General features: G+C 39.0%; 4 protein-coding genes and 1 long non-coding RNA gene across 8 annotated transcripts; 1 reads left to right on the forward strand and 4 right to left on the reverse strand.

Moving 5' to 3' along the window:
- Positions 1–268: 268 nt before the first annotated feature.
- Positions 269–60750, reverse strand: eng (endoglin). 2 transcript variants are annotated; one of them, XM_054756277.1, is made up of 13 exons: positions 60588–60750; positions 60039–60160; positions 40165–40307; positions 32782–32898; positions 24505–24682; positions 21587–21761; positions 21407–21509; positions 21127–21319; positions 18952–19103; positions 18065–18292; positions 17771–17837; positions 14473–14583; positions 269–7284 (listed from the first exon to the last, which is right to left on the reverse strand). In XM_054756277.1, exons 2-13 carry the CDS (start codon positions 60085–60087, stop codon positions 7259–7261), a joined length of 1542 nt encoding a protein of 513 aa, XP_054612252.1. In that variant the 5' UTR covers positions 60088–60160; positions 60588–60750; the 3' UTR covers positions 269–7258. The 2 variants fall into 2 exon arrangements, with proteins under 2 accessions (XP_054612252.1, XP_054612251.1); XM_054756276.1 differs by lacking the exon at positions 269–7284 and adding an exon at positions 8206–12244.
- A 4600-nt stretch (positions 60751–65350) lies between these two features.
- ak1 (adenylate kinase 1) lies at positions 65351–71053 on the reverse strand. 2 transcript variants are annotated; one of them, XM_054756278.1, is made up of 7 exons: positions 68941–70887; positions 68827–68858; positions 68281–68316; positions 68030–68193; positions 67613–67729; positions 67355–67546; positions 65351–67271 (listed from the first exon to the last, which is right to left on the reverse strand). In XM_054756278.1, coding segments are annotated over exons 1-7 (609 nt in total). In that variant the 5' UTR covers positions 68943–70887; the 3' UTR covers positions 65351–67205. The 2 variants fall into 2 exon arrangements, with proteins under 2 accessions (XP_054612253.1, XP_054612254.1); XM_054756279.1 differs by lacking the exon at positions 68941–70887 and adding an exon at positions 70906–71053 and having other exon boundaries at positions 65354–67271.
- Positions 71054–71469: 416 nt separating this feature from the next.
- gpsm1b (G protein signaling modulator 1b) lies at positions 71470–88635 on the reverse strand. Of its 2 annotated transcripts, none has more exons than XM_054756275.1 (14): positions 88406–88635; positions 81658–81879; positions 80206–80341; positions 79992–80134; positions 79726–79849; positions 79496–79611; positions 79265–79420; positions 79089–79197; positions 78899–79013; positions 77061–77131; positions 76813–76983; positions 74407–74554; positions 73489–73691; positions 71470–73253 (listed from the first exon to the last, which is right to left on the reverse strand). In XM_054756275.1, the coding sequence occupies exons 1-14, from the start codon at positions 88459–88461 to the stop codon at positions 73050–73052; spliced, it is 1974 nt and encodes a 657-aa protein (XP_054612250.1). In that variant the 5' UTR covers positions 88462–88635; the 3' UTR covers positions 71470–73049. The 2 variants fall into 2 exon arrangements, with proteins under 2 accessions (XP_054612250.1, XP_054612249.1); XM_054756274.1 differs by lacking the exon at positions 88406–88635 and adding an exon at positions 83046–83924.
- Positions 88636–103094: 14459 nt separating this feature from the next.
- LOC129170349 (uncharacterized) lies at positions 103095–108652 on the reverse strand. The gene is made up of 3 exons (XR_008566583.1): positions 107432–108652; positions 106284–106353; positions 103095–103380 (listed from the first exon to the last, which is right to left on the reverse strand). It is a non-coding gene; the product is annotated as an uncharacterized LOC129170349 (long non-coding RNA).
- Positions 105231–117785, forward strand: lhx3 (LIM homeobox 3). Its single transcript, XM_054757780.1, has 6 exons — positions 105231–105425; positions 109273–109444; positions 110243–110445; positions 113901–114052; positions 116411–116582; positions 116669–117785. Exons 1-6 carry the CDS (start codon positions 105356–105358, stop codon positions 117085–117087), a joined length of 1188 nt encoding a protein of 395 aa, XP_054613755.1. The 5' UTR covers positions 105231–105355; the 3' UTR covers positions 117088–117785.
- The last annotated feature ends 419 nt before the right edge of the window (positions 117786–118204 follow it).

The raw sequence follows: 118204 nt of genomic DNA on the forward strand, positions 1-118204 counted from the left end.
CACTCAGCTGTAAGCCGCACACACACAAATTTAGAAAATTGTAGTGAAATCAGATAATATGATGATATTTCCTAAAATGGGAGTAAAATTACAATATTTTTCACCATAAAAATAAATTAATTATGAAAGCCCTGTGATTGACTTACCATTAACATACTGTTAACTGTTACAGACTATAATGCTGGTGAGCACAGCACAGCTTATCATTGCAATTGCTATGAAAAAAACAATAATGCCCATAATTGGAAGAAAAATTTTGTTTCTGTTAATGATGAACTGATTGTTGAGTCCCAGCATTGAAATTATCATCGTATTCAATTCTAAAGCTGCACATGCGTTTTAAAATGTTAAAACGGTCTTCCTAAAGGCTGAAAGCTAATTTCCCTCTCATAAAACACTTCCTCTGTCTACCAAATGTAACCTTTTCAAAAAGAAAAAGCTACATCTTCTGCAAAAAAAGGCAAAACAAGCGAAGGAAAGGACTACATTAATTAAAAGTAAAGGGCAAATCATTTTTTATGTACGTGGCTCTAGCTGTCGTGCTCTGCGCTGCACTTCACTGGTCGAAGGTAGCCGTGCCACATGACTCCTGGACCTTCAGCTGACAATGGACTAGAATAGGGACATCAGTCTGACCCAAACAAGCACGAAGGTAATTAGTTTTCATTTATTTACCTTATCCAGGACAGTTTACGATTAAGATTCACTTTCCCCAAAAACATTAATTGTGATTTTTTTTTTTTTTTTTGCATTAACAGCAATCCAATAAATCCAATAAGATGGCTTTGATGTCATTCACACCATATATTTTACATGTTGACACTTACAATATTTCATTTTCGCCTTTATTTTGTTATTTACTTTTGGTTCACTTCCTGTGTGGAAAGAAAGGAAGGTGTTGGAAAACATATCAAAAAGCAAAGCAATAAATAATGGCACTATAAACGTTGCAGTGTTACGCAAAAGGAATAAATACAAATTCAAAAATGTGAAAATAGGAATGATTGTTCATTAGGGAATAAAACAAAGTGCATAAAAAAACACGGACGACTGTGACTTCCAGCTGCATGAAGTCTGATTTCCTTGATGTCATCTTCAATATTTGTCCAGTCCCTTGATGCCTTTGATTAGAAGTACTTCATTAAACTTGTTGTTGATTTTGCAGTTGCTGCTCCAAGTGTCTTGAATTTTCCCCTGCTTCCTGAAGTATTGTGCTTTCTTGCATGTTGTCAGATGCCCGCTGACATCGACCTTTGTACCTTTCAGCTTGCTTCTCTTCCTCAGCAATTGGTGGACTTTGTTGATTACAGGTGTCTCTATGATTGTCTTTATGATTCTGGGTATTATCAATTCTGTTTAGGAATTATTATTGTAATTATGATTGAGTCTAATAGTTCAATGCATCATCAGTCTAATTGCTTCCCATTGAGGCCTTCACAATACACACGCTCCCCCTCCATGACACTCACATAGCACAATCATAGTTGTGCAACACGTACAGACGACCGATCAAGTTCTCACTCATACAGGCTTAACTCTCACTTCTACACAAACGTAACTTTCACTTCCTTACAGGGGCGGGGCAACCGCTTTATAGACTCTGTGTACCTTCATTCTGGGATCTTCGTCGATCTTCCTCAATGATGATGGAATCCAACGCTGTTACCAAATATATTGCTCCTATTTTTTTTAATACAATTTGAGAACCTTTTATATTGTGTAACCATTGACTACTTCTCCGACAGCAATGCGATCCCAAGACCGGGAAGAAGAAGCATTAGCTTTTACTGTAGAATCGGGTGCTACAAATGATTGTACTGCCTCGCAGTGAGAACGGAATACTTTCCAAATTAGGTGAATTTTCCTTGTACAAACTGCGGACTAAAAAAAGCATGTTTACTATTCTGCACGACACCTCATCTCCTTGGCTTGTTCCACTGTGACACTTTTAAAAGGTAATAGCTTTTTCTCCCCACAATTGTTGACTTTGGGGGTGTTAGTTTGGGCAAATACCAGAGCTTTTAAAAGCAACCATGGCGCAAGAGGGTGGAATAGCTAGAAAGCTCTTTGATCATGGATTGCCAATAACAAATAAACCAAGGTCTGCAAGGTGTTATAATTAAAGCTTAGCAAAGGCGCAAAATGAGCACACAGTATCATTTTAGCAATTCTGCCAAAAAAAGCTACAAAGTATGTCTGGTGTTTGCTGAGTTGTTGATAACCAACAACATAATATCTTTGCTTTCTGTTTGGGAACGCTAACATCGCTAAGCTTTAAGCTTCCAGCGGCCATAATTCATCTTTTATCTCCATACAACGGTGCACAGACAGTCGTGCTGCTTCTAACCTTTCCACAAGCTCGCCACTTTCAGGATATTTAAGCCTACGCGGGGAAAAAAGCAGCGGCGGCAGCAGCAGCGGGCAAACAACGTCCTCCGCCCCTTACAGATTGGGATGACTTTGATATTCCCCGGGCACGGGACCCAAGGTGGCGGGATTAAAAGGCTTTTATTCATCGTGACCTTTTGCTTGCCATCTTCCCTCAGAGAAATCTCCTCGCTTCCGTCTCCCGCCACGTCGGTGACAGGCCATTCCCGCCAAAATAAAAGGCCAAGTGGGTCGACTGACACAAAGTCAATACTTTTCTGCATGGTTCTTGTTTGGGCAACGTCACATGATAACCTCTACGGTCTTGTTGTTTTTGGTGATTGGAAGCTGAAACCTATAGTCTGATTGGAATCACCACTGTTGGCTGACTGATAGCATCTCCAGCTGTCATACAAGTGTAAAAAGAAGTTAACCACTAGGAATCGGAACGTGCAAAAAACACGACATTGAAAAACGATGTTGATGACATTTTTTGTCATCCTCATGAACCAGAAAGTAGGCAGATACGGTAACTAGCAAACGAATGCCACTGCTTTTTTTATGTCAGCATATTTTCTGTTCCTGTTTCTGTTGTCGCAAAAGAGCCGGCCTCAGGATGCTAATGGTAGGGTCCCGACTACTTTTTTCCAACCATCTTATGTCATTTTACATGAACCACAAAGTAGCTTGCTGGCTAAAAATTGGATAAGCAAACGCTCATCGTCTTTAATGATCAAATTGTCATACAAGAGTAGAAAGAAGTTAACCACTGTTAGTAATAAAATGTAAAAAATAAATCAATCAAAGGAACAAAATTTTGTTTTGATCGCTGTTTGCTGGTTAGTTAGCCGTCTATGCAAATAGCTACGCTACTATTTTCATGAAACTTTTTGTCGTCTCCACGTTTTTTGTACCCCCCATTCCGGAATTCAAATGGTAGCACGTCTTACGCCATGTTCCTTAAACCAGGAAGTAGCCATCTAACTAACTTTTCAGTCAAGTGTTCCCCCATCCCACAATGCAAATGTTAGAGCCCCGCCCATCAATTCCGAACATCGCTTTTCTTTGCTGAATTTATTTTCTGTTGTTGTCGTTTTAGTCCAGAATGCAAATGCTGTCAACTCATAAAGTCTTACATCATTTTCTATGAACCAGGAAGTAGCCAGCTAACCAACGTCAGGATTTCACAATTGTTTTTCCACTTTTGTCGGTGGAATTTCCCTTTTTTGTCGTTTTCAGTTTCGATGGAAATGTACCCCTCCGTTCCGGAATGCAAATGGTACAGTCCAGCTCGTCTCAGGTCATTCTCCATCAACCAGAAAGTAGTGCGCTAACATCGCGACAAAAACACAGATTGATGATGTTTTCACTTTTGGTGGCAAAATTTCAGTCATGATAAAACGTTTCTTCCAGCCTTAGAATGCACCTGTTGAGTCCTAACGTTTTATGTCATTTTTATGTCATTCTTGGTTTATTTGCCATAATTACCTACTAATGCGAACACTACGAACAAACAGCCCACTTCACAATTTTTCATGTAACTTTTGTGTTTAAGCGTGACCGTAAACCGGAGCGCACACTGTTGCATGAACTACCTCTCACCTCTACAATGTGGTCAATGTCATGATCTTTGTCGCTTTTCTTGCAGGAATTTACTTTCTATTTTTGTCACTTTTGTGAACTGTTCTTCCATCTTAAAAAACATCAAAACAGATAAAAAGTGTTCGGGATTATTGAGCCTGTGCCTGCAATAAAAGCCTGTTGTTTTGGCGATCAAGTCTGGTGGTTGCGTGTCTCACCGAACATTACAGTGACATTAGAGACACCTAGTGACCAGTGTAGAATACTACACAACGTCTTTGCGTCTTCTGAATGCCTTCTATTTGTGTTTTAGTTCATTTAGCCTTTTCAATGCTTGAAAATGCCAAAAAAGGCAAAAAATACATCAAATTTGGCTAAATATGCATACTTTTGACTATTAGTAGAATGCATTCAACCACGAAACAGCTTGATTTATGAATTAATCTAGTTTTGAAACGCCGGGAAGCTGCAAAACTCGAGTGGCGAGGGATGGCAATACAACTGTATTGCCATCTACTGCCTCTTTCGTGTCAGAGTGCACACCGTTGTAGCCACAAAGTGGTTGGACAAACAAACAAAAACACCAATCTCGCTAGTAACTTCATTCCTAAATGAAATATTTGCATACTTTGAAGAATTTGACGGCTTTAATGCAGGGAAATGTGACAGTCACACACAGTTATGTTGTTTGCGTCAGCTGATCTGCATGATTTCGCAAGAGGAAGCTGTCAAGTGCGCGACACATGCACATCTCCTTCATCTCTGTCTCTTTGCGGTCACACCAGCGTCCATTTCAACACGCATTATCTTTTCTGCTTTTGGTGGGGGACGCTTTCATTTGTAATTGTCCGATTGGCCACTAGCACTTTTATCTGTGAGTCCAGCTCGCCTCCATCCGCCATGACCAATCTACACCACCAGCACCACCTCCTCCCTGCGCACACAAAGCCCACCCCTCATTCGTTTTCATTAAGCCAACTGCAGCTAAATAGCGGCAGCTTTGTTTACAAGGCGGCTCGGCGGCCTCGGCATTCCGCGCACGTCTTTACAGCCAGTCGGTGGTTTATCTCAAGCTGCACTTACTGCTTTCTTCATTTACATTTGTGTGTATGTGTGTGTGTGTGTGTGTGTGTGTGTGTGTGTTTTGTCCACACTTATTTACATATCTGCCTTCACAGAGAAGAGGCGTATCAGTTAAATTGACTTTTAAGCTCATTGCAATCAAACTAACAGACATAAGGGAACAATAATAAAGATTTGGGTCGAAACTGAAACTTGTGAATTCACTTTTAACTAAAGACTGCCAGGTACAAATGTCATTTTGCCGCAAGCACTGTTATTGGTATTATTTTCTCTATATTATTCTATGTATTTCCTATTACTTATTAGCAGTTTTCTACTTTCTCATCTTTATTATTTGTATCATTATTAACTAATTACCAATTACTCATCAAACCATTTCTACCAGTGAACAACGCAAACAACCGTAAATAACAGGTTTTTTTTGTCCTTTTCATTCACTTTAAAAATGTTAAACACAGACTGTGAACAAACTATTCACTGAAAAGGGGAGAAGGCGTAGGATTAAATAAGATCTTCTTCTTTCTACCGCTTTTTGGACATGTTGAATCGTGCAAGTGTAAATATGTGATGTACTATTATGTAAACAGCTGTGCATGTTCAAGAAATAAATTATTTATTTATTTTTTTTTAATATTTTGATGTATTTTATATTTTATCTGTTCATTTTGTGCTGTTTGTAACTATTAATTTTTCGACTTGGACTTATTTACATACAATTTTACAATTTATTTTATATTTATGTGTTATAGTTTTTTTATTTATGTATTTATTGCTATTATATACAGTAATTATTATTATCTGCTTAGATTTATGTTCTTGCATACCTTTTTTGTTCATGTTATTTTCATCATTTTTAGCCTTTTTTATTATTTTTTGCTGTTTTATACACTATTTCATATATATATATATATATATATATATATATATATATATATTTAATTATAATTTATTTACCTATTTACCTGTTTTATCAATTTGAATTTATGATGTGTTATTATTTATTTGTCTTGTCTTAGTTTATATTATATAGAATTATTTTTATTTTCATTATTTTATTGTGTTTACTTCATATTTTTATTATATTTTTACATGTATATTTTTGTTCTGGTTTATATTATATCGATTTATTATTTTATTGATGTAATTTATGCACTGTTCTTTTTCTCCTGCTATTATTTTCTACTTAGCTTATCAGGTATGGGTGTCTTTGTGTCGCCGTGGCAACGACAACAGGTTATCATCTGCCCTCCACTGCACACAGTGTCATTATTTCATGGCAGGAAAGAATGAAAGCCTATAACGAGGTGCATTGTGGTCTTCTACTTGCCACACAAGAAACAGCAGCATTTGGTGGTCGGTCAGTGTAGTCCAATGTCCATAATAAGCTCTGCTTCTTCCTGCTCCTTTTTGGACATCTTGATTTGTGCAAGTGTAAGCATGTGGTGTACTTCAATGGAACACCGTTAAGCATGTGAGAAATAAACGAATCCATTCATTCCATCTTCTGTTATAATCCGTCTATTTACTTCCATCCAAATGGAATTATAGTCACTCATTTTACTGTGCAGCAACTTTTTTAACTGCAGTGCAATTTTGTGCGTTATTTGAAAAGTCCAATTGAAGGAATTTCTTTTAAAAATGACACTGAAAATTATTGAAATGCTAAAAATTTGTTTCAGGTAAATAATCAAATAAATAAAGCTGGTAAATGGGTCCAAAAAAGGGGGGGGGGGCATGTCCTATGTTTTTCCTCAATAGGAATTTGCAGCTTTTTAAATATTTTTCGTCAAATGGGTGTTTCGCAAACGTGGCACAATCGCATCGCCTTTATCTGTTGATATACTTTGTAAGAAGATCAACTATAGACTATTACTATTTATTGGGGGTCCTCATTTTCTCCCATGGCTGAACCTGTCCTTCTATACTGTACGACACCTTGCCTCGCGCCTCCATTTTGTGTGCTACCGCATTGTGTCACCTGCTTTGTGTCCGAATAGAAAAATCTCCATTGAAATCCGGCTGCTCTCTCTTACCTCTTCATACCTCACGTTGTTATACCCTCCAGCTGTGTATAACAAAAACGCACAATACACCTCAATAGAAATACAGAACACACACCCACACACACCCACACACACCCAGTGTAGGGTACATACAGTGCGTCGTGTGCAAGGCCAAATGACAACAGTCCTATAAGAAGAAGATGATGACAATGGTTCTCCATAATTCATTGTTCACCTTGACTGCAGGCTTCTGTAACAACATGACACACAATATGTTAATGAAAGGCTGCCTGGCTTTCAAAATAAGAGCGCGCATATTATTCATAACAGCATGTGACTCATTGTGTGTGAGAGGCCAGACCCACTTCATGATGGGAAGTACTGTAAATGTCCTTCTCTTCGTTTCACATCAAGTGTCCATAGATATATGTTCACTTCCTGTATTCTAAATCAGTCAAAGTATTGTTATTATTATTATTATTATTATTACTATCATCCCTGTTTTTTTATTTATTTTTATTTTCTTCTTTATTCAAAAAAAAAAAGTTCTTCTTCTTTCCCCTGCTAACTACAAACATGACTTCAACCTTTGCGTAAAACGAGAAACCAGACTTTTCTTCGTCTCTCCCAAAAAAAAAACAACTTATTGTTTTCTGGAAAAATCTACAGTTCTTGATTTTATCTTCTTTTTTTTTAAACAGTACCACTTTTCTTAATTTTGCAAGTCAAACGCAAAGCATGATATTTGTTGAATTTCTGTGTAACACAACAAACAGGACTATTTGATTTCCATGTAAAATGACAAACCTTTTTTTCTTCATCTCTTTAAAAAAAAAACTTTTTCGTCTTCTGGAAAAAGCTATAATTCTTGATCTTATTGTTTTTTTTAAATATGAGTTTTCTTAATTTTGCAGCTGAAACGGCAAACACGAGTTTTTCAGAATAACGATAAATATGTCCTTTGTTTTGCGTTCATAAAAATATTCGTTTTTTTATTTGTTTTGCATATTTTTTGTATAAAAACAACAATCCTGACTTGTCTTAGTAATATGACTTTTTGAATAACAATTCATCTCGAAATTCCAAAACAAGAACTACTTGTTTTTCGAAAAAACAACGTTTTTGTTTGAATTTAGTCATTTTTTTTACATGAACAAATATGACTCATTGGTAAAGTCATAATCATTTTATTAAGATGATATTCATACAAAATCTGTAGTCTTTCACAAACAAACATAGCAATACACGCCGTTCTTTGAGTACTGTCTCGACATATTGACACTTGAAAACAAACAAAAACATGTATGGTGTATAGTTTGTTTAAACCATGACTTCATTTTGCAGAAAAAAACTGGATTGGAGACGAGGTAACAAAGACATCCGCTGTCTGAATGTTTTACACTTGAGTATGTGTGTTGGACAATGAACACAATGTCAGGATATCGTGTCTTTGGACAACAGGGGGCTCCGAGAAAAAGGGGGTCAAAAATCAAGCGGATGTGACACAAGACACTGTGAGCACAATGTAATCTAAAACAAACAAAAAAGTAACTATACAAACAAAAACAAATCTCGTGCATTGGATAAGTGCCTTCATTAGGGTTGGTCCCAATTCTTCGAATGGAGGAAATAATAGCACAGTTATCCAACACTTGTACAAAACAACAATATATAGACATACATACGTTAGACGGGTCTTCTATGTGTCTTGATACAATCATTAGTGTGGCGTCAGTTTTACAGCAGCGCATGTACACAGCTCCGTATAAATGATTAACATCTTCAACGACAAACATTTGAATGCAAACAATACAATGAAGCATTTGTGTATCAACAACATTATCAACATATCCATGTCCTGCCCACCCTTAAGCCCCGTCCCATCATATTGCACAAATACTCAAGTGGCAATTTATACTGGCCCTCTTCAATCCATGACATATTATACATAAACACACACACACACACACACATACGAAGAAACGTACTGGCATTGTGCGGTGAGAGGGGCGGAGCTTCACAACTTCCATGCAAATGATGAAGACAAACAAAATAAATGGTCGCCCTCCAATAAAAAGCACAGGCCTACCAAAAAGGTGTGATTTTTGTCCTCCCCTCCCAGTTCATTTTCCGAATGAACACCGAATATGATGTTTTTCAGGTAAACAACAAGTGAGAATGTTGTCTTTCGGAGAAACAACGAATACGACTTTTCACCGTGTTTTGCGGATAAACAACGTATGAGAATGTTGTTCTTTGAGAAAAAAAGGAACATGACTTTTCAACATTTTTGGGCTAATCAACAAACAAGAATATAGTTTTTCAGAAAAACGACGAATACAACTTTTCGTCATTTTTTTGCAAATAAACGATGAATGAGACTGTTGTTCTTTGAGAAACAAGGAATATGAGCTTTTACCGTTTTTTTTTAAGAAACAATGACTGCGAATATTGTTTTTCAGAGTAACAGAAAACGTCACTTTTTTTAAAATTAGAACTTTTGCTCCTTTTTTCGGAAAAAACACCATATGACTCGTTAGCTATTTGGAAAAATGTTACATGATACGAGTATGACCTTTTTTGTTATTTGGAAAAACAGCAACTATGAACGTCCTTCATTTTGTGGACAAGCACGTATGACATTTCTGGTTTTACGAAAAAACAAGTATTACGTTTTCCGCGACAGAGACAAATGTGACCGTTGATAATATTTTGGGAAAAAAATATACAGTATATCAGTCTGTTTTCGGAAAAACAACTATGATGTTCATTAGACAAATGTGCATTTTTTCTGGAAGAAATACAACACATATAACTTCTCTTCGTTCTTTTTTTCTTTTTTAAAACAGGTATGACTTTTGTTTTACAAAAAATGTATGATTTTTTTTTTTTCATTTTCCCACAAACAACATGCCTTATAACACGATATGCCACATATGACTTCTTACTTCTTGGAAGAACAACAAATATGACATTTCTTTGGCTCTTTCGGGGGGAAAAGCAGAAAATATGACTTTCTTTGATTTTGCGGAAACGCAAGTATGACGTTTGTTGTTTTACAAAAAAAAATACTTTAAGAAATTAGACATTTAAAATGATTTAAATATTACTTGTTGTCGAAACACAATTTTTTCGTAGTTTTTTCGCAAAACAACAAATAACAAATATATCTCTTTTTTTCTTCATTTTCTGGACAAAACAAAAATTTCTTAAAAAAAAAAAAAAGGACGCATACGGTCTGCGTGTTGAATGGTAAAATCAACCATTATTACTTTTTTTCTCCAGAACGACAACAAATACAATTTTCCTTTGTTTTTGACAAACAATTATGCCTTTTCTTAATTTTTTGGAAAAAATGGTGTTCCCTTTTTTTTTTTTGCAAAAAAAACAACAAATATAAATTTTTTCGAAATGACAACAAACACTATTTTTCTTATTTTTTTGCCAAAAACATCAAAGATTTCTTACTTTTTGGAAGAAGGGGAGGGGGCGAACAGCAAATATGACTTTCCCTCATTTTGTGGAAAAAAACAGTATGACATTTATTGTTTTACAAAATAACTATTTAACAAAAAAATTGTTTAAAAAATGAGTACATAAAATTTTTGAAATATTAATTTTTGCAAATTAAAAAAATATATTTTTCTTTCTTTTTTTTGGTGAAATAAAAAATATTTCATGTCTCTGTTTTCTTCACTTTTTGGATAAAACAAAAATGTGTCTTTTTTTTTTTAAAGAACGAATATGGCTTTTTTTTCTCCTAGAAAATGTGTCTTCATTTTTCGGAAAAACAACCCACGTTACATTTTTTTTCCGGAGTGACAACAAATTCAATTTTCCTTTGTTTTTCATTGAAAAGTAATTATAATACTAATTAATTCTAATAATTATAAAATAATTGTTCTGAAAAACGATAATGATGGTGGTTTGTTTTAAAAGCATAAATATGAGATTTTCTGTAACTGTTTTTTGTCATTCTTAAAAAAAACAACAAATACCACTTTCTTCCGTTATTCGGTTAAAACAAACAAAAACAGCAACAACAAATAAAAATCACCATTGCTTTTCGTTGGAAGTTTGACAATGGAAAACACTGATCTCACGCCAGATTGGTACGAGTGTAAAGGCTGGCTGTATGAGGAAGCAGTCAGAATCTGCTGCTAACGTCCATGAACATGGACATTAGGTCAACTGGCCGAGAACAACACAAGCATATCGCAGGAAGTGACACGTGACAACAGGTCCAAATAAAAAGTGTTAAAACAATGTAGCATGTTTGCTGCTTCTGTCCAGCATTAGCACCGGGGCGGCTGACTGGGGGGTGGGTACAGCACCTGTATGCTTTGGGCGTGCTATGTGACAAATGCTACATTAAAAAGGGGGAAAAAAGTGGATAGATGTGCTTGCTACCTTTGAAGCATAAATAATCCTTCATTGTCGTTTTGCACAGTAAGGACATAGATTAGATGTTGTGTTAGCATGAAATTGCTAAACTACAAACATGTGACGTCAACTTCGGGAAAAGCAGCGACAGCTCAGAGGTAGAAATTGACCTCTAAAGCAAGAGCAATACCTCTTAAAGCGAGTGTTTCCTAACTATTCGGACTATACGGTTTTGATGTGTTGGTTGTGCTTCATCTCCCGTTCCGACTATTATTGCGCTGCGATCGCACCGGCGCAATTCGCGGAGGAATGCGGTGAATTTCCTGCTCGGCTCATGGGGGGATATGGTTTGTTTTTCCTGTTGATGGGAAGCCAATTTAATTTTTTCTTCCTCTTGCCCTCTTTAACTTCCTGTCTAGAATGGCTTTAAAGAGAGGCCGCAGAGGTGAGCATCACACGGCATCCATTAAGACGTTGTGTGGGCTGTCAAACACCCCCCGCCTCCTCCCCCTCCCCGACACCCGTGCTTGTGTGTCAAAGATGAGGGCTGTGCTTTTTAATCTAAGTCGGGAGGAAACAAGAGCGTGAAAACCCATATTGGTGAATTTAAGGGGGAGATGCTGATTGCTGCTGGTGGGAGGTTGATGGGTGGTCACCCTCATCTCATGCCATGCTGCTGGTGGGTGTGCTCTGGGTGCTTCCGATGCTGGCGTTGGCGCTACTGTTCTCAGAGGGGGACGGGTTCGACGACACGGGTTGTCGCTTGGCTCCTGAGCAGGGACATCCGGAAGGAAGAGGGGAGGCCATGTCCAGTCCAGTTGGGTAGCCTAAATTAAGCATTATTATTATTATTATTATTTTTACCTCCGCCAAGCAGGAAAACCAGAGGTGGTGCTTTGATTGCCGCTGGTTTGTTTGTGTGCATCCAACCATTTTCTACACCACTTCTCCCCATTAGGGTTGCAGGGGTATGCTGGAGCCTATCCCAGCTGACTTCTGACCCTGGACTGGTCGCCAGCCAATCGCAGGGCACATATAGACAAACAACCATTCACACCTATGGACAATTCAGAGTCTCCAATTAAGCTAACATGTATGTTTTTGGAATGTGGGAGGAAACCGGAGTACCCGGAGAAAACCCACACACGCACGGGGAGAACATGTAAACTCCACACAGTCGAACCCAGGTCTTCCCGATCTCCAGACTGTGACTGTGTGGCCAACATGCTAACCACTTGACCACCCTGCGGCCTCTTTGCGTGCAGGATAACGCAAAAACTACACAATAGGTTTAAGCGAAACGTTGTGGAAAAGTGGTGCAGGTTGGTTTACCAAACTCAAAAATGGACGCACACCAATAACTTTAAAAGATTATGGCTTTTCGGGGAAACTTATGACAACCATTTTGTGCAGCTGCTTTGCGGTACCTGTTTTGTAGTAATCAGCACTGCTATTTAGGTAGAGCCACATTACACACAAAGAGCAAAATGCAACACTTAATAATTCCATAATTCCAGACTGCAAACATACTGACCTAGCATAAAGCTAGTGATATCATCATTGGTGGAAAAAACAGTACCAATACGATCCGATGTTTCATTTTTATGCCTGACATCATTTTTCAACTACAAATTTCTTCATGGAAAAACAAGAAGTATTGTTCGTTAAACTGTCTTGCTGTTTTTCGGAAAAACAACAATTAGTAAAATGATGACTTCAGTGTTCCCTCGCTCTATCGTGGTTCACATTTCGCAAATTCGCTGATTTTCTCTAGTGCCTTTAATTTTTTTTTTATTACAGGGTATGAACACTGTTATAGGCCCTGGCCCTTTAAGAAGAATTGCAATGTGGGAAGTTGAGTGTCTATCTCTTCGCTCTCTTGTCTGTCTGCATCCTGATTGGTTGTAGACCGCTGTCAATCAATCTCCTTCGTGCCGCCCTGCCATGTCTCCTGTGTCATCGCTAGCTTGGTTGGGAAATACCTTTTTTTTTTAAGAAAAACAACAAATATGTCTGTGCTGTTTTTTAGAAAAACTACACATACAACTGCAAATTTGACCTGAGCTTGTTTGTAAAACATTTGTTTTTCCGCAAAAACAAAAATCTGACTTTTCTTCATTTCTCAATGAAATTAAACATTTTTTTCTTTGTGATATAGGTGAAAAAACATATTATTAGAATGAACTTTGGCCTTTGCTTTTTTTCTATTTTTTCCAAATATTTCAACTTTCTTCTAAAATAATCCTCATAAATCTTCCTCTCGTAATATTATGACTTTATTCCATTAATATTTTGACTGTATTCCCAGAATATTTGGACTTTTTCTCCAACGTAATTTTCCAAAAATGACAACTATCATAAATAATATAATATAAAAAACATATTTCTTTCAACTCTATACTACTAAAATGACATAATTTTTCCTCATATTTTGAGTGTATTCTCGTAAAATTGTGACTTTTTTTCTAATTAGAATATGACTTTTTCCACTTTATATTTTTACTTTATTTCCAAAAAATTACGTTTTTTTTAGTTGCCATATTTCAACTTTATGCTACTAAAATGATGTTGTTTTTTTCTCATAATATTGTGTTATTCTCATAAAATTACGACTTTTTCTTTTTAGATTACAACTTTTTTCTCTTAATATTTTCACTTCATTCTTGCAAAATGACTGCTGATTTTTCCATTTTTGCTGTTGCTTTTTTAGTTTTATTTTTCTTGTTAAATTATATTTTTAGAATGTGCCGCTGGCCAATAAAAAAACAGCAGCGGGCCGCACATGGCCCCCGAGCCGAACTTTGGACACCTTGTAATTGGAGCAAACACAGGAAAGTGATATGTCGTGCTATGGTGTTATTTTCTTGTTTTTCTACCACTGTCCCAGAATAAAAAAAATGGCAAAGCTCCATTGTTCGTTGCATGCTAGCATATGAACGGAAAAACAAACACAAGTTGCTTGAATTAAAGGTTCAACCTAGCGCTTCATGCATGCCATTCTTTTGGTGAAACTACAAAGTCATACTATGGTAACCATATTGAAAACTCGACCTACCTGTTTTAATTTTGATGAACCACAATGCTCCAATAAGTAACACTCCTATCAGGAAGCCTCCGAATGCGATGCCCAGGACCCCGGGGAGGCCGAAATCAAAGCAGGGAGGGTCTGAAAGATAAGCGAGAAAGAAATATGATGCAACCTTCAGTCTAAATATTACATCAACTATAAGCACTGAGTGCTATCCGAACGTACAGCAAAAAACTATATGTCAACATTCACATTCAACACCCCCGGGGGCAAAATTGGCAGCATGTGGAGCAGCCAACATGATGTCTGTGCATGTCAATCACTAAAGCAGAGACATCTTGTGGTGGCTTGGCTTTACTACATCAATTGAGACCAGGCAGGAGAAGAGAAAATAGTCCCCAACGGTCCATCTACAGTCACTTCAGACAAATGTGGAAATTTTGTCGCTGTGTGCACGTGAAGCTGAACAAACAGGAGCAGGAAGCAGGAGTCTCCGAGCAGGTGGACAGGAGGACGTGACAGCGGGCCAGCGCTGTGACCACCCCCGATCCCCTCCGGAGATCAACCAACCAACTGACAAACAGGAAGGAGTGAAGTCCTGGCGTTAGAGCTCGGCTGAAAACCAACATATCTTTCTTACAGCTTTACCATTTGACGAATCATACAGAAAGTCAAGCTTCTTCGTGGCTTGGGGACTGGAGGGCCGCAGGTTTGAGACACCCGTGGACTAAAAAAAATACAGAAAACGAGACTAGTTGTTGTCCAAACACTGCTGAGTTGTCCGCCTGTTCACACTAGAGAAGTCCATGTCCAGAGACACACCCCTGTTTTACACTTTCACCTTTCGCATTTGCTTGTGTAAAAAGGATTTACCCCATTTGCGTATCATAATATTGTAAAAATTACACTTGATCAAATAATACATTGAAACTGGGCTTTCTTCCATCGACATGATGTCCGGTTCAAATGTCATATCTTGCTTAATTTTTCATCCCCAATCCCCAATGTCATTTTCGACAAATATTTGACTTAGTTAGCTAATTATGTTACGCTACTGTTATCAACATTTAATTTTTCAAAGCCAGTTGCACAGCAATATTCATGCAAAAAAATACAATTGTAAGCCTCAAGGCAAGCTGGGAAGCCCCCAAGCACACTTTGCAGGTTATAATTAGCAGAAAATAATATTGTATTGTGTAGTCCGTGTGGTGCAGTTACATTGTGTGTTCTGCAAACGTTTGGTTGCACCGTGAGTGAGGGATGCGTTTGGTTTGATGACATTCTATTGGTTTGTGTTAGAGCAGGGGTGTCAAACTCATTTTCATTGAGGGCCACATCGCAGTTATGGCTGCCCTCAGAGGGCCACTTGTACCTGAAAATATATACAGTATGAATATATATATATATATATATATATATATATATATATATATATATATATATATATATATATATAAAACCTCGTGATATTATTACACAATGCCCTATAAACATGAAGTGAGAATGTCAAGTTGACAAGCAGACATTCAAGCATTTCTTCTTGATGACAAAAAATGCTTGGAATATTTTGTCGCATAATCAGATAATATTAAAGTTTAGAAGAACTGCACACAGTACAATTTTTCTGTCAAAAGGAAAGAATGAATACATTTAGAAGGAATAAGGTGAAGTGCATTATTGACACATTATTTCCAAGCTTTCGTGGGCCACACAAGAGGATGTGGCAGGACACATCTGGACCCCGGGCCTTGAGTTTGACACAAGAGTGTCAGAATAGACATTTTGCCCATTCGCTGATAGGCTCGGAACACAACCCCCGCGAAAAGCGTAGATCTACTGCAGAGGCGGGACGGCACCTGTGTGAAAGTGAAAGCGTATCCTGCAATGCCAGAAGTGAACTGAATTGCGGCATTCCGTGTCAGATCTACTGTTGTGGCTCTGCTGCAATTTTGCGGTAAAATGGGTCTTGGAGTCTTGAGCTGAAAACATCTTGACGTGAGACCTCTGTGATTCATACCCTGGTTTGTAATCTAAAGCTAAGAAGAGTCCGGACAAACTCCAAGTTCCCCTCCTTTTAATCAGTGTCCACTTCCTTGTGTGATTCCACTGCTCAGTTGAATCATCTAAGAGTTGCTCCGTGTTTGAGTAATTGCGGTTCAATGGACCGACAATAGCTGGAGGCCCTGCAGCGCCTGTGTTTGGACAGCAGCACAGTCAAAGCTCCCCCTTGGAAACACAAAGGGCCTGGGCTATGTCCCCTGAGGGTCGTTACTTGTGATTGTGGCCACAAGGTCAGCCTGCAGACCTTCCTAGAGGACGAGGCCGCCCCCGCTCCACACCCACTTACAGGCGGCATCCTGAGTTCACTGCTATGACAACCGCCTGCACGCCGCTTCTGGTGCACTCAAAGTAACAATGGCAACCAAAGCTCCTGCCAGCAGCCAGCAGCAAGTACACACACTGTGGAGACCACTGGTCATTTGGAGCAAAATATGGTGGATTTTTCCTAAGAGAGGCTATTTCAGCACAGGTGCGGGCTCAGTGATGATGCTTTTCATTTCATTAAAAAAATTAGAATAAATACTAATAATAATAATAATAATAAATATACAGTATATATTAATAAATAAATAATATTATATGAGGCAAAGTTTTATATTATGGTGTGATTATCTTATATTTGTATATTTCATTTTTCTAAATGTGATCACTGCTGAGAGAGTATTTCTGTATGGGTGTGGGTTCTATATTGTGATGTATAATAATAATATTATACATTATGTAAAATAATCACATTATGTAATGTTTTATTAATGTCTTTATTATTACTACCTTATTAATACTACTGGCGCTGTTTAAAACAAACTAATGCATGTATTAAAATATATTTTAAATTTAATATACTATATTTAATAATTTTATCAAATACTAATAATTAAATTTAACAAAGATTTATTTGGGTTTTTTTATCATTCAAACTGTTCTTTTTTAAAATAAAGAACACATAACATCGTACTGAGGGGAGTTCCTAATATTTTTATCCTTCTAAATGAGGCAGCCAAAATAATAAAAACCGTTCAACTAATAAGGAAATCATAGCAATTGCAGTAACTATTATAGCACTTGTTTTGATCCAGCTCATGTATTGGATGTGATTAGTTTGTGTAATGTTGTGGCCTCTGTGAAGAGAAGCTACACCAATGGCAGACATTGCAATCGTTCAAGATGCTTGTTTTTGCAAAGAGCAGACTGAGATGCATATACAGAAGCTTATGTAGACAAGCTGGACTGTTGGACCATATTTTGGAGATTAAACTGAACTCACTCAGTGTTTGCTGACAAGGCGGGGTAACCTCCAGGTTCCTCTTCACTCTTCCCCCGTCGACACATTTCTGGTGAGCAGCAAAGAAAACAGTTGACCGAGTCACCCTGCATTTAAGATCCTAATGAGCCCTAATTCTGCACTAACATTCGCCATTTATTCCATTTACCAGACAGCGAAGAAAGCTGTGTGACATGCCACATTTCTCAGCCGAAAGCTCAATGAGCTACCACGTCTTTGGACACGCTTTTTAAATGCGATGTCGTTCCCTTGAGAGACTGGAAGTTTGATTCCTACCTTGCTGTAGCAAAGTTTGACGGAACATTCCACGTCCCAGGTGGTGGTCAGCTCATGGAGCTGACCCAAGGAGAAGCTGAGTCGTGTGCTGCTGGGACACGAATTCAAGGAGCAGAACTCGGGAATGAAGGGAAGCTCCTTCACCACCGGGCAGGAGCCCTTAGAGCGCACGAAACAGCTGATCACCTGAATGGTCAGAACCATGGCACCCAGAGTGTTGCCAGAAATCTGAAAAAAACAAACACAATACAGTTACAATGCGACTCATTATAAATGACACTTGTGGCGCCCCCAATGGGTTGTGCTGAAAATGCTAACATAAATATATATCGTAAACTTTTTACAATCATTAGACAAGTGGCCCATGACTTACGGACAGTTAGTTGCTAAATCACACCAGTGCGCCCGCAAAGACACTTTAATTAATGGCGGCCATGTTTTTGAATCAATCTTGTTCAAATTTTACAGACACGTGCTTGTCAGGCTACGAAAGGTGTGTACCAAATTATGGTGATCCGGCTAAAAACCCTTAGGTTACAGTAAGTAGCGCACTGAGCTGTGTGAGAAATTTAAAGTCAATCCGACTTATGGGGTAAAAAATTTGGGGTTGGATAACAGCGCCACCATGTGGTGTATTTGTCAGAAAAAGGCAACACAGTAGGGATGCATGTTTTAACAAATTTTCACCCTTTTGTGCGCAGTAGAAGAGTTAACTTATAAAAACAAAGGGGTAAGCTAATTCTTGCGCGTTAGCGACATCTAGAGGACTGGAGTGGAACATTATCATGCGACACTCTACTGGGTGCTATTTTATCTATTATTGCAGCGTATAATTTATTGTAACCTGTAAACATATATAAAATATGTCGTCAAGCACAGGCTCTCACCTCAGCGTAGATTTTCTTGTCGCTCTGCACCTTGGCGTTGGGGTCCAGGGGTGAGCGGTAATCCGGGGACGTATACAGCTGCATCAACAAAGGCATCTGATCAGGCGGCACCGTGGTAGAGGACAAGGTGGGCTCTGCTATTGTGGGCGTCACTGAGGAAAACATAGAATGAAATTTGTTTGAACCACCCGACTTTTGAGATACTTTTCCCAGCAGGTCTCTGTGTCCCCTGGTCAGTGTTTTGTACGTAAGTGACAGGAAGAAAGACTTTGACTTGCTTGGGAAGAAGTCGTGCTAACTTGTTGGTTTGGCTTATATTGGGGTCAATACGGCGTATGTCACATATGATATGCAGGTGTTGTCTTTCGACTTTTCCCGTCGGGGTCACCAAAGTGAGTCAATCGCGTCATTTTGTTTTGGCTTCGTTTTCGCGCCGGATGTCCTTCCTGATGCAACATTCCCATTTATGTGCACGCCATTAGACCACCAGGGATGTTCCATATAATATAATGTAATATAATTAAAATGGTATATACAACAATACATATGATTCTATATTGTACTATGGACCTCAGTGACAGATGTGAATGTTATATACTGGATATATTGTTATAATTTTTCCACAAATTTCTCTTAATTTAAATACTATATGATACCTATATAGGTCATGTAATTTCCATTTAATATATAACAATACTGTATATATTTTGTATAGTGTGTATAGTTATGGAACTCCATCAGCGACAAATCATATTATGCAGTACTGTATTAGTGGATTTTTTCAGAATCTAAATAATATGTTACATATATACTGTATTTAATAGAATTTCCATTTAATATATAAAAAAATATTATTCTATGTTGTATTATGGACCTCTGTTGACACATTTTTAAATTAATATAAAATGTAATCGAAATATTCTATATATTTGTCTAATTTCTCCACAAATTATTCTTAATTTAAATAATATATGTTGCATATACATCCATGTCTCACATATTTATGTAATATAATTTCAATTGGACATACATAAATAATCTCAATTAAAAATCTCAATTTAATATACTGTATAGCAGTACATATTTTTCCATACTGTATTATGGACCTCTGTCAGTGACAAATATGAAAATATATTATGCCGTATATACTGTAGTTTTTCTTAATTTGAATAATATATGTAACATATATGTATACTCTATGTAATATAGTTTTAATTTAATATAAAATATATATTATTCTATATTGTATTATGGACCTATGTTGACATACTTTAAAACTAAATTGTATATGTATTTGCATAATTTCTCCACAAATAATTCACAGAGGCAGCTGAGAAAGCCTCCAGTCGGCTCCGGATTTGGAGAGGAGATCCACATGCACGGGCAACCGCCACCTTAACACAAGCCGCGGTTCGCCTGGGCGAGGGTGTCTGCTGTTGCGAGCCCCGATGACCCCAGGAAACATCACTGATGATGTGTTCAGATGCATCGGAATACATATTTAAGAACTTAATTTAAATAATACTGAACATACAGTCATGGAAAAAAATATTAGACCACCCTTGTTTCTTCAGTTGCTGCAGGAGGAGGACGTGGGATTGTTACTACTGGTTTGCATGCTGCCCGCGAAACACCAGTTTGTTTGCTCCTGTGCTCTTGGCCTTAAGATTGCTGTGATATTTCTTAGTCTGTTCCACGTGCTCCTTGCCTCCTGTGACGCCGTCTGCTCATCAGTGAGTTGTTGCCTTTTTCCACGGTGCCTCTTTGTTTTACTACCTTAGTTGCACCGTTCTACCTCAGTTTGGACTCAGAAGTTTTTGCTATTCCTTTGTTACTTGGTTCTTGCTCTACTAAATTAAAGATATTATTTTTTGACCTGGATTGTGTCTGGCTCTGCATATTGGGATCTCTACCTGACTGCACGTAACACCTCCATCTCCATTGTCATTCTTTAGGATACTACTCAGGGATGGAATAAATCCTAAACGCTTCCTGAAATATTCAAACTCCACCATAAACGTTAGCTTTACAGATACCATGTCTGCACAGTAAGCGATGTTAAGGTAAAGACACGTTGTTTTGTGAGTCATAGCAAGGACAACGATGCACCGGGACATGAATTGAGGCACGGCCTCCACTATTTTAGGAAATATTGTACGATATGCATCTACTCACCTGCTGAGCTTTCCTGACCAAGAACCAGTAATAACGTTGATTCTTCCGATCTGATTTCGGTGTAACTGGTGAACGTTGCCACTTTGAAGAAATCCAAAGCCTTCCTTTGCACGTCCTCGGCTTTGTCACTGCTCAGCGTAAATACGGGCTGGATTCTGTGGGCGATGGCAGGCAGTAGGATCTCATTGTTACTCTGGAGAGGCAAGTGAGAGTAAAAGTAAATTAGTCATGACTCTGGGACAGTTGTGAGTGTTGAATAATGTAATGTGCCGAGACCTACACAAAACTTTGTGTGCTGTAGAGTGAGGAACGTCCATGTGGTGCCCTGTGGACCCCTCAGGAACACACTGGTCTTCTTTGTGTCCACGCGAACTGAGACGTTGCTGCAACACGAGAAATAAAAGATTTAAGATATTTATACATCAGGAGGAGCAAAGCAGTGTGTTAGTTTGAGTTCTACCGAATGTTGGCGTCCTCTGGGATGTTTATGATGTGAAGCTCGGAATCATCAGCGCGTTGCTGCGGAAAGCAAGACTTGAACGAGGACGTCAAGGCCGCCGTTTCAATCTTCATGAAGTGCTTTTCTGAAGGATCTTCATTTTTGAGTATGCAATCTTGAGGGCCTGCTTTTGTTCCTGCAAAAACACGTTTGTGATGAATATGCATTCACTGGCATTATAACAAAGAAGAAATCAGACACTATGAACCAGTACAAGACCAAAAATAAAGCTCAGTTTTGACTGACTAACTCCTATTTTAATTATATAAATTCAAATTATCTTGGTTGCCAGTCACTCAAACGTGAGCTTTATTATCTCTGCAGAGTCACAATTTTTGACACAGCTCTTGTACAGTAATCCCTCATTTATCACAGTTAATTGGTTCCAGACCCAACTGTGATAAGTGAATTTCCGAGAAGATTCTTTCTTTATAAATGGAATATTTTTGTAGTTAGCGCATAGAAAATCTCTTTACAACCTTCTAAATATGGTTTTCAACATTATTAGAGCCTTCTAGACATGAACCAACACCCCTATAGTCAACCTCTGACCTCATATTACAAAAAATAGTAGACATAAGAGTAAATAAGTAGGGCCCTATGATTTCCACGTAAAAGGAATGTAATGGCATTTACTTGTCACTTATACAGAGGTACAAGCAAGCACCTGTCCGTACATATAAAACATACCATACATTTGCAAAAGATGTATTGCATTAACAAATGTAAGGATTTTTGTATTTAGTTAATGGACATTTCATTCGCTGACCCAAAAAGCACACACTCTATGCTGGTAAAATAAGTGTAAAAGGTAAAAAATGGAATTCTAAAAAATGAAGAGAAAAAAAAAAATTTGAAAAATATAAAGCGAAATTTGGGTAAAAAAGCAGATTTCATAGGGCCCTAAATAAGCCATTTAAGACATAAATAAGACTGGCGCTTGTGTGTGTTGCTATAAATATGTTCCCTCTGAGTGGCGGGCGGATAGGAAGTGACGTCGAGGCTTCAGGATTGAGTTTCAGCTTGGCGTGGGTTACGGCTGCAGCAGTAGGCCATGTTTTTATTAAGGATTTTTATTTGGGATTATTGTGCCTATTGTGCAATAATTCAAACCTGCAATAAAAACCTGTTGTTCCGCTGATCAAGTCTTGCGTTTGGGAGTCTCACCAAACATTATAGTAACATCACTGGCACTTAGTGACAAGTGTAGAGTACTACATATCATTCACAGCGTCTTTGCGTGTGTTTCTGAATGCCCTGTACTGTATATGTATTTCAGCATTGGGAGGCTTCTTTGTTGTTTCTTTCTGGACAGCATACTTCCTGTGGTGGCTACTGTTTCATCAATGTAACATTACTGACACCTAGTGACCAGTGTAGAATACTGCATATTACACCTGTGGATGTGTCTTCTGAATGCCTTGTTCATTAGCCATTTTTATAGGCAAAAAAAAATATGTAAAATTAACCTCAATATGCACATTTTTGACTATTAATAGGTTGTATTCAAACACGAAACAGCATAATTTTTTTTTTTTTTTAAACTGTGATACCGCAAAATTCAAACCACTAAGCAATGAGGGATGACTGTATTGGATTTGCATTGCTACAAGCCTGCAAACCTCAACAGCATGTACATTAAACACATTTTAACAGCCTAGAGGGTGAGGTGAGTGTCAGCTACTACAAAGACTCCAATATCACTTAATGCTGCTTTAACATTCAGTCAGACTGTTGTGGAAGTGCAGCTTCAAGAATTTAAAAGCAGCTTGCTGCCCAGAGCTGCTTATTATGTATTTCTTGTTGCAAGCATGGCGTTGAATTTGTAATCATGCTCTCTCAAGGAACTTGCACGTATTTTCTACGTCTCTAGCTATATCCAGAATACATCTGACTAAGACCAACAGTACATGTGTTCATCCTAACACCTCCACAAGGGTCAAGGAACATTGCAAACTGGGCCTGATGCTGGAATAATCTCAAAATCCTTGTGGAATATGACTTAATATAACTGTCTAGCCAAGAAAAGTCAATAGGATTTATTTCTTATTTCAGTGCCTTAAATGTAACACTTGGTTTATCTTGGAACATGTGGCTCATACTCGCAGGTTAAAACAATAACATTTCAGGAAAAAAAAGAAATGTTACTTGATTTCAATTTTATCAAATATTTTTTGAATCAATTTGTATTTGAACAATACAGTACCTATATATTTTTTTATAAAATTTGTAAGTCTATATTTTAAAAAATTGGCTTCAGCATACCCCCGCGACCCTAATGAGGATAAGCGGCATAGAAAATGGATGGATATATTAAAAAATAAAATCATTGTGTCCCTGTGTATCACTAGATCAACAGTATCCAAAGTGCGTCCCAGGGTCCATTTCTAGCCCATGGCTGTTTTTTTATTGCCCTGCGGCATATTCTAAAAATATAATTTAACAAGATTTTATTTTTAAAAACAGTAGGAAAAATAGAAAAATCAACAGTGCACCGTAGGTTCTTGTAAATTCACGCTGTATTATTCTGACATGCAAAACCCAGGACAGTAACGGTGTCAGCTCTCATCTAACAAGAGCACATACTTCACAAACCAGGACATGAACGCAGATGTACTCTGAAATACAGAGAAAAAAAGAGAGAGGAAATAAAAGCAACTGCCACTACTCCAGCACCCCCAACATTCAATCCAGAGGCATGTCAGAGTTCTTCTCTTGCTCAAGGCGTCTTAAGGAGGATTTGTTGGAAAATAATGGTGTTCACACCGAGTGTAGCGCTGCTAGCGAGAGCAGGAAAGTTCAGCTTTCATTCAGCCTGTTGTATACGTAGCTTCTAGGCGGATGGTAATACTAGAAATAGAGTCTCCAGGAATCCTCACCTTCTGTTGCTTTGAAATGCAACCCTTTAAGATTGGCAACGGTGGTGAAGGAAGTCACACCTCCGAACTTCCTGGTTGCCCACTTGACCAGCTCCTCGTCCTGGCCAGGGAAGTCGACAGCGTGGATGTTCACGAGATGTCCGTTGGTGTACAGGACGACTGTGGAGGCGTTGCTTTTCTGTGAAATAAAGCCGAAAAAAGAAAAACAGCTCGGCTTTAAAGACATTTAAATGATTCACGTGGGCCTAAAAAGGTCCACTATTATTCATAATTATGTTAACTCACCTTGTGTATTTGACTATATCAGGCTTTGCTACACATCTTTAAAAAGCTTAGAGTTCTGTCAACTATCCGTCAAGCTACAGATGTGGAAGTCTGATCATTCTGTTTTTCTTCAACCTGTATAGGCTAATAATGAACTTCAGCGGTCCGATCTCAACTACAATACAGAAGAGCTTCAAAATAAAACTGCCTAAAAACTATGTTGTTTTGACGTGTCATTTAGTGGACAGAGCTTTTTTGTGAGTCATGACACAAACTTTTAAAAACGGGTCTCAGAATGAAAGTGTCTTGAAACACCGATGTCGTTATCCCCGTGAAAAACAGAAAGAAATATACTGTATTTTCTAAAAGTGAGGACGTACAGTACAGTATACAAATTGCAGTAATCTGTCGTTTATCACAGTTAATTGGTTCCAGACTCCACTGTGGTAAGTGAATTTCTGCAAAGCAGCATTCATTGTTTATAAATTGAATATGGTCATAGTTCATTTTAGAAACCTGTTTACCACCCTCTAAATACGGCTTTTAACATATATCAGAGACCCCGAGACATGAACTAACATCCCTTCAGTCACCTTGAGATTCATTTTACCCAATATAGTAGACGTAAAAGACAGAAAATAAGCCATTTGAGACATAAATGAGACGTTAGCAATGGGAGCCACATTATAACCGAGTACTTCCTGCGGTGGCTATTTCTTCATCAATGTAACATTACTGACACCTAGTGACCAGTCTAGAACACCACATGTCATCAACATGTATTTAAATGCATCTTCTGAACACCTTGTATTTGTACTTTAGTCCATTTAGAAATTTTCAAGTTTGACAATGCATAATTAAGGCAAAAAAATATGTAAAATTCACTTAAATATGAAGATTTTCTGGCTAATAATAGGTTGTAGTCAACCATGAAACGGCACTCATTTACTAATTAATATATTTTGAAAAACCGCGACAGAGTGAAGTGAAGTGAAGTGAAGTGAAGTGAAGTGAACGCGACGTGGTGAGGGACGACTATAAGTGTGTTCCATATCCCAAGCTTTTTCAAAAACACAAAAAACATACTGATAAAAACACAGTATGGAAGACCACGCAACTAGGAATGGGCATGGTGTAAGTAAATAGGCAAGGCAAGGCAAGGTAGGTGTATTTCTAGAGCACAATTCGTACACAAGGTACTTTACAGGAAAGAAGGGTAAAATCACTTTAATACTTTACACTTTAATATTATTTTGATATTAAACGTTAATAAAAATACCACAGAAAGTATGTTGTAACTCAGGAATAAACTTGACATTTTCCAACTTGCCAACCTTGAAGAAATTCTATGAAAGCTTTTCACTCCACCTACGAGCAGATTGACTGAAGTCAACACTAAAACCGGGGAAAATGCAGGCAGGGAATGAAAAAATGCACTCTCCCTCCACCAAAAGCAGACCTGAAATCTGTATTTTTTTGTATTTAATTGGTGATTAATGTCCTTAACTGTTTTCATGTCAGTGTTGAGCAGAATAAACTAGTTGAGACAGAAGCAACAGTGCCTCTGCTGGTTGCAGCCAAGTAGTGCACTCATGTGTGTTACTCAGTTGCTTTCAGACATGTTCGTCACGATCAATTAATGGACTTATCGGTTGTCATGTCCATCCATACTAACAATATTTCCAACTAAGAGCATGATGTGCCTGTTTATTTGCAAAAACAATAGTAAGAATCCTCGACATTACTCGGAGTGGAAACACAAACAGTGTCAGTATTGTTTCTATTTATATTTGCCTGGAGCATTCCCAGACTTTTTTCCATATCAAACATGTTTGTCTGCCCCCTCTCTCATTCACTTATTCCTCACCCTCCACCCAGCTCTCCTTCTTCTATTCTCTCGGCCCTGTTGGAAAGAAATGTTTATTATGGTTAAGTGTCCACAAGCCTAGTTGCACAACCCCTTTGGAGCCAAGGTCTTTCCTTTGCTTCCTGAGTGGGGCCAGGAAATGGGACCTTTTTTAGCTTTGTGCGTCACCACGGTCGGCTGGAATCTGGCTCCATACAAGGTATAAATATATACATCCATCCCCATCGACGAGACTCTGCTGTTTCCTCGTCTGTCCCCGATGGGAAATAATGGAGTTTATCTTTACATGAGATGGGCTGGAAGGCCCCATGCATTAAAACTTATGTCAAAATTCATTCAATAAATAAAGAATACTTTTGCATTTCAGCATCCGTTTGAGCTTGAATGGATTTCAACATAATGCTGCAAACACATTGCTGCTGACAATCATTCATTTGAGACAAGGGAAACGGTCCTGTTTTGTGCACAAATAGCTTTTTCCCTCTCTTTGTAAAAGATAATTGAATGTAACTCAAGTGTTTTATGGCTCTTTTTATCATTCCTCACGCATCTTTTTGGGACCTCAAATGATTACCAAGTCAGCATTTCTTCCCAAAAAGAAAAGAAAGTGCTGACTCTCACAGATGACTATTATCTTTGGTCGTTTTTATCATGTGGGAGTGTGTCAGTGGAAGTCACAGAGGTCGCACGCACTCGCCGCCTATTGCCGTGTGAAAGAAAAAGTGGTGAAAGCGGGCTCAGCCTGGAGGGAGTCGTTTAGGTGCTTTCTTGTATGAGTATTGGACTGATTCAGAGCCCAAAAATAGTAGGAGGGGAACTCCGAGCATGCTACAACCAACTACTGTAGGTCATGTCTGAAAAGTACAAGTGGAATTGTTTTTAATAATTACAGCGCATTTCAGACCAGATTTCAAATAAAAATTACGAGAAGGGAACCCATAATGTTACAAGGACAAAGGCGTAATGTTACGAGAGAACAAACTTGTAATCTTACGGAAGACGCATTGCTACACTAAAAAGTATCAATGTGTCTTGGGATTTTTATATTACATTCTCATTATGTTACAACTGTACCCTTGTAAAATTATGTTGTTTTAATCATGACATTTTGACTTTATTTTCATAAGTGTCACTTTACCAAGTGTCACTTCTTGTTTAATTACAACTTTATTCCCGTAAAAATACAACTATAGTCTATAGATTATGACGTTTTTCTTATAAAATTATAACTATACTCTCGCAAAATGACTACTTTATTCTCGTGAAATTACAACTTTACTCTTGTTAAAATACAACGTTTTCCTTGAAAAATTACTGCTGTATTACTGGAATTACAACTGTACTCTTGCAATGCTATTTTTTTTCCTCGTAATAATACAACCGTATTGTTTAAAACTACACCTTTTCACTCATAAATCACTGTTTAATAAATAAATATGTACAGTATGTATTATATATATACACAGTGGTGTGAAAAAGTGTTTGGCCCCTTCCTGATTTCTTATTTTTTGCATGTTTGTCACAGTTAAATGTTTCAGATCATCACACAAATTTAAATATTATGACAACACAACTGAACACAAAATGCAGTTGTTAAATGAAACCTTTTATTATTAAGGGACAAAAAAAAATCAAACCTACATGGCCCTGTGTGGAAAATTGCCCCCCGTCATTGAGATTAATTGAGATCTACCAGTCTGGAAAAAGTTACAAAACCATTACTAAAGCTTTGGGACTCCAGCAAACCACAGTGAGAACCATTATCCACAAATGGTGAAAACATGGAACAGTGGTGAACCTTCCCAGGAGTGGCCAGCGAACCAAAATAAACCCCAGAGCAAAGCGACGACTCATCCAAGAGGTCACAAAAGACCCCACAACAACATCCAAAGACCTGCAGGCCCCACTTGCCTTAGTTAAGGTCAGTGTTCATAACTCCACCATAAGAAAGACACTGGGCCAAAACGGCCTACATGGCAAAGTTCCAAGACGAAAACCACTGCTGAACAAAAAGAACATTAAGGATTGTCTCAATTTTGCCACAAAAAATCTTGATGATCCCGAAGACCTTTGGGAAAATAGTCTGTGGTCTGACGAGACAAAAGTTGAACTTTTTGGAAGGTGTGTGTCCCATTGCATCTGGCGTAAAAGTAATGCCACATTTCCAAAAAAAAAGAACATCATACCAACAGTAAAATATGGTGGTGGTAGTGTGATGGTCTGGGGTTGTTTTGCTGCTTCAGACCCTGGAAGACTTGCTGTGATAAATGGAACCATGAATTCTGCTGTCTACCAAAAAATCCTAAAGGAGACTGTCCGGCCATCTGTTCGTGATCTCAAGCTGAAACCAACTTGGGTTTGGCAGCAGGACAATGATCCAAAACACACCAGCAAGTCCACCTCTGAATGGCTGAAGAAAAACAAAATGAAGACTTTGGAGTGGCCTAGTCAAAGTCCTGACCTGAATCCTATTCAGATGCTGTGGCATGATCTCAAAAAGGTGATTCATGCTGGAAAACCCTCCAATGTGGCTGAATTACAACAATTCTGCAAAGATGAGTTGGCCAAAATTCCTCCACACCGCTGGAAGAGACTCATGGCAAGTTATCGCAAATGCTTGATTGCAGTTGTTGCTGCTAAGGGCGGTCCAACCAGTTATTAGGTTTGGTTATCCCTGTTAAGTTTTGTTTCAACTGGGGGGTAATCACTTTTTCCACACAGGGCCATGTTGGTTTGGATTGTTTTTCTCCCTTTATAATAAAAAGTTTCATTTTGTGTTCAGTTGTGTTGTCATTGACTAATATTCACACACTTTTCACACCACTGTACCACTTTACTGTCATTAAATTATGACTTTTTTCTCATACAATTACAACTATACTCTCGTAAAATTAAGACTTTTTTCTTGTGAAGTCACAACTGTGCTCTCCCTAAATTACAACTTTTTTTGTACTCTTGTAACGATACATTTTTTCTCATAATACTACAACTTTATTGTATAATAGGACTACTTTACGCTCATAAAAGTACTATTTAATAAGTAAATATGTATATATAATTTTAATGTATGATTTTCCCCGACTATTTTATAATATTACAACTTTGCTCTTGTAAAATTGTCAAAATATTACAAGATTAAAGATTAAAGTTGTAATTTTACGAGAAAAAAAATCATTTTATGATCATAACTAATAACTTTAATTATAAGACAGATTTCATTAATTCAATTGAATTTTAATTATACGATATAAGATCATTTAAAAGTAAATAATCGCCTTGTATTTTTTATTATATTATATTCATTTTATTGTTCTTTTATTAAGAGTATAACAAGAATGAAGTCGGAATATTGTGAGCAAAAAATCTTTTTCCAAGAGCAAAGTTTTAATGTTAGGAGAATAATGAAAATAAACTTGTTTTACTACGAGAAAAGAAAAAGTTACATCATTAGCAAATTTGTAATTACTAATGAACTGTCACGCAAGTGTAAACAGAAGTAAACAAGTAAAGTATTACCCATGGTAATATTAAAAAGAAAAAAAAATTTTTTGATAATGATGCAGATGGTTGTAAGTCTGTGATTTAGGATGTATAATCTTTGGATATTCGTTGAGGTATGCTCACACAAGTGTTTCTAATTTTTGTGCTACATTTAGAATTGTACGACCACATTCGTCTTTCGCGGTTCCACGGTACTCATGTTAGATACTTCTGCCAAACAGATGTCATCCAGGCATGCCAAAAGGCTATGGCAAGTTCAACACGTCAGCTTTAGTTTTGCTGCAGTACAAAAGCAGCTCACCAATCAAAACTGTTGGAATGTTTCTCCAAATGTCATGTGCCTATGATATGCTGACAGTCGTGTGATACCGTAACCTTTATCGCTGAGAGTCTGGACAAAGTTCCCTGTGACTACAGGATGTTTTTTTTTGTTTTTTTTTTGAGGGATGAGCCGCATCACCAGGGGTATAATAGTGTTTAACTGCACATTGCAGTGTCAGAGAAAACAGCAGCTGTTCTGCATCTGAGAACGTGCGTCATCGCCTCTGACAGCTTGGCTCAGGGTCACCCTTGCTGCTAACATGAGCACGGCGTGACATTAACACTGTGCATCTGTCACAGCTCGTGGCAAAAGCTGAATTGTCACTGTATTGTTGTATATATCATGTATAGAATGATATTCATCATTTTGAGGTTTCAAAAACATGTCGTCTGGAATTTCAAACAAGAGACGGGGCTGTTATATTTGGACTTTATTGTCGTAAGTTTAATCTTATGATGTTATATTGTATTTATAATTACAGACTTTACTCTTGGAAAATTACAACTTTTTCCTTGAAACTAGAACAATTTCACATGTCTTATGCACAGTATGGCATGAAGGGTGGGTTCCTAATGAAGTGGCCATTTTCAACATTGTTCGTCAATTGCGTTGTCATGGTTAGACAGCATGTTACCAAATAAGGAGGTTAGCCAACACTGCCATCAAGTAGAGCTTTCTTTTTTTTAATTCTGCATCTGCAACACAACTCACCTTCACATTAAAACAATTTTTTTCACAGAAAATTACAACTATTGTCATAAATTACAACTTTAAACCGCTAACATTACAGCTTTATTGTCATAATATTTACATATAGCAAATTATCGTAAAAAATTTTTCCTGTGAAGTTATGACTTGTACTTTAGACTTTAATCGTGTAATATTCTGACTTTATTGTCTTTATTCTGATGTTGCTTTTTTCTGATTATAATAATAAATAATATAATATAATAAAATAAATATTTGTATAGCGCTTTTCAAGGTACTCAAAGACGCTAATACAACAAAACACTATTCTCATAAAATTACAACTCTCTGAAAATTTACTTTTTTTCATAATATTCCAACAATCTGTTTGCATTTTTCTCCAACAATTCCAACTTTATCCTTGTAATTATGACTTTAATCTGGTAATATTACAGCTTTAATTACAGTAGATAGTAGATAGAAGGGACAGTTTGCATTTTTTTGACTGCACACTTTGTGTTCCACAGTGTTTACATGCGCGGATGAAGACGTTATGACTGCACACTGTCTTCATCCGCTGTGGAACGCATACAGTACACAACAGTGGACAGGCGACAGTGCGCAGTGATACGACGGGAGAGAAAGTAACGCCGAGCGATTGTGAGGTCTGATGTTTTTGAGGAGTCATTTTTGTGATGCAAATGTGTTACTCTTTCAAACACATCTTGTTTTGAGAAGCCAAACTCTTCACTTAAGTAACCACAATAACAAAGCGGAACTACGTTCCTCATCACCAAACTCCAACCAGAACTGGGCTCACGGGACCAAGTGTGGGATAAGTCAATGTTGATGGACTACACTGCTGAGGATGTCATACAACTTCATGTCAAAAATGACAACTTTACTCTCCTAATGCTAAAAAAAAAGAAAAAATCTGAAAATTACAAATTAGTTCTTGTAAAATTACAAATTTCATCTGATGTTAGAGCTTTATTCTTGGAAAATTATGTTTTTTCCTTATAAGATTACAACTTTATTCTCGTAATTAGGTAAGATTACAACTTTATTCTCGAAATTAGGACTTTGATTTAATAATATTACAACTTTATTTATTCACAAGTTAAGACTGAGTGTTTTATTATTTGTGTGTCTAAATATTGCCCATGGTTAACTTATTTTTACACTTGTATGGCACACCAGTCTGACCCTGGAACAGATTTTTTTTTTGTTTGTTCGACCTTAGAGGCTCAACATCTAAAAACAGCCCGAGAGTGCAAACAGTGATGCGCGCAATAAAGAGACACTTTGCACTGGAACATTTCCCTCCTGAGTTTCAAATCTAAATCCTGCTTCCAGGCTGATAGGACATTGATACAAGCTGACACCGGTGGCAGGATACGAGGCAAGATAAGCACATTTATCAATGAAGAAAACACTTAGCGGTGCAGACAAAGTTCAAGCCCACAAAAGAAAACTGCTAAATGTGCAAATAGTGAGGAGGTACAACAATGCTAGAGGACAGGGACTTAGAAGTGCTTCCCCGGCCAATTCGCTTTGGCTCAACAATAAACTACAGGTTGTAGCCGGTGAGCGTATACATCCATCATACATGAAGCGCAGGTAGACAGCTACTCACGTAAATATTGACGTCAGCATTGGTCTCATTGATGAGACCGTAGGCTGTCTCTCGCGACGTGATGATCAGGTTCATCGGCCTAGCGTCGGCCACCTCCAGAGAGAAAATCTTCCCCTCCTGATAGAAGAGAAAAGCAACACACTTGACATGTTGCATGTCGTATCCTCATGAATAATTAAGTTCCATCAAGAGCGTCGAGTGATGACTCACTTTTCTATGCAAATGTTCCACTGCTTAAGCATAAGAATGAGATAATAACCTCTAATGCTTGTTATGAAAGCTTCATAATGTGGAGTAATGGCTGCGTCGCAGGGAAAGTTTTGGCAGTAGATGAAAAGCAGAGCATGATTAGGAAAAGGCGGAGAAGTGAAGCGGCGTAAATATTCCCCCCCGCACTGTCAAAGCATCCCAGTGAGAGTTACTGTGGCGCCCGTAATGAGGTTCTTTGTGCCGCGTCGAGTGTCGACCATCGTTGCGCAAACAAAGCACAACCTTCTGAAATGGCTGCTGTGTTTCCACCTATCACAAGGTTGTTTGTCATCATAAAGCAGCGAGGTGGGACGCAAGTCATCTTCTTAGGAATCAATCAAATACAGCCAGTGATGATGTGTCAATCAAGGACACGAGCTGACAGAATACTGATTAACTTGAACACAAGTACTTCCAGTTTGGCATTGGACTCAATAGATTTTATTGAGCTTTTGCATCTTTTCACTTCCTTTCTCTGTTGCTAGTTCCTGACTCTTTCTGTGACATCCAGTCAGCTCCTTACCTGCCCTTGTGTTCTATCCCGCTCTTTGTGCCATGAGCGTAATAATAGACTTCGGCAAAATGGAGTACCCTAAAAGTTCTCTTCAGCTGCAAACAAAATAAATCCTTTTAAAAAAAATAAGTCAACTAAAAAAAAAAGCACTCTGAGAGCGCAGACCTCCACCAAGCGACATAGTTCCACCCATATTGTGGTTTACCATAAATGTTAGTCCTACACTTATTTTATCGACATATTTAGATTCCTTGACCATGAAAACATACCATTAGCATTTTGATTCATAATGATATCAACATTAGTTCAGTAATTATTCACAAAAATCTAATTTTCTGCCATGGCAGTTTTCTTCTGGTTGTAGCTCCATAGCTTTTGAATATACAGCAAATCCATTGTCTTCCTGTGATGAAAATTCCAAAGGGCCACTATTTTTTCATATTCTGGATCATAGTATACGGAATTATTCCATTTATCTGGATCAGTCTTTGATATTTTTTACAAACTGTTGGAAACTTCTCCTGGATTTTTTTTTCCAAGTGCTGTGACCATTTTTTGTGGAGTTAAATGCACAAATGCCGAAAATGGTCCTATCTCGCAATGTTAAAGAATCCTTTGCAAAATTCCTGGATCTAGACGGTGATCCGGATCACCCCCAAAATGTAATCAGTTTCCCACCCGTATCCCATTTCCGACAATTCCTGAAAAATTTTATCCAAATCCATTCAGAACTTTTCAAGTTATTTTGAACACAAACAAACAAACAAACAAACAAACAGACAAATAAACAGATAAACGCCGGCAAAAACATAACCTCCTTGGCAGAGGTAATAACTTGCATAACACTGAATATGCGATGCTGGCATAATGAAATCAATCACATGCTCTGCCTTCGGTTGTGTGCAAACAAATCCAATTTTGAAGAATAAGTCCATATTGTAGGAAAATTTGTCAGATTTTTGATCAGCTATTTTGTTATATTTCCGAACTTAGGGCAATGAAAAGTTAAAAACCCCTGAAAAATGTGCATTGAATTATAATTTAAAAAAAAGGAATTGATGTTTTTAAGCAGTTTCATAAAGGATTCAGGCAACTTCTCTCCTCCCCTCTCCTCCCCCTGTCAGAGAATGTGGATTCAATTAACAAGGCTTCTAATTTGGCTTAGTTTGTTAGAAGTGTTAAAAATAACATCCAGCTGCAGTCGAGTTCTGACTTCTACTTCTCGCCTATTGCGTAATCAGCCGAGGGTGTGACAGCTATGCCTGTTTTTTTTGTTGTTGTTGCAAGTATGCAATGAACACGTGAACAAGCGGTGTCAGTCACTCAGAGGAGGAAAGTCTTTTTATAGGCTAACGAGGTAATGCTATTTTTACATTTGCAGAAAAGAGAATTTGCATGATTTTCTCCAATTTAGCTCTGCGTATGTTTGCAACACGCAAAAGAATCATCTCATGTCGTTTCCATCATTTTGCAGCACAGTGTCCTCCATAGATATTAGCGTAATGACCAGCACTAGTTCGTCCATTACTGTAATTCAATACATACACTTAAGCCATATTTAAGCTATAATTCAGCACAATGCTGATGTGATTGGTTAATCAGCAGTGTAGTTATGAATCAGCTTTAATGAGCAGAACATTGTACAAGTGAGGATTCCTACTGTGGGAATATTAAGTTTAAAGTTAAGGAACTTTTTTTCCGCACCCCAGACTGATTTAATACCAGTAAGAAGTTTGTTTGTAATTACTTCTATAGCAAAATGACTTCAAGATCACCATATTAAGAACAGTGAGAGATTGTAAATGAATTCAATTACACTGTACATGTTACCGCATTGGAAATAAACAGTTCAGAAATGCTCCCTCTGGTGAGAATTTAACATTCTTAAAAACGAATTTAGGCCTGTTTTTGTGTGTTTCTTTTTGATTGAGAGAGGATTGTTTTCTGGGTCGAGTCCAATTGGGAGAGAACAAGCGTACAAGGGGGAACAATGCGCATCTGTAAAACTACGTTAATTTTCTTTCCACCTGATTTTGAGCGTGATCCAAGAGAATTGTGATGAGCTCAGGCCTGAGCCGAGCAAATTTGCACACCTTATACTGAACAAATTAGGTCTAAGGAGACCTCCGAAGAAATTGTCTGCCAGCAGAAAAAACACGGTTGCTGCATTTACACGCAACAAAACTGATGGAGGGTGTCTGTGTTATTTGCCCTTCATATCCAAGAAAGAATAGAGTTTGCATAATGGCTGCCATGCATATTGATTCAATTTATGTCTTTCAAAATGCATTCTGTTCTTCATCTTTTATTATTATTTGTTTACTTAGCCATATTGAACTGAGCACCTAAGACAGAGACAGATACAGTCATGGAATAAAATATTAGACCGCCCTTGTTTCTTCAGTTTATTGATCCATTGATCCTGATACAACTAAAGGTGCACTTGTGTGGACAAATATAATGATGATAACAAATATAGCTCATAAGAGTCTAATTTAAGAGCTGAGATCTAGCAACTTCCATGGTTGAATAACCAAAATCATGGTGCATGGTCTACAAATTGAAAAGCACCAAAATAACCACGAGAGTCTCGAATAGCGGCAAATCAAATTACACTGGTATTAACAGCTGTGGCTGTAGGCAACCTCCTAATGCCGTTTTTTTTCATTAACTCCACCAGATGGCAGGAGCTGCATTTGAAGTATCATGAACAGCTTTAGCGACTTATGCAGGAAGCAGGAACAATGCTACTGTTCGGTCAAACTTGGCTTATTTAAGAATATATTGTTAAAAATAAGCAATATCATAAACAATTTCTTATGCTGGTTATGATGCTAAAAATCCATGTCTCTGATACAAATATGATGCAAAATTGGCTTTTTGATACTTATAGGATGTACCGATGACATGCATTTGATGATGCTAGGTGATTGTACGAAGTAAATAATTGGTAAATGTAGTGGAAAATGAAAGGCGCTGCTCTTTGTAACGACTATTCAAAGGATTGTAACGAGAGAAGACCACTGGTATGTAACACCTATTGTTGTATTGTTGTTCCTATGTACAACTGTGTTTCGTCTTGGGCAGCAGTTTGATGCTATTTGATGTAATTTATGCATGTACTCTGATTGGCATTTCCAACACAGATGCGTCATTGAGCGATAACTCCTTAAATAATCCTCTCATGTCAGCCTGTCTCCAAATCCCCTCCCTTCAATTGTGACATTCTTTCATGACTTTCAAAATTCTTTGAGTTGTTTCCTTTTTTTTTTTTTTTTCATTTCCCAGTGCCATTTTTTGAAGGACCTTTGATGATGCCGTTTCCAGTTATTCTTTTGGCTCATTCCCCTGAAAAGGAATTGGCTCCACTAGTCTCGTCTCAGCCGGCTGCCAAAGAGCCTGACTAACCAGGCCGCTGCGTGTGGGATACCGACAGGCAGCTCCTCCATTTGAATTCTCCTGGCCTTTAAAGCCTCCCTTGAAGCTCTCACTAAGAAATTCTCAGCAAAAAAGGGCTGTAAATCAGTGTGCAAACAAAAATATGGTGAAGGGGTGAAAATGTGTCAGACAAAAGACCTCAGATCCAACTGGACAGCTTGGTACAGCATGAAGCCAGTCCACAGCGCCAAGGTTGAATCGTTAGAGAGATTTGTGTTTGCAACATGTGTGGATGACCAGTCTGTATCATTTTACTCTGCCGAGGGAAGAACAACGCCATTGTGACACAAATAGCTAAAAATAAAGACCTCTGACAAAATTGGGGGAAAAAACATAACCTGCCATGTTAGTCCATAAGTCTGTTAGCATTCGACAGACGTAATGTGTCGAGAAAAAGGTAGCCGACCGGCCACAACATTAGGTACACCTGCATGTGTAATGTGAACCAAAAATCAAAGGTTTTGAGACACGATATTAAAAATTCTTTAATATTTCAACTCTTTCAACTCCAAAATTACATTATTTTTCCTCATAATATTACAAGTTTATTATTGTTAGAATTCAACTTACAGTATTTCTCTAAATATTTTTTATATTTTTAGATTTTATTCTCATAAAATTACAGCTGTTTTTTTGCCATTTCTGCTGGGGGGTTTTTTCACGAATTTTCCCAACTATTTCAACTTTCTTCTCGTAAATGTTCTTGTTGTAATTCTGACTTTATTCCCATAATATTTTTTGGACTTTATTCTCGTATCAACCCTAACGCTTTTTCCGCAACCTCATTTTCCAAAAGGTACAACTTTATTGATGGTTTTTGTGTGTACAATTACTGCAGATTTTTTCAATTTTTGCCGTTAATGTTTTTTTTTTGTTTGTTTTCTTCTTATTAGTATTCTTCTTATTTTTTTCTTGTATTTTTAGAATGTGCTGTGAGCCAATAAAAAAACTCCACAGGCCGCAAATAACCCCCAGGCCACACTTTGGACACCCCTGATCTAGTACGTCATTCCAAAATGTAACAGTTTTTCAAATGTGTAGTTGTGGTGTAAAAACCTCGCAAATAAAACAAACACAAATCTAAAGTGAGGACCTGATAAGTAGACCTAGCTTACGTTCTCATATTTAACATCATGTCGACAAGGCAAGCTTGATATATTAAGTGTGGGCAGCAGTGATTGCATCACACGGATCCAAATTCCTTCAGTGAACCCCCACATCTGTTCTTTCATAAAACAACTAATTTCTTCACTCCACCGCTGTGTTTCTATGATCAACTTACTCCTTTTTCTAATCATCTATCTGCATATCCATACGACTGAGAGGAGCCACTGTGGTACGACGCTTTCATCACTATAACCACATTATAAGACGATGGAAACGGCTACAAGTAATAGAGAACCTTATGCGCGAGCAAGCAGAGAACAAACTGATAAGGTAGTGACAAATGTTAAAGAACAGGCTGGGTGAAATATGGAGTCTGGAACAGCGATAAGAGCAAGAATTTGGAGTTACTGCTCCTGTCCCTTTTCCTCCAAAGCGAAACCATGTTCCTTTGAAGAGGAATGGCACATTATTTGAACGCTCTTCTATAATTAGATAACAACTTAACATACACTCATACACTCATTAATCTAATGCGGGCCAATCAAAGAGCTGTGTCAACAATTCCGCCTTTACAAAGCTAATAATGCTCTGTTTTGATTGACACTGTCTGGGGCTCGTGCTTGCAGTCGAGGCGAAATGGAGCGCCCTACTTGACTGCAACCAGGAGAGGCGCTGTTGATTGTTGATTCAGTCTAAACTAGTTGAAGAAGAACATGTAATCAGCTATGAGATGCTGTGCATACAAGCTATTGCACAACTCCTCCAGTCAACGCTAGTCTTCTCCATATCCCATTGAAACAGGAGTTCAGAACATACAATACAATTAAAGGGATTTTATTTGGTTTAAAAAAAAAAAGCAAGGAGTTTTTGTGCCATTACATAAATGAAATAGTTTAATAAATAAAAATGTCATAAATAAAGGGTCATAAAATATAATAATCATCCGTTAAATAATTAATAAATAACTTCGATATACAGTAATCCCTTGTTTATCGCAAACCTGACCATGATAAGAGAATTTCCGTGAAGTAGGATTCCTTCTTTTGAATACGGTTTCTGAAGCCGCAAAATTTTAACAGCAAAGTGGCGAGGGACAGCAGTACTTCAGTATGTAACATTAATTCTCAAAATATAATTCATGGAAAATGTATTAAAATACTACACAATTTAATTAATTTTATATGATGGTAATGGTTTTACACTTTCATTCATGTTATATATAAGTTATATATAATAATGATATTGTTTCACATTTTTTAATATTTAACTATCTATTTAATGTTGGCACAAAGAAGTAGATCATATAACCACGCTGCTACTACTGCTAATACTGCATTACATCAGATCAGGGGTTTTCAAAGTGTGAGGTGCTAGAATACTTCAGAGGAGGTGCAGCAGTTTGAGAAAAAAAAAAAGAAAAGAAAAATATCTTTTTCAACCCTGCTAAGCTAGTTCCTACGATGAGAGAATAAACTGTCTGGGGTATAAAATATGCTAAGTGTGATCCAGAAAATCAGCTTTTGGGGGGGGTAGGAGAGGCTTAAACCACATTATACTCCCTTAGGGGATACTTACTGTGCAACAATTTGAAAATACACTGCATTAGATGTACCTAATGTTTTGGCTGGTCAAAACATCTGCGACCTTTTTCTTGACAGATTTATAAGCTGTGCTGCAACTATACATATAAACGTACAATTTGATGACACTATATTTGTGAATGGCAGATTCCATTAGAGAAAAATATATGGTGCAAGGAATTTTTGATACTGGGCGCATTCATTTTCAGGGAAACTGGGCCTGACATATTGTACTGTCAGCTGCAGATAATCATCCGTCGGTGATGTCGGACACGTGACAGACCGTGGTGGATTGGATGTAATTATCAAAAAGGCAACGTGTGACAAGGGACGCTTTTGACTGCACGACGTGATGCTGGAGTTTCCAAAAAGCTGGCAAAAAGGTTCATGCATCACCTACTTTCCATCCACACCTTAACATTGTTGTCTTTGGCATTCTCACATGTTTCACATTTGCATAAATTAGCTTCATTTGCATAACCATGACATTCTTACCGTGGCAGCAAAGTTCAGGTTCAGGATGTGGACCTCGGCCTTGTCTTGTCCAATGAAACTGGTCCAACAGCCCATTTGCATCTCCCTCACGTAGACCCAGGAATTGTCGCTAAGATTCACGGGATCACATGTCGGGCTCGAAGCTGGAAGACATCGGGAGCAAACAGGTCATATAAGTTGGATGCTAATTAACACTACTAAAACACAGAAGAATACTTCTACAAAAAAAAGAAAATAATACATTTTACTGCAACCTACTAGAGCAGGGGTGTCCAAACTTTTTCCAGATAGGGCCTCATAGTGAAAAATGAAAGAATACAAGGGCCACTTTGCTGTTTTGTAAAGCAACACATGTATTTCAACAAAAATCTGCATCTCAGCTTTGTGATATAGGTGAAAAAGCCCATTATTAGTATCAGTCTTTGCTCTTTTTATCCCATTTTTGCTGTTGTTTTTTTATGTTCCAAATATTTCAACTTTCTTCTTAAACAATCTTCGTAAATTTTCTTCTCATAATATTATGACTTTATTCCCATAACCTGTCAATTTATTCCCATGATATTAAGACGTTTTCCCAACCAAATTTTCCAAAAAATTACAACTTTATTTTGTTTTGTTTCTTTCCCATAGTATGACAAATAAAAAACAAACTTTTTCTCTTTATTACTATTATTATTTCAACTCCATGCTACAAAAATTGCATTATTTTTCCCTCATAATATTCAGAGTTTATTCTCATAAAATTGCAACTTTTTCTCGTTAGAATACACCTTTTTTCTCTTAATATTTTGACTTTATTCTTGTAAAATTACAGCTGTTTTTTCTTTTATTTCTGCCATGTGTTTCTCCTATTTATGACTTTATTCCCATAATATTTTTACTTTATTCTCATAACATTACAACTTTTTTCGAAACCTAATTTCCCAAGAATTACAACTTTATTCTTTGTTTTGTTTGCGTTTTGCTGTTGTTGTTGGGTTTTTTTTAAGTTCCTTGATAAATTATATTATAAATATATTATATTATAAATTATAAACATAGTCAATAAAAAAAAACAGCCGCATGCCGCAAATGGCCCCCAGGCTGCACTTTGGACACTACTGTACGAGACGGAAGTGAAACCAAACTACTTTCATTTTAACTAAACAGGGTTACAGTCTATTTCAGTGACTGCACAATCCGGAAACAAAGTTTTCATAAAAATAAGTCTTGAAAGTCACACGACTAGCTGCCATACGTGTCGTCACTCGTGAAGTGTTAGTTCGCTTCCTTTTACACTTGTGTGGCAGTTAGCAATAAGAATGCAAACATGACGATGAAAAAACATGGACAAAACCAAACACTTCTTCGAAAAACAGAACAACGCACATATCATACATATACTTTACATGACAGAAGCGAAACTGTAAAAGTTTAGACTTTTAGCAACGTTTACCACAACGTTGGCGCCCCGCAAAGATCAGCCAATTCCGAAACAAACTTTTCACAAAACCATGCCTCGCGACTTGCACAAAAACTTGGCATCAGGCATGATGTCACACAGTTAGCTGTTCTACGAATGTCGTCGCTTGTTATCAAATTCTTCTTTAGCTTCTTTTTACACTTCGTGTGACAGTTATCATTAAAAATGCAAAAATGCACCCCCAAAACATAAAAATAAGCGAACTTAAGACAAATTTATGACAAGACTTGTTTTTGTTTATTCCCAGCAGAACAAGTTAGCTTCTTTTTACACTTGTGTGTCAGTTAACATAAAAAAAATGCAAATACCGTGATAAAATACATCCAAAACAGAAGAGCACTGCTACAAAAAACAGAACAAAATACATTTACCACCACCTATAAGGCTGAAGGGAAACTCCTTTTTTCTCTTTTCATTTACGACAGAGCACGTTGACCAACAATTCCCTGCTGTGTACAGCGATACCTCAAAATTCAAACACCACAAAAGGTTGCACAATTCAGAAACATTTTCTTAAAAAGATGCTTGCTAAAAATTATGCGTGACATCACACAGCTAGCTGCTATGTTATCAAATTATTAGCTTGTTTTTACACTTATGTGGCAGGTGAACGGTGAAAAACGCAAAAATAATGATACAAAATGTGCACCCTTTCATTTGTCATTAAAGAGTGTTTAAAGAGTGATTTCCTTTTTAACATGGTTAACTTATTTTTACACTTGCATCGCTGTTAAGAATGTTATATAACAGATTTCCTGTACAGCTAATAAAGGTCTTAGGATGGCCACACACAGTATGACCCGAGAAAATGGGGGATAAAAACAACCAGGAATTTTATTGTTTACGCTACCACTATTCTACCACTATCAGACATTAATTGTTTATCCATGGTGTAGGTCTGCGCTCTGCAGGCATTTTAGTCTAACAGGTAATTTAATCCTGGTAGATTCATGGTCTAAAAAGGTCTCAACTTGTTGTTGTCACTGCGGGAGCATCCACCGCGAGAGGCTAGGTTTAAAAACGAATTGCATGGTCCGCGTTTATCAAACGTGTCAGGATCACCGGCCGCAGTCATCCGTCAAAGTCACTGTTTAACCCGGGGACCCTGGTGTCTCTGGAGGAGGAATCAATCTGGCCTGGACTGTCATGGATGTTTAAATGCCTGCTGTGACCTGGGCAGCATGTGTCCATGTTATAGTGTTACATTGGTTTTGGTTACATTGTGAACACGCACGTGGTCAGGCTGGCCGGCGGCGAGGGGGATAAAATATCCCGGTGCAAACTTCCTGCTTCCACAAAAAGAACAGCAAAAAGGACAGTCGATGACTTTTCCAAGGCAACCTTGTTTCTTTCTCGACCGAGGGTATGAATGTGCCGTTAATGAAGAACTATTGATTTGGATTTTCTATTCATATAGTCATGAAAAAAGTTAGGACACCCATTTGTGGCGCTATGAGTTGTGTCCAAATGCTTTGAAAGACATGCTAGCATACATGTAATACATATGCCGTACATATACTCAAAGTTTTATAATCAATCGGCAAATGGTCAATGACTTATGGACAAGACATTTTGATTGATGGTGGCCATGTTTTTCAACCAATGTTGCTAAAATTGTACAGATATGTGCTCAGTCCCCTTAAGTTGTGTACCAAATTTCGCAGTGATTTGGCTAAACATCCTCACATTACAGCAGTGGTTCTCAATTATTTTCTGTCATGCCCCCACTGGGGGACAGAAATGTTTTCGCGTTGACGGACTACACTGCTGAAGGGGATGTCATACAACTTCAGGTCAAAAAATCCGTACTATCGCTTAAATATCAGTGCCAATATGTGCTTAATCAGTTGATACTCAAAGACTTGACTGTACAGCTATAGTCCAGAGCAGTGGTCCACAACCTTTTTGGACCCACAGACCAGCCACGGCCCGATGATTGGGCACCCCTGTTCTAGAGGACTGTTGGACTAGACTGAGTGCTCTAGTCAAAAGTGCTAGACCTTGAGGCCTGTCCTATCTCGTCTTTGAGCATTGCATTGTTGACAGAAGAGCTCTAGTCTAGTCTAGAGGACTGTAGGACTAGACTGAGGGCTCTAGTCGAGAGGACTGTCTAGTCTTGAAGCATGGGGTTCAAATTTTGGGGGGTCTAATATCAGCACCATCATGTGCATCATCATTCCATGCTCTAAGACTAGATAGCACAGCTCTAGTCTAGAGGACTGTAGGACTAGACCTAGAGCTCTGGTCTAGAGGGCTGTCCTAGCGAGTCTTTGAGCATGGGGGTCAAACTTTGAGGTTTGATATCAGCACCATCATGTCCTTCATTATTTCATTTTTCATTATTTCATAAATAAATCAAAGACTAGATAAGACAGCCGTTTAGACTAGAGCTCCAAGTCTAACCACGCAGTCCTCTAGACTAGAGCTGTCCTATCGACAATGCAATGCTCAAAGACTAAATAGGACAGCCCCCTAGACTAAAGCCCTAGGTCTAGACCTGCAGTCCTATCTAGTCCTTGAGCATGAACTGATGAAGCACATGATGGTGCCGCTATTAAACCTCAATGTTTGACCCCCGTGCTCAAAGACTACTGTAGATCGGACAGCCATCTAGACTAGAGCTTTAAACCTGCTCCTACAGTCCTCTAAACTACAGCTGTCCTATCCATTCAATGAGCATGAATTGATGTCTTCTAGCCCTATTGACTAGGGCTGTCGTCCAATAACCTGGGTGAATGGGAATATTCACTGGCACACTTCATGTTGGAAACGAGGCGACTCTAAAGTCAATGATGGTCAATTACCATCAACACATCCTATGGGGCCAACTGCTAGTTACAAGGGCTCTTTGTAAGCCTAGTCATAAACTAATTAAGTCCAGATAAAGTAATTACTTAAGAGATTTCACATCTCGGACAAAAAAGAATGAAGGTCAGTTGTGTCATTTGTGACAAAAAAAACATCTTCACTGTCTTGCTGCAACATGTCTTTCTCCATCTCCATCGCCCTATCCCTCCCTTCACCCCAGAGGTCAAGGCCGGTTTCCTGTTATTCTGTCTGTCTCTGTCTCTCTCTCACTCGTCTCTTGCTCAATAGCCACGACCATAAAGGCATTTTTCTCTTGTTCTGCCGTGACGGAATCAACTTTCTATGACAGTCACCTAAGAGGTCCCGCTCGTAAATCACAATGATTGCAAATTGTGTTTGTATGCGTGTGGGTATGTGTGTGTGTGGGCATGTGTCACATTTTTACGAGACCACCGTAGGACACGAACAACATTCATTTTGCCCTCCTGACCCCGGAAATGCCAATGGCCTCGCTAAGCGGTTTGCTGGTAAATGAGGTATGGAGGACTATTCCATCCTCTGTCCGCTTTATCCGCTTCCATTTCCCATTTCATGAGAGTGGAGAGGGGGGGCCTGTTTACGGCTGGTTGCTGATTGTCAGTTTGATGTGAGGCAATGAGTTGGGGGGGGGGATGCAGATGCACATAGACCAGACGGAAAAATTATGCGGATTCCATCGATTTATGCCTCAGATGATGCTTTGAGAGGTGATTGCAGTATTTTTAAAACCGACTCCACGATACAGATGTTAAGTAAGCCCATGGGATGTCAGCGCGTTGTTCGCATGATGAAAAGGATCCAGAGATTCATGCATACACCTTTGAATTTGTACGTTGCGCTTCTTCCTTCCAGAAGTGGCTGTTTCCGCCGATCTTCTGTCATGCTTCCATGTATACACCCGCCAGCACGACACCGTAAGCTAATGACTTCAGCTCCACACTTGGAATAGAAGCTCTTCGCTACAGCTGTCTTTTGAACCAAAACGATCAGCACTGCAATGGACAGACATGAGACCACTGCAATGTAGGGCTTCACATTTTTTCCGCTACCAAAAACACTTGTCAGTGCTTAAGATTGTTCACTAAATATATAAATAAATACTGCTTTCTGTAAATCAACTTTCTACTCCACCTCCCACACATTTTTGCACTTCCTGCAACGACTTCTCCTTGAGTGAGGCTTTTGGTTTGACAGTTTTCTTCTGGAAAGGATCCCTACAGAGACAACAGGCTTGCATCTGACATTATAAAACATCAGCCTGTCGGTGGCAAAAACGACTGACGTTCACGAGTAGGCAGACAAATGTCCTCAATGCAGCTATTTTGTGGTTGCCAGTTTAAGTATTTTCACTCACATATTGGACGGATTATGACTTCCGTGGCTCACGGTGGTTTAAAAGCACAACCACAAAATATCGTGGCTATAGCGTAAAATGGGCAATATTGCTTTGAATGTGGTTTATCATACATTATAAAACAAAGTCTGTTTTTCATGACTTTTCTCTTGTCAAAATGCCGTGTCATAAAGCGGTTAAGTGGTTTTCAACTTGATGGCTTCGGGACCCACCATCATCTCTTAATGGCAACCCATATTGCTGACATTCTTCAATTCAAATATCAAATATTTAATGAAAAGACAGTGCAGTTTAAATTTGAGGTAGTGCAAAATCACACTGTGTGCCACTGTGTAGCGTGTGGGGTAGGAATAGCTACCATGAGGCTACCCAGCATGTCTTGCAGGTTGTAGATGTGGGTATACAATAGTTTTGTATGTACAGTATGTTAGTTTGTAAGCGTTATATTGATGTCCACATTGTCCGTGCCATGCAGTTGTGTTGACTTGTGACGGCTTTGTTCGCAACGCGAGTTAGGTTGCCGTGTTGATGACCGCATGTCCGTTTGTGTGGTGTTGGTGTGTGGCTCATCACTTTCAAGTAAGGGCCCAGGCAAAGACCCCACAACCCACTAAAAAAGGGTCTGAGGTATTTCAAAATTGATTTAATGACATTATGATCTTCAAATGTAGACCATATATACCACATGGTGTCTATATTGACTTTGGCAAAATATGGCACATTGCAGCAATGAAGGAAGTTCATCTTTGCTATTCTCATGCCAAATCATCATGTCAAGTTATCTATCATAGGAACATACATTATTAAATAGCAATGTTCAAATGCAACCACTAAATAGGGTGGCCATATCACTGGGCACAATTGCACTAAATGAGGTTTCTCATTACTTTCCTCATGCCATGTTACTACATCAAGCATGTTGGCCACACAGTGGCAGAGATCGGGAAGATCTGGGTTTGAATCTCCGTTGGAGTTTGCATGTTCTCCCCGTGCGTGCCTGGGTTTTCTCCGGGTACTCCGGTTTCCTCCCTCATTCCAAAAACACGCATGTTAAGTTAACTGACGACTCTAAATTGTCCATAGTTTTGAATGTGCACGTGAATGATTGTTTGTTTAAATGCACCCCACCTCTCGCCCAACGTCAGCATACTCCCGCGACCCTAATGAGGATAAGCGGCATAGAAAATGGATGGATGGGAGGTTTCTCGTCACATATATGTCTGTTACAGACACCCAACATGACAGGAATTTTCACATGTAAACAAAACAGGTTGGACAAAACATGGCACTTTTTTCATACTTTGGCTGACTTATAGTCGAGGGTAATATAAAATATATATATAATTTAACATGGGATGGCTTTAAATTAAAGTGGGTTGTGGTTAGCTATTTGGCGACACCTGGTGGCACAATAATTCATTGAGTTGAGCTTGTTGTGACGCCTTTAGGCATACAAATTGAATGACAAAGAGCATACCGGATGCTTTTTGTTACGGAATACTTTCTAACACACTTCTGCCTTGGAGACCGTGTGTCTGTAATGTAAAGTAATGTGCAACTATAATTATAGGAAACTGAGAAATGTTGCAGTGTTGTTTACTGAGGACACTAATTATGTCTAGGTTGGAGATTGTAGGTACTGCATGAGCCACTGACTAAATACATACGGACATTTTCAGTCAATTAATATGTGAATATAATTAAATTAAGTTTCATTGTTAAAATAGGCCTGTTGTATACATTTCTACACACTTGGATGCGTCCAGGCGTCATGTCATGTATTAAAAGCGCCTTGTTTGAGAACACTCTGACATTTATGAAACAGGAATGTTTTTATTGTATGCTTATACTTACTAAAACTGACTTATTTCAGCTTCTGTAGCTTTAGTTTGTCTACTTGTTGGTGTAAACATTCCCGACTCCCTCTGGCTTCGACTTCTTCTCTTGTGAACTTTATGTAAAAAGCTTCCTTTGATGATAGCATGATCATAAATACAGGTAAATGCGACTTATAGTCCAGTGCAACTTATATATGTGTTGTTTCCTCTCCGTGACGCATTTTTTGACTGATGCGACTTATACTCTGGAGAGACTTATAGTCCAGAAAATACGGTACATCCTCACACAGTGATTTTCAGATGTAATATGGTGGCAATACTAAATATTGGCACTTTGGAGTACTGAATCCTGTTATGTCATCTACTAAAGGACTCAACTGTAAACACAAAATACTGTGGCTATATACTGTTGTATAATTGGACAACACGTGATACCATTGAATTAGCACTGAATTAAGTTTCTCATGGCTTTTCTCATGTGATGTCATGACATGCACCTACCAAGGAACGACTTCACAGCTCACACTGCTGTTCCAATCAGAACTGGAGTCACTTCCAGTACTGTTCAGTTCTACCCTTACATCTATAACAATGTTAAATTAAAGACTACTCCAAGTCAGTATAATCATCTTCCCAGTAATGGACTGTCCATGGGAGTGTATTCCCTCAGAGAGTATTCCTCTCATTTGTTTCCAGGATTAAATGAAAACACTCCTATTATTCAGGAGGAGGCTGAGCTGGGTCTCCTAAATGAAAGCTCACCATCCAAGCAGGACCAATATAATTATGCAGAGTGCACTAGAGCTGCTCCGAGGCCGGCTGGTGGCAGTGTTTGGGCGTTACCTGAGACGTTAAGGTGATTTATCTTCTTTGGGATCAATGTGGCCTAATACAGTGCTGGCATCCTGTGTTTCTACGTATTCCCTTCTTGTTCCCATTTGAACTCAAAGGCTAAATTCCTGATGGCAGTGTAGTGACATGAACACACACGGTGACTGCTAAAGAGGAAAAAATTGTATTTCCACAGGTTTTGCAAGGAAACGCATTAATTAGGAATGACTCTTTGGATTAGGGATGCCAGCGATGCATTGCAGAGTCTTTTGTATCGAAGGAGTGCACTGAGAGATTCAGTGTATTATTCTAACTGCCCGTAATCCTTCCTTCAGGGTAGCACATTGCGCCACACTCTGTTAAACATCATAGCGATAAGGATAACATTTAATCTGTGGAGGATCAACCTGTGAAGGAAAGTGATTTTACTTTTGAGTTGAAAGGAGCAAAAGTTAGGATTTATTATGTGAAAATGTCATCATTACAATACCGTTGCATATTACCGTCCATTGCATACCAGATATTGGTACAATTAATGCTTTATTTCTAATTCAATTGACCTTCAAAAATAAGTCACTATTGTACACACACCTATATACATATATTTATCCATTATTCATCCGTTACAAGCTGCATACTGACTACTCTAAAGTATATCCAAGTTTCATTTTTCCAGAATTATCCCTTGAGAAGATATATGGTGAAAAAAAAAACAGTTGCTGAAATGATGATGTGTGTACTCACTTTCATGAGATTTTCTTACATTTTCATCGTCAGCAACTTTCTTTGCTGTTTGGCTGAGATAAATCACACGGTTCACATGGCAGGTATCATCCTTTACCCCATAAAAACAGCGATCCAGCAAAACATTTACATGGCAACTTTTAAAAGAGTGACAAAGAAGGGAAAAACCCACAGAAAAGACAAAATATGCACCTCAGATTCATTGTAAAAGCATGTAATTTATGCCTAGCATCTGGTATAGGAATCAGTACGAGGGAGGTGGTGGGGGGGAGGGTCAACGGTCCTTGGTAGTTAGCTGCGGCGGCAAAGGCTGCTTCAATTCTCTCTCAAGTCCACAACACACGTATATATACACATGCACACACACACACACACACACACACACACACACACACCTATTGTCCTGGCGTTTCCGTAGCTGCAGATTGAGGCCTGACCATCCACAGGAAAGTAAACAAGCTCTTATCAGTACTCTGCAGGGGCATGCACTGTCCCTTGGCCTCTCACCCCTTGCATGCTACACACCACACACTCCGTACAGCGCACAAGCTTCCTGAGCATCTCACTTCCTGAACCACCTGAAAACCTATCCAAAAAAAACATGGTGATTAGTCGTGTCAGTTTGTATATCTGGTAAAAAAAAAAAAAAAAAAAAAAACTGGCTGGAAAAGAATCCAGGACGTAATAGTCGGGTCTGGAGACAGCCAGTCTTCACACTCACTCTGTTTACACCTCTGGGAGCCATTCGTCCGTCGCCTCGTCGTTGTCGGAAGCCGGCGGAACAGCGAGTCTAGCGGCAGCGTATGGAAGGTCTATGGCTCACTTCCTTTGTTGTCGCTCGCTTTATGCCCCCTGACTGCTGCCCGTAATGAGGCATTCCGTAGTCACGCCGACACATTTATAACACATTATCACTGCTTCTCTTCACATACGAAATAATGCTACGTGAAACAATCATAAAAGGCAATCTTTTATTCCTAATTGTCAAACCAGTATAAAGAGAACTGCCGTAAAATAAAACAAAATAAAAGCACTCGCCTTTTGAAACTTTTATATTGCTGGAATTAGAAAAGTGTCATGTATGATGTCAACATCTGTATAATAAAACAGATACAACTAAAATAAAGGAAAAGTATAAACGTAAATATTCCTGGTAGATGAAACAGAGAGGGAACAGAAAGGTGTTAGCAGAGCGATTCTGCTGCCAAGTGGTGTTTTTTTTTTTAGTTCTGTTGGAATTATGCTATATAATAAAACATAATGAAATTAAAATAAAGTAAAACTATTCACCAAGCGTTATGTATTATCTAATAAGTATGCCTAAAAGTGTATCATTTGAATTTGTCATATAGTCGTCCCTCGTTTATAGCGGTTAATTGGTTCCAGACCCGATAAATTTATTTCCACGATATAGGATTCAATATTCATAAGTGGACTATTTTCGCAGTTGGAGCAAAGAAAACCTCTTAATGACGTTCTAAATACTGTATGTCTTTTAACGTTATTAGAGCTCTTTAGACATGAAATAACACCCGTATAGTCAACTTTACACTCCTATTATTCATTGTTTACGCAACTCTTATGCTGCAGGGACTCGAGAGCTAGCGAGCTAACCAGTTAGCCTCGAATTTATTGTATTTCTTCTAAATATGAGAAGCCAAAAACTTACCATTGCCACACAGAACGGGAGGAGAACTTGTTCTCACTCTATCATGTCGGACATGCCGTGGCTGACTTCATGACTCCATGCAGTGTTAAGGTAATGTAATGTAAGGTAATGGCTTAATGGTTTGCCATTCCTGACGCCGAGTGACCAGAATACTACATATCACGTGTATTTCAATATGTTTTGAATAATAATAGACCATAGTCTACCATAAAACAATGATCATTTATGAATTAATTAATGTCTGAAAAAACACAATATAGCGAGGGAGCAATAATCGAACCGCGATATTTCAAGGGATAACTTTGTTGTATTCGACAAAGCAACTCTATGGTTATCATCACCTCTATCCTGCCACAGGCCCTTATGTGCTATCAAAAAACATGAAAAAAAAAGAGTTAACATGTTCACTTAGCTAAAGTCTCACAACATGTGCTGAATATCATGCAAGCATGCATTTTTTTTTGTTCGACTTTTGAGGCATATTTGAAGATATTTTGGTCTAACTTTGGATTAACTTTGTATGGCATGTGGGGCGACATTGGAGGTTCCACCGTATAAGCATTAGGCTGCCGTACGTTGATTAACACGTGAAGGATAATGGTGTGCGCTGGCTCCACGGCTCTGACACCATGCTAATTAAGCTTATTGTTTCTTTTTTCTTTGATGCCATAGAGAGGATTTAAATTCTGTATGTTTCTGGTTTTCTTCTTTGTTTGATTCACTCGTGAGTTACATGCTGTCCGGCTGTTACAATCAGCTCCATACCTGCAGTGGAAATGCTAACCAAATTAAGGATGTAGCATATACTGTAGAACCGCCTTTTGGAAATGTGGCTACTATAACATTACTTACACCTTCTTATTGGCACCACGGTATTCTTTCCTTGGTACACCAAGAGAGTGCTTGCGCAACACAATTATTCATCTGCGTGTTAACTGATGAACAGACGCTAAATTAAAAAAAGTTTCATGCTAATTACGTGAAAGCAAAGCAGAGAAAAATAAGACAGATTAATTGCACACAGGTTTTTTTTGTTTGATTGATGTACTGCTGCAGCAACCTATGCATCATCCAGAAGTAGGCGACATTAAGTGATCATTTCCAGTGCATGTGGATGACTTCAGCATAGCAATGAAGGCTGTGATGTTTAAATAAAGATGCAACCAACCATGATCCAAATGGAAGCATAAGAGTGGGGTGAAACAACAAGGGGCAATATAGTATATGGGAGACCAGAGAGCTTATCACTCTCAGATGAGCTGATCGCTCATTTAACGCTCCCACACCGCATTACAACCTCGTTAAAATGTTGCAGCAGTTAGGAGTTTGACTTCCAATAAAGACAAAAAGTTGGAAATGTCGGGACATTGACTATGTGGAGGTTTTGGAATCAGCAGAATCCTAAATGCTATCTATGAAAAAGCTCTCCAAAAGGGCCTACAATTCAGAGTTCGACCAAAGCTTTTAAGACAATACGCCACTAAAATTGCACAAAACTTCACACTCGAGATGCCAGCATGTCACGCGAGATCTCAAGCTGCGGTGAGTGTTTGGTTCTTTTTAAGTTTTGCAGTGATTAACTTGGCAAGAAATGGCAATGCATGGTAAGAAAGAATGTTAAAAAAATAAGACCTACGTGTACAAGTCAGAAGTTAAAACCTCAAAGAGTGATTTATTATTTTTACATCTAATATTAACTGCGGTTGTCTTATTTTTACACTTTAAAAGTGTTCATTCCCCTTCAGCATATTTCCTTTTCTTAAGGAAACATTCTTTTTCATGCCACATGCATTAAAAATGATTATTTTTACTCCACTCTGCATTTTCTCAGAGCATCAAACATACACACATGAAGCGCACAAACACACAAGCTCCTACACACAACTATGAAGATGTGATAGAGATCTCAGGTCTATAAATACAGATTGAGCAATGTGGCACCTGAATCAACAGGAAAGCTACCACCCAGCGCTCGAAATCAAGAGGCTTGCCACCACTTCTTTCGGCTTTCGTCTGTTCCCACGAAGATTTAGTATGATTTAGTACAAAAGGTGCTGGATTTAGAAGACAACATACATATTTTGGGGCTGTTACTTGAAAAAAGCATGATCTTGTTACTTTGGAACGTTATGATGATAATACCTCGGACATGAAACGATCTGAAATGAAGCTATTTGCACCTTATGTGGAACTGCACCAAAAATGGAATGCTCTTCCTTCGCCTTTCCCAAAATTCTAAATCTAAATCCTTCTTGAAAACTAATGAATGAAAACTAACTGTTTGATCGATTATGGGGGAAATTACCTATCAATTAATACACTTATTTTTTTAATATTATGTTGCGTGCGTAGGTTTTCCTCGGGTAATCAATCAGTCTTCCTCCCACATCCCAAAAACATGCATGGTAGGTTGATTGGAGACTCTAGGTGTGAATGTGTTGTAGGTGTGAATGTGAGTGAGACTGGTTGGCTGGCACCTCAAGCCCCAAGTCAGCTGATAGGCTCCAGCTCACCTGTGACCCTAATGATGACAAGCGGTATAGAAAATTGATGGACAGATGGATTTTGTACATCAAAATACGATAGAATGTGTTTACCAGTATGTTTGTTATCTCTTGTTTGAAAATAATAATTTTTACGTCAATTGTTGTACAATTAAACAACATGCTATAAAGCAGTGTATAATAGCTGGTGCAATGTTGTTCACTGGATTGTAAACTAGCTCAGATGGTCAACAGCACCTCTGCTGGCTGCAACAAAGTAGTGCACTTTATTTTGCCCCCATTGCTTCAAGGCAGAGTTCATGGACAATTTATTCCACACAATCAATGGAATTCGCACTCATCGTACTTCGCCAAAAGGTTGCACGTAAGCGTTCTTTATTAGTGCAAAAATCACAATATGGTGCGTTTGTGCAGGGATTGGTCGTGATTAATCTGTCAAGCTAAATGAAAGCGCTAATCCTCCCCCGCATAACATGGTCCTCATTAATAAGTGTCCCGAGTGAAAGATTCAGTGAAATTATGATAAGATACATCTTTGATTAGAAATGAACCTAAATCCTCACTGACAGTTCTAACCCTTCATTTCAGCAAGGCATTGGTTGGTCAGATGACCTGTCAAGGTCTTGCACCTGAAAAGTTCCAATCCGAACATGCAGGTCCAGTGCATATCCTGTGATAGTGCCGAGATGGAGCCTTCTGGGGTTGCCGAGGGGCACAACGACCCAGAGAGATAAAGACGAATAATGCCATGTCTTATCTGCACAGACAGCAGGCATGTTGACATGGGCACAAGTGGTCGCCATGCTGACGAGGCGTTTATCTCAACGACGACTAATGAGCCATTCAGACCAACTGCGGAATAAGAGCACTGGGCCAGACATAGATGATGATGTGGAGGACTTGGCCTGCTTGGAATAAATAAAAAACAGTCTATTTGGAAAGCCAACAACATAGTTCAACAGGTGTACAAATCAGTGTAGAATCATGTGTGAGGTGGCAGACGACCTCAGGGGAGGCGCAGCAGCTTGAGAAAAGTAAAGAACCTGCTCAGCTAAGGCTAAATGAACTGTTTTCTAGTTCGTAAAGTGAGTGAGTACAGCAATCCATCATGCATGTCATCACATACGCTGAAGTTCAGCAGGAGTCGCAGGTTTGTTGCTTTTTCTTTGGCTTTTTTGCTATACAGAAAAGTAGAATGTAAGAAGAGAAGAATAATTACAGGTTACAAACTTAGTAACACAGGCCGTCACTGTTATCATTATTGTAAAGTTATGGTTGAGCATTTTATCATGTTTACATTTTTGCGATAAGTAGTTAACATCTTTTTATATTTGTACAACAAGTAAGAATGATGAGTGTACATGAGGCGCATCTGTGGCATAATCCCCTCTGCGTTTCGCCTCCATCACTTGTTATAAAAGTCAAGACCCAGTGTTTTATTGTTGTTATTTTTAGATTTCGTTAACAAAGGCATTACGATGGCACAGTTTCCATCCATCCATCCATTTTCTATACTGCTTGTTTTGTTGTTTTGAAAATGAATTGTCAGTTAATCCATTTTTATTTTTGAATGATTGTTCCAAACTCCTGTTTTAACCACAATGTCGTATTGCTGTCGTATCCACATGGACGTAGGTCTTCTCACAGTTGACTTCATGTCGTTCTTAAACAGAACAGTTGAGATTGGCTCAACGGCGCCTCTGCTGGTTGCAGCCAAGTAGCGCGCTCCATTTGGCCTCAGTTGCTTCAAGACGCGATTAATCAACAATTAAGTCCGCATAATCTACCAAATTCTTAACAATTATAATTATCATGCACATTCCTACTACCAATGGGGACATTTTATTGCATAAAAATCTAAAAATAATCAACAATGTTTTGAGTATTGAAATATAAAAAAGTTTCTTTGGCTTCAAGTGGTTGAAAAGTGGATAATTAGTCAAGAGTCAAGAGAGGAGACTAGCCTTAGAGAGCTCCTTGCAGTGCATTTGGAGTTCAAAACAGAGGAAAAGCGAGGAAGGCAGAAATGGATTGTTATTTGGGAGGGGCATAACAGAAGGAGAAAGAGATTGAAATCGGTCTGGGCCCAGCGACAAGTGGTCGCGTCTCCCTGCCTGCCTGCCTGCCACCCAGTCTGACGGCAAGCCGGGCTGGCTCACGACACTAAAACACGGGAAGTGAAGTGTTTTGACTCTCAACGCCACTTTTAAATTAACGTTGGGGCTTTTCGACGGCGTGACTTCTGAGAAAACTTTTGTCATCTCTTTCTCCCAGAATATCTCCTTTCAATTCCCAAGTGCTGCTCTCCATATAAGGCCTGTTTAAGTGCGAATAGCTTAATATCCTAACGAGTTATCAGTTGTAACTTGGACCCCCTACTTCCTTACTGTCTCCATGAATCACTGATGACGTTTGTTATCTCAGATAGTCTGGATGGTTGGCTAAGACCTATTTCCCTTTCCTTTTTTTTTTAAAGATCCATTTTAGACAACTCCTCCCTCGTTTCTCCAGGCGCTGGCTTATCCCCCTTTTGTACTTTTCCTCCAGCCCGTGGAGGGGGACTCCAGGGTGAGCAAATATTCCTCTCAGCAATTGAACCTGAAGTTTGTCCAAGGTTGATCCTCCTAATAAATAGTGCACTCAAATTTTACCAATTTTTACTAGCAGTCATCAGTCTGCTATAAAAGGAAGGTATTAAAAATAGCTTTATCGGGCGGTATCCTTGAAGCAGAGATGTCAAATGTGAGGGGCCACATCTGGTCCATAAATTAAGTCAAACCGGCCCGCAAGTTCTGTTCAAGCCCTGGGACCATCTAATAGATTCCTTAAAAAAAATGTCACAGCGCTCCAGTCATTACTTATTTGTTTATTTTTAGTAGGTCCTGAAAAACAGCTGAGAGTTATATAGAAAATCCTTGACTAGCGTTTTTGCAGTAAGTCCTGAAAAACCACAGAGCGTTCCTGCCATACAGAGCATCTTTGATTCACATTTTTGCGGTCCTTCCAAAAAACTGCACAGTACTCTGGCCATATGGTTCTCACTAGGTTTGGCTGCAGAACCCACCATCACCCCTCAATGATAAGTGGTGACCCAAATTGCGCGAATTTTTCAACTTAAACTTCTCATATAGCTTATATTTTAATGGACTGTTGTCAACTCAACGTGAGCTGCAACACTGAGACACTGTCTCTTTATAACACACTCTTCTCCAGCAGATATCTGCAGCTGTGTGTCATACGAATGGCACGTTAAGTCTCCAACTCCATGTCCTTCTTCTCTCACTCAAGCTTGACAAAGTTACCCAGAAACATGGCATGTACCTCACAGCGGCGTAGGAAGCGAATAACGCAGACAAGAAGGTGCCTTCACAGACATTTGGCCATTACATCGGTTTTTTTTTAACATCTCAACACAAAATGGACCTCAATCTGTAAAAAACAAACACAATGTATAACAAGTAGACATTAGTAAGGTAAACTGTCCATCCCTCAAATACCATTCTGTTCAAGCAAATAATCTCACAAAATGTAATTGTGACTAACATTACAAATAAAGGTTTGCAAAAACACCAAACAACTATGTGAAATGAAAACACGGTATTATAAAAATAAATATGGCAACTTTCAAAAAATAGAGTGTTCAAGTTTACAGAACTAGGGCCGCGCCCATACACTGTAGTGCGGGTCTTTCACCATGCAACTTCAAGATTCAAGATTCAAGATTCAAGATTCAAGAGTTTTATTCTGTCATCTTTAACACAGCAGCAGTTCAAGCACAAACGCTAATAAATCGCTAATAAATGATAATAATGCTAATAAATGCCCTTGTGAGCCTTTACTGCCATCTCATTGAGCGCTGGTGTGTGTGCTCGCTCACTTCCGCCTTTGTCACATTGATACAAGCCCCAAAATAGCTGTCCTCGGCTATGCCTGCCGGTAACTAGCAGCTTGTAACCCAAATTTTAGCATGCAGTTCAAAGTAAAAAATCAGCCGACAGACGGCTAGCATCTATCAAACACTCATCAGTCGGGACACTCGTATGCCAAAGTACCACTGTATAAATGACAATAAAAAATACCTGCAGTGCTCCAGTACCTTCTCTCTGGCATCTGAGACTCAACAACTCAGCTCAAAGCGACAGTAGACACAAATAACTTTGGTGTTCTCGAGAGAGACGTCCGCCAGGGCTTTGAAGCTAAACATATCATTTAAAATACCCTTTTCTTTGTCCCTTTCTGCTCCAGTAGTTGTCCCGCTTATGGCTCCACATCAACTGCCACACTGCTGCGTTTCCTCAAACTACGGTATGGCTGAGGGTCAAACAGGGCGTGTGCACTTCAATCGCACGTCAAAAAAAACAGTGGCGTTAAACAGAATTCCCGTTAACTCTTTATCAATGCGTTAACTTTGACAGCCCTACTTTATTCTAATACTTGTACTTTATTCTCGTAACATTTCTGCTCCTTTGAGACACAATATTTAAAATAAATATGGCACGTTTTCTCTAACCTACATTGCATATTACAGTATGTGTCTTATTTTGCACAAACAGTGTTTATTTGTGAAATGCATCCAGTGGCATCACAGTAAAAGATTAGATTACATTAGTTTGAGGGAAGAGCTGTTGCCTATAAAAGGTCTCGCAAACGAAGCGCTGGACAATATTGCTTTATCTGATGTCGTTAACAAAGCCAATTTCGAGCGTCTCTACTCCCAGCAGCCGCAAAAATGAAACCCAGTTAGAAGTTTTCTTTCCGGGGATGTTGAAACGACTTGACAGACTACTACTCGGGATAACAGAGACGTAGAAAGAAACTGAAATGATGACAGCAGCTACTTAAAATATGATTTTGTGGCTTGTATGCTAATGTGCCAAACCACCTGGGTGCACGTTGTGTTTCGTCATTTCGGATGAAAGTTAAAAAGGAACTATCAAGAACTTTCCACAATGGCATTGAAGATGTTGCACTTTTGCACACCTTTGATAAAAGACGACACAATTGAATGGAGGGCCATGTGCTTCCTTCAAGACCACATTAGCCACATTCCTCCTATAAGCTATATGAGGTTAATGCTGCAGGTTTATTGGACAAATACCTCTATATTGCCACGTCTAGCGCAGTCCGCTGAGGTCTTGTGGGGATGAAGCGATTCGTCATACAGCGAGAAGCTCTTCTTTTTTTTTTTTTTGTAACCTAATACCGATGGATGCCGGTCTTCAAGTGGGACTTCAAAGTTGGAACACCTTCTTGCTGGCCAAATTTTCGATTCGGGCGTCTTTCAAAAAAAAACTTCTCAACAAACAGAAACTTAGAGACAGATCGAAATAAAACGTGTGTGAGTGGTAAGTATTGTTGAACAGGATCAACCCTTCAGAAAACTGTAAAAAGTAAGAACATTTTGCTGCATGCTTCAAAGGGGAAAAAGCTGTGCCATCAGGTGGGCAATTTTTCAAAAATGGAAATGCCAACAGATGGCTTGCGTTAGTTTATGTTGAGATAAATGTGAGACAAAAATGGCAGGTTTCGATGGTTTGTTATTTGTCATTCGGAACAAACACCGGCTCTTTTTGTGTGGCTTTGCCATTATAGGCTAATTTAAGGAACAGAGAGGACAATTCTAAAATGTTTTTGCAATTCCTCTGACAAATTTCACCCATATTCATTTAAAACAAGCAAAATGGCTTGAAAATAAACAAATGAAAGGTACCAAATGTCACTCAAAGCAGGGGACGTCAACCTGGGTCTCAACCCAATGGGCATTTTGTCGCAACTCACTTTTATTTAATCATTTTTGAAATTATTATTTACACTCCTTGTTTAATTAGATTTATTTTTTATTATTTCTTTACAACTTTATTTAAGTCTTTTTTTATTTCTTCTTTTTTTTACACTTTTATGTAGGTAATTTTTATTGATTATGGTGATTACTTTAAATTTATGCTTACATTTATGTGTTTATTTCATCAAACCAAGTCAACCAAGCAAATGTATTTGTTTTTTTTTTAATCACCAATGTCCGCTTTTGAAACGTTAATCAAGAAGATGACTAAAATATTGCACAATTTTACGTTTAAAGGCAAAAACAAACAAGCCAGAACATTGGTTGTATATTACATAGTATAATGTCCACTTAGAATAGATCCACAACCCATTTTTGGGTCCTGCCCCACCAGTTAAGAACCACTGACTTATTTTTACACTTTTGTGACAATTAAGAATATTTAACAACGGGATGCATGGCAATGATTTATATTTTGGGGGGTTTTGGTTTAATCTTACTGCACAGTTACTAAAGATGTTATGATGGTGACAGTTTAACCTTGGAACAGATTATTTCAATTTCTATTCTTTTCTATGGGGGAATTCAGTCTTTATTGCTACTTCTACTGTATTATTATGGATTCATGCAGTGTCCACACTGGACCACTGATGAAGCTAGATTGCTGCAGGGAAGTGACACCAGAACACGCTGGACGGATGATGACCTGAGGGCGAGTTAGAAGGTTCTAGCACCCTTTCACCCCATTGTCGGGCTCAGAGGTTCACATGGTATTATTCTATAAAAACTTTTCAAAACTTCACAGAAGTTTTAGGGCCTTCAGCCAGTGGATTCAGGACTCACCAGAGACGATGACAAAAGCCAGGCAAAGAAGAAGAGCTGACGACTCCATGATGAACTTTCGGGTTTGGATGCTGGAGTGATGTCTACTAGAGAGTAATTCCAATCTGAGAGTGTGAAAAAGTCTGGGAAATCAACAAAATAGAAGTAATGAATTAAAACGGGCAGCTCGGAGGGGGTCGTGAGGCTAAAACACACCAATTACATAATGTAACGCCAAAAAAAAAGTTCCACAATCACCTGACATTTTCAACACAATCTACTGGCCACTTTCTGGCACTCTTTCAGGAAGCATGCTCCTTTTTTTCTTTAAATAAAATCACAATGCTTGGATCAGATAAGAAGTAGGAGACTGACCGTTCCCGTTAAGTGAACAAAAAGAAACTGATTTATTTCGCGTGGAGTGGAGATGTGGAGAAAGTGCCGATAAAGTTCAACTATTCGAAACAACGAGCCAAAGAGGGGGCTATGTATTGATGTAATAGGAAATAAACCAGCCGAAAAGAATGATTGTTAAAGTTGACAAAAGGTAGATGTTGAAGGGAAACCTACCTTTAAAAAACAAGTTGTTAAGTAAAAGGGCGCGAGAAGGTTTAGTCCACACACGGGCGAGGATGCGGCTTCATTCAGCGGTGCGACAGAGGAGGACTTCTCCCAACTTTGGACGCTCGGCGTCTGGGCGGTGCACTTGGACGTAACTACGCCCCCCCCCCCAAGAAAGACCACCAAGCCCCAGTAAGTCCGCTAGTAAAAGCTCGAATGCGTCTCTCACAATATGCAGTCGCCAAAACAAACAACAGAGTCCTTTAAACTAACTTATTTGACAGCGGAAGTGACAAGTTGTCTTTGTCGCCATTTTGCAACAGCCCAAAGTCACACATTTTAAGTACTAACGACTATTTTGCTAGAAACACATATTTCCCTACCAAGTGATGCCTTTAAAATGTACTTAAATGCCCCTGAAGTCTCATAGTTGATGTTTTGTTCACATTTTCAGACCTATGGTTGCTAAAAGACGGTGAGCATGATGCTAATGTTCATCACAGCCAATGAGTAGGACAACAATCAACTACTGTACTTGATTAGCATTTAGCATGAAGTTAATGACGTGTAATAAGTTACTTGATTACTATTTTGTGTGATACTAACACCAAGTAACAAAACTACTCAATAACCATGTATCATGAAGCTACTGACATGTAATAAACTACTTGACTACTGCATTTAGCATGATACACCTAATAAATCTACTTGATTAGCATGATACTATAAAAGTAATGGATACTATAAAACGACACATAATAAACTACTTGATTGGCGTTTTGCATTATGCTAAAAAATAAACTACTTGATTGGCATTTAGCATGATATTAAAGACATGTAATAAAACTAAATTAGCATTTAGTATGATATTAGCAACACTAATACACACAATGACTCGATTAGCATTTAGTATGAATCAAACGAACTACTTGATTGGCGTTTAGCATGATGCTAAAAACACAAACTACTTGATTAGCACTGAGCATGACACTAGAAAACGACTTGATTAGTATTTAGTATGATACTAACGACTGACGCTAACGACACATAAACTACTTCATTGGTATTTAACATTATACTAAAGACATGCAATAATACTATCTTAGCATTTAGCTTGATACTAACATGTAATTAACTACTTGATTAGCATTTAGCATGACATTACTAAAAGTTGATTACACTGCTTGATTAGCATTTAGCGCGATACTAACGACACATAATAAACGTCTCATTAACATTTAGCATAATGCTAACGACACATAATGAATTACTTGGTTAGCATTTATCATGATACTAACAATACTTAATAAAACTACTTGATTAGCTATAGCATGGTGCTTATTACACGTAATAAAACTACATGATTAGCACTAGCTTGATGCTTTCAACGTATTACGACTCGATTAGCATTTAGCATGGTAAATTTGATGTTCACCACATCCATTGTATAGCTTAAATGTAGAACCCGTGAAAGAAGTTTTTGATTAGCATTTAGCATGATGCTTACAAGGTCTGTGAACATTGTCATTGATCCAGGTCATTATATTCTCAAGGCAATGAATCAATCGCAACTGGACTGTTACTTTTGCCTCTCATCCGAGTAGGCTTCATCAGTTCATGCTCATAACTCGATAGGACAACTCCACTGAACGTGAACAATCGATTGAGTGCCAGGATTTTTGTCATGTCAGTTTAGTAGGTATGCATTCATACACAACCAGTAAGAGTGAACCGCATTCATTGATGAAGCTGTGGTTTAGAGCATCAAAATTCATTGTTTGATTGCCAACAGTGTGTTGTCAATGGACTTTGTGTTTGGGAGGATGACTACTGTGTGAGTGTGTCCAGTCCAGATAGGATGTTATGTCTACATTTGGACCCAGTCTATTTTTTTCTCACCAGTTGAAGACAAACGCTGTGTTTTTATTTTGTTTAAGGGGCCTAAATTCTCTAGTGAGAAATGTCGTAATAAAGCGTACCCTCAGGACATTTCTGGAAAATAGTGTCAAAGTGTGCATCCTCAAGTAGTTTGGGTTTGGGCAAGGGTGTTCAAACTTTTTTCACTGGGGGAACATACTGAAAAATGAAGGGATGCAAGGGCCACCTCAATATTTTGTAAAAACTGCAAGTGTATTATTATAATTATTATTATTATGAACTTCTTTCTTTTGCTTTTGTTATTTTTACTGTTGTTTTTTTCCAAATATTTCAACTTTCTTCTTAAATAATCTTTGTCAATTTTCATCTTGTAATATTATGACTCTATTCCGATAATATTATAACTTTTTCCCAACCCATTTTTCCAAAATTACAGCTTTATTTTGTTTTGTTTGTTTGTCATAATATCACGACTGAAAACATAACAGTTTTTTTATATATTACAACTCTATGCTATTAAAATGACATTATTTGTCCTCATATTACAAGTTTATCCTTGTAAAATTGCAACTTTTTTCTGCGTAGAAAACGAATATTTTTCTCTTAATATTTTGACTTTATTCTCATCAAATTACAGCAGTTTTTTTTCTATTTCTGCTGCTGCTGCTGTTGTTTTTAAATTTTCCAAATATTTAAACTTTCTTTTTGTAAAAGTTCCTCTCGTATTCATGAATATTTTGACTTTATTCTCATGACATAACTTTTTCCGCAATCAAATTTACCAAAAATTACAACTTTAGGTGTTATTTGTTTCTCATAATATTACGACTTCTAATGTCGTTTTATAATTAAGTCAAGAGTTTGGCTTCTCAAAACAATATGCGTTTAAAAGATTTACTTAACTGTCCCCAGCAACTAAGTGGAACTACGTTCTTCATCACAGAAATCTGACCAGAACTGCACTTAGGAGACCAAGTGGGGATAAAGTCGCTGTTATTGGACTACAATACTGATGGGGATGTCAGACAACTTCATGTCAAAAAATCCGAACCATCCCTTTAAAATGCAGACATTTTTTGACGTTTTCTTTAATTTCTTAAGGGTTACTCGAAACGACTTGCAAAAAAACCCCAAAAAAAACGTGGTTCAAGGTAGACGTGTTAAAATACAGCCATTTTTAGACATTTTCTTTCATTTCTTAAGAGATAGGCAAAATCAGCTTCCAAAAAACTTTATTTAACATCATTAGGCGTTTCCTTTCATTTCCTAAGGGATTGACTTCCAAAAACACTCCAAAGCATGCTCCAGAAAATACTAAAGCTGTTAGGATGTTTTCTAATAAGCTTGTAATCAAAGATGATTTGGATCCGCCTTAATTAAGGCGGAAGTCAGCGTTTAAATTGGATGTAACACTTAATCTCCTCCTGTGTTTAATAGACTAATCGGTTCAGTCAAAGACTACTTATGAGGTTTAGCACATGCTCAGTAGGCCAAACTGCGTTTTATTTCAGCCCTCGAGGCCCCCCAACCCCCTCCTCCGACACCCCACCCCGTATTTCAATAACAGGAAACAATCGACCATCATCTTTCATCGCAGCTTGACGTTGGTTCCCGCACGGTGCCGCCGGGTCTCTGTGGTACCGCCGAGCGTATGAGGAGCCAGCTGACTCGTTTCCTTATCGTCCTCCAAGGGAACATCTGACACGTAACCTCAGAAAGCTAAGAAATTATTATTATTGGCGCACAATTTCATAAGATTCAATCCCGAGAAGTTTCTGGCATTTTGAGAAAAGCAATGATGTCATGGAATCACATCAAAGCACTTCGATGGCTGTAAGGTCATCCTCTACACTGCCAGTTTGCAACCACTGGAGGGCGCTATTGCACGGTGTCTGGGGAATGCTATGACGTACTGTAGGCTTAAAATGATTTTCAGAAATCATATTGTGTTTAACAGCACCATGTAAATATATCCATTATTTTTACCTTTGTCAAGAGATGAAAATATTGTTATATATAAAAAATTATATATCTTTTAAATTATGACTATTATATTTAAAAAATAAAAAGATACAATTATATCAAGGTGGAAAATGTTGTTGCATTTAATTTTTTTTAATAATTCAAGACTATTATATGTTTTGAAAATTATTTTATATTAAAGTAAAATAATCTAATAAAGTAATCTAAGACGTTTAATTTTAATCACTTATGTATAGAAAATATATTTACATTTCTTATATCAAGGTGAAACATTATTTTTCAAGATTTAGGTCAATAAAAAAATAATTTACAATAAAATTAGGTGGATGAACTAAAATTGTTTATGCTGTGTCCAAGAAAATATCCATTATTTCTACAATAAGGTAGAACTTAGTTTTAAATCACCGGAAAAACGAATGAAAAGCTCCATTACTATCTTGTATTGTGTATCCTCACTGTCCAATGAAGAGCATGTATTTCATGTTTGTGATTTTACTTTTCAAGAAAATAGCTCCAAAAAAAATGTTAATTGGGTGGTTTGGCCTCCTTGGTAGTTTGACGTCCTGCACAAGGGAGAGCTAAAGGAGTGATTACCAAAGGCATTCCCAATTTAAAGTTTGTTCCTCAATTTCAGTCATAACTTGGATGTCCTCCATGCAGTGTGGTGTGCACGTGCTCCATTTCCACCTGCATTGTCTTTTGCAGCCATACGTGATTTATTGCACAGCCTCTTCTTTGTTTGCACTCCTTTTATTAGTGAAAGAGCGGCATTCCACACATTCAAGATGACTTTGTGAAAGTGCTTACGCGGACGCCTTTCCTTGTTGGGATGCATCCTGTTACGACTCCTACCCCTTCCCTCTCCTTGGAGGATAATCCGGATACCTGTTGAAGTGTGGAATGAACTGAGGGAAAATCTGTGCTAACACTCCTGGGGTCCGTCATCCTGTTGTGTCTCTCATGAAGAGCACTTCCTGTTTCCGAGTCATACGAGGTCTTGTCAAGTAATCTAAATATAAAGCCGGAAAGCCCAACAAGAGTCATCCACCATGCACTTGTGTCACATGTAGATAGGTTTTCTTTATTAGAATTCAGTATTCTTTGCACCTTTATGTACATCAGTGAATGTGTGCTTTGGAACAACATTCATGGAGGTAAAGCAGTGCTTGAGAAGCAAAATAAATATGCACATGATTCATATAATTGGCACAAAAACTAAATATATCAACCAATGGCTTTTGAAGGGCTGCTATATGCAGATTAGTCTTTGACCTTCATTTCTTTCAGTTGGATTTGAGGCACATGTTCTCTTTTGTTGATGGCCTGTGAGTGCGAAACGAGTTTATTACCTCTGCCAAAAGCAACTTTGGATGGATCATTCCAAATCTACGTTCTGCTTGTCTACTTATTAAAAGCTCAACAATGACTCAAGCAAGGGTTAAAGTGCGACTCCTCAAGTGTCTGCGGACTTAATTTCTTACGGACTATGCAAAAACAGCTTTTGAAACTCTGAAGTGTTTGCTGACTTTTCATTCAGGTTGCTTACATGTGTGAAACTTGCAAGCATTTTCCTTAATTACTTACGGATTATGCAAAAATAATCTCCCAAAACCGAACTTTTTAGAGTTGCATACTTTTGTGAAACTTACAAAGCATTTTTAGACAGTTTTCATCAATTTCTTTTGGGTTACGCTAAAACGGGGGTGGGGAACCTATGGCTGGGGAGCCAGATGTGGCGACTGCATCTGGCTCTTAGACATTATCACAATAAAATGATTTTTTTGGGGGGGGGTTCTTTTTAAAGTAAAACATTACAGAAATCGCGGTGTTAAAAATAAAGTTCAAAATATAAAACTTTCATATGCATTTTAATCCATCCATCCATTCTCTACTGCAATGCAAGTGGCCACAGTCAATGGCAGCTGTCCTTGCAATATTTTTACTGGATGATAGGGTCATTGAGAGGTCAACAAGTAAACTTCCCTCCTTTAATCTAATAGTCAGCCAGCTAATTCTGCAGAGCCAACTGTTTTGATGACGAAGATGGCGAAAAGAATAAAAGATACAGAGTACGGTGCAAAACCATTCAGCACCAGAAGTCGCAGTAATCGTGAGAAGTATTTTACAGTATTATTTATAACAACGTTATTAGAAAGAATACTTATTACAGTATATTCTACAATTGTTGGTCTTGCTTTAAAATGCACACGTTTAGTTGTATTAAATGTTAAAAAACATTACATGGCTCTCACAGAAATACATTTTAAAACGTGTCGTTCATGGCTCTCTTCACCAAAAAGGTTCCCGACCCCCGTTTCCAAAAAACTTCAATCACTTGCGAGCAGTTTTATAAAATGTCCTTATTTTCATAAAAATGAAAAACAACTTGCAAAAAAAAAAACCTGTGGATCCCAAAGTGCTTGTTTACTTTGTATTAGGGTAGTTTAGTTCAAATTCCAATCATTTATAGACGTTTTCTTTCATTGCTTGATTACACACAAATGACTTCCAACAAACTTTTGGTCAAAGTGTAAATCTAATGATGTAAAGTTAGCAAACCCGTCATTTGTGTTGCTTTAGTACTTTTTTTCATTTTTAGAGTTTTCTTTTCATCTTTCTATGGATGATTGCAGTATTGTAAGACCGTTCGGTTTTGGCGCAGGTCTGTGTTCGACTGAGTGGCGTTCTAGTTGTTCACTTTCTCCACAGGACTTTAGTGAAGCTGGGAAATACCCTGAAACTCAACCCTGCTGTTCTCAGTGTGTATTACAGTGCATCAATAGCCTTGGAGACCTGGCTGAAGACCTCCTCCACGGGAAGCTCAGAGTCGACCTGGGCGGGGCAAGAAGACAATGATGACATCACAACGTTTCATGAGGACGAGGAGGTGGAGTTAGTTGCGAGTTTGCGCTCACCTTTCTGACAATGCCGCATTTCTCGTAGAAAGCAATGACGGGCTCAGTGGCCTTGTAGTAAAGGTCCAGGCGCTTCTTGATGGTCTCCTCGTTGTCGTCCGAGCGGCCGCTTGTCTCGCCACGTTTCAGAAGCCTCTTGACCATGGTCTCGCTTTTGGCGTCCACGTACAACAGCAGGCAAGGTTTGCCGATCTGTGGATGCAAAGAGGTCACTAAATGTGGTGTACAACCACAGTGTGTCCCAAAACATGCACTTACCTTCTTCTCGAACTCCTCGCCCTGCTTCACCTCACGGGGGTAACCGTCAATGAGGAAGCCCTTGGAGACGTCCGCTTTGGCAATCATGGCGTCCTTAATCATGTCCAAGACAGTGTCCTGAACATACAAACTGACAGTTTGACCCAAATTATCCGGAAAAATACACCACCCCAACCTTTAGAGGCCAAACAGCCGTTGTGCAAGAATTCATCATGTGAGCATCAACGGGATAAACTCCATGTTTAGCTTTTTCTTTGGTTAAGTGACATAGGGGGCAAAATTGTTCTGTCCCCCAGTTGGGGCATGACAGAAATTAATTGAGAACCAAGAGTTGAATTCACATTATTAGGCTGCAAAATGCATCTAAAATGATGTGTTTTGTATGTGTTTCATTAGTTTGGAGCGTAATCATCTTACCAGGGGCACCAGCTCTCCCCTCTGCATGATGGCCTGAAGCTGCTTGCCCCTCTCGGAGCCGGAGCTCACCTCGGCGCGGAGCAGATCCCCAGACGACAGGTGGGTGTAGCCGTACTTGGCGACGACCCTCTCACACTGGGTGCCCTTACCGGAACCGGGACCACCTGGAAGAAAGTTTTTATTTTTTTCAAAAATCCTTTTCGCTGTAGGTTTAGTGTTAAATACTTAATAGAATTTGTGGTTATACTCACCGACCACAAAGATAATTTTAGCATCTCTTATCTTGTCTAGTAATAGACAAAAAGAAGAGTTAGAACAAATTGCGATCAAAGACAAAAAAATGGTTGTTACAAACCCTGTCGTGAGGTGGTGTCCTTAGAAGTGCATGAATTTCCCATGGCTGGTTTTAACTGTTTGCCATTGTGTTGGCTTGCGCTATTACTACAACTACAGTGTGACCATGGCAACACGCAGGTCAAACTAGTCACGATGCTATTTTAAAAAACCATGACAAGTGCAGTAATCTTAGCTATATTCTACATTAAGGTGAGTATATAGCTGAGTGAATTTAATCTAATATTGTGAAATAAATGTAAAGGCTCCCCTCTGCTGCAATCTTAAAAACGACCAAAAGATGGAGGCAGAGTTCAAATGAACGAACAGTCCTCCATGCGCCAACAACCCAACTCTTTAAAGCAAATAACGCGTGAACACGTTATAAAACCCACATTTTCGTATGAAAGTGCCATAAACCCACATTTTAGCAAGGTGTCACTTGCTAAAGGCCTGTTACGTACCTGCCATTGTGTTGCGTTCACGGTATCCTTTCCTTCAAAGACAAAATGGACGAAAATGTGTTATTTATCGCATCATCTGAAGTCTTGTGAGTAAAACATTGGTGGGTGTCTTACATTTATATAGACAGGAACAATCTATTTTAGTAGCAGACAGTCCACCATTGGTTTCCCGTTGACTGTATATCTTTTGTATTCCAGACTTACGTATGAGGAAGGTGGAGGAACTAGTTAAACAAGTCCAATCCTGACCAACCAATGCGCGTGTGAGAAGCCCATTAATTTATTTATTAACATTAAATGTATGAAATAATAGTTGAAATTCAAAATTTGCTAGCTAGCTAGGTAACAGTTTAAACAAAAGCCACTTGTGACGTCATACGCCGCCTCTCAACGTCGACGTCATTTGGTAGGTATGGCACGAGGTCCAAGACAATCTTTATATTCCAAACATAACGTTTATTTTTTTAACTAAAAAGTAAACACAATAAGTGTGTTATTGTGGTTGTAGTTTGCAGTGTTGTTCATGGCTGCTGGTGTAGTTTAAGGTGTCCATTTTTATGCCCGTTGACCCCAGGGCACTCTTGAAAAGGTCACCAGCAGCTGAGTCAGCAGGGAGCCTATTTGTGAATGTGACCTATTATGGAGTTCAAGCTCTACTGTCGTACAATGGCAATTTCAGTCAGCACCAAAAAATGTAAATATACATAAAACAGAACAAAATAGTGCACATTTTATTATCAGCATGCTTAAGGTGTCAGCACATGACACCTCGCCCACCTCATAATGTCTTATTACTATTTTTTAACCCTGCTAAAAAAAGCCCCTGCAGCTGTCAAGTGAAAGGGATAATGTGCCCAAAGAGTGAGGCGTCCCTGGCTATGAAGGCAAAGTGCCGCATTCTGCTCGTGCATAAGCCTGTTACTATGGACTAGCCCTTTAAGGGGAGAATGGAGGACCCCTTTTGACGTCAGCGCAGTGGGTGATGTTTTTGAAAAGGAGATCAAGTCAGAGCATGCAGCCTGAATTCCTAAACACTGGCAGGAATCGATAAAGCTGCTGCTGTTAATGAGCATTAGTGAGATGTTTGCATTAGACTAGAGCTACAATGGACTAATGGATTGATCGCACAGGAGAGATGACTGGAGCACAATGAGTTCTGCATGTTTATGTAATGCATCGACATTACTGTAGATGAGACAGCTCTACCATAACAAGACATGACACTTCCATAGCATAACTTGTTTTTTAGTGCCAGCTGACATTAGAATGCTGCACTGGTTGTTTATCTACAGCCAAACAAACATCATGGCATAAAGTTGAAGTCAACCCTGCCTTCATTCTCTTGACTGGACCGTCTTTCTCAAAGTCAGTCAAGCCTGCCTTCTCTCTGACATAAAAATGAAGTAAATCTAGCCTTTACTGCCACCAGCTTAATTCAACCTTGCCTTCTTTCTCCTGACAACGCCTCTTTTCTATAACCAAAACTGAAGGCAGTCTGCTTTCAGCCGCCACTCTATTAGAGTTCCAGTCCACCCAGCCTTCTTTCTACTTTCTCTCTGTGACATAAAGTTGAAGTCAGTTCTGCCTTCACCGCTGTTATGTGACACAGGGTTAAATTCCTCCCTACCTTTCTCATCCCTGCACATTGACAGACAACTCTGACAGAAGTTGAAGTTAACCCTGCATTCTCCTTTCTCATACCTGCACCTTCTCTCTACGGCATAAAGTTGAAGTCAATTCTGCCTCCTCTACGACATTACAATGAAGTCAGTGCTGCCTTCACTGCCACTCCGTGACTCAGAGTTCAAGTCCACCCTGTCTCATTTCTCCTTGACAGCACTGCCATCTTCTTGTGCTTGTCATGGAAGTCAACCATGCCTTTACGTTCCTCCCACCTGCATCTTCTGTGACAGATGACGCACACCCTGCCTTCTTGTTTATCCTCACTGAGACATATCAACCCAGCCTTATTTCTCACCCTGCACCTCCCCTCTATGACAACGATGAAGTCACCCCCTCTTTGCCTTCACTTCCTCTATATCCTCCATCCCGCAGCCTTCCATTCTCCTCCATACTGACCTGTCTGTCCTGCTTCTGCAGATTCCCAGTGCAAGGGGCTGACTGCCGTCCCTCGGTTATCCCCACGAGCGAGAGTTGTGCACGGTTCCTGCTGAACGGCAGCCCTCCCTCCCCCACACTATGCCTTTTTATAGCCTGGCTGAGCCTGCGACGTCTGCGCTGCATTCTGGGTAAGAGGGCGCCAGAGCAGAAAAGGAAGGGGAGGGGGAGGAGGAAGGATTGAAATGAGAGAGGGGATGGCTAAAAGTGGCAGCAGTCTTTGGGAGTATTTAGTTAGACAATCTACACCTACACTTGAGATAATTGGGGGTGTACTAAGGTTACGGGGTTGAACATTAGAGGTCTTGCAATGAAAGTAGGCATAGTGTAGCTAAAACACAAAATGTCTTCAAATGTTTCACATTCCAGGTTTTGTTAAGTTTGGACAGGCCTTTTGTGAGTCTTGCCCTTTTCCAAAGGCCAAACATTGCGAAATGCAATCTAATCAATGGAATGTCTGCAAGAATTGACTGAGCACTTTACAAAAGAAAAAACATTAATAACAATAAAGCCATGACCATAATAAACCTAATAAACATTTTTATTAAAAGCATGGGGGACTCTTTTGCGTCCCCCAAATGGAACATAAATACAAAATATATTTATATAATATGTACAAATTACGGCAGTGACAAATAGAAGCGTACCGGGTACTTAATGAAAATAAAGTTAATTCACAGAATAACTGCAGCTCCCAATGTTATCTAAGAGACACGTGTCGCTTCAGAGTCATATTTTGAGGTACAAAAATGAGGTATGCATGACCTTTGTGTATAAAATAAATAAAGAAGCCTGCTTGTAGTTTGAGTATTTCCGAACCATATAACAAAAGCAGCAATTGTCACATTACTCAAGTTAAAAATCTCCTTTCTGCTGTTTCGCTGGCCTAAGCTCCCTCTGCGAACAATGGACTTCTGTGTGATTTTCATTTTCATTTACCTAACAAAAAAATGGAGCTTGAAGAATAGTCAGACTTTAAGTGCAATATAATTATAGAATTACTATTATTGACTCTACTAATATAGTTGGGAGAAAAAAAAATCCCCACAAAATTAAATTGCACAATGTAATACAGGGCTTTGATCACAAGGGTGCAGTGTTCGCTCTGCAGAATGTGGCATTGTCTAATACTCCATACTAAGAAGGAAGCAGCTTTTTGCTTACAGTTTTTCTATGGTGGGATTTCATTATGCACATAAATGTCTTCAAGTAAATGAAGAATCAATGAGTGGTTTCAAGTTTTTAACTGAGCTTTTTTTTTTTTTTTTTTACACTGCATAGCGTTAATTAACTTAATACTGTCACTGAACATCAGTAACACCAGTCTTGTATGAATACTTAAAAGCAGCGATAATCACAATTTTTTTTTATGCCTAAAGGATTTGGCATATTAGCACGTATACTTTTTTTTTACGGAATAAAAACCAACTTCACATAAATCATTGAAGAAAATGTTAGTTATTTCTGTAAAAAAATGCTTTTTTCTTGTTTTTTGTTTTGTTTTAAGATTTCAGTGCAAATCATTGACCTCTGCAACATGAATGAAATCAGTCCTAAACGTTAAAAATGTCTAAACTATACTGTTGGTGTGCTTCTACAAATACAATCTTGAGTCTGGGGAGAAAAAAATGCTGATTAAGGCATCAGATGTTATTATGTTAGAGTGACAATCAAATGTTAACAAATCCCCTCATGACCGTGCAAAACCGCTGCATGTTTTCTGTTATATTTACACACATTTAGTACTTCCATCCATCCACCCATCTTCTATGCCGCTTATTCTCACTAGTGCCGTGGGTATGTTGGAGCCTATCCCACTTTCGGCGAAAGGGGCGGGGTACACCCTGGACTGGCCGCCAGTCAATCGCAGGGCACACATAGACAAACAACCATTCACACTCACATTCATACCTATGGACAATTTAGAGTCGCCAATCAACCTAACATGAATGTTTTTGGAAGGTAGGAGGAAACCGGAGTACATTTAGGACTTAGAGCAGAATTTCACATGGCACCACCACCTGTTGCACTCATTTTTGCAAGAGGTGGGTCTGCCTTGACATGCCACCCTATTATTGTCGTTTTGGCGCTCACTTTGTCGTGTCCTAGCTAGGGAAACCGCCGGGCGGCTCGGGGTCGGGAGACTCTTCCGAGCTGTCCTGCTCGTCGGTAGCCAGGTGGACACGCTGCTCATCCATACGCTTCGCCTGCACCCTCTGGATGAGGCTGAAGAAGTCTTCATCAGGCACTGTGGGGGCATGGGGGCCTGCTTCTGGTGGGGAGCACCGCTGATCGTTGATCCGAGAGGACTAGTCACACACATTCAAACAGAAAATACAAAAAAGTGACAACTTGTGATTAGCATCAACTTTTGCGTACTTCCTACAAATGCAATACAAGGAGAACCAGTGGAGAAACTAAAGCAAACCTCTTACACAAAGCCAAGGTGGTAAGTCATGATTAGACGCATTTTGTGTGGAAGAGCTTGCAAAAAACCCCGACCTTTAACATTAAACACCTTTATTATCCCAATAATTTTGTTACCTGGCACTTGATGAGCATGTTGAAGAAGTCATCGCTGGGCTCTTGATCGCCCTCCCCTACAAGGTGGCCCAGGTTGTTCTGGGTGATCCTGAGACCTGGAAGGTTTCCCACGTTGACGCGCTGGTCGTCGAGGCGGCGACTCTGAGAGCTGGCGATCAAGTCGAACAGCTCCTCCGTCTGGGGGGAGGTGGTAACTGCAGGGTCTGCAACATGAAAAATACCCCTGGAACTTCCATTTCAATAATAGTGGAATTGATTTTATATAGCGCTTTTCAAGGTACCAAAAGAACTTTACAGTGAGGTGAACCCATTATCCTCAGTCATACAATGGTGGTGGTAATCTACATCTGTAGTCACAGCTGGCCTGGGGTAGACTGACAGAAACGCGGCTGCCAATTCACACCTTCGGCCCCTCCGACCACTACCAAACATTCTTTTACATTCATGCACCAGTGTGGGCAGCACTGGAAGCAAGGTGGATGAAGTGCCCAAGGACACAACAACAGTAATTGGGTGCAGAGCGCGAGGACGAGCCGCCAACCTTCTGGTTTGTGGACGACCTGCTCTACGTCACATCTTTATTATAATTCCAAATAGGGGACTAATTATTTTTTTGTTTACAATTTTGTATGTATTTTTATGTCCAAATGTTTCAAACAGAAAACTCAAATGTTTTGAGCAGTAATATAAATCAGACATCGATGCTATAGCACTGTCTTACATCTATTTTCAACCAAAAATGCTTTACTCTGCATAAGTGGTACGGTAAAAAAAAAAAATTCTCCAGGGGGTACTTAAATGAAAAAAGGTTCAAGTTTCATTTCTATAGTATTCTGTGAGAAGATATACTGTGTAGACAAGTTGCTGAATGTGAGGGGTATGCTCACTTTTGTGAGCGATTCTATATTAACAACCGACCTATCATGTCACTCAGGGCAGCGCCTTCTTCACCATCGCCATTGTGGGGTTCATCAAGACGGCAGCGCTGGTCATCCATGCGGCTGCTTTGGAACTTGCTGAGCAGGTCAAAGAAGCAGTCCTCATCGGAGGGGTCACGGCCCAGTTTCTGACAAAGACACACATAGGTACAGTATGTACTTTACAACTTCACAGATTGTGTCTGATTTGTTTGTTGGTTGGCAGGATTACAAAAAAAAGATTGGTGTCAATCTGGTTGAAGTTGCTGATTCAGGATTATTCAAATTGAATCTTCATGACAAAATTTGAGGATATCTATGAAGGTGTATGATTCTTCTGCTTTGGTGGAGGTCTGCTCTCTAATGAGCACCATTCTAGTTAGTTAACTTGTGTCCATCTCAGTTAAAACCTCAACTTTGTTATGGTCAACATAGTTTCATGCCGACAGGCTGATACAATCCCAGTCTTTAGAGGTTGTTTTAAACTGCAGCCAATCTTACAGAGAACAAAATATTTGCAAGAACATTTTTTAAAAGTCTTTCTATGCCTTGCAGCAAAACGTGAAGTAGGTCAGCAGACATCCGCCCCGGCGTTTGCTGCCACCACACATTCAAAGGGTCGTGCAAACAAAAGAGGCATTCAGCTAAGTTACATTTAAAGTTTTTCACCCATCTACTTTCGGCGAGGACGAACAATACGTAAAAGGTGCCTACGTGAGCGACTACATTTGTGAGGTTAAAACATGATTGAACTTACCGGCTGCACTTCCTCTTCCCTACTCGCTGTGTCATTCCTCTCCCCTTACGTCCCCCCGACCACCTTACATCCCTCGCTTCGCTCCCCTGCTGTCCTCCCTCCCTCAAAGCGCCTCTCCTCTTGTGTCCCTCTATCGCAGCCAACTTTAATGCACTCCCCTCCTCACTCTCTCTCTCTCTCTCTCATTCTCCTGTGGGCCGTTTTTGTGCCATTCACCCACTGTGGGAAAACAACTCATTATGGGAAGGGGAGAGCCAGCGGGGGGGGGGGGTAGCGCTTCTGCGATCAAGGTCACATTATCAGCACACAGAGGGGAGTGTTGGTGGGGGGAGGGGCCGGGAGAAGAAGAGTGGGTGGAAAGATGGGTGCGAGGGCACAGTCATGAGTAGATAGCATGCCAATGTTGGCAATGAGGAGATAAACCACTCGGCTGACTGGAGGCAACAGTGTCAACAGCCATTATTTCCATGCAGACTAATAAAATGAATTCAGAATGGGCCAGACGAATCTTTAATTTTAAAAGCTTCCTTATTATGCAAAAGTGCCTTTTTAATGACTTTCTAACAGTAGCATGTGTGAAATGTGAGAAAAATCTATCATCTCCACTCACCTGTTTGTTCCACTTTGGAAAGAAGAGGCGTTCCGGTTTTTCATGACATGAAATAAAAACCTCCTTCCTCGTGAACATGTTTTTCTTCATGAATAAGCTAACCTTACTCACATAGCTTTCTTGCAGATGTGACTTTCCTTGTGGAAAACTCATCACACTACTGTGCTTGCTGATTATAGCAATTAGCGAGGTCTTCTGAGCCAATGACAAGGCAGTATTAAATGTGCAAAGGCGACACCTAATTCACAGGTGGGGGAAATGGCATCGGGAATCTAGTTCATAGGGAAATGAGATAAGCAAGAGAAGACTTTTCCATATGTGGGCGACTTATTACATCATGTCGAGCAAGCTCGTGGGAAATTAAGGAACAATGTCTCTGATTTAACCTTGCTAATTGTCTCATATATAACAAAGGAGACCTAAGGACACGTTGGACAGGAAGTGGACACAGAAACAGAGTGTTGCGAAATCAATTGGAGTGGACTTTTGGTTGGTTTTACACATGGAAGCAGGATATTACTGTAACTGTTACAGTTAACACCTTAGTTAACCCCTAGTCTCCTTAACTTGCTGGGTGAGTGAGTGGTCCACAATAGAAAATGACTGCCAGGGTGTCTAAGAAGAGATAAATTAATTGAGCTATGTTTTCCTTTCTACTTTCTCATGCACTCTACATTATTAAAGTTAGAAAATTAAGTTGTCAGATGCCCTCCACATCTCCGCCATGGCTAAAAAAAAAAAAAAAACTCAATTTGGATCAGCGCCAAATTGTGCAATAAATGTATTGCATTATTTATTGGGAAATTATAATTATCAAATGCCTCTCAAAGTTAACAAAATTAAGACAATTCATGGACATGCACCAACATTGCATGTGTTCCTCCCTGGAACACTTCTAAGGCAAAACAAACAGCAGTGAAAACAACGTCCTTGGTAGAGGTAATTTGGACGCTCCAACCAGCAGCTTGCTAATGAGCTTAGTGTACAGACACCGTCTGAGACAAGACACTTGGGTCTAAAACCAGCCTGCATCTACTCACCGACACCGGAGGCAGGACTTGCACAGTGATGTCATCAGCGTCCACCGAAGAGTCCAACCAGGGCCTTTCGTCAGATGACTGACTGTCGGGATAGCCTTTCCTTTTACCCGGCTGTGACGTCTGACTTGTGGGCCTCCTGGGTATGCATTCCATCTCTTGGCCGTCGCCATCCTGTAGTGAGAGGAAGATGTTAAATTGAAAACACGGACGCAGAGCGACGACTTCTGACGTACAGTATGAGCGGTCACCTTGTATGAAGACAGCTTCCACAGCTCCACGCTGTCCATGCTGTTCCTCTTGGTGAATTTGGGTCTTGCACCTGGAGGAAGCATTGAGCTCATGAGCTGACTTAAGCACACGTCAGCAGTAGTCACATGAGTGTGGCATGACGACGTGACTAAGAGTCTCTTTGACACGATCGTGTGTTAGAGCTGAATGTGCACACCGGCCACACTTCCTAATGACTGCCCCAGGACCTCGATTAAGTAGGCTGCTGGATCATCTCAGGCTGCATTGACACCACATGGCTGAAGTGACCTAATTTTGACATTTTGCCACCATGTGGCCCCGATTAAATATGCATCAGAGCAGGAAAAAAACAGGATATTCTCATATGTGAATCAGGCCTTGACCATATGTGGGCAAACAGCATATAAGTTACCTTGTCACAAAAGGTAAGAGTGTGTTATAGTGTGTTATTGTTAGGGATGTCCGATAATATCGGCCCACCGACATTATCGGCCCGATACTGGCATAACAATGTAATATCAGTTGATATCTGTATCAGGTTTTTCCCTATAATGAAAACCGATAAATGCTGTATATATAAAAGGCCTATGGGCTCCCGTACTTGCCGTCAGAGGCATCCAGCTGCACCAATACGTGGAAATACTTAGTTGCGTCCTGTGTTATTCCTTGCAGTCGGACCTGGGCTTGATATGTTGAAACCATGGGTGTGGATGTGCCGCAGAGAGCACCGACGTTAGCTTGTCGCGGTCTCGTTGTCTCTGTTGTCAGTCGACATTTTTTACCCACGTCGAGGGTCAACCAATGTGGAGATACGATTCACAAGACAGGAGTCGAGGTAGGTGGCACCAATCAGTTTACTCTCCACTCAACTCGACATCCTTTCTTTTTACATTGTACATAATATCAAAAGGACGTAGAGTACATAGATTGCAGCGATATACACTTTTGAATGTGTTTTTAACTGAATATAAATAGCAAATTATGTTCATATTTACTCAAGTGAGATTTTTTTTGCGGATTATCAAAGATTTTTTCTTTTAAATTACATAAGAATGTTAAAATTTACATAACACCTTTGTCATTCATCATTAAAGTTAAGCATTTTACTCTTTTTAATATTAATAGTGATTAACTTATATTGACTGGTAGAAATAAAAGGTTTTCCGTAGGGTTGTCTCCATCCACATTTTTTGGCTTCCAATCCTATCTTTTTTCAGTGTTGCTGATCCGATCCAAATCCTTTTTTTTTTTTTAAATAATAAGGTTTTATTACAATTTGTGGAATTAAATATGGTTATTAAAATAGCTCTTCAAAGCATTAAAAATAATGCAACCAAAGTATTGCTGATTTTTTTTTTATTACACAGCACGACCAACAATATTGTTTGGCTTTAGTAACAAACCTCTGTGTCTCAGGTCCCTCATCCAATAAAAGATCCAATCAAAGAAAAAAAACTTTCTTCAGTTCAATTTTAATTTGACAGTCCCGAGTATGAACAACCAGCGGTTAGAGCAGCACTTGCCGTGCTTCACCATGGATGGGGGTAGTCGAGTGGCAACCAGCTTTAAGGCGCATTACCGCACCTACCATGTTGGATTGTGACCCAGAGTTACAAACGTTATAAGACAACCGGACCGGCCCAATCTCGTGGCGGAAGGATTGGAAGCCGATCCCGACCCTGAAGATTGGATCAGGACATCCCTAATTTTTAATGACGGCAGAAGATTGCGCTTGAGCTTCGATGGTCCATTAGCTACTAAAAATGTACAGTAGGGCTCATGATTGTATTTTCTGCTTCATCAAGCAGCCTAAGAAGCACTCCAGATTTTGCCTCACCTTGCATCTCAAACTCCGAACTGGAAGGTGAAAGGTCGCTGTCGCTGACACCCAACGCCTCCATCAACTGCTCCACGTTCATCCTGGCTGTTAGCTCCCCATTCCTGTCCCCGATCTGAGAGACACAGGTTCATTTGACATTTGTCTAGATGCATGTATGAGGTTGAATTGCAACACTGAAATGGCTTACTTCTTTGGAGATTTCCAGGTGTTTTCGGGCGTAGTGGAGAGCTTGTTTGTGGTTCCCTAAAGACACGTAAGCGTTTCCCAGACTCCAGCAGGCTCGGCCCTCTCCCACCCTGACAACACACAACCATACAATGTGCAAACTTCACCTTAAAAATTGAGGTGGCATGCTTGCTCTACCTGTCGGTAAGATCCTGAGCAATGTACAGGTGCTTCAGGTGATACTCTATAGCCCTCTCATACTGCTGCAACAAAGTGTAGGTGTTTCCCAGGCTGTAGCAGGCCTGAGCCTCCATCACTTGGTCCCGCAGCTGCCGCGATAGATTCAGCGTTTTCCTAAAAACAGCAAGTGTGACTATTGGTTCCACTTCCTCAAATCACCACTAGATGTCAGGCTGTCCCTTCCTTCACCTGTAGTAGTCTGTGGCCGTGTTGAACTGGCCCAGGAATATGAGTGCATTCCCTAAATTGCTGTAGGCTCGGCGCTCTGCCGCTTTGTCGCCAAATTCCTTGGCTATGGATAATCGCTGTGGATGACACAGTCACATGATGTTATACTCGATTAAGCTATATTCTAGATCATGTTGTACGCATGTATGTACGTGCAGCAGTAGGGGAAACACTCCCACAAAGTCTCTTACCTGCCTGTGGAACTTGATGGCTTCCACAAAGTTTCCCAAAAGGTAGTGTGTGTTGCCCAGGTTTCCGTAGGCTCTGCCTTGAGCAGCACGATCACCAAGCTCCTTCACCAAACACAAGTTCATCCTAAAGAGGAAGTGTACAATTTCGGACACAAAGAATGCAGCATTTAGGTCCTGAAGCTGCATCATGCATGCATACTTCACAGGTGATGGTGAGATTGTGTAAAATAAATAGCTGGTGTGTGCGTACTGTCAAGGATACATACTCGTAAAAGCTCGTAGCCCTTTGTAGTGTTTCACTGACGTCAGGGGGAAGGTCTCCTGGCTCTTGGGTGCAGCCCCACAACTGCTGTTTGCCTTTAGCATGAAACACGTTTCCAATGTTGTAAAGTGCTCGCGCCTCCCCAACCTAAAACCATACAACAAGATACCTTATGTAAAATTAGGTCAAGAAGGATGCATAATTACACAGCCCTTTACCTTGTCGCCTTGCTCCTGAGAGATATCCAAATGTCTTTGACAGCAGACCACAGCCTCGTCAAAGCGGCAAAGCACTTTCAGGGTGTTGCCAAGGTTACCGCTGGCTTTCCCCTCTCCGATTCTATCCCCTATCGTCCTGAGAGAGCAACACACACGCTTTAATGCTAGGCAGCATTAGATGCATCAGTATTGTCTTTATTAACTTAAGTAGTCCGCAAACCACAGCGCAGGGCCTTTACAGTAATTAGGACAGACAGTAAAGTGTATTTTAGTGAGCGACTACTAGGACCAGCTCCCAGTGTCCCTGCTGAGTCTGTAATGCAACGAGGTAAATCCCGCCTCCAGGGACTTTAATCATTCCCCTGCCGAAAATACCACCTGCACTCACAGCACGGCGCCCGATTACCCATAGAGACATCAATGACGGCTTTCAACTCTTAGTATATTGAAAGTCCACTCACTTTTTCTTGAAACGAGTCAACATATTGAGTGTGAAACAATTCAAATAATCAAATCCACATGCACAAAAAAAAAAAAAAAAAATAGTTATCTACTTTTTTACCAGGAACTTTTATTTCCAGGCATTTTTTTACCCAGGTTAAATAATTTCTGTTAATGTGTGGTTACCTCAAAGTTTGGGAAAATGTATTCATAAGCAGGATGATGACGCATTATGGAATGGTATATTTTCTAGGACTGTCAATTGATGTGCTCATTTCCACTGTATTGTATTAACGGAAAGATCAATGACAGGACACAAGTATATATATTTAACACACTTTAAGCTCCGTGGCAGTGCCAAATAAAATGAACATTTTCATCTTAAAACATACTACACACCATTATAGAATTTTTCAGTCTCTTGCATGTCCCTGTGCAATTCCTCTGAACTAGGCTATAGGCTTGCAATATTTCTGGACAACTTTGTCAAGATTGAACTAAAATTGGACTTAAAGGTTTTAATACAAATGTTAAAAAAAAAATAATTAATTAAAATATGGCGCACTCGCAAAGACAAAAAAAAAAGAAATAAAAAAAAGGGATCCTGGATACACACTTAAAAAAAAAAATTTAATTAACAAACTAATTCAGTTTTTTACATTTTTGTTCATTATCAAAAGACTTTTTGTATTGTGTATTTTTTCATCAATTTTCAGTGACATTCTTTGTGTATCAAAAATACAGCAGGAGAAATCTTTGCTGCTCAAAAGGAAGTATATATCTGCAAGTTGTGTTGGTTTTTAAGCTCCAAAAAGTCATTATGGTTGTTTTTTGGATTAAAAAAAAATGCATCACAAAAACTTAGAAACACATGTTTCTGTTGATGTCCGATCATATATGAACAAAAATGCACTCAAACAAATCTAAGATAATAAAAACAACCTTGACAGATGCAATTATGACGTTTGTCGCCTGTAACGGTATACCGTATTCATGTCAAAATGGTCTCACCTGGCCAGAGTGAGGTCATGCTTGTGGTATTCCAGGGCTTTCCCATACTCCTTCAGGTAGAAGTAGGCGTTGCCCAGCTGGCTGTAGATGGCGCTGAGGGTCTTCAGGTCCTCCGTGCCGACCTGCACAGCTGCCTCAAAAAACGCCGTTCCTCCTTTAAAATCTCCGGCCTTGCACAGGCGCTCCCCTTCCAACGCCAGCTCCAGACAAGAGGCCTCCATCCTGAATAAAGATATTAATTAATTAATAAAGGTAATTTACTGTAGATATTACAGAAGCAGTCTATTATAGAATTGGCACCATCGCCATAGCAACAAGGTGTGTCTGTTACCCTAGTAACTACCTTAGTAACATTTTTAATCAAAGATTTTAAAATATATGTGGAAAAAACACTTTCCAGCACAATTCAAAAGGTTTCTCATCTCAATGGCTGTATGTGAACTGTATGCGAGTTCCCCAGCTACCCAGAGGGAGGTCGTGTTTGAATGTACTACAAGCATTATATCTCACCGACGTCCTGAGTACATAAGCTATACGTATACACAGATACTCTTTACGTAGCACGCACAATAGTTATGTTCGTTGTCTGCGAATGATAGCGATTCAACAAAGTTTAGCTACTGAGCTATTACTTGAATTATCTGTGAACATGTGCTCGCTGGTGGTTGTTCTTAGATGTCCTCGTTGACAAAAAATATGTAATCTTGAGCCAGCTGCATACAGTCCATTTAAATGTTGTCATGTTGATGTTTTGTTGTTTTCCTGACAACAAAACCAGTCATGTCATTCACTCGTCAGTGAATGGTATTGCCAGATTCTACCTATAATCCAGAATAAACCATCATATTTGGCTGCAGCGACAAATTCCGGATAAGATACTAATCAAGGATTATCCTCCAATCTAATCTGTTTAACATATGCTACCACGTCACAGTATAGGAAAGACAGATACATGTGCCATATGTGGTTTCATAAGCAGGTTTAGTGGGGTCAAGAACCATTTCACTTCTTTCTAGAATCTATCTTGAATGTTTCTGTATAGGGGGCCACAAACAGACCACATTTCACCAACAACAAAGTGTTAAGCATGTAAACCTCCAGCTCCTTATTACCCATGTCAAAACTTATTTACTTCTCTGCAAGACTACGAAAAAAACACCTAACTAATTTCCAGGGAAACATTGTCTCAGGGGTACAGAAAATCCATTAAACCACTAAAAATAACTAAAAATAGTAAAATGAGAAGAAAATTCAAAAGGACAAAGTCATACTGTCTGTTACAAGAATAAAGTCTTATTACCATTATCGCACACAGTTGTTGTTGATGAGGTTCACACAGTTTAGACCACCACTACAACACAAGACAAGTAGCTCTGGTTCAGTAGTACCTGTGTTTCTGTTTGCCAAGTGTTTTGTCCACAAACACCTGTAACTCCACATGTAAAGGCTTAAGCATGGCTTGAGGTCGGGGGCCATGGTGCACCAGCCTGCACACAGCCCGCTCGGCCCCTGATAGAGGACACGACTCGGCTGCCATCAGGATGAGACGCTCTGACAAAAGTAGTTCCCCAAAGACTGAAATTTGTCAAAAGTGTCCACCAGGGTTACGGCAGTCCAATCTCAAACAGCCAAAAATCACATCTGCTTCTCAGGTCAGCCAGAAGCTTCTACAGAACAGAATGACTGGATGATTCCAAGACGAAGGCGCTCCAGTTGTGTTTCTTGGCAAAAATAAAAAAACATGTTTTCAATGTTGAAGTAATCCAAGCCAACCGACAAGAAGCAGCAGCTGTTGTGCTACTCAATGTTTACCATTTCAGTTTGAAATGTGTATTCTTTCTTTTGGTTGTCCTCAGATAGCACAAAGACTTACAGCTACCTTTCAGAGTGATTCGATGAGAGATAGAGCGGAAGGAAACAGAGAGAGATGGGACAGCTAATCTACCTTCTCAATCGTGACCAGGCAGTGCATTAAGTGGCCCAGCCTAATCCAACTATTTGCTGACTGGCAGGAACCTTATTAGGTCATCGGGCATCCAAGACTCAAGAGCAGTAAGACAAAGGACTTTCCGAAAATGTCAAAATCATGTCTCGAAATGAGGTTAAATACTTAATTTTGTTCCAGAAACACTCGACCTGCTTGAGAACTGTTAAAGCATGTACAGCAAATGAGTATGTGCTGCAAGGATGCGGTGTATGCCTCAGAACGCACTACGGATGAATAGTGTGGCAGCTACACAGAATGGATACCATGGCTTATTATTTAACTTTGTGCACTTCATTATGTCTCCCGAGTGTAAGGCAGCCAGTTCTGGTGGAAATGCACAAAGGAAAAGAAACTCCATCACCATGGAAGTGAAAATTAACTTTAGAAAAATCTCCCGAGAGAGGAGAAACACTCACCAATTTTGGTCTTCACCTTTCAACTGTCGCGACCATCATTAAGGTTAAAGATCGGATCCTTGAGCATGTTAAGGATCTGCTTCTATGAAAGTGACAGCAATGACTACGCAGCGCAGTGGTGTTATTGAGATAGAAAGGTGCTGGTGCTTTGGTTGGAAGACCAGAATCAATATCCCAGTCAGCCTTATGTTGATTCAGGAGAAGGTTAAAATATTGTTTTATTTGTTCTGCTGGCTCATCTACTTCCTCCCCCCAATAAGTCACTGGGTTGAGGGAACAGACTGTCGTCTCTTTTTGATTCCAGTTTCATTTCATTCTTGCATTTATGCATTTTATTACAGTCCTTCTTAATTTTTAGCGGTTAATGGATTCCAGACCTGACTACGATAAATGAATTTCCACAATGCATGATTCGATGTTAATAAATAGAATATTTTCATAGTTAAAGCATAGAAAACCTGTTGATGACTTTCTAAAAAAACAGTTTTTACTATTATTAGAGCCCTGTAGACAGGAAATAACACCCTAATAACACTCCTATTATTCATCGTTTACACCAAATTACGCAACTCTTATGCTGCAGGGGCTCGAGACGGCCGCTAGCAAGCTAACCAGTTAGTCTCGAATTTACTTTTTCTAAACTTAAGTCAAAAAATTACCACTTCCACACAAAATGTGGTAAGTTCTCCCCCCCCACCCCCCGCTCTACCATGTCGCACATGCCATGACTGACTTCATGCAGTGCTAAGGTAGTCATGCAGTGCTAAGGTAATGTAAGGTAATGTAATGTCAAAGTTTTGTGTCATTACTGTCACCTAGTGATCAGAATACAATATCACTTGTATTCAATATGTTTTGATCAATAGCCCATAGTCTACAATGAAGCAGCGATCATTTATTCATTCACTGATTTCTGAAAAATCGCAATATAGCGAGGGAGCGATAAACAAACCGCGATACTGCGAGGGATGACAGTACTGTCTTTTACATGTCCATCTGTTCAGTGTAGAGTGTGAGTAATTTGGGCATTCATTTAGGTATAATTTAGTCATAAGATCAAACTTATAGCAAAACTCGACTCGGAACTCGTTCATAACCCGAGGACCACCTGTATAACAGAGTTCATTTTTGATGATTGACTCACTTTTTCTCAACTGTATTGGGACATAAGGCCATTACACATAGAGGAAGTGAAAGTGGACGAACCAAGCGATACACCCACCAGATGCAAATATGGGGACTCTACACACAGTTGGGAGGATTGTCTAAAATGACTTAAAAACTTAGGAATTGAACGGGGCGTGCCCAACACTAGCAGATTGCGAGCCAAGGGAAACATAAATCAGGGCATGATAACAACAACATTAACCATTTTGCTACAGTGTTTCTTAAAAGAGCAATACTGATCGGATAAGAGGCTAAATGTCTTCTAAGACAACCTGGACTGTCCCGTTGCGGTTGATTTAGTGTCCTGGGAATACAGTTGCCTGGATGAATGAAAATATTCACAGATAGAATTCAATGTACAACTTGTATAGCAGTATGTATGTATATATTTGTTATTAGGGGTGTCCCGATGGTGTGATTTAGAATATATGACTTTTTTTATTTTTTTTTAAACAAACTGTCTTAGGTCCCTATGAAATCAGTTTTATTTTTTCCCCAAATTCCAGTTTCTGTTTTAATTTTTTAGAATTCCGTTTTTTTTCCTTTTTCCACTTATTCAACCAGCATAGCGTGTGTGGTATTTGGGATAGTGAACAAAATGTCCATGAATGAAATGCAGAAATCCTTACATTTATGGCTGCAATACATCATTGGCCCATTCTGTCCAGTAAATGAGAAATGGATGTAGCTTGGCTAGCTTTTCTAATGGGACGGCAGCCTCAGCACATAGTTCTACAAAATCAACAAACTGTAAAGCCCGTGCTTGTGATTAAGGAACATGTGGTCTGATTAATTGGAGATATTTTTATGACACCCTTATTTTGTTTACACAATTAGACAAATGTGACAAAGACCGCTCTTATTTTGAAGACCGAAAATGTGACGTTGCTACAAGCTGGGCGCAAATGTGTTGTTGCACCCCTTGTACTCCTAAGTACAAAATAAATCTTCCGTAAATTATTTCCTAAGTATTAAAAAAAAAACTTTACAATGGTGCATACACTAATATTGACACGTTGGACATGTTCACTGTGAGAGGCACTAACAGTATGTTGCCAATGGCTGTGTGTGGAGTCACCTTCAATGGATGGTAAATCTTAGTATACGTCTACGCAAGTTGTACAATGACTTTTCTAAGTTTCATTTCTCTTGTATTGTATTGATGCGGAATAAAAAAAAAAATTAAAAAAACATCATGAAGTAGAGGAACATAAGTGTAACTTCTAGGGGCCCACGGGGTTGTAAAACGGCATTTGGAATTCAAATATTTAGAAATGACCATGATTAAGGTGCAAAAGAGATGGAAGGAATTCCAGAGAAAAAAAGACCTAGCAAGAAAAGCAAGGCAAGCGTACAAAACAAATACAAGAAAAAGGTCCAATGTGAGGACTTTTCATTCTTTACATCCTTGTGGTTTGGTGAAGGATTACATTGGTCAGTTTGGGGAAGCATTGGTTCTCCTATCACTTTGCTTGTTGACCAACAGAGAGGCCATTGCAGAAGTGGATCCATTGCTCAACCATGCAGTGGAAGTTTAAATCACAACTACTACTATCAATTAATTAAATGTTTTTAGGTCTTTAAAGGCCTCTCCTCATGCTCTACCGAGAAACTGTGTGCTCAGAGTAGTAATCCAGCCATAATTACAGGGTGCTGCAACCGGTTGTCCGGGAAACCACAGGGAAACTCTCTAAGAATGTTTTTTTTTTTCTTTCTCTCCCCCTGCAACACTGCATTAAGATTTCTTGATTCTTTTGTTAGCGTCTCAGTTAACTCATTTATTTTCTTTTAACAAGTAATCTATTTATTGATGGCATGTGTGTGTTTCAGGAGAAGCCAAAAGGAACAACCCTTCCCCAGTGCGGAAGGGTCCACTGAGGAGGCAATATGATCATAACCAGAACAGTGAGTCATTCTATATATTTAGACTTAGACTGAGTGTGAACAATCAAACAGACCTTGACAACATCACCTCGCAACTCAACAGCTGCCCCCCTTTGTGAATCCCCCACAAGAAATAATGGAAATAATCTGCTCCAGCGTTAAACATTCGCCATGATTAACTGTATAGGCAGCATATTATGTCAACTGTCTTACAAGTGCAACAATAAGTTAACCACTTTGATACTAGTTGATTAAAACATTAAGTCTTTAAAGTAGTCTCCTAATTTGAATGAAGAGGAGGATTTGGTAATGCAATAAGTGACGACTAGTGCTAGCAGCTAAAGTTAGCAGTCAGCAGCCTAACAAAATGTCCCAGAATTGTTTTTTTTAGTTTCTGAGGAGCGTTCAAAATTGGAGGGTTTCAGTTCCAAGTTTAAGTTTCCATATCACACTTTTTCCAACAATTTCTCAGCGGTCACGTATTAATGGATTGAAGGTGTGTTGCCTGTTTTGTGTGTCTGTAGCTTTAATGCTAATGAGCTGTGTTTGTCCATGCCTGTCTCCAGTGTATGAGACTCCAAGAAGAACTTCAGTGTACTTTCCCCACTTTTTCTACACACTGTAACTATGCACTTGTCCAGTGTAATAATGCCATATATCACATGCAATAAGGTAACATTAAGGAGTGGGACAGAATCACACTAACATTAGCAACACCAGCATAGCTATAGTGCTATAACATTTCACCTTTAAAACAGGAATATCTGGTGGTATGTCTACGAGGAAGGAGTTTTTCCATGATGAGCCTCTTCTTAGAGAGGTCCTCATACATCGGATACATTACTGTTAGAACACCATTGAAATAATTGTGCATTAGAGTGGACCTTTGAACTTGCACTTCATTAGCATGTCATTAGGCTTACGTGTACCTAATAAAGAGACCTGGAAGTATTTCAGTGGTGACCTGGGATAACCTCGAATGGATTCATGTATTTTCCTTTTAAATGGACTAGGACGTGTTATGCTAGAGACCTCCCACCTCCACAGTGTACGTGGGCTCCTCTCAGTCTGCAGTTAACCCAAGCCAGGTTTGAGGCTTGGAACTGGGCTCTCTGGCTTGACCGTCCTCGGTTCGGTCCGGTTGAGTAACCCTCCGATGGTTCCCTCCTCCTTGACTAGACAACTTCTATTACCAATTTACTCATATATATTTTAGTCATTTCAGTATATACATCACCCACTGTTCCGTCAAACAACAAGGTAAAATGGTATTTTGATGAAGACATTTCCTTACCTTGAATGAAGCCGCTTGCTAGCCAAGTCTACACCGTTAGCTAGCGACTGAGCCATCTCGCCGCCGCTAACGCCTGCCTTCGCCCCTACCAAAACAAAAAATACAGGACTCTTTACGGCTTTTCGACGTACCCCGCCCCACGTCTTCCTTCGCCTTCTCAGTCCTTCTTTCCTGTGCCTCTTTCTCCCCAACTCCCCCCAAGCTTTGGCCACAGTAATGGCAGCTGCTACGGAAGAAAGCTACATTTAACACGGAGCCCCGCCTATAAGTTGACGTCACATACCCGGAAGTCATGCGTGAAGGGCAGCACACGTGATTACCTGAATTTCAACGCAAGCGGTAAACTTTGAAAATGCAATACTTTGGTCGAAAAGGTGACACAAAAGCGACAAAGGCCACGAAATTCAAGAGTTTTCGTTTATGGTTGCATCCCAGGTATCTTTGTTAATTTTATTCCATCTTAGATCAATTTACCGCCTAATAAAAATATATCTCACATTAGTAAAGAGCCGATTGTGGCGACGTGATAGTGGCAAACCAAACAGCACCCAAACGCATTTCGATGGAACTGTCAAGCCCCACAGGAGCAGAAACAAATGTCCAAAATATTTTTTTTTTTTTAATTAAAAGTAAACTTATAGTTGTATGTTGGGTAGTTGTATGGTTGTGATAATTGTAATTGTGTCAGAATATGATATGTATAAATAGTAATACTGTTACAAAAAGACTCCCATTTTGTCAAGAAAAAAAGTTGTAATATTAGGACAATAATGTTACATTTCAGTAAAATTAAGAAAATGCCTTATTTAATTATTGTGATTTAATTTTCCTACTCATATACATTTATTCTCTTGATATTTTTTCTTTACAGAATGACACTGAACAACCAGTCCTACCCGTAAAACTACTAATAAAAGTTATGTCATGATTTTATTAATTTCCCATTTTTCACTAAGTTTTCATGACAATTCCACAATGTGGTTCCATATTTTTCTTCTAAAAACTTAATTATTAGTATTATTATTATTATTGACCCCTGTTTTTTTAGCTCAGATAGTAAGACTTCTAACTTGCCACTAGAGGGCAGCATTGCACCTGTGAAGCAGCCAAATTTGACTTCAAAAACGATCTTAGAAAATGACTCCATAGTTCTTTTAATGGTACAACTAAAACGTCCATCTACTATAATGTCCAATTAGTGTGTTAAATAGTTTCCACACTATTCAAATATAAATCACTTAAGTAATTTTTGCATAAAGAGCACAAAGATATGTCTTCTGATCTGATATGTTAAAGGATCTGGTTGACAAAACACTGAGCAAATAATCCAAGCTCACAAACATCTCTTCAAAGCTAGTGTATTATTTCCAGTGAAGCCTCTTATTTTAATGAATTGCCATCATGAATAATACGTTTCTTCATGCATGAGTCAGAGTAGACCGTCTCCTGCTTTACATTTTATTTTATTATTATTATTACTTATTTTAATCCCTGGGCTGAAATATCAGCGGCACTAGCTCATTACGGACAAGGAGCAACAAAAGCAAAATGAGATTGAGGTAAGCTGATTTCAGATTTAAACTGAGCAACTTAAATTTGCCTCTCTCTTGTGAGCTGACGCCCCATTTTAGAAAAACAAAACCATCTGCCTCACATTGTTTTTCCATTATATGTACACTTAAAAATATACATGCAACACTTTTGTTATTGATGCAGTTTGGCAGGAAAGTGAGTGCAATGCTCCTTTATGCAAAGAAAAGGCTTACAGTATATCTTGCAAATATTGCTCAGAAAATTGTTAAATGCTGAGTATTGCAATACAAGAGACATGTGACATTTTGTGTCATTTGTCACCGATGACAACACTGCTCGCATCTTCATTAGTCTTCGAAGGAGCGCTCCAGCAGCATCGGTGGCCACTGGGGTTGTCTACTGTATTACTCAAGCCAACAAGGCCCATGGAGTTTATTACCATTAAGTGCATGATCAAAAGCAGACTATTTGCTTTGGCTAAGCTGTCGCTCAATAAATATAATTGATCATATGGAAGAGGTGGGTGGGGATGACAAAACAATTTGCCGAATGGAAAAAGTCAAATCTAATCTTATGCACAACTCCAGCCCGTTTGCTGTGGTGAAGGCAGGGGGAGTGGAAGGGTGGGGGCAGTGGATGTGCTCTTAGATGTCCTCTCAAACCTCTCGGATTGCCTGTTATCTTAACTCAACTGCAGAGAGTACCAGGCGTTTGGTTGAAGACTACTGTATCTGGCAAAAATATGATTGCTGTAAGAGTAATTTTTAACAATCTGCAAATTGTGAATTTCCAAGTATTTAACTGAGCATCTCGTAAAGTTTCTAGGACTTTCATCGGCCTTTACATTTTAATAATCATGTAGTATTATGTACGATAATGAGGTATGATTTGTCGAAAAACAGACAGATTTTTTCGGATGACTTTCTTAATAGAGTCAAAAAGTTACAAATAAGAAAACGTAGTAAAGTCAGAAGAATAAAGTCATAATGCTTCTAGAATAAAGTTGGAATATTACGACGCTAAAGTCACAATGTCACGATGATAAAATTAGACTTATGGGCGGTAAAATTAAATATATTACAAGGAAACAAAATCTGAATCTTGCGAGAATAAAGTTGTAATGACAGTCGGAATGAAAGTCGGAATGTCAGTAATATCATAACGTTGCTCAAATTATTAGTATTTTTAATTCAAGAAAGAAAGTTGTAATCTTACGAGAATAAAGTCACAATATTACAAGTATAAATGTAAACGTGCACCGATTATTACAATGCATGCACATGATGGTTCCATTTAAGGAAGTTGACGCCCATATTTGGAACAATAGTTATTCAATGTGATCCATCATGCAAGCCACTGAAAGTTAAAAACAATATCCAGCATGCTCTTAAATGCACAAGCCTACATTGCTGCAAACACCAGATGGGGAAATTACTGATTTTTCTTTTTTTGTCATCATACAGCAAACAGATTCTGCAGCACTTTCATGGAAAGTTATTAACTAATCAAACCCATCCATCTTACTAAGACCAATGTGTGTGTATAAGCACAAGCGTGTTTGTCAGCATCTGGCTGTGCCTATAGTTTACTGTATATCAGCTTATACATCATCTGGCCACGCATACATCACAGTGTGTGTGTGTCTGTCTGGCAGCATAATGCTTGAAGCTGCTTGCCTGCTCTGTTGTGGCTCCTTGTTCTTGGCCTACTTTGGAAGAGGTGAATTGGGGGCAAGCAGAGTCTATGAGTAAGGGGATTAGGTCTCCAAACACGCTCCTCTCCAGTTTAGGATTTTGCCCCGATGCCAGACACTTAAAGTCTGCCAGGGATTAAGACACAGAGAGAAGTAAGAGCGTCGCATTGTGACTCGTGTGTGTGTGTGTGTGTGTGTGTGTGTGTGTGGGGAGATGTTTTCATCAAAAAAAAAAAGAAAAAAAAAGGAGGGGCAGGCGGTGGGTTAATAATCATAATAATACAAAAAATAAGATGTATGGTGATGATATGATCTAATACTTGAGCGTGGCATTTGTTGACCTATTTGTACGTGGCTCGTGCCGTGAAGTCGGTCAGTATGTTTTCAAGGGATAAGACATAATAAAAGAGAAGCTGTTCTTTTTATTTTGTTTGTATTAGTGGTTGATCTCCGCTTAATTCGGTGGTTTAATTAGGAAATGGCTGAGGTCGCTACTGTTTCCTTATTTAGGAAACAAAGGCAATGTCTTTGAATTAATCAGTGTTTGGAAGACTCATGTTCGACAGGCATGTGCGCATTTTAAATGCTATTTTTATCTGTGTTTAACCTTCAGAATATCTCCAAAATACTTAATATGCTTACTTAAGTGGGACATTACTCCCCCAAATGAAAGCCATAAGCAGCAGTGGACGCAAGATCGCTGAAGTGTGGTGATAGCATCACAATACAGCAAGAATCAATATACTGTGGTGTGAAAAAAGTGTTTGCCCCCTTCTTGATTTTTTTTTTTTTTTTGCATGTTTGTCACACTTGATGTTTCAGAAACGTTTCAGATCATCATCAGCAGTTTTTTAATTAACCTTTTCAGCATGAAAAGCCAGGACTTTGACGAGGCCACTCCAAAGTCTTCATTTTGTTTTTCTTCAGCCATTCAGGTGGACTTGCTGGTGTGTTTTGGATCATTGTCCTGCTGCAGAACCCAAGTTGGTTTCAGCTTGAGCTCACAAATAGATGGTCGGACGTTCTCCTTCAGGATTTTTTGGTAGACAGCAGAATTCATGGTTCCATTTATCACAGCAAGTCTTCCAGGTCCCGAAGCAGCAAAACAGTCCCAGACCATCACACTACCACCACCATATTTTACTGTTGGTATGATGTTCTTAAGTTAAAAGTTAAACTTTTGTCTCGTCAAACCACAATATTTTCCCAAAGGTCTTGGGGGTCATCAAGATGTTTTCTGGCAAAATTTAGATGAGCCTTAATGTTCTTTTTGTTTAGCATTGGTTTTCATCTTGGAACTCTGCCATGCAGGCCGTTTTTGCCCAGTGTCTTTCTTATGCTGGAGTCTTGAACACTGAAGTTACCTGAGGCAAGTGAGGCCTGCAGTTATTTGGATGTTGTTGTGGGGTCTTTTGTGACCTCTTGGATGAGTCGTCGCTGCGCTCTTGCGGTCATTTTGGTTGGCCAGCCACTCCTGGGAAGGTTCACCACTGTTCCATGTTTTCGCCATTTGTGGATAATGGCTCTCCACTGTGGTTTGCTGGAGCCCCAAAGCTTTGGAAATGGCTTTCACCTTTTCCAGACTGGTAGATCTCAGTTAATCTCATTTAAGTTATGTTTTAACAGGGGGCGTGGTAATCACTTTGTGACACAGGGCCATGTAGGTTTGGATTTCTTTTCTTCCTTAATAAAAAGTTCCATTTAAAAACTGCATTTTGTGTTCAGTTGTGTTGTCATTGACTAATATTTAAATTTGTCTGATAATCTGAAACATTTAAGTGTGATAAACATGCAAAAAAATAAGAAATAACGATGGGGGGCAAACACTTTCACACCACTGTAGTGTCGGAAAAAACAAAGTGCGTGACGAGATCTACAAATGTACTATGCACATGACAATAAAACTCTCTTGAAAAGTGAAGAAGGTAGAACCATATGTTAGTTCACTTTTAAACTTAAATGCATTAATAGTAAAATAAGAATGATGGTTGAGGGTGTACTCACGTTTAACAAGTAAAGTCTGGCTAGTGTGAGCACTCTGATCCACCCTCAAAATCAATACACTTGCCCTCCTTTGGCACGAGTGGATGATTGGCATAACAGAGTCCTAGAATGACTGTTTAATTAGGGGTGTCACGAGATACCCAACAAGACCAGATACCAGAAGGAGACGAGACAATACACAAGACTGGGTCCACGAGACGAGCTGAGATTTTAACATTACTTTTAAGAAACGTAAAATGAAAAAAAATGACAGGACAAACTAACTTTTTTATTTAACCGAGTTACAACACCGGCTTTCGAATGTTCCAGTTTTCATACGATTCGGTTCTTGACGAAAAGTTTTGCCTCGGTTATCATACAATATTGCGCATAACAATTTGTTGTATTTTACCCTTTGGTACGAGTCTTGTGATATTAATAAAGATGTAGACGGATAATACTCCCAAGCATTGCTTGTTTATTCAGCCGTCTTGGACCAGACACCCGACGCCAAATCTCGTGATTCGTAGTTTCCACAATACTACGGTATCCTGTAAGGCACATTCATTTGGCAAACCCAAATGAGAATGTTACACAAACTAGTCCGTCTGTCGCATCAACAATAAGTTCCATCCTGGCGAAGAAAAGAAAAATCAAGGAGCTAATGCTAAGGAAGGGGTTAACGAAACAGATGTTGGTGTGTATGACCTCCTCTCTCCCCGCCCCTCACTGTCTGCCAACATCTTCAGTTATTTAAAAAAGGTAACAGTGATGTTATATGTTCATTTATTCATTTCAGTCATCATTTATAATTATTTCACATTGTGTTTTGCATATAACACTATAATTATTCTTTATACAATTTGTTTCATTAATACTTTCGGGTGTCTGGAACGGATTATTTGGATTTACATTATTTCCTATGAAAATTGCTTCAGTTTTCATACGTTTGTTATCTTTTGGAACACAATACCGATTTATTTAAAGCAAAAACAGACTGCTTCTTGTTTAGGGTTGTGTACTGTTTTACACATTATCTAATACCAAATAGGTATGAGACAACTCCCTGGTCTTGCGTGTTGTCCACAGGAAAGCACAGTCCTAGGGCTAGGACAGGGCTCTGCAACCTGCAGCTCCTTTGTCCTTCTGTGTAGTCACTACACCGTCATGAGGCTTTCAGAGCTCTGTGTCCGAGTTGAGCGTGTGCCATGCAATTCACCACCAAAGTGCAAGGAGCAGTGTTTTCTGGTGAGTCAGCTCGGTGAGAAACAAGGATGCTGGTGAACTATTTAGCTTGTTAGCCTATAAACAATGGCAACTAAAGCAACATGAATAGTGATAGTGGAAGTGGAACTAATCGATGCTTTACAACACTTTTATTGTAAATGTTGATCCGAATCCGGTGGAGAAGGCATAAAAAAGGCTTAAGACACTTGACTAATTGCCAGGTGGCAACAAGTGTGTCGCGTCAGTCCACCAGGAGTGTGGCTCAAAGCCTGTTTGGTGGATACAGGCCTTAATGGCTCGTTTGATGCTGAAGGTTGCCAACCCCCTTAACTCACCTTGCACCACCTACACTTCTACTTCTTTCCAACCGTCAAGTCAATTTTGAATTCTACAACTATGAACCAATAATTTTCAAGGTCAAGTCATGGCTTCTGATGCAATAGTATGCAGAGAAGAATAACGGAACCATTGTACATGACAAAAAAAAATATTTGTCCAACATATTTAAGCTTAGGGAGTAAAAGGCCACATCAGGAAACATCAAGATCTGCATAATGTGTCCAAAAATACTACAAGAACAGGTGAAAACTTGAATTTTTAAACAATGAAACGCTCATTTTCGACATCGAGTCATGCCTTCTGACACAACCGTATGTAGTGGAGACTAACGAAACCATTGACCATGACAAAAAAAAATAATTGGTCCAACAAGCTTAGGGAGTAAAATGCAACATCAAGATCTGCAAAAACACGACAACAGCTTAAATATCGAATTCTACAACAATGAAACCACAATTTTCAAAGTCAAAACATGGCTTGTGTTGTGTTGAGAAGACAAATGGAAACATCCTACACGACAAAGAAAACAACTATTTGTCCACCATATTTAAGCTGAGGAAGTAAAATGCAACATCAGGCATAATGAAGATCTGCATGATGTCTCCAAAAACATAACAACAACAACAACAGGAGAAATGAAGAAAGAAGCGCCACCAAAGTGCCATAATTGTTTCCTTCAAAATGAACGACAAGCACATCAGCTGGGGGCCTGACCTCTTATGTGGCTTTAAGGAGTCTTTACGAGAGTCTGTCTTTCCCTTTGTCTTGGCCTAGTGAATAAGGCGGGGGGGGGTGAGTAGGGTACGGAAGGGGTAGGGCAGGGTGGTGTGGGGGTGTTCCTCCATCCTGTGTCTGGAGGCTCCTCCTGGGTTAGAGGCTGCTGCTCCACGCGGCTCCTCCAAGAAAGTGGGTCATGAGTCTGAGACTGTAGGATTACGAGGGCAGGCGTGTGCCAGGCCACCTCTTTAGCCATGATGTTTACACCCACCCTCCCCTTAATGGTAAAGAAAGGAGGTGTGGGGGGAGGGGCTCAAGATCTGTCGGGTCAAAATCCACCAGATTTCATGTGGTCAACAAGTGATGGGTGTACATTTAAATGTGCAAAATGAATACGCTGTCATCACTCCACCCTAGCAGGCTGAGCAATAATGACATCTAATAGCGATGCAATGATAAATGCTTGCTTTTAAAGCGCGGGGGTCTAGATATTAACTGACACCAAATATGATCCATCATCTTATAAATTACTAATATTAGAAACATTCATTTCTGCAGTGACCATCGTTAAAGTCATGATAACCCTACCTTCTGCTGATTTATGCGCACATGTAAAGCGTGCAATGAAGCACGCCAAAGTCATTTTATTACAAATGTCCATCACCAGTTTAGCATAGCTGCATGATAAATGTGCTAAACACTATTATGAATAAGTACAGTATATGGTGTCACTGTAAAGAATAGCATTCATTGTCTGGTCATGTAACAACGATGGGAATTCAGCTTTTTAAGTTTGGTCCAAAATGGCTCTCCAGATTTGAGCAGAAAATGACACAAAAGGTTAAATACAGTGGAACCTTGGTTAGCATCATTAATCTATTCCAGACCATCCGATTCAAACTCTATCCATTTTTCCTATAAGAAATCATGTTCCAAAAGACAATTGGAAAAAATAATGTAATGTATCCGTTCCAGAAAGCCAAAAATGTTAACACAAAACAAATTTATATACACATTTATACACACTTTGAAATGCATATGAATGACAAATGAAAGGGACAAATGAACATTTAATGTCACTTTGACTTTCACGTGATTGTTGACAATGACGGCGATGTGGCAGCAAGAGCCACTCGAGTTATTTTTTGTATTCAATAGTGTTTCTCCCTTTCTTTATCAAAATGCTGGCACTTGCAACTTTCTTTGGCTCCATTGTGGGTTATTTTGCAGCCGTCATCAAAAGAAAAGCAGAGCCTTGTGGCGTAACTGTGTTAGTTAGGAAAGAACTACAGAGTCAACAGCTGATGACATCATAGACCGACGACCGAGCTGACTCCCGGCTCCTGTTTTCATGTGTTAGCAGGCTAACAGGATGCTGTAACGACGTTTTGTGATTTAAAAAATACATTAAGAACAAAAGAACACATATTTTACGCCAGGGGTGCTCACCCTTTTTCAGCCTGCGAGCTACTTTTAAAATGACCAAGTCCCAAAGATCTAACTCCTACTATAAATATACTGTCTTGATAAATATGAGTATTCATTGTACATGTATATTGGGGTGAATGCACTTTTTCAGCATGCAAGCTATAAGTCCACGTGATATATCTCTTACTTTAAACGTATATATAAAAAACATAATATATAAAATAATAAATATAAAAAGAATATATAAAATAATAATATATACATATATATATATATATATATATATAAATTATAACCGGTAAACTTTTAAACTACTATACAAAATACTAATTCTCAATAGTTGTGTACACAACCTGAGTACCGGTAATATGTCCATCAAAATAGCTACGTAGCTTTCATTAGACACACAGTTCATGTGTTACGTCCAGTAAGCATTTGCTATCAAACATTACAGAAGAAACGGAAGTGTAGAAAAGCACGCATTTCTATAGCGGAGTTCATGACCATTATATATACATATATACATACATATACACACACACACACACACACACACACTAATTAGTGTTACAATTTGTACAAAATGCTACTAAATACTCCTGAGAATGTTGACACCAAGCCAAGTTTTCTAAAAGAATTTCTAATAATAATAATAATAATAATAAGGGATAATAAACATTTGTAATTAATAATTTCTATCTTTAATTGGTTATTTTTTTATACAAAACCCTATTAAATTAGCTTAAGAATGGCATTGCAAAAATAAATATATTAGTTACAAAAATAAAAATGAGTGCTCTTTCTACTCACTACTGACTTTTTTGTACGAAAGCCTACTAAATTGTCTTTAGTAAGACCCCCCCCCCCCCCAAAAAAAAAGACTCTTTTCTACTAATTTGCTAAAATGCCAAAACTAAAATGCAAAAGAATGTTATCTCTGAGCTCAAAAATTGTCGTTTGCGAAGATAAATTGTCATTTCTACAAATTACAAAGTACAAAGTAAAAAAAGTAAGTACTTAAAAACAAAAAAAAAACATTGATTCTGAGCCAAAGAAATTGTCGATGGCTAAAAAATAAAGCAGACGCCAATCTTCTGAATAATTTATCACTCTGTTGAACTTTTCTCCAAGTTCCTAAACATGTTTAACTTCAAATCTGCGGATCAATGTAAAGTCCACCTCGGACCACCACCAGGGTCTTCAGACTACATGGACCTCACAGCAGGCCAACATCTGTAATGACAAGCGAGGTCAAGCCTCAGTGCTGCCTGACAGCTTTGAACTTTGACCTCTGTGGTATTATGCTCAGCCTCTTGGGGTGGGTCATCATTGGCCTAAAAAGCTGATATTTCCCACCCGCGGACAAAGGCAAGCCAAACACAACATAACCAGCCGGGGTCCCCAGACGGGAGCGCCGGACCCTCCTGGATTTCAATGGACGGGACAGTTGTTGGCCTTTATTGTGCGAGTGTGAAATGGGGGACACATGTTGGGTAGTAAAAGTGTCAAAGCCCCACTGAAGGGCCTTTGTGTTGGCTTCCAGTGGTAGCGGCGCATCTTTGTCCTCTGTGTTGTTCATCATTAGCATATCAATATTCAAAGGGGCCGAAAGCAGGCAGAGGTGGCAGCCTTTTTAGCCTGGAGTGGACCCTCATGCACGCAGAAAGGACGCTGCACTCCAACTCTTAAAGGACCAGCTGTTGACTTTGGATCATCGTGATAACAAGTGTGTAGGACTCATAACTGGACCGCACTCAAACTGCCCTACAGCAATTGGTCACTTCATTACACAATACTTCATTACTGCAACTTTCAAGGAGTTCTGTTTATTTCTATTGTGGAAGGTTGCTGTTATGATTAATAACTGGTGGGAGGAGCGATCGCATTCATTGTATGACGTGTGCATATGGTCGTACTGTTACTCTTTGACTATGTGGCTTTTTTTGAGTCTTTCTATGAATTTCTATGATGCAAGGTGGCGATTTTCAGTGATAACTGGCTGGAAGAGCGGTTGAATTGATTAGATGATACGTATAGTTTGCGCTGTGCTCGTACATGATGGAGTTAATACTACCGCGGCTTTGTTTGGCCTTGCAAGGAAGAAATTAACATTAATAGCTAGCAGGAGACACAATCCTGTAAATTATATGACACGTTTATGTTGTGCGTGCATGAGCAAGCACACTGTGGGCTCTGACTATGAAGCTTATTTCAAGTCTTTCTATTTATTTCCATTATGCAAGGCGTGGTTTCTCATGAATAACTGGCATGAGGCGTGATTGCATTAATTATATGACACGTAGCACCGCACGCTGGCTTAGGGGTGGGCATGTTGGCCACACAGGGGAAGATCTGGGTTCGACATGTGCACGAGTGGATTTTCTCCAAAAACAGACATGTTAGCGTAATTGGAGACTCTAAATTGTCCATAGGTATGAATATGAGTGTGAATGGTTGTTATTAGTAATTACTGGCGGGAGGGGGGAATCCCTGGCATGTCTGTCATGCATTCGTATGTGTCAGTGCATGAGCAAGCTTTGAGGGTTCTTTTAAGTCTTTGCATTGATTTATATTATGCAAGGTGGTGGCTATCATCAATAACAGGCAGGATCAATGACTGCAGTGTACTGCGCGGAATAAAACCAGAAAAAAAATTATGTTTCTATGAGCTAAAGTGTCAAGTACTTTAAGCAAGTGTGTCCAAAGTGCAGCAGAGGGAACATTTTCGGCCTGAAGTACTTTTTTTTTTAATGGCCCTCGGCATATTCTAAAAATAATATCTAATTTTCGGTGTCACCTCTAAGACAAAGCTGAGTTGTTCAGATATATTTTAGTACTGCATATATTGACCTATAGGATTGGTTTTAGCAACTTTACTGTACAAAACATATCAATGTGAGCCCTGGCATCCGTTGTTGGAAAAACTTTGGACACCCCTGACTTAGAGTTAGTCAAAACGACTGTTGGGGAAAAGGTCATGAAGCGACAACAAAGCGAGTGGAGGCCTAAGACGATTGCACAGTACTGTACTTCTGACCTACTTAAATCTGTACTATGCTCTCCTCTAGGGGTGGAAAAACAAAGGGCGAGAAAGGCCGACACCACCCCGGCTCACGCCAGATGACCAGACCGGGCCGTGTGTGTGTGTGTGTGTGTGTGTGTGTGTTGGAGGGCTGGCAGAGTGTCGGTTGCTGCGATGGCCAAGCGGGAAAGCGGTTGGGCAGTTTAGCCAGCTGCTGGGGGAGTGCAGCACGGCCGAGCCGGTCAGTGAAACCTTGCCAGATGGAGCCTTTTCCGAACAATGAGAGCAGGGAGGAGAACTTCATCTACTGTAGATCAGGATGGCGTTTGCCGTTTTTGGGTTTTGTTCAGCTTTGATGAAGGAAATCCTAGAAAATATCAGACTGTGTTCGAATAAACGCCGGCTTTTCAAGCCATGTGGATGCTGTTTTATGGTTTACAGCCCAGAGTTCCTCTATACAGCCTCGCACACTTGCTTGTCTGCGCTCTGTGCAACAGGCCGAGGTGTCCTGGGACTACTTTGCTTGGGAGTAACCAAGCCTGGCTAATGAGGCGTGTGATTGGTCCCCTCCCTCCCGGACAAGGCCCGTCTTTGGGGGGACATGATTGATCATGACAGGAGCACAATGGTGGCCTGGTGTCAGGAGGGTGGCATGGGTGCAGCACGGCACCCCCGCTTGCAACACTCGCTTGTTGCGCCCCCCCGCCGCTCAGCTGTGCTTAAGCAGTTTTGTTACACACACACAAACACACACACACGTGCACACAAAGTAGTCGTCTGCACAAATGCGTGCATGTAAAAAGATGCAGTACACTGTCGTCTTTATAAAGTTTTTTTTAATTTTAAATATATACATAAAAATAATAAACACAAATATAAAATAACTAGAATAAAATAAAAATTTCCACCGATCGTTAGCTCCTTTTATGATGCACGATATTTTTAGCCAATATCAACAACATAAGTATGTTACTGCCCATATTATACACATTCTGTAATATTGTTTCAAATTTATATTTATTATTTTCTGTTTTTAGCTCCTATTATCATGCAGTGCAGCTTCATACCAATTGAAACCTCAAGCATAATGTTTTTTTTTTTCCAAATATTGACAACATAACTATATTTTTGCAGTATTTTATTAAATGCATATTTATTTGTATTCTATTCTATTTTCTAGCTCCTATTATCAGGCAGTGCATTTGTACACCACTGCAAACGACAACATAAGCTGTTTTTTTTTGCTTTTTATTTTTTTTTTAACAATTTCTATTCTATACTACATTTGCATCAATCTGTATACATTTTTTTGTTATAATTTTTAGTTACCATTAAAATGCAGTGCCGTTGTACACCACTGCAGACAACTTAAGAAATTTTGAATTATTGACCAAATTAGTATTTTTTTGCACCCATTTTACACACTGTACTATTTTGTTTTCTATTTATATTAAGTTGTATTAATTTGTATTCATTCTTTTATATTTGTAGCTCCCATTAAGGTGCAGTGCAGTTGGGCAGTACTGCAAACTATAACCACAATAATAAACATAGCTTGTTTCTGCATTATTATTAGAATTTTTCAATGTCAGGGCAAGAGGTAAAAAAAAACCCCAAAAAACCTATGTTTTTGTTGATGCATGAAAGATGAAGAAAAAAGGTAAGCCTTTGCTCATCTTAATCCCCCAGTGGAGATCATTTTCTATGAGGAGCTGATGATTTGTGTTGCACCTTCTGGAATTGTAGCGGGATTTGTTTGTTCTTTTTGAAGGCATCCTTAAGAAAAGAGGCTCTTTCGCAAAAAAAAAAAAAAAAAAAAAAAAAAAAAAAGGTCAAACACCAAGTGGCGCTGTAAGGGGGGCGAACAGAAAAAAAAAGAATCTTAGTGGAGGACCATTGAGGATGGATTGCAGCTGCTTTGTCAAGTGGGACCGCAGCTGTGGGGACATCTTTACCAATTTGGTGCAACAATGCTTTAAGATAGAAGCATCTGCGTGTGTGTTTTTAGCATAATATTCATGCTTGTTGCACGGTGCAGCAGCCCTGTTGTTGTGTTGTGTTCTAAGCTCCTTTTGACACTGCGGCAAGCTTTAGCCTCCTAGTTACTGTGTGCGCCTTCCTTGCAGATTTACAAACCGTTAATCTGCACAGAGATGTAAACTGACTTATTGACTGGAGATTAGGTGCACACAAAAACACTCAAAAAAAACCTCATTTGAAAACAAACTTGCATTGGTGTTGTGCGTTTTAAACAGGAGGGGAGGTTGTTGATTTCTTTTCATTTGGGAGGCTAATTTGGCCCCTGAGTGGACCTAAAGAAGGCGATAGCTCTAATTAGCTGCTGCAGGCTGAGCAAAATTGAATCAAAGCTGTATGTATGGGCCAGGGCTAGTGTGGTGTTGTGGTGATAATTGGCACATTGTCAACGGGGATGGCTACATGGCACACAGCCAAAAAGAATTATCATCCAGTGCAATGAATGTGCTCAATTGACCTGGACTTGTGCAGCAACGCATTAGAAACTAGTGTGGAAAAATGCAACAATAGTGTATTGTTCATGCATATACTGTGTACAGGGTTGACCTTTAAAAAGATGACATTTTAAATTCAACACAATACAGTGGAACCTTAGTGCAATTTGTTCATATTTTAAAACAAAATTTCCCAAATAATCTGCTGCTGCACATTCTTAACTGTCTGCAAGTGTAAAAAGAAGCTAACCACGGTATGATACAGGTATATAATTGTAAGGAGGCTTCCTGCACACATTCTTAACTGTCGTGCAAGTATAAGTGTAAGTTAACCACGATATGACATTGAAAACAATAAATTGTGTACTCACTATTAACTTTGAGAAAGTGTGAAGCAGAGGGAGGATTCATAAGCCTGGGAGGTACGTTTCTTCACAGAAAACAGTCAACTGACTTTGCACTGATGCAGTACTGAGCAGCCAGGACCGCTTTGCTACGTCGCAGTTTCAGCTTCTGTGGCCATCATCACGTGTTTCCCCTCTTTGCCATCACTGGTATTTGTCTATGGTGGAATCACACACACAAAAGTCAAAGAAAAAGCCTCAAAAATTTAAAATAATCATTGAAATACTTTCTTAAAAGCATACCCATTAAAATGCTTGAACAATTCTAAATTATAACTCAAAATAATTTAGTTATAGTGTACTCATTAAAATATTTTTTTAAATTTCAAAATAACCCAAAAAATTTTTGTTTACTATCGTGTACTCAATAAAATGCTTGAAAATACAAAATTATATCCTCTGATTTTTTTTTTTTTTTGTTATAGCCTGAAAATTTCAAAATTCCATCCATTTCCTATGCCACTTATCCTCATTAGGGTCACTTGTATGCTGGAGCCTATCCCAGCTGACTTCGGGCGGGAGGCGGGGTACACCCTGGACTGGTTGCCAGCCAATCGCAGGGCACATATAGACAAACAACCATTCACACTCACATTCATACCTATGGACAATTTAGATTCGCCAATTAACGTGGGAGTGTGGGAGGAAACCCACGCACGCACGGGGAGAACATGCAAACTCCACACAGAGATGCCCAATGGAGATTCGAACCCAGATCTTCTCGATCTCCTGACTGTGGGCAACATGCTAACCACTAGGCCACCGTGCGCCCCATATTCAAAATTATAACAATTTTTTTTTGTCATATCATACTCATGAAAATATTTTTAAAAATGCTAAATTATAAATCCAGATTTTTTTTTACTGTAACTCCACAATATTACAGTTTTTCTCCATTTATTTGGCTCATTTCTTGAAACAGAAATTACATTTTCAAAACTCATTTGACCAAACAGTCTTAGATTTTAGCACAGCACAACAGCTGACTTGCAAAACGTCACCGCTCTCCTCAAACTGTTCACTCATGCTTCAAAGCTCAACTTCTTTCCTGTGTAAAGGCAGTACCACCAAAAATGCAAAGCTCCTTCTCAATTGCTTTGGCTCATTCCTAATACAGATGGCACTTTCTCAACATTCTTGGTTCTTTTAGCAAAATAAACATGGCCGGTATGGCACAATATTCACCATTCACCTGCAAAACTCATGTGCCAAAACTGAATTCTTCCATTTTTATTAGCGTACTCATTCAAATACATTAAATGTTCAAAATTTTAACCCCAGAGGTTTTTTCCAACATTTTCTAAAACTATCAGTATAATATTTTGGCATTATTTATAATTACTGTATTTCATTCCCATCATCTTCCCATTTTCTTTCATTAAATTTAATTATAACCAATTGATTTCTATCATAACATTCGATTGGTGATTGGCTTAGGATGAAGTTACCAATTATGGTTTCTCATTTTAATAAGCCTTTAACAGCATTGGCTGTCAAAAACATGACATTTTAGATGGAAAACAACGCATTAAACGCCTATTGTCAAGCACCATGAGCACATTTGTTGACATGCATGTTGAGTGGTGTTCCATCTTTAAGCAAACAAAAGGGGGGGACCACTGATAACAATGTCCTGCTGCATGCATGGCTGCCCAGTTAGCCTATTGTGATGCCTGAAAAGACAGACACGTGTAGCCCAGCATATATATATATATATATATATATATATATATATATATATATATATATATATATATATATATATATATATATATATATATATATATATATATATATATATATATATATATATATATATATATATCAAATTAATGCAAGTCTAATGAATGCAAGTCTAACGTCGGAGCTTCGTGTCCACGCCCATTCAGCACCGTGGACAGAGTTTCCCGCTATACACACCCACCCTGGCGGAGGTCTCCCACTCAGATCAGCTGACGCCGCCGCACGTCCCCGCCCCCCTACGAGACTTCCCAGCCTCATCTTGGTCACACGGAACCAACAGATCCAGTTGATGTCTTGTCCCGCTTCTGGGTAACTCACCAGCCAGGCAAAGTCAACCCTTTTGGGGGGCGTTTTTGGGGGAGGATACACCCATCATCCAGTACAGCAAACATGTTGCTCGAACACCCGGGTTCGAGTTGTCAGAACAACGGCAATTTCTCTCGCTACAGCGCAGGCCAAGGTAAGACCCGTACGCCGAATTATTGTTTATTAGTTCGTTTTAATCGGCCTTTGCAGAGATAATAATGCTGCTTTAATTGGCATTGTCAGAGAGGTATTCATTTTAAAATGTTTGTGTTGTTAGTGTAGAACTGCACTACGCTAGACTGACAGCTTCATACTTGTGGAAAGAGTGTCAATCAAAAACGGGCACTATTATCTTTGATAGTGATGGCCGTTCGTTTGTACTGTGAGCAGTACTCTAGGGAAAAATACTTAAAGGCTTAATACAACCTTTTTTAAAAGGAGTGGAACATAGGTTATAGTGGAAACCCTTATTTTTTGGTCCAGATCCGCAATTGTATTGCAACTTTTTCAACATTTTCTCAATTAATGTTACTAGGATTCCAGCGGCAAAATTGAGCAATATAGCAAGAGGTGGCAGTAGGTGCAATTGAGTTTAGTTAGTTTTGTAAAAGTCTATTTCTGACATACTGCGCTGGGTTTGACCAGTGTTCCTTAACGCATCACAATAAGGAGAGTTCTCCTGCATTAAATATACACTTTTTTAAGCACATACGTAATTCACATATGTCTTGCGTACTATATACTGTACATGCGCACTCACATTTGTGTTACTTAGCAGCACATTTTAACACAAACAACACGCGTTTTCCTGCTCCGTGCGTGCAGGAGACGTTATGAATGCGTAATGAGCTTCTATTGTTGCACAAATGGCAAGAACAGATGTTGTGCGCGTTCTGTCATTTCACACCGTTGTCATCACGGGGTCCGGATAACGGATGTGGTGCACGGGCCAAAAACTAAATGTATAAGAACCACCGAAAGTGCGTAAAAAAAAAAACAACTATTGGCTCACCTGCCGCAGCCGGTCCAAGGACACAAAAGAGAAGATCCACAGGTGTCACATTCCCGCCAGGTGAGACACCCTAAGGGGGTAAAAGGTTGCACTGAAAGGGCAAAATTATCCTCAATGCTGATAAGTGAACGCACCATTCAAAAATGAAAAAAAGAAAAAAACCTTAACTGAACTAAAATGTTAACTGATGCCTCTAAACACAAAAATAGAAAGTTAATACATAACATAGACAAAAATGTAACTTAATCCAACGAATATATTTAAAGAACATTTATTTTGAATTTTTTGGTATGGGATGGGACCATTTTTAAAAGTTCAATTTAAAATATACACATTGAGTGGCTAAGATTATATTTTTACTGTCACATGAAGTCACAAAAATGTGAGCGATCCACATAAAGATGTATAAAATGATGACAAAGCTGCAAAGTAAGAAAATATACACACATACACTTTTCCTCTACTTCATACACTTCCCAAACGTGCACAAATGGCGCAATTGATTTTAGATTCATCAGCGTGCACTCTACATGATTTCCCAAGGCACCATTTTGCACCAAAGATCAGTGTCAATAAAATTCATTGGGGTGCTGGCCCGATCAAACATTGTTATTGAACAACATTGAACATCTCTCCCCTAAATAAACACTCGTCTTAGGGTGGAGGACTGGACACACTTTGCTCCCATTGGCCTACATTAAAACCCTTAAAAAAAGGAGTTAAACATTTGTATTGATTTATTTTTTTGCACATTTGTGGATATTATTTAAGGAATAATTTATTTTCAATCAGGTACCAGGATGTCAGTGTGACTATAGGCCATTTTTATTGCACTAGTGTTTTTAGTGAGTAAAGTAAATAACATTTAAAGAAATATAAATATGCAGCATCAATTTACTGCTTTTTTGTTTTTGTTCGTCTTGTTTTAAGCGCACAAACAGACATCAGCAATTGTTCTTAATTCCAATTGATATATTTCAAATAAGAGTACAACCTTGCAAAGTCAGTAGCACGTTGTAAAATATTTGCAGCAAAATACAACATTTTATTTATTTTGAAAGAGAAGCCATAAAAAACGAATGGTATATTCTTAGTGCAAACGCATACATATATGTATATGCACCTAATGTAGTGGCTGGTGAGCTTACCTCAGCGCAGATGCTTGTTGGTGTTCAACTTCCGGGCGTGTGTGTAGATGTTATTCGAGATCTCATGCAGTCACCAAGGGAACGCTCTTGAGTAATCCAGGGAGGTTTCCACGGCCAACGATGATGTTTCCACTCACGAATGTGAGCGTGTGCATGTGTGTGTGTTGAGCTACGGGCCTAAAATGGGTACGGGGCCAAATTGGGGAACTGCTTCTTGTTTTGCTATTTGGCCACGAATATGGCTGCGTAAAATACAACACAGCAATTCGCATGGACTTGGACAAAACGTATGGTTAAATGGTGTGTGTATATACATATATACATTATGTTTTGGTTTTTTTTAGTATGTGCGTAGGAACTGGGTGTAAATGAAATTGTGCTTTTTAAGTGGTCCATTTTACTTCCGGGTTCTTCTTCGTCTTAATTCTTCTTCTACGTTTTTAATTTGTATCACACGCCTCGTTTTTGTTGACACTTCTAAACACGCATGCCAAACGAAATCTTTTTTTTTTTAACTCTCTAATGTTAATTACTTTATTTACCCTATTTAAGTTTTGTTTTCCACTCCTAACACCTGGTCTACGGTAACATGGTGAATTTTATTTAAAAGGGGTTGGACTCGAGCCTTTTTTTGTTTAAATATTCACACTAGATGTCCAAAAAAAGTGACGAAATGATATTGGAGGTCCTTAGAGCTTGAATGGCTAAATGAGCACCTGGTGTTTGGCACAGAGTGTGCACTCCAAACTATAGAAATGCTTCATGCATGTTGTATGACTTTGAGCACCACTACACAATGGCCATGAGATTCATTGCAGCATTTGTTTGAATAAGTAATAACCTGCTTGGATAACGTCTTATGTGACATCCCTCTTGTTCTTTTTCCAATTTATTGCAAGTCAGTGTTTGTCTCGTTCATTTTTTTGTGCTTATGCGTTATCCTCACGTTTGTTTTAATTTTATCACGCAAGCAATCACCCAAAAACTTTATTATTATTATGATTATTATTAGGATTTGAGGTGCTTTGTCAGACCATCTTTGCAGTGTGCACATAATTTTAAGGCATGTTTATAAGGGAAAACAAATCTTACAGTTTGTCATTTACCCTTAATATTGAATACAACATTTTTTTTCAATGCAAATATAATTTTTTTGAATAAAAAATAAAATAAAAACAGCATTTATATAAAATTAAGTGGATGAGATTTATATTGCAAGAACATATATATAAACATTTCATATATAACCAATTTTCCTATGATCTCAAATTTTTCAGACTTTTAAAACAATTTTTTTAAACATTTTACATCAACATGGAATTAAATAAGTCGATTAAAAAATGTTAATATTAACACTGCTATTACTATTCGGCACTTATTATAATTTTCTTGCATTAACTGGCATCCAACAAAGCTGTATGCCTTTTAATACGCTGCGATTTCTAAATATATACTGTATATAAAATATTTCTAGCCTATTATAATCAAAAAGAGGTGGTAGCAATATAGAAACATTAAAGTAAATGATGGTTGCATTATATATGAAATATTTTGTATTTTATTATATTTGTTTTTTACCTTTTCAGTGACTTTAGTAAAAAAAAAACTACAATAAATATTTATTATAATAATGATTTAATGCCACTTGATCATCAAATTTACATATATAATTTTTTTTTAAATAAATTATTTTAAAAAATAACTGCACACTCCGTTGTTTGCTTCTGTGACAAATGAACTGTTGAAACCCTGTGGTCATCTATTCAAATGTATTACCTGACAAACGTGGAATGACTTATTACTCTCCTTGCATGTTGCATGTTGCCTCCCTCCGTGTGCAGAGATCCCAGTGTGTGCGGGCTGCAACCAGCACATCGTGGACCGCTTCATCCTCAAAGTGCTGGAGCGTCACTGGCACGGCAAGTGCCTTAAATGCACTGACTGCCAGACACAGCTGGCCGACAAGTGCTTCAGCAGGGGGGACAGCGTTTACTGCAAAGAAGACTTCTTCAAGTGAGTATACATGCAGGACAGGACACCTCATTGGAAATACCTGGACAAAAGACGCTCAGTTTTGACTGACACTCGCAGAGGTATTCCTGTAACAACATGTCGACTATGCATTACACCTCTCAGTATAGGCAGTGCAGTTCTTCACCACTGCAGATTAATTGTAACTCTCATTGTGCAGCACTCGGGGTCTAATTAGCTCCAAGAGGTATGTCAGCATCAATGAGTCTATTTTAAAATGAATTTAGTAGGATTTTACGCGAAAAGTGACACATTGTTAGCAGAAAAAATGCTTTGGTTTTGGGGTTGCTTCACAAAAAAAAACAAGATTTTAATTTATATAACAACTATATATAGAAACTAATTGAAATGATGAAGTATACAGTTTTGACCCAGTAATGATGTAACAATTTTGCAAGAAAAGTAAACATACAGTATGCACTGTATTGTATGTTATTGCTGCGTTATGTCGCAATTTTAGTGGATGAAAGTCACCGACACCTTAGAATAAATTGTTTTCTCACAAATTTTACTGAATTTGTAATTAACCTTTGTGGTAGCTTTCTTGCTGTGGTGGTACATAATGTAACAATGAATTTAATTTGATTAAATGACCTCAGTCTGCAATTTTGATAACAATGAAATGTACAGTAAGAAGCACAATAAGTTAAGTTTTCTCCCGACAACTTCAATACCTCACTGAGGGTGTCAATCAAAACTGACTATGTTTGTCCCCATCGTGTGATGCCTACAAATACACACAGATACTGATGATCAAAACTATGTCCACATGTCCCGAAGGAGGTTCGGGACCAAATGTGCTGCGTGTCAGCAGGGCATCCCGCCCACGCAGGTGGTGAGGAGAGCTCAGGACTTCGTTTACCACCTGCACTGCTTCGCCTGCATCGTGTGCAAGAGGCAGCTAGCCACAGGGGACGAGTACTACCTGATGGAGGACAGCAGGCTGGTGTGCAAGGCCGACTACGAGACCGCCAAACAGAGAGGTTCGTGTGTCTGCAGTTGACATTATGTCATTATCATTTCAATATGTGCAACATTTGAAAGACTCTAAAGCGTGTGTTTATGGACACTTTTCTTGTTTTGTAAAATGGCCTAAATTTACATTTTGGGGGGCATTCAAACACTCTTAATCCTATTTGTCTACACATAATAATTCAGAGCAAATATTTGTAATATATGATGACTCAATTACAGGAAATTATTAAAACTGCGGACATATTTTAAGTACATTTTAAGACATGAACTCATTCCATCCCAGACATTTTTCAAAAGACAACCCCTTCAGTGCCGGCCATTTTAGACGATTTGGACTGATCTTTCAAGGCACACAGAATATTGTGTTCTATGGCTATAAAAAACATGGATCCTACCAACAGAAAGATTAGACTCCAGTCTTTCATCGTAAAAAAAAAAATTGTTTCTAGCTTTTTCCGTGCTTTAGTAATCAGCAGTAGAACATAGGTAACGTAGGTTATCTACTGTCACTGTGAGTTGAGTTGTCACAAAGTACGTCGACTCTCGAATGTCAGAGAGGAAAGAAGGTACCGGAGCACTGCAGGTTATATTTTTTATGTCATTTATACAGCGGTACCGTGGCATACGAGTGTCCCAACTAGCGAGTGTTTTTTTAGATGCGAGCCGTCTCTCGGCTTGTTTTTTGCTTTGAACTGCGAGCTAAAATTTGGGCTACGAGCTGCCTGTTAGACAGCACACAGCACTAAATGAGATGGCAGTAAAGGCTCACGAGGGAATTTATTGTGTCACACTTGTAAAATTCTAACCAGGCACTTTGATCATTCTTATGCCGCCTTTTTTTTATCCTCTAACTCCTTTTCAACTGATTCAAACCAATCCAGCATCAAATCGTTCAGCTCATTCGGGAATAGTTTGCTATCTGTTCAGATATTTCAAATCATTCCCTGATTTTCCAAAAGTTCCACAACATTTTTCCCATTGATTCCACAATTCCAACCATGAAACCATTCTACTTATTCAGAGATTTCAAACTGACCATTTTTTACATTCCAAAAATATTTTTTTTCTTAAAATTCACACTTTTTTGTAACACTATTTCCGCTTCTAAGATTTCTTTCAACATCCATATTTGTCAATTCATTGAAGCCATTCCAACATCAAACTGTTCAACAAGTTAAGGACATTCAGGCTACCTGTTTTTCAGAAGACTAAAATTTTCCCTTTACACAAAATTCCCACTTTTCTCTAAAAACTTAATTGTTAATGCTGCCACATTTCTCACCCGATTTAAACCATTCCAAAATCAAAACACAACCTCAATCAGTATGTTTAGCTTTCCTGGTATAGTGCGCTATCATGCTACGTGTTAACATGGCTAGCATGCGAACATTAGCATAGTAGCATTTTCTGCCATTTATTAACACACATAGACAATTACCGCTACCATGCTAGGTGCTGCATCTAACGTTAGCATAGTAGCATTTTTAGCCGTTTTTATAAGTAGAATTCATAGAAACACTTTGTGCTATCATGTTAAGTGTTAGTATGCTAACATTAGCATGTTAGCATTGCTAGCATGCTAACATTAGCATAGTAGCATTTTTAGCCATTTTCATTAGTATTAACATTGACAGTCACTCAGCACTATCATGCTAGGTTTTCGTTAACTTTAACATGCTAAACTTAGCATCGTAACATTTAAGCTGTTTTCTGAGCAGAAACGTATATAAACACATAGTGTTATCATGTTAGGTGGTAGCATGTTAGTGCTATTATGCCAACATTAGCATAATAACATTTTTTACATTTTCATAAATATTAACATATGCAGACACTTAGCACTGCCATGCTATTCAATAATGCTTTGCAATCGCTTGCTCTACTTTTTTGGTTGATTCCACTTTCTTTTCCCCTGTGTCCTAAATACTCTTATATCCATCCTGCATTTCGACACTCACACCTTTCCTGCTTATTTCTGTTTTTACCTTCATCTCTTCATTCTGGCTCATCTCCTCATTCTGCTTAAGCACACTGCCATCATCTAGTTGGCGTTATTGTTATTTATATTATTTATTAGCGATTTATTAGCATTTGTGCTTAGATTGCTGTGTTTGTTACAAATGAGTCGCCAGACTAGGAAAAGAGTGATAAAGTGTGTGTAAGAGTGTTTGGACGTGAAGTATAAGCTATAGCCTGACTGCACTACAGTATACGTATGCACGCAGTCCTAGTTCTGAAAACTACTGAGCACTCTATTTTTTGTTGTCAATATGCATTTGTAATTATTAATAATGATAATATAATTATAATTCACTATAATATATAATAATATACATATATATTTTTTTAACCCTGTTTTCATTTCACTTAATTAGTGGGTGTTTTTGCAAACCTTTATTTGTAGTATTAGAGTGATGGACAGTTGTCTAATTGTCTAAATGTCTAATTGTTGTACATTGTGTTTGTTTTTTACACGTTGAGGTCCATTTTGTATTGATCTGTTAAAAAAAAAAACACACTGTATAATCAACAAAAATGTGCATAAAGCAAACATATTATCCAGACTCATGTTGATAGGTGTATTAAAAACTTTAAAATGATCCTTCAAAGGTAGACTTATAAAAATGTCTTCCTGTCCGTGGTTAATTGATTAACTATGAGTTAACTATGGACAAAGTGCAATTAAATATCTTAATCGATTTCGATTTCTAATATTATAATCACATTAATTCAAAATATTAGAGAGCGCTCTCAGTAACTGCAAACCACAGCAAACTACAACCAAAACAATAAACATAATGTTCATTTATCATGTCTCTGCAGTGTCCATCTTAAAACCAGATCATTATTTCAAAGGGAATTCTGCACTGAATCTCCTTAGATTGTGCAGGAGTGTGGCTAATTTTGTGGCTGTTTGAGGTTCGTCATATTAGAAAACAAATGACGGATGTCCTACAATATGAATCTATCTTATCGGACGGCATACTAAATTCCAATCAGTTCACTTTTATTATCTTCCCATCTGTTTGTTTGAATTTACAGCTGCGGTGCTTGCAAGTTTTCACAACCCCCCCAAAAAACATACACATTTACTTTACTAATGAGAGGGCGTAATTACTTAGCGTTAGAGGGGTGTGGCTTCACCCCATTTGGACGGTGATCTTGAGTTTTGCCAACAGATGTGCAGACATGATGCAATTAGGACAGCAGGAGTCACTTGGTGGACATTTCGGGGGTTAACATGTTAAGATTACCATGAATTGCCAAATTTGTTTGCATCACTTATACTTAATTGGTTGTTGGTTGTAATACAGTATATGTGTGCTTTACGGTAGGGTTGGAGTCTACTAAACAGGCTTATGTTGTGCATTAGAATAGATTATACCTATTCCTACTCTAGTATTTCTGTGTTCTTCAACTCTGTGTCTCTTTGTCCTATTCTTGCGTTGTCCCCCCACCTCAGAAGCCGACTCAACCGCGAAAAGGCCCCGAACGACCATCACGGCCAAGCAGCTGGAGACCCTAAAGAACGCTTACAATAATTCTCCCAAGCCAGCCCGCCACGTCCGGGAGCAGCTCTCCTCCGAGACGGGCCTGGATATGCGGGTCGTGCAGGTAAAGTTTATTATTATCCATTAGGGAAACTGATCCATTAGCGTCCTGACTTCATTATTGTGGGACAATGGCGGCTGAGCTGGCAACTACACCACTCACTGTTCGAGTGGGTGAGGGGGTGGGGGAATTTACGGCAAGATGGAGCAAAATGAAGTCTGCATCAAAGTCAGCACGGTTTAAGTGCGAGCTCGTTAACAGTGCTAAGAGGCAGGGGGGGGGGGGGCCTCGCGTGTTGTTGCCCGGGCCGAGGATCCTCCCCCGCCACCCTCGCCGGCGGCCGTATATATTGTTTTATTTGCAAGGACAAACGTGGGGGACAGAAGCCACTAAAATGCTCCTCACTATTCAGTGAAAGGGAAAGAGGCGAAGAGGGTTCACCCTGGGGCAGAATATCATTAAGGGCTCATGTAAAACTGCTTTTTGTGCTTTAAGTTTGCCTGTGAAATTAACTGGCTAAAAAAAGAGATCTTTAAAAAGCAGTGATGCTGCAAGCTGCACTTGAGATTTAGATTCTGTTTTTGCTTATTCTACTATTTTTCAACAAAGCCTCAAAGGTGCTTTTAGTAAGCCCAGGAACACGCTGTTTTGTGTGTCTGTAGCTTTAATGCTAATGCTGTGTTTGTCCACACCTGTCTCCGAAACGCACTATTGTGCACTTTACCCACTTTTTACTTAAACAGTAAATTCCTCGTTTATCGTGGGTAACTCATTCAATCCCAGCCATTTTTCAAAAGACAACCCCTTCAGTATCGGACATTTTAGGGTACACCGAATATTGTGTTCTATGACTACATAAACGTGTAAGAGAAAAGAAAAAAAACTGAAAAAAAGTTTCTCTCCTTTTTTCCGTTGTTTAGTAACCAGCAGTAGAACATAGGTAAGTTTCAGGAAAATATGAGTTCCCGACTGGAAAAGGGAGAAAACCAGCTTTTTGTGAAAACATACATTTCAAGCATAACTTTCACTTAATATTTTTTGCTTTTCTAAACAACTGTACCAACGTATAACTACGTCTTTGGTATTGAATGAGTTAATTGGTTCCAGACCTAACAGTGATAAGTGAATTTCCGCCAAGTATAATTCCTTACATATAAATTCAATATTTTCGTAGTTCAAGCATAGAAAATGTTTTTGACCTTCTAAATACAGTTTTTAACATTATTAGGGCCCTCTAGATATGACTGAATCCATATAATCGCCTTTCCACTTGTATTACCCAATGTAGTAGACATAAGAGTAAATAAGCCACTTAAGACATAAATAAGACTCGTGCTCCTGTGTGTTGCTATAATAGTGTTCCCTAAGGGAACTGAGTGCCGGGCGGACAGAAAGTGACGTTGAGGGTTTAGTGTTGACTTTTAGGTTTGCCTGGGTTACTGCAGCAACATTAGCCCGTGTTTTTATTACATGACAGTGACATTACTGACACCTAGTGACCAGTGTAGAATACTACATATCATTCACAGATTCTCTGAATGTGTCTTCTGAATGAACTACATGTATATTTGCATTTTAGTTCATTTAGCTATTTTCTTGCTTGAAAATGCTTAATTTAGGCACAAAAAAAGGTAAAACCTGCTTCACCATGCATATTTTTTGATGAATAATAGGCCGTATTCAATCACAAACAGCATAATTTATTAATATATTTTTGAAAAAGCAGTGAAGGTGTGAAATTCATGGTGAGGAACGACTGTACACTGTAATTGCACTTGTCCAACATAATAGATGCTATATACCACATGCAACCATGGTGGGTGTAAACACAAGGTGGGCTCATCAGAAGTGGTATCATGTCCATAAGAAAGGAGGGTCTTCATTTATGGCGGCGGAACTTGAAAAGCTCCCATTCAAGCGCTTCTTCTGTCAAAAGTGGAGCAAAAAAGTGAGGGAGATGATCGATTTTTCTCACGTTTGGTGCTCATTAACAAGCTTGAGGGACACATGCTACCATTATAACATCACTAAAGTCAATTTTGCATAGGCGGACCTTTGAATTCTGCAAGATTAACTCAGGGCTGTCAAAAATAGCACGTTAACAGCGGTAACTAATTTATTTTATGACATTACATTTTTTAGCCTGGTTGTGATTAATCATGATTAATTAATTTGAAAACCACAATTTAATCAGATAAAAAATTAAGAATCACTTGACAGTCCTAGTATTAACACTAACCAAGCCTAATCACCAGTAAGGGAAAATTAGCTTCCACCAGGAAACTGGATTGTGCATTTAAACAAGCAACTTTCTGAGGGTCCTCAGGAATGCAGCATCCAAAGAAAGAAACTCAGAATTGGGACGCATCTTTTACGTATCAGAATATACACATGTCCTGGTAATCTTATTGTCCCTGGCAGGTTTGGTTCCAGAACAGGCGGGCCAAAGAAAAGAGGCTGAAAAAGGATGCCGGGCGCCAAAGATGGGGACAGTACTTCAGAAACATGAAGAGGTCACGAGGAAGCTCCAAGTCGGACAAAGACAGCATTCAAGAGGAGGGCATGGACAGCGACGCAGAGGTGTCCTTTACAGGTAAATCCAATAGTCTAATTTGTTTTTTTCTGCACTGCAAACTCCTCTTCACAAGAACCTAACAACCTCTGTCTTTGTCGAAACAGATGAACCACCTATGTCCGAGCTAGGCCACACCAACGGCATCTACAGCAGCAACTCTCCAGCCATGGGGGGCCGCCAAGGAGCCAACAACCACACCTCCTTCCCCTTGGAGCACGCCGTCATGCCCTCTCAAGACCAGTTCCATGACATCCGCTCAAACAGCCCCTACGGCCTGCCTCAGTCACCAGGGTCCTTGCAGGCGCTACCCCGCCACCAACCTCTCATCAACAGCTTGGTCTACCCCGAATCGGGTCTGTCCATCCTGACTCAAGGTGGGGGAATCAACCCTGCCGTGAGGGTCTCGATGGGCGCAGCCAATGGCCCCAGCTCGGACCTCTCCACTGGAAGCAGCGGAGGATACCCGGACTTCCCTGCTAGTCCTGCCTCCTGGTTGGACGAAGTGGACCACGGACAGTTTTGATCCCTTGACAGGAAACTGGACTTTTATGATGGACTCTTTTCTTTTGGTCTTCTGTTGGGTATTAAGGACTGTAAACTAGTCAAACAGTGGCTGTATGAAAGACTGGTGCTGGTTTGATTTTCACTAGAATCCAGTTCGTTTGGATCGAGGACAACCTTCAAGAAAAGCACTTGGCCGAGCCAGCTCATTTGTATGAATATTGCCGTTTTCGGGGCAACGTGAAGACCACTTCCTCGATTCCTCCCACTGCTTTTTTTTGTTGTCTACGGTGTTGAGGTACAGAAGTCTTTAAATGTCTGGATGTTGCCAAATGTCAATATATAAATATACATAAAGATATAATGGTTTATCATTGTGGAGACTTTATTTTTATACGAGGCCCTTGTAGAACCATGAAAGGGTGAATCCAGCTAGGCGGGACTTTGTACATTCTTCAGACGTAGAGGCTAAAAATGTAGATGTCCTAGGGGTCCACTTACATCACTCTATGCATTTGTGTGTCTTGTTCTACTCAAAACAAAAACCCTGAGGAGGTGCTTTCCGTAGCGCTCCAGGGCTGTGATGTAAATGTTTGTTTATGTGGAAAATGTTTTATGTCTTATTTATTCCTTCTGATGATTACTTGCTTATTATGATGATGACCATTCCTGATTACTGATGCAGGACTTTAATAAATTAATAAATTTGTCACCTGAACAGCTTTCTTTGGTTGGACCAGTTTACCTGCAAAGGTTATAGGGCAGTTTAGGTTCACCCTGAAATTTCACCTGAAAGCCCTAACTTTTTGTGAGTACAGTGGAACCTTGGTTAGTGTATTTTTCAGTCTTCGTAAACAATGTATGCATACATTAAGCGTACAATATGGCACACTTCTTGTCGTGTTATTAATAAAAAAAAAAATCCCTGTTAGTAGCCGGTTACTGTTAGCATGGACACCGGAAGCGGAAGTCACCGTCTGTCACCCATCGATGACATCATCAGCTGTTGACTCTGTAGTTCTTCGCTAACTAACACAGCCACAAGTCTCTGCTTTATTGATCACAGCTGCAACATAGCCCCCAATGGAGCCAAAGAAAGCTGAGAGTGCCAGCACTTGGATAAAGAAGGTGAGAAATAC

The sequence above is a fragment of the Dunckerocampus dactyliophorus genome, chromosome 17, assembly GCF_027744805.1.
Source record: "Dunckerocampus dactyliophorus isolate RoL2022-P2 chromosome 17, RoL_Ddac_1.1, whole genome shotgun sequence".
Lineage (NCBI taxonomy): Eukaryota > Metazoa > Chordata > Actinopteri > Syngnathiformes > Syngnathidae > Dunckerocampus > Dunckerocampus dactyliophorus.

Bases quoted from the DNA above. Each gene is read 5' to 3' on its own strand.
- lhx3 (XM_054757780.1), top strand. From the start codon at position 105,356: ATGTTGCTCGAACACCCGGGTTCGAGTTGTCAGAACAACGGCAATTTC. The intron at 105,426-109,272 runs GTAAGACCCGTA...CTCCGTGTGCAG, and splicing joins TCGCTACAGCGCAGGCCAAG to AGATCCCAGTGTGTGCGGGC. The intron at 109,445-110,242 runs GTGAGTATACAT...CATGTCCCGAAG, and splicing joins TGCAAAGAAGACTTCTTCAA to GAGGTTCGGGACCAAATGTG.
- gpsm1b (XM_054756274.1), bottom strand. From the start codon at position 83,194: ATGGCAGCCGAGTCGTGTCCTCTATCAGGGGCCGAGCGGGCTGTGTGC. The intron at 79,612-79,725 runs GTAAGAGACTTT...TGTCATCCACAG, and splicing joins CCATCAAGTTCCACAGGCAG to CGATTATCCATAGCCAAGGA. The intron at 79,198-79,264 runs GTAGAGCAAGCA...GTGTGTTGTCAG, and splicing joins GCTCAGGATCTTACCGACAG to GGTGGGAGAGGGCCGAGCCT.
- ak1 (XM_054756278.1), bottom strand. The intron at 67,547-67,612 runs GTAAGTGCATGT...TTGCATCCACAG, and splicing joins GCGAGGAGTTCGAGAAGAAG to ATCGGCAAACCTTGCCTGCT. The intron at 67,272-67,354 runs GTGAGCGCAAAC...TGCCCCGCCCAG, and splicing joins AATGCGGCATTGTCAGAAAG to GTCGACTCTGAGCTTCCCGT.
- eng (XM_054756276.1), bottom strand. From the start codon at position 60,087: ATGGAGTCGTCAGCTCTTCTTCTTTGCCTGGCTTTTGTCATCGTCTCT. The intron at 21,320-21,406 runs GTAGGTCTCGGC...TTGCCTCTCCAG, and splicing joins TACAGCACACAAAGTTTTGT to AGTAACAATGAGATCCTACT. The intron at 19,104-21,126 runs GTGAGTAGATGC...TGTTTTCCTCAG, and splicing joins TGGTCAGGAAAGCTCAGCAG to TGACGCCCACAATAGCAGAG.